Source organism: Ursus arctos, unplaced genomic scaffold, assembly GCF_023065955.2.
Source record: "Ursus arctos isolate Adak ecotype North America unplaced genomic scaffold, UrsArc2.0 scaffold_10, whole genome shotgun sequence".
Lineage (NCBI taxonomy): Eukaryota > Metazoa > Chordata > Mammalia > Carnivora > Ursidae > Ursus > Ursus arctos.
In genome coordinates this window covers 20,970-163,723 of record NW_026622764.1, presented here as the reverse complement: position 1 = coordinate 163,723, position 142,754 = coordinate 20,970, and the positions used below count along the sequence as shown (strand labels likewise).

The 142,754-nt window shown below is 44.1% G+C and overlaps 4 protein-coding genes, 1 long non-coding RNA gene and 1 pseudogene across 19 annotated transcripts in view; 5 read left to right on the top strand and 1 right to left on the bottom strand.

Moving 5' to 3' along the window:
- CFAP97D2 (CFAP97 domain containing 2) overlaps positions 1–11,464 on the top strand; it is a 20,278-nt gene extending 8,814 nt beyond the window's left edge. Inside the window, exons 5-6 of the mRNA XM_057309950.1 lie at positions 10,244–10,306; positions 10,832–11,464. Of these exons, the coding sequence (XP_057165933.1) occupies positions 10,244–10,306; positions 10,832–11,042 (274 nt within the window). The 3' untranslated portion in view covers positions 11,043–11,464. The remainder of the gene's footprint in view (positions 1–10,243; positions 10,307–10,831) is intronic.
- Positions 11,465–30,397: 18,933 nt separating this feature from the next.
- On the top strand, positions 30,398–60,899 carry CDC16 (cell division cycle 16). Of its 2 annotated transcripts, none has more exons than XM_044380167.3 (18): positions 30,398–30,748; positions 32,179–32,233; positions 32,333–32,430; positions 33,616–33,654; positions 33,998–34,138; positions 35,825–35,984; positions 36,902–36,993; positions 37,473–37,606; positions 39,777–39,856; positions 41,482–41,531; positions 42,445–42,518; positions 44,014–44,139; positions 50,170–50,322; positions 51,917–51,980; positions 54,427–54,488; positions 55,576–55,711; positions 57,203–57,293; positions 60,410–60,899. In XM_044380167.3, the coding sequence occupies exons 5-18, from the start codon at positions 34,124–34,126 to the stop codon at positions 60,667–60,669; spliced, it is 1,497 nt and encodes a 498-aa protein (XP_044236102.1). In that variant the 5' UTR covers positions 30,398–30,748; positions 32,179–32,233; positions 32,333–32,430; positions 33,616–33,654; positions 33,998–34,123; the 3' UTR covers positions 60,670–60,899. The 2 variants fall into 2 exon arrangements, with proteins under 2 accessions (XP_044236102.1, XP_057162878.1); XM_057306895.1 differs by lacking the exon at positions 30,398–30,748 and adding an exon at positions 30,773–31,001.
- Positions 60,900–66,571: 5,672 nt separating this feature from the next.
- Positions 66,572–117,150, top strand: UPF3A (UPF3A regulator of nonsense mediated mRNA decay). Of its 14 annotated transcripts, none has more exons than XM_057306864.1 (12): positions 66,659–69,267; positions 70,041–70,147; positions 71,196–71,302; positions 75,305–75,403; positions 75,527–75,637; positions 77,266–77,301; positions 78,795–78,850; positions 78,941–79,087; positions 85,235–85,392; positions 87,026–87,323; positions 89,393–89,541; positions 116,966–117,150. In XM_057306864.1, exons 1-12 carry the CDS (start codon positions 69,061–69,063, stop codon positions 117,057–117,059), a joined length of 1,569 nt encoding a protein of 522 aa, XP_057162847.1. In that variant the 5' UTR covers positions 66,659–69,060; the 3' UTR covers positions 117,060–117,150. The 14 variants fall into 14 exon arrangements, 12 of the variants coding, with proteins under 12 accessions (XP_026344528.1, XP_026344529.1, XP_057162867.1 ...); XM_026488739.4 differs by having other exon boundaries at positions 66,660–69,267; positions 78,941–79,099; XM_057306877.1 differs by lacking the exon at positions 116,966–117,150 and adding an exon at positions 111,576–111,835 and having other exon boundaries at positions 66,660–69,267; positions 78,941–79,099.
- Positions 106,040–119,087, bottom strand: CHAMP1 (chromosome alignment maintaining phosphoprotein 1). Its single transcript, XM_026488758.4, has 3 exons — positions 118,984–119,087; positions 114,553–114,672; positions 106,040–109,576 (listed from the first exon to the last, which is right to left on the bottom strand). Exon 3 carries the CDS (start codon positions 109,520–109,522, stop codon positions 107,072–107,074), a length of 2,451 nt encoding a protein of 816 aa, XP_026344543.1. The 5' UTR covers positions 109,523–109,576; positions 114,553–114,672; positions 118,984–119,087; the 3' UTR covers positions 106,040–107,071.
- A 207-nt stretch (positions 119,088–119,294) lies between these two features.
- Positions 119,295–124,135, top strand: LOC130542679 (uncharacterized). The gene is made up of 2 exons (XR_008957382.1): positions 119,295–119,918; positions 123,622–124,135. It is a non-coding gene; the product is annotated as an uncharacterized LOC130542679 (long non-coding RNA).
- Positions 124,136–133,925: 9,790 nt separating this feature from the next.
- Positions 133,926–139,052, top strand: LOC113247570 (histo-blood group ABO system transferase 2-like; annotated as a pseudogene).
- The last annotated feature ends 3,702 nt before the right edge of the window (positions 139,053–142,754 follow it).

Sequence of the window (142,754 nt, the reverse complement as noted above, 5' to 3'; positions counted from 1 at the left end):
GCAGAGTCTGCTTCTCCCTCTGCCTCTGCTGCTCCTCCTCCTTGTTCTCTCTATCTCTGTATCTCTCTCTCTGAAAAATAAATAAATAAAATCTTTTTTTTTTTAAAGAAATTTTGTGCTTCAAAGAACAGTATCAAGAAGGTGAAAAGACAGGCAACAGAATGAGAGAAACTATTTGCTAGTCATATATCTGATAAGGGACTTGCATCAAGAATATATGAAAAACTCTTATAGACAAATGATAAAAAGAAAAATGACCCAATTAAAAGATAGGCAAAGGATCTGCATAAATATTTCTCCAAGGAAGATCTATAAAAAGCCAATAAGCACATGAAAAAAAATGCTCAACATCATTAGTCATCATAAAAAGGCAAGTCATAACCACAGTGTGATACCACTTGATTCCCACAAGAATAAAAGGCAGATACTAACAAATGTTGGTGAGGATATAGAAAAATTGGAACCTTCATTCACTGCTGGTGGGAATGTAAAATGGTGCAGCCACTGCGGAAAATAGTCTGATAGGTTTTCAAATATGAAAACACAGAGTTACCATATGATTCAGTAATTCCACTCCTAGATACATACATAAGAGAAATGAGAACATGTCCACAGTCAGACAGGTATATGAATATTCACAGCAGTGTTATTCATAATAACCAAATGGTAGAAAGAATCCAAATGTTCATCAACTGAAAAACGAATAAACAAAATTTGGTATACCCATAAAATGGAACATTACTCATCCATTAAAAGGACTGAAGTACTGGGGCTCCTGGGTGGCTTAGTCAAGTGTCTGCTTTCAGTTCAGGTCATGGTCCCAGGGTCCTGGGATCAAGCCCTGCATTGGGCTCTCTGCTCAGTGGGGAGTCTGCTTCTCCCTCTGCCTCTGCGCCTCCCTTCTACTTGTGCTCTCTTTCACTTTCTTTCTGTCAAATAAATAAAATATTTTTAAAAATTCTTAAAAAGGAGTGAAGTCCTGAAAATACTACAGCATGGATGAATCTTGAAAACATTATGCTAAGAGAAAGAAGCCAGTCCCAAAAGAACATATGTTATACTGTTCCACTTCTATGAAATGGCCAGAATGGATAATTCCACAGAAAAAGAAAGTAGATTAGTGGTTGCTTAGGGTTGGGGGCATGGAAGGATAGTGAGTTGATAGTTAAAGGGTATGAGGTTTCTGGGGTTGCTGAGTGGCTCAATTGGTTAAGCAACCGACTCTTGATTTCAGCTCAGGTCATGATCTCAGGGTGGTGGGATCAAGCCCCGTGTCAGGCTCTGTGCTCAGTGGGGAAGATGGTAGAGTAGGAAGCACCAGGAATCTATCTCTCCACCTAGACAATTGCACAAGCAAAATCTCTGTGAAGTAACTACTTTGGAACTCTGGAGTCTATTGAAAGCTATGACTCCCAAGAGAAAGGCTTGGATGTAAAATTGTGGTTAATTCCAGTCACTATCAGCTCTTAGCAAAGTAGCAGCTACCTATTGCCCACCCGCAGACTCATGAGTACACGTGTTCCTAGAGCAGTTTGTGAGAGCCAAAGTAAGCAACAAGGACCCTTACCTCTGAATATCAGGTCTATATTGTGATCACTGATTGTTACTTCTGATCACAAAGGTGCAGATGAAGAGGCATTGCACCCCCCCTCATTGTTGCAAGACCACCCTCCTCCTGCTGAAGTGACTTCCAGGGAATTTAAAGGACCAGTGTCCTTCTCTATCCACTCCTCATTTCCACACACTCCCCCCCCCCCCGTTTTTCTTTCTGGGAGTCAGACATTAAAGAACGCCGAGAAAAAGTCTCAGAAAAGAAATGAGAAGTTTACACCTCAGGTTGATCCTCAGCACAGAGACAGCCTATGACGATAAAAATAAAACAAAATAAATAAATTAGTCAATTATAATGTAAAAAATCAGCTAGCCCTGAGGAAGGGGGAGAATCTCATTTCCAGAGCTACCACATTACTGATTCAAATGTCCAGTTTTCAACCAAGGCATGCAAAGAAACAGGAAAGTAATATCCATTCAGAGGGGGAAAAATGCATCAACAGAAACTGTCTCTGAAAATGACCTGTTGTCAGACGTACAAGACAAAAACTTTAAAACAATGGTTTTAGATGCTCAAAGAACTGAAGGAAGATGTGGAGAAAGTCAAGAAAATGATGAATGAACAAAATGGAAATATCAACGAAGAGACATAAAACCTAAAAAGAAACCAGAAGAAACTCTGAAGCTGAAAAAGTACATAACTGAAAAGCAAAATTTACTAGAGGGATTCAAAGGAAGATTTAAGCAGGCAGAAGAAAAAAGTCAGTGAACTTGAAGATAAGGCAATGGAAATTATCCAGGCTGAGGAACAGAAATATAAAAGAGTGAGGAAAAACAGGCAGAACCTAAAGGACCTGTGGGACAACATGAAGTGAATCAACATACATATGCCAGGAGTTCCAGAAGGAGAAGAGAGAGAAAGGTGCAGAGAGAATATTTGAAGAAATAATGGCTAAGAACTTCCCAAGTTCCATCCAAGAAGTTTAATGAACTTCAAGTAAGATGAACTCAAAGAGACGCAAGCCAAGACACATTATAATCATACTTTAGAAAGACAAGACAGAGAGAATCTTAAAAGCATCAAGAAAGAAGCAAATCATTACATACAATGGTCACCAATAAGAGAATTAGCAGATTTCTCATCAGAACCTTCAGAGACCAGAAGGCAGTGGTCTGATATATTCTGAGTGCTAAAAGAAAAAAATGTCAATCAAGAATCCTGTATCCAGAAAATCTGTCCTTCAAAAGTGAGGGGGAAATTGAGACAATCTCAGATATATGAAGGCTGAAGGAGTTCATTACCACTAGACCTGACCCATAGGAAATGCTCAAGGGAGTCCTTCGTGGTGGAATTACTAGTTATGATACAATAAATCAAAGCCATATAGAGAACTAAAGATCTCAATAATGGTAAATGAATGGACAAATATCAAAGCTAGTATTATTGGAACTTTGGAACTCCAAATCTTATTTTATACATAATTTAAGAGACTAATTTATTTAAAAGATTTGTTATTTTAAGTTTGGGGGCACATGATGTGTAAGAGTGTAATTTTATGACATCAAAAACTAAAAAGGATGGGAACACAGCTGTAAGGGAAGAGTTTTTGTATGTTATTGAAGTTAATCTGGTCTAAATTCAATTTAGAGTGTTGTAACTTTAGGATATTGAATGAAATCATAGTGATAGCCACAAATAAAATAGTTATAGAAAATATATGCAAAAAGAAACAAGAAAAGAATTTAAATGTTTTACTACCAAAAAAAATCAACTAAACACAAAAGAAGATAGTAATGCAGGAAATGAACAACATAAAGCTATAAGGCGTATGGAAAACAAATAGCAAAATACTAGAAGTCCCTCCTTATCAGTAATTACTTTAAATATAAATGGATAAACTCTCCAATCAGAAGAGAGATTGGCATAGTGCATAAAAACACATGATCAAACTATATACCGTCTATAAGAGACTCACTTCAGATCCAAACCTATTGAAAGTCAAAGGATGAAAAAAAATATCTCAAGCAAATAGCAACCAAAAAAGAGCAGAAGTGGCTATTCTAATACCAAACAAAATATACTTCAGATGCAAAAAAAAGTTTGCAAGAGACAAGAAGGATGTCATATATTTAAAAAGATTTAATACACCAAGAAGATAAAAAATTATAAACATTTGTACGTCTAAGGACAGATCACTAAAATAAATGAAGCAGGGGGGCCTGGTGGGCTCAGTCATTAAGCATCTGCCTTTGGCTCAGGTCATGATCCTGGGATCATGCCCCATATCGGGCTCCCTGCTCAGCAGAAAGCCTGCTTCTCCCTCTCCCACTCCCCATGCTTGTGCTCTCTCTCTCGCTGTCTCTCTCTGTCAAACAAATAGATAAATAAATCTTAAAAGAATAAAAATAAAATAAAATATATGAAGCAAAATCTGACAATTGATGGGAGAAATAGACAGTTCTACAATAGTAATTGGAGACTTTGCTATCTGCTTAGAACAATGGACAGAACAAGAAGATAAGTAAGGAAACCAACTAGACCTCACAGACATACACAGAACACTCTACCCAACAACAGCAGCACACACATTCTCTTCAAGTGTATGTGTGGCATTTTCCAGAATAGACCATATTTTAGGCCACAAAGTATCAATAGATTTAAAGAGATAGATATCATACAAAGTATCTTCTCTGACCACAACAGGATGAAATTAGAAATCAATAACAGAATGGAAAACTGGAAAATTCACAAAATTTTGGAAATTAAACAACACACTCTTAAATAACCAGTAGATAAAAGAAGAAAACACAAGGGAAATTAGAAAATACTTAGAGACAAATGAAAATGAATGCACAACATACCAAAACTTATGGGATATGAAGGAAATTGGTGCTAAGGAAGGAATTTATAGCTACAAACACATTTAAAAAAAAAGAAAGATCTCATATCAACAACTTAATTTTACTACGTGAGGAACCAGGAAAAGAACAAACTGAATCTAAAGCCAGCAGAAGGAAGGAAATAATAAAGCATAGAGCAGAATAAAGGAAATAAACAGTAGGAAAAAACTAGAGACAATCAATGAAACTAAAAGTTGGTTCTTCAAAAGATAAAAAAATAAATAAATAAACCTTGAGGTAGATGCACAAAGGAAAAAAGAGAAAAGACTCAAGTTACTAAAATAAGAAATGGAGGCACCTGTGTGGTTCAGTAGGTTAAGTGTCTGACTTCAGCTTGGGTCATGATCTCAGGGTCCTGGGATCGAGCCCAGTTAGGCTCTGCCCTCAGCTTGGAGTCTGCTTGTCCCTCTGCCCCTCCCCCTGCCCATGCTTGCTCTCTCTCTGTCAAATAAATAAATAAATAAATAAATAAATAAATAAATAAATAAATAAAATCTTTTTAAAAAAGGATTATAGGAGAATACTATGAAAAAATCATATGCCAACAAATTGGATACATAGATGAAATGGAAAAATTAACAGAACCATAAAACCTACCAACACTAAGTCATGAAAACAGAAAATCTGAATAGACCTATAATTAGGAAGGAGATTGAACCAGTGATCAAACATCCCCCAACAAAAAAGCCCTGGACCCAGTGCCTTCACTGGTGAATTCTACTAAATATTTAAAGAAAAACTAATACTAATGCTTGTCAAACTTTTCCAAAAAATTGAAGAGGAAACACTTCCTAATTCATTCTATGAGGGCAGCATTCCCCCTGATACCTCAGCCAGACAAAGACTCCACAAGAAAAAACTGCACACCAACATTCCTGATGAACATTGGTGCAAACATCCTCAACAAAATGCCAGTAAACCAATTAGCAGCGTATTAAAAAGATCATACACCATGACAAGTGAGATTCACTCCTAGAATACAAGGATGGTTCAACATATGAAAATCAATTGATATAATACTCTGCATTAACAGAATGAATGGAGAAAAAAGATACGATTATCTCAATTGATGCAGAAGAGCATTTGACAAATTCAACATCTTTTCATGGTAAAAACACTCAACAAACAAGGACTAGAAGGGAACATACCTCCACATAATAAAAGCCATGTATGAAAACTCTCAATGGACATCATAAAGGTGAAAGACTGAGAGCTTTTCCTCTCAGATCAGGACGATCTTGCTTTCAACGCTTCTGTTCAATGTAGTATTGGGAGTTCCAGCTAGAACAACTCGTCAAGGGAAGTAAGAGGCTTCCAAACTGGAAAGGAAGAAATGAAATGATCTTGGTCACCGATGATATGATCTTATATGTAGAAATCTTAATGATTACACACACACACACAAAATGTTAGGACTGATAAATGAATTCAGCAAAGTAGCAGGACACAAAGTCAATACAAAAAATCAACTGCATTTCTGTACATGAACATTGAACACTCTGAAAAGGAAATTACAAAAATAATTGCATTTGCAAAAGTCTCAAAAGTAATGATACTTAGGAATTAACCAAGAAGGTGAGAGATCATACAATAAAAACTATAAAACATTGCTGAAAGAGATTGAAGAAGACATAAATAAATGGAAACACCATGTTCACAGATTGGAAGACTTAATGTTAAAATGTCAGTACTACGCAAAGCGACCCACAGATTCAGTATGTCTATCAAAACCCCAATGACATTTTTGCAGAAATAGAAAAACCCATCCTAAAATTATATGGAATTTCAGGGGACCCCAAATAGCCAAAATAAAATCTTGAAAAAGAAGAACAAACCAGAGGACTCACACTCACTGATTTTATAACTTACTACAGAGTTATAGTAATCGAAATAGCCTGGTACTGGCATAAAGACAGACATATGGACTAATAGAATAGAATAGAATGCCCAGAAATAAACCTTTGCAGATATGGTCAAATGATTTTTGACAAGGGTGCCAAGATCATTCAATGGAGAAAGGACAGTCTTTTCAACAAACAGTGCTGGGAAAACTGGGTGTCCACATGCAAAAAAAAAAAAAAAAAAAAGAAGAAGAAGTTGGACTCTTACCTAAACTATGAACAAAAATTAAATCAAAATGGATCAAAGAACTAAATGCACAATGTAAAACAATAAAACTCTTAGAAGAAAACAGGAAAAAGCTTCCTATAATTCGATTTGGCAATGATTTCTTGGATATGACACCAAAGGCGCAGGCAAGAGAAGAAAAACTAGACAAACGACTTCATGAAAACTGAAAAATTTTGTACATCAAGACACTGTTCACAGAGTAAAAAGGGAGCTCACGAACTTGGAGAAAATATTTGTAAATCATCGATCTGACAAGGGATTAATACCCAGAATATGCAGAGAGCTCCTAACCCTCCACATGGCTCCCTGGACTGGACCGTCTCAGGTCCACTCGGTACCAAATTGTCCAGCCTGTGGCTCCATGACCTGGTTCTGGCAGGAAGGGATCCCTCTGGGTGCTCTTTTCATCCAGTGTGCGTCCACTTTCCTATGTAGGGGCCTAGAGAACCCCTTCCTTCAGGCTCCCAGAACCCTCAAGGAGCAAGTTTCCCTGCTGTGTTCAAAATGAACGAGCAGATCCGCAAGTCACTGACGACCTCATCCCTCAATGACCGTAAATAGGACTCCTTTGTAGTTTTATATACAAGGAACTTTAAAAAACCTTAGAGGTAGAATTTGAATAAATGAAAATTCAGGAAAGAAGGAAGTCACATGAAGCCAGCCGCCAGTTACTCATGTAACAGAGCAGAGCAAAGGTAAAGCTGATCCACAAATACGGCGTAATCCAGAAACACGTGCTCTGTGATGCCATGAGAGCTCACAGCGAGACCAGAGCCCACTCATCAGTAGCAGCCCAGACTCAGACCCTCCCCATGCACTCCACCCCTCTTGCCCACACCTGACACATGTGAAGCCCACGTGACCCTGTCAACCCTTGAGTAGCCACAGGTCATCCGTACATGTATCTTTTAACGTAGAAAGAAAAGCAGAGGCCCCATTGGATGACGTCTAACTGGCGGAACTGCCTGAGCCATGGTGTCCTAAAAGAAGGCCGGGGGCAAAGTGAACGGGTCTGCGCCGTCAGTGAAAACATCGTCTCACTTACAACACTCCCTCCCAGTGTCTCGGGGTCCTTCCCAATATGTGGGTAGGAATCTAGAACGTTCTTCCAGGCCCAGTACCTCTTCAGGCTTCTGTCTTAGTGCACATGGCATATCCTGAGGAAGGCCTGACACCCACTCTAAATGACGTCCCCCTGGACACTTGCTCTGACGATGATCTTTTCCCTTACCACGTGCACCGTACTGTGTGATGTGTTTGTGAGTTTACCTGTTTACCCCCATCTTCCCCAAAACCACAAGCCTCACGAGCACAGCGGACTGTCTGTGCTGTTCACCAGTGCGGACCGCGTGCCCAGCGCAGTGCCCGGCACACAGCAGGGGTGGAGCAGCCTATCGGAAGAACGCACCTGCGACTTCCCACTTGCCAAATTCGTTTGCTTCCTTTTGAAGTTTTCAGTATAATTTCATGTGTTCCTAATTAGAAAGGAATATACATTTATATCAGTGAATATAAAGGGAAAAAACAAAGTTACGTGTAGTTCTATCGCTCAGAGATAATAATTTTTGTCTGCATTTTCTCGTAGTTTTACTTTGGTGCATATAGAAATGTACTGAGTACAATTAGAATTGTTCCTCATCTATAATCTTATATCCTGAATTTTTTCACCTCACATTAAATGAAAAGAATGTTTGCACCTCGTTAAAATGTTTCTCGAGCCTGTTGCCACAGCGCAGCCCCCCATCTCTGCTCAGTCCCCTGGCCTCGCCTGCAGGTGAGCGAGGTCCTGAGGCTGAGACGCAGCTCCCGATGCACGGTTCTCCTGCAGGCTCCTGCCGGAGCCGCTCCTTTTGTGTTGGACGCAATTGCTGGGATTTTTCATTGCTTCTGGCCTGCAAAAGCGTCCGTTTTGTTCGATGGAATCTAGAGCGTGGCCCTCACGCGTGGCCGCCTCGCAGCGCTGCGGTGGAGCTCGGTCCTGTACTCGCAGCTCCTTCCACGGTCTCTCTCACTTCTCCCGGATTGCTTTCTTCTGCCCGGTCGTGCCCTCGGGTCTCCTGACCGCCCTTCCGTGCTGGGCCCCTCGGACCCCTGCCCTCTCTGCACACCACTCCCCTGCACGTTCCTTCAGGAATCTTGTGTTTAACCTTGTTGCCCCCCCCCCCCCCCCCCCCCCCCGCCATCGGCCTGACAGGTGGTTCTTTTTTTATTTAAATTAAATTAATTAACATACAGTATGTTATTAGTTTCAGAGGTAGAGCTCAGTGATTCATCACTTACAGACAACACGCCGTGCTCACTCCACCACGTGCCCTCCTTAATGCCCATCCCCTAGTTACCCCACCCCCACCCCCTCCCCTCCAGCAGCTCTCAGTTTGTTTCCTATGATTAAGAGTCTCTTGCGATTTGCCTCCCTCTCGGATTTGGTCTTGTTTTATTTTTTCTTCTCTTCCCCTATGATCCTCTGTTTTGTTTCTTAAATTCCACATATGAGTGAGATCATATGATAACTGTCTTTCTCTGGCAGACTTATTTCGCTCAGCATAGTACCCTCTAGTTTCATCCCCGTCATTGCAAATGGTAAGATTTCATTCTTTCTGATGGCTGAGTACTATTCTGTTGTATATATGAACCACATCTCCTTTATCCATTCATGTGTCGATGGGCATCTGAGCTCTTTCCACAGTTTGGCTAGTGTGGACATGGCTGCTGTGAACACTGGGGTGCAGGGGCCCCTTCGGATCACTATATTACTGTATCTTTGGGGTAAATACCCAGTAGTGCAATTGCTGGGTCGTAGGGTAGCTCTATTTTCCATGTTGTGAGGACCCTCCATACTGTTTTCCACAGTGGCTGCACCAGCTTGCATTCCCACCAACAGTGGAAGAGGGTCCCCTTTCTCCACAACCTCGCCAACACCTGTTGTTTCCTGTCTTGTTGATTTTAGCCATTCCAACCGGTGTGAGGCAGGATCTCATGTGGTTTTGGTTTGTATTCCCCTGATGCTGAGGGATGTGGAGCATGTTTTCATGTGTCTGTCGGCCGTTGTATCCAACAGGTGATTCTACCTGTGTCCCACCTAGTTAGACCTCATGCTCAAGATCCAGGCCACTACCCATTCTCTGTGACTCCAGGCAAGTTTTAACCTCAGTAAGGCTAGCATTGGTAGCTAGCTCTAAGGATTAAGTGAGATAACCATAATTCACAGACTCTAAGATACACCCCTCCACACACACACCCCTTAATGGCTCTGAAGCGCCAATGCATCTTCCAGTGCGTGGCATGGTTTTGCTGAAGGCAATTTTCCTTTCTTGGCGGCAAATACAACCATGGCTGACAAGCTGCTATCAGTGAAGCACAGTGCATTTAAACGTTCTGACAGTGGTGAGGATGATGCTCGACGGTTCACCCTATTTTGACACCTCTCCCCACATCCACCCAGCCACCTACCTGAAACCTGTGCTCCACCCTCCACCGCCGGTCCTCTCTTAGAGCCCGTGGGAACCGGCTGCTCCTGTTTCTTCCTCGTGACACCTCCCTCCTGTCCCCATGAGCCCTGCCTCCACCCTTCCCATCCCTCACCCTGCATCCCTGCAGTGGGTTCCCACAATGCCCCCTCCACTCCCATTCTCTCTCATCCATTCTCACCCTTTCTCTGCAGTGGTCGTTTGGAAATGCAGAAACGTGCCTCACATCCATTCTGTGGCTCCCCATTGCCTTCAAGGTAAGTCAGAACTCCTAGAGCTGCACCTGGCCCTGCACAGTGCAGCCTCTGCAAACGGCCTAGATGCACCTGCCGCTGGGGATGTCCTTCCCTGCTTGCATGCCCCCTCACACCTCTACCATCTCAGGACTCTGTCCCAGCCTCACTTCCTGTTGCTACCTCTTCCCACTGCCCTGAGGAAACCCTGAGCATCCCCAGCCCTGTGCCCCCAGCTCCCTGACTACACTGTGCTGCATACCCTCCTCTCTACCTTCACTGGGTCTGTGCGCCCCCTTCCCTACCTGGGCTGTGAGGTCGCTGCTCATCTCTGAAGCCCAGCACCTCCCAAACCAGGCACCTGGAGCAGGACGGGCTGCCAAACGTTTGTCAAACAAGTGAACCAGAGTAAACACTCCTTTTCTGGGACCCCTTCTGCCCTGTGGGCACTCGGGCTCATTCTCGCCAATGCAAAAGCAGCGCTCTCACAGGCTTTAACTCTTCCAGTATTTCAAGAACTATCCGCACTGTTTTTTGGAATCTAAACAGGGGGAAAAGAGAACAGGAACTCCACAGAGTGCAAGGAGAAAACAAAACCGTTCTGGAAAGGACCAGAAACCCAGAGCCATCATCACACAGAGCCCAGAGGGGGCAGGAGACCAGGACAGGCTGGCAGGTACCCGGACGCTGGCGCAGGGTGTCCTGGGAGACTGCAGAAAAGCACAGGGACAAGGTGCCTATGGTTTCTTGTTCGTTTTAAATACATAGCTGTTTGAAATTTCCATTTGCTTCATCAGATTTATCACTCATTTGGACTCACGGCTTCTTTGTTGTTTTAGGACATTTTAGTCTATTGTCTGCAACCATTTGCCAAATGGTCCTACCCTAAAAATAGATGACATAGAACAATGACTCAACGGATGAATTCATCCATTTCCTCACACAAAAACTGTAAGGAAATGAAAATGAACTCAGCTGATTGATTATAGGTCGAGGGAGAGAGATTTGGTGAAAAACAATAACTTAGCAGGATAGTACGCATGAAATATCACTAGGAAATCGTGGGACAACCCTGAATCAGCTGGGGCACACTGTGTCCAGAGAGGCAAAGAAAATTAATAATTTGCAAAAGTTTGCCAGATAATTTAAAATCTAAATTTTCTCTCTTCATCTTATTCTTGTTGCTGGCAAAACCATAATTTTGAATGAAAAAAATAAGATTTTAATTTTGTCATTAATTATCCTGCTTATTAATGTTCCAATGAATCAAATTAAAGAATTGTAAAATCTTCACTTGCTCCCCTTACCTGTATATATAGCCACTATGTTGTGGGTCATTTCAGGAGATTTCTTTCCCTTGAAGTCTAGTCCACTGTAAGAAATTGCATAAACACCAAAGTTTAAATAAGCACCCTCAGCCCCAAACCCCTGCCCCTGAGCATGCCCCAGGCCCCACGGGCCCTCAGCCCAGTGCCCTCCTTCGAGGGACCCTGCTCCTTTAGGGAGCTGCTGGCCTCACAGGCATCTGCGTATGCAATGGTAGGGATGTTGAGAAGCCCCAGCTTGCCTGCCTGCTTGCCTTGGACATTTCTTACAGATCTTGACAACAGCGGCAACAAGCACCTTTTCCAAAGATGCGTAACTAATAATTACTAATACGGAGGCATTCAGAAAATCTAATTTATTTTTCAATTTACATTGAAACCTCGAGTATTTCATTTCAAATCTTTATTTTTTTTAAAGATTTTATTTATTTGAGAGAGAGAGAGAGAGAGAGATCATGAGCAGGGGGAGGGGTAGAGAGAGAAGCAGACTCCCCGCTGAGCAGGGAGCCTGATGTGGGACTCGATCCCAGGACCCTGAGCTCATGACCTGAGCCAAAGGCAGACACTTCACTGAGCCACCCAGGCACCCCTCAAATCTTTATTTTTAATTACAATACTTATGTTTGTTTATTGCAAAAAATGAGACATCGAACAGTAAAGTGTGTAAGTAAAAGGTGGGGATTCTCTTGGACCGAAACCTTAGACGTAATCACTGTTAACTTGCTAGTGAGCACTGACTTTTATTCATGATGTATATATGTTTGTTTATCTGAACAAACACGGGATCACACGCTATTCAGTTTTCTGTAAATTGCTCGTTGTATTCTATTACGTATCATGGAAATAGTTTCGTGTCAGTGCATGAAGATCTTCTTCATTTCTTTTCAGCAGTTACAAAGTAACTTTTCTACAGATACGCCCTAATTCATTATTTCTGTACTAGTTCTGTAACTTATGTGCCTTAAAGTAAAATTGTTCAATCAAAAGGTATGCACATTTAATTTTTCGATACTACCAAGCTGCCCTCCAAAATGGTCTAGCAACTTGCACCTACTTTGCAGTGCCTCAAAGTGCCTGTTTACTCGTCTTCTCGACAATGCTCAGGATTATACGTACTTTAGAATCTCCTTCCATCCAACTTCTTCTGTGAATTAACTGTTTATTTTCAACTGGGTGTGTCCCTTCTAGTTGTTAACATATAGTGACTCTTTATATATTATCAATATTTGCTTCTTTCTATTATCAATGTCACAAATATTTTTTGCCACATTATTATCATTTCACCTAAGTTTATTTTACAGTAGCCAAGTCAGCCACTATTTTCCTTTATGGAATCTGATTCTAGTGCCATACGTAGAAAGGAATCTCTTGAGCTACGATTGGAAAAATATTCTCCCATATTTTCTCCTAGTACTTTTACGGTTTTCTTGATTCACTTTAAATCTTTAATTAATATAGAATTTAATAAATATGTAACTTGTGTATGTTGTTTAGAGACCAAAGTTCATTTTTTCCAAATTTATTGCAAGTTAAAAATATCAGTTTGCAGTATCAAAAATGTTCACACTGTATTTCACAACAGCTGCTATGCGGAGGCTTCCACTCCCCGCAGGTGAGCCGCGAATTTCTGAATTTCCGTATCCTCTCTGCAGACAGGAGCAAGGGACCCCTTTCTCCCCTGGCGGGAAGGCTGGTCTGGTCCCTGTCTCTGGGTCCAGGGCCCTTTCTACCGCGCCTGGCATTTTCCTCGCGCGGCCGACTCCGCTGTCTGCTGCGGCTGGTCTCCGCAGGCTCCTGTGTCAGGTGACATCACCCTATGCCTAGGATCTGCGCCACTTTATTTCAGGTTTGTGTCCTCAAGCGGCACACTGTAATTTCGCTTTTTACGCTGGTCCCAGCGGCTTTTTCCCTCAGTTTCGTCCATTTATGCTCACTGATGTAAGTATCCTGTTTGCTCTAGTTTCTGCTTTTTTCTTTGTTTTGTTTCCTTTCTTTTTCCTCCATTATATTGTTTTCTTTAGCAAATGTCAAGAAAATGCTTGGAACCTATGTTTCAAATCCATCCTTCATTTATTTATGTTGACTCTCTTGAAATTCCCCTTTTACATAACAGGAAACAGATAAAGCCCAAGGGCAAGAGGAGATGTTGAGATAAAGTAAAACAAAGGGAGGGAAAACAGAAGCTCCTAGAAATAGGGTTTCCTGCAGCCACAACCCAGAGACTGCACTTGGTTTGAAGAGTCAGCTTGGTGTCTCGGGAAATGGTGCCTTGGCGCAGAAGCACTTAGGGCTCTGACAAGACCAGCCCCTAGTGATCCAGGCCTCTGGTGAGCTGATCCCTGCTCTCCATGGAAAGACAAACACAGATAGCCTAAGGAAACAACTCATTGCCTCTGCATCCCACGTCAGAAAGAACTGTGGTCTGAGCGTCCCAAATCAAAAGACAGCTCTGTCACAAGCAGTTTGCACATGCTGTGTTAAGTTCCCAGAGCCTTCAGCCTCCACGTGTCTACGTACAGGAGGAAGAGGGTGGCAGGCGCAGGGGCAGAGGGAAGGACACCAGTTATGGGGCTTAGTCAAAAATCCCTTCCCGGCTCTTGGGTGTAATGGCTCAGAAGTGGAAGAAGCTTCTCTTAAGACTATGCTTGTGCTTTTCCCTGACAAGCCCCTGCCTCCCAATCTTGGAAATAGCATGGAGGTGGGGATGGGGGTAGCAGGACACTTTTATCAGGGGCTCTACCTTTGAGAAAGAAAACCAAAATCAAGCTGTTTGAAAACTGCAGGATTACGGAGAAAAGAGCCGTTTCATAAGAACAGAAGGTCAGAAAATGGGCCCCACCGTAGCCCTCCTTGACCAGCTGTCTGAGGACCAGACACCCCACCCTGATCTCTGTTGGCTGAGTCTGGGGCTTGTGCTCATCTGGTACACACAGGGTATACCACAGTTTACCTTTAACATTCCAGAAATATGCCCCTCATTGACTGGGCAGAGAAAACCGAGAGACAGGCTCCTTCTCTTCGAGCAGCTTCTCCTAAAGCAACACTTACTTTCTTAATTTGCTGAATGGCTGCACTGCCAGCTCTCCTGCGAGCCTCAGCTTTTTTTTTTTTCCTAGTTTAAATATTAGCTTGCAAAATATCTAAAACATTTCGAAGGAAGGATTTCTACTTCCATCTTCATTTATCCCTAACTCCAAAGAGAAATTACTTAGCTAACTTGGTACCTGTTTTTATCCAGAGGGGCTAAGATTTCTATAAGATCATTGCATAAAGCTCATTAGCCAAGAAACAGACTCTGAACTACAGAGAACACACTGGTGGGGACCAGAGGGAAGGTGGGGGGCTTGGGGGTTGGGGGGAATAGAGGACAGGGATGAAGGAGGGCACTTGTCCTGTGAGCACTGGGTGCTGTACGAAACTGTCGAATCACTGTATTGTGCACCTGAGACTAATATTACACTGTATGCTAACTAACTGGAATTAAAATAAAACTTTAAAAAACAATAAAACTCATCAGCCATCCTGAAACTTACAGGAACCCTCAGTTAACTGGAAGTATGTATTCCTCTAATCCAGTGCCCCAGCCCCAAATAACCACACATGAGAAGGAAACGCAAATGAAACCCACGCCAGGGTCAGGGTCTTAGGGAGCATAAGTCAAAAGTTGATACAAGTTGCATAGAGGGGTGTGCTTGGGGCAGTGGGCGTCAGGCCGGCACCAAGCTTGCTCAGCCAGTGAACCTCCATTCCTCACTTGCAAGGAGTGAATATGAACCACCTCCCAGAACTCAGGTCAGGGATAAAAGAGCAACATTTGCAAAAATGATTATAAAAGTGCCTGACATCTACTTGGCAAGTAGTGAAATATTTCTTTCTTTCCTTCCTTACCGTATGTATCGTCCACACAGAATAAAAACATTAACTAATTTTAAAAAAACCCACTAACTTGAAAAATTATTACACCCCATGGTCACTGCAGCATTATTCACAGTAGTCAATAAATGGAAACGATCTAAGTGTCCACCAACAGGTGATGAGATGAAAAAATGTGGTATACACACACATCCACACACATGCACACACCCGCACACACACCCCCCCACACACATACACACGAGCATCCATACGCACACATACACGTACACATACGTCCATACACATGTACACACGAGCATCCATATGCACACATACACGTATACATACATACACACATAGTGTACACATGTACACCTGTACATAAACACACATAAACACATGTACACACACACACACACCCCCACACATCCATGCACACATAAACACACACACAATGGAACACACACACAATGATGGAATATTACTCAGCGATAACAAAGAATGAAATCTTACCATTTATGACGACATGGATGGACCTCGAGGGCATTGTGCTAAGTGAGGTAAGTGACAGAAAGACAAACACCATACAACCCTTCTTATATGTCAAATCTAAAAACAAAACAAAACCCAAAAATCAAGCCAGGAGATACAGAGAACAGACTGGCAGTTGCCAGGGTGATGGGGGGTGTATACACAAAGGGGGTCAAAAGATTTTTAAAAATTAGTAAAGACAGAGCATTTAACATTTCTGCAAACCTAAATTCTGTTCATAGAAAATCATTCAAGGGAACATGTGATAGACAAATGGTACCTCAAGACATCGACTCGTCAAGGATTTTATAATTTCAGTGTGTGTGTATGTGTGTGTATATCTGTGTATAGACGTGCATGTCTATGTGTGGATGTCTGGCTATGTGTGTGTAACTATGTGTGGATGTGTGTGTGTGTGTCTGTGTGTTGGAGAAGTCGGTATGGAAAGAAAAGGGATGAGGAAAAGGAGGTGTCCTGTTAATGTTATTCGATTTTTTAAAAAATATTTATTTATTTATTTGAGAGAGAGAGCAAGCATGAGTGGGGGAAGGGCAGAGGGAGAGGGAGAAGCAGGCAGCAGAAGGCAGATGCTTAACCAACTGAGCCACCCAGGCGCCCAAGGTTATTTTTATATGACAGTATCAACTCAGGAATAGGGGAATATTTTTATATCAGTAGTTGGAATCAGAATTTAATTATTGAAATATTCCTGCATCATCATTCAACAATTATTCCTCAGGAACCTGTAACATCAGGCATTAAGCAGAGCTCCCAGTAGGGGCTTAACATCTTTGGTTTGCAGTTAGAGCCAGAAGAGAATCCAATAGTTTCTTTTTAAAGGTTTCAACCATTTAAGATATTGGAAAAAACTTTAATGTGGCTTATTTCAAGCCATAGAAATCTGTTACTGTGTTTATTGAGGTGGCTTTCAACTTACCTCTTGACCTAATATGTAAGTTTGGATAATATTTTGTGATCATCCTGGCCATCCCTTGATGGTTTCTTTGCCTAATTATATCTTAACTGTATTATGAAAATAAACAAAGACGTAAGAATTCCACTCCTAGCATTTTAGACGATCTGTGAACTGTAGCCCCACCTACGCTAGGGAAGGTCAGAGTAACTGGACTATCTCATGTGGAGGAGGTGCCCGTAATTCTCCCCTTTCCAAGTCCAGATGGTACTAGAACAGAGAAAGAAACCCCATTCCACTTCTTTCCCTGAGTGACCCATAGGACTAGGTCCCACCTTTATACCAGACTTTATCCACAGACAGTTTCCAGCACAGCCTTCACGTAAGGATGAGGGAAACAAATGGAAAAAACCCTGGCTGGGGTGTCCAGACCTGCACCACCCAATACCAGCAAGCCGGTGAGGCTCAAAGGGCGATTGTAGAAGCACTGACGAGTACCTCAATGCATTTTAGAAAGATATTCAACAACAAAAGTGAAAGAATAAATGACTATCTGATTATTTAAATCAACGTTTCTTTAAAGAAGATGTACAAATGGCCAGTAAGCCCATGAAAAGATGCTCAATATTATTAGGGAAATGCGAGTCAAAACCACAATGAGATCCCACTTCACACCCACTAGTTGACCAGAATCAGAAGACAGAAGATAACAAGTTGGCGAGTGATATGGAGAGACTGGAACTCACCCTCTGCTGGTAGGAATGTAAATGGTCAATGGGGCAACCAGTCTGGCTGTTCTTCCAGAAGTCAAGCATAAAGTTACCATATAACCTACGAATTCCACTGCTGGGTATATACCCAGGAGAAATGAAAACACATGCCCACAGAAAACTTGTACAAGAATGTTCATAGCAATGTTATTTATAATAGCCAGAAAGTAGAAACAACTCAAATGTCCATCAGCTGATGAATAGGTAAGCAAGATGTGATATAACCATCCAATGGAATATTATGCAACCATAAAGAGAATAAAGTTCTGATACATGCTTCTTTGTGCATAAATCTTGAAGACATTAGACTCTGTGAAAGAAACCAGATACAAAAGGCCATATACTGTATGGTTCCATTTACATGAAATGTCCAGAATACAAAAACCCACAGAAATGCAAGGTGGATTAGTGGTTGCCAGGGGCTGTGGGAGGGGACCTGAGGAGTGGGAGCTGAGGAGCACTATGGGTTTTCTTTTGGCAGGGAAGGGTGATAAAATTCTTCTAAAACTAGATTTGGTGATGATTGCACAATCTGAATATACCAAAACCACTCAAATATATACCTTAAAAGAATAAATTATATTGTATAACATTATGTCTCCATAAAGCTGCTATTTTAAACAAAAAGATTATATGATTGATTCTAAATGAAATAGAATTGTCAGTAAATTAAAATACCCCATTCACTTTGCATTCTAGTAAATTGATATTTTACTGTCCTTGGGCAAGGACAGTGTTATTTCCAATATGCAGTTTTAATCCAACAGGAACTGAAACTGAGAGTTATAGCAAGGCCACATCCAAGCCCGAGCCCAAAAAGTGTAGGGGAGGGAAGGACTCATAACACAAACTGGGAAAAGAAGGTAAGTCTGAGAGGTGTGGCGGGGAAAACGGCAAGGTGGCCATGGGCTCCCCGAAGCCACAGCACCCCTGGTCCTCTGGGGTGCTGGCTCGTGAGGCCAGCCAGGTCCTCCCCACTGTTATCACACTGAGCACAGCAGTGCACATGCATGAGCCAGCACTCTCAAACTATGCCTGGCCAGATGACGCAGCAGAGCGATTTGTCATGCTTCTTCAGCTGATAACTGGAAACCAGTTACACAGAGGAGTGATATTGGGAGCTACGGAGTTTTGAGTCAGATTTTTTCTCTAGTCACCAATACTTTATTACCATAGCTGTGCTGTTTGGTATTTGTTTATAATTCTCAGGTAGATTTGCATAATTTACCTTAAAAACCTGTGATTATAACTTAAACAATATCTAAATAAATCAGATTAAAACTCCTCCATGTGAAGAAACTACACCAGTCTCCAGAACACATAACCCTGAGGTGTAAAAGGACTCCATGGGGCTTCGATGGACGGATTGAGGGTTGCCAAGAGTGTCTCAGAAAATGCTTACTCTCTCTGTCACACCCAAAGAAGACCCCTCATGCTATTCTATGACAATGAACATCTATCCCATAGTTAATGCCTCAAAAAAAAAAAAATGATCGAAAGACTCATACACACCTTCATTCATTTATTCAACAAACTAAATCTAAAATTGAATTTGGTAATGATTGCAAAACTCTGAAAATACCAAAACCACTCGAATATACACTTCTAAAGGGTGATTTTTATTGTATAAAATTGTCTCAATGAAGCTGCTATTTTAAAAAAAGATGATATGAGGGGTGACTGGGGGGCTCAGTTGGTTAAGCGTCAGCCTTCGGCTCAGGTCATGATTTCAGGGTCCTGGGATCAAGTTCGGCGTCGGGCTCCCTGCTCAGCTGGGAGTCTGCTTCTCCCTCTCCCTCTGCGTGCTGCTCCCACTGCTTGTGCTCTCTCAAATAAATAAGTAAAATCTTAAAAAAGAAAAGACTGCCAGATGACTCCACATCATCAAGAAGCAACTCTCTGGGGGCGCCTGGGTGGCTCAGTGGTTAGGCGTCTGCCTTTGGCTCAGGTCATGATCCCAGCGTTCTGGGATCAAGCCCCGCATCGGGCTCCCTGCTCAGTGGGAAGCCTGATTCTCCCTCTCCCACTCCCCCTGCTTGTGTTCCCTCTCTCACTGCCTCTCTCTCTGTCAAATAAATAAATAAAATCTTAAAAAAAAGAAAAGAAAAGAAAGAAACAACTCTCTATTGGGAAACAGCACAGGTCTTCCCATGACAGGGTAATTTCGGCTCTTTCTGAACTTTGCTCAGAGAGACTTTAGTCGGTTAGGGAGCTTTGATTTTAAAGATAACTTGAAAAAATACGGTACCAGGTGTATGTTTAGTCCCATGTCACACTGTGCATCAAATTAGTTTAAATGTGTAGGACTTTGAAATGCTTTAAAAGCACCGTAACTAGAATGAATGGGGACAGTGATGGGTGGTAGAGGGTGGGGAGGGGGAGAGGGAGCAGGAGGAGAGACTGGGCTTGTCCTCGCAGCATGCTGCAGGAGCTGCTATGGTCCAGGCGGTCACTGGGTTGGGCAAGGAGGGCCCCTGTGCCGAATTGAAGGGGCATTCCCCTCAGAGAGAGCAGGACCTGACTGTACTTGGGGGCCTCCTTCCCTCTGGATCTCTAGGTCCCTCCTCTGTGTCATCCAGCCTCCAGTGACAGCTCCACAATGCAGCGGCCACTCTCTGGTTTCTCAAAGATACTGAGATATAGGACTGCCAGAAACTCCAAAGTCTATTTTGGGACCAGAGTAAATTTTATATAACCCGTAAGTATATAAGGAGAACCACACACAGTACTGAGCCTCAAAACAGTGGCTGAAACAGAAAGAACCCTAGGAGCTATTAACCTGGGGCCTTCACTGATTCTCGGGCTCTATGACCTGAACCTCACGACAACCTTCTGATGCCCCTACCTGGACCAATCTCCAGTTCTGGGCCAGCCATGGTCCCCTACAACCCTTAGCGCAAAACCAAGGATGCATGGAGAAGTGGCGGTCACTAGTGGTGCTCCCTGGTACTGCGGCTCCAGCCCATGAGCCCAGAGGCCCAGAGGGGCAGTGGGCTCAAATCACCGGGCACTTTCAAATTGTCCAAGGGCCTTCCAGTTAAGATCTCTCTCTCTGCAAGTGGGATGATGCTGATGCTCATTTTCCCAAGCCTCAAACCCAGCTCCCAAGCAGAATGACTCCCGAGCATAGACAGTAATTCCCGGTAAAGTTTCTGTAAAGTCCTGTGGGCATAACTTACCTTGACTCCCACTGACACAGATCTATGACATGTCCCCAAGTCACGTGCCCTAACTTCGACCAACTGAATAAAATAATCAATAAAGCAATGGTATTCCATGACGGAAATACGCTCAAATTACTGTACAACATACACTCAACTGTTAGAGGCCCAGCACGACCAACACGTAATCAACTTACCTCTGCTCAAGTGAACACAGGGTCACAGAAGCAAGCAATCAGCAATACTCTAAAGATTTCGAGATGATCGTTTGCCCTAAACTATTTCCCCCAGATCTTGAATTTGCCTTAAAAGCCCGCACTTAGGGTCACTAACACATAAGACAACAGAAGTCACTGGGTGTTATACGCAAGTAATGAATCATGGAACTTTACATCAAAAACTAGGGATGTGCTGTATGGCGACTAACATAATAAAAAAATATTATTAATAAAATAAATAAATAAAATCTTTAAAAAAGTAAAAAAAAAAAAAAAGAAAGAAAGAAAGAAATCATTATTGTCCTGACATCCAGCTTTTAGCTGTGGTTTTGTGCTGATTGGCTCTGTGACCTTGAGTAGGTAAGTTACCCCTCCAGGGTCTCATTTTCCATGAGAGCAGGTTTCACAAGGCTGTACGTTGATATATGTTTTTTTAAGATTTTATTTATTTATTTCAGAGAGAGAAAGAGAGACAGCGCAAGCATGTGGGGTGGAAGGGCAGAGGAAGCCGACTCCCTGCTGAGCAGAGAGCCCTATGCTGGGGGGGTGGGGCTTGATCCCAGGACCTCAGGATCCTGACCTGAGCCAAAGGCAGATGCTTAACTGACTGAGCCACCCAGGCACCCCTAGCCTATACGTTTATGAACCAACATAAAACCTCAATTTAAGTTAACAAACATTTACCAGACATTATTTATCTATGTGGAGGTTAATTCAAAAGACAGTTATTAACCAAGAAGGTTTTGTTATCTCCTCAGGAGGCTGGGTTCCTGCGGCCCTGGCATCTGGGCAGGTAGCACTCCATCGCCTCCCGCTGCTGGAGACACTGACAGCCCATCAGAACCTGAACGGATCCAACTGACCAGTGTCTAAGTGGTGTTCAGTGTAGATGCTTAGCAAGCCTGCAGCAAACGCAGCAGGACACAGGAAAATCTGTTACCAGCAGGAGAGTCTGCAATGTGTATCAGATTTGCACGAGAATCCACACTCAAAGACAGCCAGGAGGAAGGTCCCAAGCGCAAAGCAGTTGTAAGGACAGAAGGCCCTCAGGGTGCAAGAGGGCAGAGGTGGCAACTGCACTGGGGTCAGGGGTGTCTTCTCTTTTTATGTTTGCATAGGTTATGCATTGTGGCTGGGGGGTCTCTGACTGAGGTTCTTTCCACCCTCTCCTAGCTGTTGTGAGGTGGAGTTTTGGGCCCTACAAGGTTCTTGTGGCACTGTCATGGCCATCTTCCCAGAGGATGGGTACAAACCATGCAAAAATATTATAATGAGGCTATAGGTTACCCTGGGTCAGAGGGTGAAGAGGAGAGTTCATGTTCTGCACCTGTGGCTCTCAGTCTGCACCGCAGGGGGTCGGGGTGTTGTGTCCTCAAATATCTTCTAATATGTCATCTACTTACCAGCACCTTGCCTCCAGCTCATGTCTAACCAGCTGCCTACTCTATCAAATCCATAGCAAATGGAGATTTGATGTTTGGTTAATTCCACATTTTTACAATTGTCACGTAAAATGACAACAGAGATGTCTGCAAATCATTGATGTGTTAATAATTATTTGCCTCCTTTCAAAGCCCGATATTTTTCCTATTTCAGCCAATAGGAGTCTACCAATTCTTAAATTACTCTCCTGTGATAACAATATCACAAGACTTCTCAATCCAATGAGCAAGATTATTGTTCTCTCCTTATTTCAGAGTAATTTAAATTCTTGAGAAACTACTTGAGATATTTAATATACTGGTCATACTGAAAGTCTATGCCTTGTGTTCCTGACTGTATTCCATGGACAGTTTAAGGAAGGAATCATAAAACAAAAACAGCAAAACAGATTTATGCATGTGATATTTCACAAAAATTAGAATAGCATAAAAATATCAATGTACAGCTGTTCTTCAGTATTTGGCTGACTTCAGACTAGTTAACACACCAGAAAAAATCTTGGGTCAGGGGTTAGAAAAAATTGAATGAAAATTTATTGCTATCCAATATCACTTGTGGCTTGATTTGTGACCACAGCGTCCTTTCCTCTTTCTATACATGATTCTTCATTGTCCCATTTTGAAGGCAGTGGGAATTTCTCCTGCAGAAGAACAAGCTATTTGAGGGTAAGCCATCCTTCCCACTGCCCCGTGTCACTCTGCTGGCCCTTGAGAACAGTCTTTAGCTGTCCCTCGGCCTTTACTACCTCCTTAGATAACTGAGCAGTGACACCTGATTGGTGCATTTTGGCCACAGGTATAGGTGCAAGGGAGAAAGTGGAGGGAAGATTGTGCCCAACACGTACACATACCTCCCTGGTTGTACATCTTTTTAAATTGCTGATACCAAAAATAATGCAACTGTCTCTGCATATGGCGAGTCCAATGAGCACCATGGGCATTGGCTGCACTTTTACTTCACATCCTTGGTTAGAATTGTGAAGATGAATGCGGTGGTTACAAAGTCCATAGGTGGTGATCTGATGAAATGTGAAAGGCAAGGAAAATAAATTCAAATCCTGATTAAGCTGTCATTCCAGAAAGAAAAAAGTGCTGCTCTTTCTGTGGTAGGATTCCAATCAACCTGCCAAGGAGCAGCTGGCTGGATCTTGGTCAAACTCCATGTAGCAGCTGGCTGGATCTTGGTACCTCAGGGCCCATGAGGGTTCACTACTACATGCTGGCTATGAAGCAGTGGATCATCTGAGGTGAGGGAAAGCCGTGCCACCTTCTTACTGCCACTATGGAAGGAGGAGGAGGATGAGGAGGAAGAAGAAGGAGGAAGAGAAGGAGGAGAAGGAGAAGAAGGAGGGGGAGGGGAAGAAGAAGAAGAAGGAGGGGGGAGGAGGATGGGAGAGGGGGAAGAGGAGAGGAGGAGGAAGAAGAAGAAGGAGAAGAAGAGGGGGAGGAGGAGAAGAAGGAGTAGAGGAGGAGGAGGAGGAGGAGGAGGGGGAGGAGTGGTGGTCCTAGATAGCTGACGAGTTTGCCATCTGGCCAGGCAGAGGCTGGCCTGAAGTTTCTGGGCAAACAACAAGCCACCCTCCCAAGGGCAGGCAGGGAGCAGGTGTTAGTAACACCAAATTCCTTGTTAGGTTTTTTTTTTTTTTTTAAAGATTTTATTTATTTATTTGACAGAGATAGAGACAGGCAGCGAGAGAGGGAACACAAGCAGGGGGAGTGGGAGAGGAAGAAGCAGGCTCCTAGCGGAGGAGCCTGATGTGGGGCTCGATCCCATAACGCCGGGATCACGCCCTGAGCCGAAGGCAGACGCTTAACCGCTGTGTCACCCAGGTGCCCCCCTTGTTAGGTTTTAACACATGCATTTTGTGGGAGGGCACAAACATTCAGTCCACAGCAGACACCTAGTTTATCCTTGTGCTCTTCCTCCTTCTACGCCCACTGCCGCGTCATCATCACTGATCTTACACTGATGCTCCTTGGGTTAAAACGTCCATCATTATGTTTCCCCTACCGCACTTACTGACTTGGTAAAGTAAAATGGTATGGCTTATAAATACTTCCGGCAACGTCTGAAATGAGAAATGATATTAACTAGAACATTCTGGGACTCATTCATAGGAAGTTTGTAATAGCAAGAACGCTACCTGCCCCTCTAGGGGAGTGACCTTCAAGCACAAGATTCAGAATGAGCCAGCCCCCTGGTGCTGAGGCACATCCAGCCCCCGAGACTCAGAGCCCATCCTCCACGGTGATGCTGATGCCCCCACGACACAGGCAGGTGTGAGGTGAATAACATGAATAACATGCTACATGGGAAGGTGCTTTGAAAATGGAGAAGCCTCATGTCGACATTGGTTGTTACTTAAAGATCCTCAGACTTTAAAACAAAACGGTCCATGGGTCAGATTCTTCAGAGAGTCAAATGTCTCAGCAATCCTCTGATTTAAAGTGGAGAGGATTCTGGAGCTGCCTTCAAGAGCAGGAAAGAACGGGATGGAAAAACAGTGATAAGCTGTATTTTTAAGGGTATGTGTTTACTCTGTGAAGTCCCTTTGCAGCGGGGGAGCCTGGCTGCCATGTGTGCACTTCAACACGCCTGGGAAACAGCAAAGTGATTGAGTTACTAAGGGCTTGTAACCCAAACTGAATTCACTATTTTATTTTGTCTTTTTAGAAATGAGTTTGGTAGTGAGAAAATTTTAGACTGTGTTTGTGATTTTGCTAATTATTAATCTCAAATATGTAACTTTAACTAGGATATTATATTAATAAAAAATGTTCAATGAAGACTCTAAACATGAAATCGGGCATGACAAGTCACCTGGCCAGTCTTACCACAACAGAGAAACTCCAGGCCTATCTGAAAGTTTGTTTGGCAGCCTGGTCACTGCTTTTTGGCTGTTATATAGAATTGAATAGCCCAGAAAGTAGACAAGAACCATCATGGCACAGGGACTTAAATGGCACTAGAGCAAAGTGTCCAATTTTGAGATGGACCTGGGAAATGGCTAAGATAAATTTCAGTGCTGCTAGTTTCTGTCCCTCAGACTTGCTAGTGAGACTGCTACTACCACCTCTACAAATAAATTCAAGGAGCACCCTGGGTGGCTCGGTCGGTTAAGTATCTGCCTTCGGCTCAGATCGTGATCCCCTGTGATTGAGTCCCAAGGTCCTGGATCATGTCCCACATCGGGCTCCTTGTTCTGCAGGGAGCCTGCTTCTCCCTCTCCCTCTGCCTGCTGCTCCCCCTACATGTGCTCTCTCTCTCTCTCTCTCTCTCTGTGTCAAATGATTAAATAAAATCTTCAAAATTTTTAAAAAAATGTAATGCAATGTAATGTGAAGCAATATGTATATATATATACTGATATACATATTTATTACAATTACAATATGTTCAGTGTGATTCTAGCACTTTACATAAATTATCTCATTCAATCTTTACACGTATCAGTCCTACAAAGTGTGAGCTGTTATCATCCTCATTTTACAAATGAAGAAATCAATGCACAGAGAGGCTCAGAAACCTGCCCAAGATCTGAACCTCCCCACTGCATGGCTATCCTCCAGCAAGGAGTGGGTAAATCACTGGCTACGGTGTTGGAAAGAAGAGATGAGATGGTCCTGGGAGGGGTAGTCCACGTACTTTGAGTTGGTTTCAGGTAGAAAGGGTGGATTTCCTCTGATTCACCCATATTTTCTTATTTTTGTAATAAAGGCATGTTTTTGGGTCCCTGACTTGGTTAGGTAGCGTGGAGGGCAGAATAACAACCCCAAAGATACCGAATTTCTGACCTAGTGAATGTTACCCCAAATGGCAAAAGGGACTTTGCAGAGGTGATTAAGTTAAGGTTGTTAAATAAGGCAACTACCCCGGGTTATTTGGGTGAATGCACTGTAATCACAAGGGTAGCCATAAGTGAGAGAGGTAAGAAGGTCAGAGTCACAGATTTGAAGATCGAAAAGCAAGCCACGCAGGCATCTTCTAGAAGCAGGAAAAGCCAAGGAATCGGATTCTTCCCTAGAGCCTCTAGACAGAAAGCAGCCCTGCCAAACTGTGACACAGGTCTGGTGAGACTCATTTCAGGTACTAATTGAAGATTAGGAACAAAATCAGAACTCTGCCAAATGTTTGAATGCCCAAGTGTGGTTTGATTAATAGGGGAAATTCTGTTTATTCTCCTCTCTTCACGTTCTCCCTCAGTACTTGCCTTCAAGAACACACAGACCACAGGGCGCTATGGAGGAATGAACAGGCAATTACAATCATGTTTCTACGAGGAAAATGCAGTACTACTAAAAAGTAATATTTTTAGTATTTTGTATACTAAATACTAAATTTTTAGTACTAAATACTAAATATTTAGTATACTTTTCATATACTTTTTAGTAATATGAGCAACACATAAGCTCAACTTGGGGAGCTAAGTGATTTCCTAAATGAAATGGCCATTGTATTAATCTGTTTCCCAGAGAAACTGAACCAATAGGAGAGAAGAGTGTGTGTGTGTGCATATATGATTTATTATAAGGAATTAGCTCATGTAGTTATGGAGGCTGAGAAATCCCGAGATCTGCAGTTGGCAAGCTGGAGACCTGGGAGGGTCAATGGTGTGAATTCCAGTCTGAGTTTGAGTCCCAAGGCAGAAGGTCAACGATTGTCTCAACTCAAGCAGTTAGGCAGAGAGCAAATTCTCTCTTACTCTACCTTTTTGTTCTGTTCAGGCCTCTAATGGATTAGATGAGGCCCACGTTGCGGGAGGGCAATCTGCTTTACTCAGTCTGCTGATTCAAATATTAATTTTATTGAAAACACCTCACGAACAGACCCAGAACCATGTTGGACCAAAGATATGGGTATCCTATGCTCCAGTCTAATTAACACATAAAACTAACCATCACAGGTGCTCAGGTGGGATCTGCTGATAGACCATTAGCTGACAGAGCATCGTACCCCAGCCTGGTCTGATGAGCATAACACGAAACATTCTCCTGTTGTTGAAAAGAACAAAGCAGTTCTGACAGGGAAAGATCTCTAATGTACACCAGGGAGCCAGGCAATTCTCAGAATAATGACATATTACATCACCCCTTTTTTGTAGAAAAGAGAAAGATATTTGTAAATATGTATATGTACATTCAAAGCCCAGGAAGGAGAGTCTGAAGTGAACAGCAATCATTGACAGGGATTGTTTCTGGGAAGAGGTGAAGGGAAGGGAAAGATATAGGAGAAGAAATTTCAATGTGTTACCAGTGTATGTGTATGCACAGAAAGGAGATGGCAGATTACTCACAAAAGTGCTAAGAAGAGAATTTTTGAATGGATAGGATTCTCTACGGGAAGTTTTATGTTCTTTTCAGTTCTCTACATTTTCTTTCTTTCTTAGGCTTTTATATGTATAAAGGTTTTATCTACCTTTAAAAGGTAATAAACGTACATGTCTGAAATTCAAGGGGCACAAGAAGATACCCAGGGAAAGTCCTTTCTCACGGCTCCTCTCATAGCTTCCAGTGCTCATCCCAGAAGGCATTGCATTTGTGGCCAGTTTTCTGATTTGAGATAGTTTAAGGATCTAAGAGGTAGTTTAAGGATCTTACCTATTCTTTATTGTTAGTTTCCTATTTTACTCAAATGGATGCATATGAGAAATACTTCCTTATACCTTGCTTTTCCCCCCTTAATATATGTTGGAGATTGTTCCATAGTCATACACAGAACTGCCTTATTCTTTATTTTTTAAATTTTGTTTATATATTTTGAAGTTTATTTATTTATTTTTAAGTAATCTCTACACCCAACATGGGGCTTGAACTCACAACCCTGAGGTCAAGAGTTGCATGCTCTTCTGACTGAGCCAGTCAGGCGCCCCTGCCTTGTTCTTTTAAACAGCTGTACGGTGTTCCACGATGTGAGTACACTGTGCCTTCTTGAATGGGTTTCCTACGGGTCAGGTTATTAAAGTGTCCCTAACCTTCTGCTTCGACAGACAGTGCTATCACGACTATCCTTATAAAGCAGGTCATTCTGCACATGTGCAAAATGTATCTCTAGAAATGGAAACGTTAGGGCAGAGTGTGTACATATTTAGTTTTGGAAGACATTCCAACTTGTTCACCATAGACAGTACACCAACATCACGCACAAAAATAGTGTATGAGAAAGCCTGTTTCCCCACAACCTTGCCAACAAAGCATCACCAATCTATTTGATCTTTGCTGATGTATGAAAAGTGGTATCCTACTATAATTTTAATTTTTATTATGATGGTGAGCTTTCTTTCATAATTCTAGAATCTATTTGCATGTCTTTCCCTGTGGAGTGTATTTTCAGTCATTTGTCCATTTAAATTCTTGAGCCATTGGTCTTTTTTTTTTTTTTTAAAGATTTTATTTATTTGACGGAGAGAGCAAGAGCAAGAGAGAGAGAGAGAGAGAGAGCACGAGTGGGGCGGGGGAGCAGAGAGAGAGGGAGAAGTAGGCTCCCTGCTGCGTAGGGAGCCCGATGTGGGGCTTGGTCCCTAGACTTTGGGGTCATGACCTAAGCTGAAGGCAGACACTCAACTGACTGAGCTACCCAGGCACCCCGAGCCATTGGTCTTTCTATAGTGGCTTTAATCTAAAGGAAATTAGCATCTTTTTTTTTTTAAAGATTTTATTTATATATTTGACAGAGATAGAGACAGCCAGCGAGAGAGGGAACACAAGCAGGGGGAGCGGGAGAGGAAGAAGCAGGCTCATAGCAGAGGAGCCTGATGTGGGGCTCGATTCCAGAACGCCGGGATCACGCCCTGAGCCGAAGGCAGACGTTTAACAACTGAGCCACCCAGGCGCCCCGGAAATTAGCATCTTATGGTAGGTTTCCAGTTTATTTCTTGCTTGTCTTTTGACTTCATTTTCGGTTCAACCATCTATATTAATTTGGGGGGGGGTAATGAGAATGCATTGCCTTTGCTTTATTATGAGGAGGAAAGTCTCCATCGTCACTTATGCGTCACCCGATTTTCACTTGGGTAGTACTGAGTGATCCCCCGCGGCCCCTCCACTCCCTCCTGAGTCCCGCGTCTTCGCAGTTGTTCACTGCACTTGCATATTCACACCTGTTTCCCTCCCGTCGACGGTACAAAGTTCTGTGCCTACCTCAGGTTGCTCTGTGAGGTAACTCTTTGAGGTAGTCCACAGCTTGTCAGAGAAGTTATTTTTACAGTCTTATTGAGCTCTATTTCACATACGGTAAAATGGAAAGCGTACAGTTCGTTCAGAGCTGTGCAAGAGTCGCTACAGTCCAGTTTAGACCACTGAGATCCCCGGTATCTGATCCACCCAAGCCCATCCCTCACTCCCGCCCGACAGCCAGCGCTGACCCTTCTCGGCGCATCGGCCTCTTCTGGGTACTTCATATACGTGTGCTGAAGAACACACTCCTCCGGGGCGTTGGCCAAGGCACGCAAGGAGATTTTATTCAGGGCAGGGGAGCTGTCACCACAGGTAGAGGGGCCACCGCGTGGAAACGAGCGGGGAGGACGAGAAGGCGGGCTCAACCCGCAGACAGCACAGGCAAGTGCGAATTCACGGCCAAGGAGCAGGGCGGGGGTCTCCGAATGGAAGGTTATCAAGAGGGAGCATCGTGGGTGGGGGGAGCGTTCTTGCCGAAGGAAGCTGGGGGGGGGGGGGACGAGGAATCGGCCCGTAAACGAGGGTGAGCACACACGGAGGGGGGATTCTTGCTAAGATGGGACGAGGCACGACGGAGCACGAAGCCTCGGGGTGTCGAGGGAGGGGTTCAGCTGGCCCGGGCGAGTTTAGTCAGTGCGGGCGCCCCTGCAAGGGAGGCACTGCACAGGGGTCCCCGCCAGCGCAGGCGCGTCCACAATGACGTTCCACGGGGCGGACCCGGCCGCAGTCGGCCAGCCTCTGCCGTTCTCACTGGGTTTGGGTCACGGCTTCCTCTACCTGGGATTCTGCCGCAAGACGGCGCGACAGGGACACGCGGCGACCCCAGCAGCGCGCCCGGACTCGGCCTCAGAACTTCGAGGCCCGCGTCGCCGCCTACGCCCCAAGCCCGTCTGCGGCGGCCCCGCGGCCGGCCCTGAGCGCCTCTCGCCCGCCCCCAGAACGAGCATAGGAGTGAACGGCGCACGGACACAACGACGCGCCCGCCGCGCGACCAGGAACCTTGAGTGGGAAGGAAAGGCGTCCACGGTCCCCCAACCGCCCGCAACCCTAGGGCCAAGGGAACGTCTCGGAACCAACGGTGCGACCCTCGATTCTGGCGCCAGAGGGGACGCGTTTGCGAAGGACTTCCGGGGCGGGGTCTGGCCGGGAGCGGAAGATTCCGGGCGGTGCGCGGGGTCGGACGGCTGCTGAGCGGGCTTCGGGCGGGTTCGGTGGGCCGCGGGAAGGAGGGCACGCGCCGGGGCGGCGGACGGCGCTCGGTCGGACTCCCCGGCCGCGCGGCCATGAACCTGGAGCGGCTGCGGAAACGCGTCCGGCAGTACCTGGACCAGGTGGGCGGCCCGACCCTTGCCGGGACTCGTGAGGCAAACGGGCTCCGAGCGCTGGTCCGTAGAGGAGACTGTGGTCGCGGTCTTGGTGGCGCTTGGTCCGGCCGGGCATGGGCCTTCGCCCTGGGGTAAAGCCCCCGAAGGGAGGGGTCCAGCACCCCCACCCCCGCCTTCTGTGCAGCTGGGAGGATGAGGAACACGGGGGTGGACACCACCTAAGCGCCCCGCGAGCCTCGCATGTGCCCGGAGCCCCGCTCTGCAGCAGCCTAACTGCTGGGCGCAGAGCGGGCGCTCAGTGAAGTGGAGGGATTACTCCAGGAGGAAGGTTGCAGGGTGGCTTTTGAATTTAGCTAGTTAATAGAAAATTTTCAAGTTTTAGTTTTAATTCTTATTTGGCAGAATTTAAGTGAATAAAGGTACATATAACCGTGTTTTGTCGAGTCAGTACTTTAAAAAAGTTGACTGTATCCCCTGCCCTGCTCTCGAATGAACAGCAGTGTTGAAGAAGCGACTCCAGAATCAGCAAGGTCACTTAGTTTTTGTAAAGTTTATACTCTCCAAATAAGTCGGAAACCAAGAAGGGGGGGGAAAAGCATATTCGATATGAAATGTTCACAATGGTGTGAAATGCTGCCAGATGCCTGCGTACATTGGAGGGCTGTATTTTGGTCAGTCAGTTGAATGGAATAGACGCCCCTGAGCACTTTCTTTGGAGCCCTGGGGACTAGTGAGCAATGAAAGGGGCCTGGTTTCCACTCTTGGGGCACTTAGAGTGAGCAGATGTGTAACCATTCCGTAAGCATTCCTCTTCCCAGATTGGCAATGGGGTTTCTAGTTTTCGTTGGAGAACTGAGAACCATTGCTAATGAAATACTGCAAAAGAATTGTTTAAATTTTCTAGTGTTTTAGGTACCCGCTGATACATTTTTCCAATGTATAAGTTTAAAAAGAAATCCTACCTTCTTGAGCTGTAAATATCAAACAATGTTTTTATTGTACCACTGAACCAAAACTCACCTAGCTGAGATGTAAAATGAAGATATGATTGGTAGACCCCTGCTACATGTAAACAATTATTGTATTAAGATGTTGATTTACTATATGGCATTCTAATAATACTAGATATCTGTTTAAAACTATTGAAATAACAGTGCAGTTACTTTTTTTTTTTTTAATATAGCAACAGTATCAAAGTGCTCTATTTTGGGCAGATAAAGTAGCTTCACTCTCTCATGGTAAGTGACAACTTCTATTTTTTTTCTGATTTCTATATTTTAAAAACCTTTCTATTTTTCCTTGTACCTCTGACCATTTGTGTGATTTTTCCCTTCCAGAGGAGCCCCAGGACATTTATTGGTTGGCTCAGTGTCTTTACCTAACAGCGCAGTATCATAGAGCAGCTCATGCGCTTCGCTCACGGAAACTGGACAAAGTAAGTGTCGGTGTGAACTCTACAACTTGCCAAAGCTTTTCAAAACTGTCATTAGATTAAATGTCAGAATTATTTAAAAGGATTCAGGTTTTTTTACTGAATGTGGAGAAATTTTCTTGTTCCTAATCTCAGTCATTTTTGCCCCCTCAGTCTAAGTTTTGCCCCCTCAGTCACTAAGTTTTGAAAATTATGTTTTCTAAATAACTCTGAAATTATGGATATTCCTTTCCATCTCATTACTGCTCATACCTGTCAGGTCTTTAATTTGCCTCTCTTGTCTCTTTTCTCTAGTAACATCTTTCCCACTCTACTTTCCCTCTCTTTTTAACTATCTTTTAAACCGTTACAAGGGTAATCTTCCCAAAACACAGAAACGCAGGCCGATTATAGCACTCACGGTATCTCTCAGTGATCTCCCATCACCCACAGGGTAAAATTAGATGCATCAGTAGGCATCAAAGGTCTTTTAAGATTTCTCTGCAGTCTGTGTGGAACCCAGCACCACCACCAGTACATGTAACACACACCCCAGTTGTGCTGACTACTTGCAGGCCCTTGGACTTGTGACAGCTGTTCATGCTCAGTGCCTGGAATGCTGGCCAGCCTCTCACTTTTCTCTCTCTTGCACATGTTTTCTTTAACTGGCTAGTATTTCTCACGTCCTTCTTTCAGAGTTTAGGTAGTTTATATCTTATGTAGTGCTGTGTCTTATGTCTTCCTGCCGTAACCTCCTTGAGGGCAGATCCTTACTCCTTTGTTTTTGTTTTTTTTTTACTCTTTTATTTTACTTTTTTTAAAAAAAGATTTTATTTATTTATTTATTTCAGAGTGCGTGTGCGTGCAGGCATGGGGGGGCGGGGCAGAGGGAGAAGCAGACTTCCTACTGAGCAGGGAGCCCGATGCAGGACTCTTATCCCAGCCCCCTTGGATCATGACCTGAGCTGAAAACAGACGCTTGACTGACTGAGCCACTCAGGCGCCCCTCCTTACTCCTTTTTGAATCCTTGCTGCCTAGTAAACAGTAGATCCACAATGAGTATGAGTTAAAAAGACTGGATTTGGGTTTTCTGCAACAGTAAAAGGACAAATTATGAAAGTAGATTCCTTCATTTTATGCTTATACTTTTTTAGAATGAGGTGTATGTTATCTTGATCTCTTTTTTAATAGATTAATTTCTTTCCTAGCTGTATGAAGCATGTCGCTACCTTGCAGCTAGATGCCATGTAAGTTTGCTCTCTGTTTCAGTTTTCTTTGGTAAAAGTTTAATTATATGAATGTTATACATCCCTTACACATGTGTACAGATTCTGGTGATCGAGCTTGGCAGATTAGTAATAGTCTTTTCTTTAATATTGTTTGCTATAAAATATTGATGCTCCATTTACTGGAATCTGACATGCATGAAGAAGAGTCTGCTTTAGAATTCTAAATTTTAAACGCTACATTTTAAATTTAGGTCATGAGTGGGTATGATATTTTATTACCCTTTTCAAATCTGCGGTCCTCGTGTGTATGTCTAGTCTTCGAAGCTGTGGGTGGTAAAAAGTGTCTCTGGCCTTTACCCAGTACGCTGCAAAGGAGCATCAGCAGGCTCTCGATATTCTCGATCTGGAGGAGCCAATCAACAAAAGGTTATTTGAGAAATACTTGAAGGATGAGAGTGGCTTGAAAGACCCCTCCAGTGACTGGGAAATGTCACAGTCTTCGGTGAGTTGTGCTGCAGTAAGCATGCTTGAGTAACATCAGTAAGAATTGCTCACATGACATGGCAAACATGAACCACCTTCTTTTATTTGAGTATAACCATGTTAAAACAGTCTGGTTCCCAACTACTTGCCACCGAAACACAAAAAGATTCTGAGACATTTCGGAGTCCTTAGTTGGAAACTGTAGTTATGTCTTCATTGCTTGAATCTGAAATAGGCTGACTTGAGATTTTTCTTCTTATTTTTGATACCTTAAACTACTCCCACAGGTGGAATACCCTTTCCCCATCTTACGGTGTTGCGACCCCTACCCCATGAACCCTTGATTACTTTAGTTTTCTTCTTTCCGGGGAGTGGTTTGGTATTACTATTTATGTTATTTTGAATATTTCAGTCTGTATACTTCATATCTGCCTGAAATCGCAAATTCCTTATTGGCAGAGATTATATAATGTAACGTAACAAATAATATTCACAGTCAGATTACTAATCTGGACATCTGGACTGTTTTTTTGTTTGTTTGTTTGTTTGTTTGTTTTAACAGCCTTCTTGAGGTACCTATTTATGTGCTAAGAAGCACATTCATTTTTCTGCTTAGAAAGGTATTTATGAGGGAGCTTGGTATTACCATTATTATTTTTGGACTGCTTATCCACTAATTTACCTGCTAAGAAAAGCATAGTTTATTTGTAATGTGCTATTATTTTATAAAATCACTTTTTTTTTTTTTTTTTTACAAGTCATAGGATACTGAATAGGTCTAAAATTTTCTTGTTATATCCTTTAATATTTTTAGGTTTGGATTTTCTCAATCTTCTTTGCCCTTTACCCATTTTAGCCACCCATCTCTGGATCATCTATAAGTTTAGTTATGAGTTTCTTGAGGGTCAGAGTCTGAATATAAGTTGGATTACTGTATCCTCTTGTTAGTGGTAGTAGTGCAGTGGCTACTGTGTGAACACCTTAACATGTGCTAGCTATGCAGAGAACCATCACCTGTAGTGCTCAAGGCCTTGTAAGTTAGATGAGAGAAGGAAACTTGTCTGGGGTCACTAGTAAGCATCAGACCTGGGATTTGAACTCAGATCTGTCCAGTCCTATAAATCCATGATCATTGTGCTATGTTGCTGCATTTTCCCATATTAACTAAGATCCTTTCATTGAGATCTGCCTGTCAAACTGAGTTTAATATTTGTGTGCTGTTTGCTGTCTAAATCATTACTGTCTTTTATACAGAACAGATAAGGAACAAAGTAACAATGACATGTTCTCTATAAAGATTGTTGAAATGAGAAGAGCCTAGGAGAGATAGATTAGAGAAGTTTTACTTTGCTTTCCTGTTTCTGTTAATTTATACCGTCTTGACGGTTGTGGGGTGGAACAAATCCTTTTAGAGGTTAAGAAAAGTCTCAGTGTTCAGACAGTATGTAAATTTTTTTTTTTTTGAAGATTTTATTTATTTGTTAGAGAGAGAAAGCACAAGAGTGGGGAGGGTTAGAGGGAGAAGCAGACTCGCCATTGACCGGGGAGCCTGATGTGGGACTCGATCCTGGGATTCCAGGATCATGACCTGAGCCAAAGGCAGACCCTTAACCGATTGAGCCACCCAGGTGCCCCTATATAGTTCTTGATCCAAAGTTCAGTTTAGAAGTATTGATTTGTGTTTGACTCATCATTTTTTCAACAGATAAAGAGTTCTATTTGTCTCCTACGAGGGAAGATCTACGATGCCCTGGATAATCGAGCCCTAGCTACCTATAGCTACAAAGAAGCTTTGAAGCTCGATGCCTACTGTTTTGAAGCATTTGATCTTTTAACATCACATCACATGTTGACAGCCCAAGAAGGTTTGGAAACTCAGGTGTTTTCATGTTTAGCACAATTAATATTGTTTAGAATTTTTTTCCTCTGAAATCTGTAGAACCAAGAGCAGACTATATGCAGGTTTAAATAGACCTGTTAACTTCCTTAGCATCTTCAAATGTGGAGCACATTGCAAAGGACAGTAGTGTACAGTGTCCCTTGCTATCAGAATCTTTAGGGGTTTTGATGTGATAAGACCATCAGAGGTGCCCAGCGTGCGTGCACCTCAAAGCCCTGAGGGGCTTTAAAAACATCAGTATGCAGGTCCCAACTCCAGGCAAGTGGAATAGAATCTCTGGTCTTGGCGCCCTGGCATCAGATGTATTACAGCTCTCGGATGACCCTAAGGCACAACTAGGGCTGAGACCCACAGACCTAGTATGTGAGCAGTAATGTGAGGGGGATATATGCAAGAAACGGAGAGAAAGTGGGGTTGTGGTATTAATGGGGTTCAAGCATAGTTTAGCCTAGTGCAGTGGTTCTCAGCCAGGTTGATTTTGCCCTCTATGGGCATTTTTCAAATTGGCATGGGAGTGCAAGGTTGCTACTAGCATCTAGTTTTTAGAGATCAGAGATCCTGCTAACCATCCTGTGGTGCTCAGGATAGCCAGCATGACAGAATTGTCCACACAGGGTGAGGTTGGGAAACCAGCCTGTTGGTCCTCGCATCTGGTCGTGACCAGCATCGCCTAAAAGGCTTCATGGCTCAGCCCTCCAGGTGGTTCTTATCACCTGGGTCTGGAACCACTGTCTTGGTTTTTCTTATACATTTTGATCTTTTTATTTTCTCTTTTGAGTTTGATTTACTTAGACCAAGAATTATAGAAGAATATTTTTCACTGCTGATGTTTTTTCCCCCATAAATATTGTGAGGACATTCTTTTTTCTTAACATTTTTAAGAAAAAGAACTTCTTGAATCACTACCTCTTAGCAAGCTCTGTACTGAAGAACAGGAATTGCTACGCTTTCTCTTTGAGAACAAATTAAAAAAGGTAAGTAAAAACACATAGTATTTGCTTTATGTAAATATTTCACTAAATTTGGTCTCCGTTCTTCTACTAGTTAAATTTTTAAAAGTTAATTTTTATTAATTTAGCGTATTTGCAAGAATAAATTTCAGTTACTTAAAATATATGATACGATCCTAAAAAAGTTTCCAAAACATGTCTTTCTCCTAGGGACTCCTAAAAGATTGAACTATCGCATAAATGGGGTGATGTTGTATGAAAATGAGGATTTTTTGCTTATGCTTCCTGAACTTGTAATTTGTAAAATACTTCCTACCCTGGAGTTCCGTGATAAAATTGAGAAGAGAGTTGAGCTAATTGAGAGGAGGACGGATGAGACAGGAAGTTAGAGCTTTCAGAGGCTCCCACCAGCCTTGTGCAAACCCGAGCCCTTGGGCCAGATGAGTCTGCCATTTGATTTGTGCTGCTCACCGAGTTCACGTTTACCTTTCTCTCTGTTGCAGTATAATAAACCTAGTGAAACTGTCCTCCCTGAGTCTGTAGATGGTTTGCAAGAGAATCTGGATGTGGTAGTGTCGTTAGCTGAAAGACATTATTATAACTGTGATTTTAAAATGTGCTACAAGCTTACTTCTGTGTAAGTATATCTACTCATTTCTGTGTAGGAACGTAGAGTCCAGTCCCTTTTTACCTAAGAAGGGTGCGGGACTGCTTTCTGAGTAATCTTGAGCTAATTGGTGATGACTTAAGTTGCCTTTACCTTTCACAGAGTACTAGAGGGGTTACTGTGGTCTGAAGAGCGATTTACAGGCACAGTTTATGTACACTGTAGCTTCATTCCATTGTCTGGGGAATAGACGTGCCCCTAATTTGTCTTATAATTTTCAAGTTTGAAAATACCATTCTGGCACATAGTCTTATAAAATCCATTCTTTTTTTTTTTAATTTTTTAAATTTATTTACTTTTTTATTATGTTATGTTAGTCACCATACAGTACACCATTAGCTTTTGATGTAGTGTTCCATGATTCATTGCGTATAACACCCAGTGCTTCATGCAATACGTGCCCTCCTTAATACCCTTCACCAGGCTAGCCCATCTCCCCACACCCCCTCCCTTCTTAAACCCTCAGTTTGTTTCCCGGAGTCCATAGTCTCTCGTGGTTCATATCCCCCTCTGTTTACCACCCCCCTTCATTTTTCCCTTCCTTCTTCTAACGATCTCCCTGCTATTCCTTATGTTCCACAAATGAGTGAAACCATATGATAATTGTCTTTCTCTGCTTGACTTATTTCACTTAGCATAATCTCCTCCAGTCCTGTCCATGTTGATGCAAATGTTGGGTAATCGTTCTTTCTGATGGCTGAGTAATATTCCATTGTATCTATGAACTACATCTTTATCCATTCGTCTGTTGAAGGACATCTTGGCTCTTTCCACAGTTTGGCTAGTGTGGACAATGCTGCTATGAACATTGGGGTGCATATGGCCCTTCTCTTCACTACGTCTGTATCTCGGGTAAATACCGAGTAGTGCAATTACTGGGTCATAGGGGAGCTCTATTTTTAATTTTTTGAGGAACCTCCACACTGTTTTCCAAAGTGGCTGTACCAGCTTACATTCCCACCAACAGTGTAAGAAGGTTCCCCTTTCTCCACATCCTCTCCAACACTTGTTTCCTGTCTTGCCAATTTTTGCCATTCTAACTGGTGTAAGGTGGTATCTCAATGTGGTTTTGATTTGACTTTCCCTGATGACTAATGATACTGAACATTTTTTCATGTGTCTGTTAGCCATTCGTATGTCTTCATTGGAAAATTGTCTGTTCATATTTTCTGCCCATTTATTTATTTGATAATTTGTTTCTTGGGTATTGAGTTTGAGAAGTTCTTTATAGATCTTGGATACCAGCCTTTTATCTGTAGTGTCATTTGCAAATATCTTCTCCCATTCTGTGGGTTTCCTCTTTGTTTTGTTGACTATTTCCTTTGCTGTGCAGAAGCTTTTTATCTTGATAAAATCCATTCTTTGTTAAAGTAGGGACTAGTAAAATCCTCTAGATACTGGTTGCTCAGTCAGGCTCACTAACTAGCCAGGCCATATCCTCCCATACTAGTTTTCAAATGTACACAATTCAAACTTGTCTCTTAGCTAAATTACGTATGCTGTTTTTAATGTATGTGCTGCTGAAGTGAGCACACATATGCTATTTTTTTTTTTTTAAGATTTTATTTATTTATTCGACAGAGAGAGAGACAGCAGCGAGAGAGGGAACACAAACAGGGGGAGTGGGAGAGGAAGAAGCAGGCTCATAGAGGAAGAGCCTGACGTGGGGCTCGATCCCAGAACTCCGGGATCACGCCCTGAGCCGAAGGCAGACGCTTAACCGCTGTGCCACCCAGGCGCCCCCACATATGCTATTTTTAACAGATCTTTGGGGTTGCTTAAAATACTTGATTTCACAAAAACTTTGACAAATGCTTACGATCTCTTTAATATTTCATATTGCTTTTAATCCTTCTAAATAATTGGATTGCTTATTTTATGTGTTATAGTTCTATTGATTTGAAATAAATATGTGATAGTGTTTATTTTTATACCTAATAAATGAACCCGAATTTTCCCTTTCTTTTATAAGATAATTATAACCTTAACTGTGCCAACCTGAAGATGAAGTAAGAAAGTATTGTAACCCACAGTATTTTACATAATGCTATAATGAGTATTTAGACATAGCTAATTTTAATGAGTTATGTTCTGTTACATACTGCTTCTGATGTAGTAAATGTGTTGCTTTGACTTTCAGAGTAATGGAGAAAGATCCTTTCCATGCAAACTGTTTACCTGTACATATAGGGACACTTGTGGAGCTGAATAAAGCAAATGGTAAAATTTTTTTTTAATTAAAATAATTGTTGGGGCATCTGGGTGGCTCACTTGGTTGAGCGTCCGACTCTTGACTCAGCTGAGTTCTTGATCTCAGGGTCGTGAGTTCAGGACCTGTGTTGGACTCCACACTGGGTGTGGAGCCTACTTAAAACAACAGATAATATAATAATTGTTAAGAGATGTCTGGGTGGCTCAGTTGGTTAAGCGTCTGCCTTCGGCTCGGGTCATGATCCCAGCGTCCTGGGATCAAGCCCTGCGTTGGAGAGCTTCCTTCTCCCTCTGCCTGCCGCTCCCCCTGCTCGTGCATACGTTCTCTATCTCTGGCAAATAAATAAATAGAATCCTTAAAAAATATAATAATTGTTAAGACAAAAAAAATTTCTGTAACTGGGAGTTTTGTCTCATAAATCCTGGATAATTGAGATTGCAGGTGACAACATAATGGAGTTCTCCAATAAAAGTAATAACTAGGGTAAGAAAGGTTTATCAAAATGACTGAGGGTCAATTCTGTTATGCCACCAGAACACTATTTCTTTATCCCTGCCTCCTTTTCTCAAATGTAGTTTGTGCTTTAGGTTACATAAGCTTTAGAGTACTGGGGGGCAGTTTTTCCGTTTTTCCTTTTTTCCTTTTTTTTTGTAAAATCTGTAAGAATATTGATAAGACAGCAGGCAGTAACTGTTTAGAAACTGGAGGGGGATAGAATTTTTTGCTTGTGCTTTCCGTATTTTAACATTTCAGAAACATTGTTACGTTTGGATGATATTTGCCCTTAAATCTTTTAAACTGAATAATGAACTCTGTCAGGAGTGTAGAAAGCCAGACACTCCCAGTTCCAAACCCCTGCTGCTCAGAGTGTGGTCTATGGACCATCAGCATCACATCTGCCGGAGCTTGTTGCGGACGCGGTCACAATGGCTGTCCTGGTCTGATGAGTCCGAGTCTGCACGTAGGAAACGTCATCATGGCGTGCTAGGATTTACACATTACTCAAGAAATCATCTTGCTGATTTGATAAACTTGAAAGTTTGGTTACTCACATTGGTTGTGGGTGGTTGAGATGGTCCATAATAAGGCCATGGAGTGAGAGACATCAGTTTTTAAGATAGGTGCTTCTTTCTTTTTTTTTTTTTTTAAAGATTTTATTTATTTATTTGACAGAGACAGCCAGCGAGAGAGGAAACACAGGCAGGGGGAATGGGAGAGGAAGAAGCAGGCTCCCAGTGGAGGAGCCTGATGTGGGGCTCGATCCCAGAACTCCAGGATCCCGCCCTGAGCCGAAGGCAGACGCTTAACGACTGAGCCACCCAGGCGCCCCTAAGATAGGTGCTTCTTAAGCACCATGATGTGCTCTGTCCTGTGCCACTCATCCGGTTTTCCAGCCACTCAGAAGCACTTAGCACCCACTTATGGGGTCAGGAGTCAGGGCGGGGGGAAGTGAATGAAACAGCTGTAGCAGCTGCCCCGTGCAGTTTGTATATCTCATTAGGTGAAAAAAAGAAAAGTATGAAATTACTGCTGTGAGAACAAAGTCTGATTGTGGAGAGTTTAACTGAAGGAAAGTCATATCTTAAAATTCATTGGATATAATTGTTTTTTTTTTTCTTTTTCTTTAATGTAGAACTTTTCTATCTTTCTCATAAGTTGGTGGATCTATATCCTAGTAATCCTGTAAGTAAATGTATACCTTTTTTTCTTAGGGTGTTTTTTTTTTTTTTTAATACCTGAACCTTAAAAGAATACTTAACTGGTGTTTAAGTAGTAGCTTATATTTAAATTCAAGTGAATAATGTTTTATTTCAAGGTGTTGGAGGAGAACCTCCTAGTGCTATGATAATTACAAGCAGTGTTAACTTTTTCAGTCCACGAAAGTTTTTTTTTTCTTTTTTTAAGTATCTACAAACAATAGCTTAAGACAAAAATCCTTTTTTTTCCGGTTATAGAAATTATATATGCTTCTTTTAAAATACTTGACATACAGAAAAATAAAATGTTGAAAGTGAAAGTCCTACTCTCACCTCTTGGGAGTAATGATTTTTCACATTGCATGTGTAAGATACCTTGTTGAACTGTGTAATGATTGAATCCTCGTGTCTCCCATACTGCTGTGGATCACAGCCAGGACCCAGAAATTGAAACTGGAATCAGGAACTATGTCTTTAGAGACAGAAGTCAGGATCAAGGCCTAAGGCTCACACAAGAATCTGTACCCTAGGCCAGTGTGAAAATAATTTAGAAAGAGGCAAAACCAGTGTAAGAGAAGTCAGCTAATGAGGCCGATCCTGGTTAGTGCCTGCTTAGAGCCAGGTTCATGCCAGGGAACACGATTCAGGCTTGTGTTTGAACTAAGCATTTAGGGGTCTCATCTTCTATCGAATGCAGGGACATCGTTGAAGGCACTGTGAGGAAGAATCTGTTCTTTTTCACCTAGGACTTAATACCCTGTCTCAGAGAATTTTCTAACTTGAATAACTTGAACTAGAACATGTGATGGAGCATCTAGTCCACTCTCTGGCCTAATATGTTAGAGATTTCCAGTTGCAAGTTAAGCAGCTTCGGTCACAATAAATTTTGAACTTTGTAGGTGTCTTGGTTTGCAGTGGGATGCTACTATCTCATGGTTGGTCATAAAAATGAACATGCCAGAAGATATCTCAGGTATGAATCTGTTGTCTTCCTCCATCTGTAATAAGCTTATAGGAAGTGTTTTCTTGTTCATCCTTTTCAATACAATAATTAGTTAAATAATTGAAAAGCAGTATGAAAGAATGATTTCTTTAGCAGATTCAGTTCAGTTGTGTCAATTATGTACCTTTTTACAAGATGTCATGAGGGGAGATGATTAAAGTCAGTGGTGTCGACCTTGTTCTCGAGAACTTAGGATATATTTATTATTTGTAAATCAGAAAAAATATGAAACAATGTAATTTGAAACCTGTTTTTCATTTATGGAGATACTATTAATCTTTTAGGACTTTTTGTTAACAGTTGTGAAATTACATGAAACCACGTGAGATTAGGATCACTAAATGTGTCTGTAGAACAGAATTCTTGGCATAGTGAACTGGTTTATAACAAGAATCTGCTGTGGTCTTAGCTTGCGGGACTCCGTGCAACCCAGTCAAGCTCCTTAACCAGTATTATTCAATTATGCAAGTACAGAAAAATGTCTAGTGTGGGAAGAATTACTAGAGATTTAAAATATTGTAACAACTGATTTCTTCCACGTGAACAAAATAGAAAATGGCTCCTAAGGGAAAGTGTATAAACTTTGGACCCAGATTTGAATTCAAATGCAAGTCCTGCCACTTACTAGCTGTAATTCCTTGGGAAAGTTAATTTCTCTGACCCTCTCTCTTCTTTAAAAATGGGAATGATCCAATACTTGTATCCCAGGCTCGTTAGTAAAACCAGGAGGATGACATGTAAGGATCTTTCACTAGGAAAAAAATAGGGAGGAATTCTCTGGTTAGTTGAGTCTTATGCATTTTAGAAGAACTTGTACTTTTTCGTGGAGTAGGAAGGTGTGCTTCTCTGATTAAGTGATGGACTCGACATGAAACATTTGAGTGGTAGAAAACGTAGAAAATAAAATGCTGGGAAATGGGAATCTCATCCTTTATGTTTTCCATATTTTATGGTATGGGTCACCAGTGTGTCTGCTGACCGGAGATTACTTACGACTGTTTGAGACTGTGCAGTTCAGTCTGCAGAACCAGAGTGACTCTCTTACCACCATCCATGGGACGTCACTTAATCTTCCCCGGCTCAGTATCCTTATGTTTAAAATATAATGATTTATCTTGCAAGTTACTAGGATTAGGTGATGCATATAAGGCCTCTAACATGGTGTCTCAATAAAGGCTTGCTGCCACCACCGTTGGTGAAACAAAGCTCCTGGATTAAGTTATATTTGTCAATTGTGTACAGGTTGCCAGTGGGTTATCATACCTAAAAAGTTATGGACCTCTCAAAATTTCTTAAAATTTTGCTTGTACTATTAAGCATTGTTTTATTTGAAATAACACAATTGCTATACAAGTATTCAATATGTTGAGAGCTCATTTGTTCTAATACCCTCGAAGCCATCAGTTTATATAAGATTAACAATTGAAGAATGAGTGTATGACTAGAATGACATCTCTTTTTTCAGCAAAGCGACAACACTTGAGAAGACTTACGGGCCGGCGTGGGTGGCATACGGGCACTCGTTTGCAGTGGAGAGCGAGCACGACCAGGCCATGGCTGCCTACTTCACAGCTGCACAGCTGATGAAAGGGTACGGCAGAGCACGCGGTCAAATCCACAGAGGGTTGCTCTTGCTCACAAGATGACGATTCCCTTGTTACTGCCACCGCCATCTAGTCGCTGAACTAAACAAAAATACCATACTTGTGTCCTGTTAATAGCTTATGATCGTAAAGTAACTGTGGAAATTGAGGGAAGGAGAGGCTGGTGTAGTGATTTTGTCCGGCTGCTCACCTTAACCAATACAGAAGGGAATGAAGCTGAGGGAAGAGATGAGGCTAGAAGCTCCTTCTCACGTGCTCATGCAAGAATGAAAGTATTCATGCGCAAATTGTTATTTATATCCTGTTTAAGTCCAAAAGGTATTTGCTGTGGGCTTATTGGACTGTACTTGCCAGTGTTCTAGATTTATGTCAATATTAAGTGTATTGATGCTCAGTGGCGTAAGTGTGCCCTAAGAGTATCATACTTTGGGGAATGAAGTGTTGCTGTTATTCCTGTCCACTCTCTTTGGACTCACCTAGCCCTAGCCCTAGGCCTGCCGAGCAGTGTTTGTTTTTTGTGGGCCACCTCCATCTCTGGAGAGGTAGGTAGTAGGCGTGCAGTAGGTCACACTGCCTGATGATCTTGGCAAAGTATGTATCCTCTTGAAAAATAGGTGTAATCGCAGTACTTATTCCTGGGAGTAGTTCCTGGGAGTGATGGAGACAATACCAGTTAAAGACTTTGAACAGTACCTGACGTGCAGAAAGCACTCAGTAAAAGCTGCCTTAATTTGTTTGTTTGTAGTATTCAGGAGTGGGATCATATACTCATTTACACTGAATGTTCTCTCGTTAGGGTTAGCCCTTTTCAGACTGTCAGACTTATTTTGGCGCCCAGTTCTGCATCTAAATTATTAATGATGCCCAGATTTTTTTCAGTTCTATTAGATTTGGTGTATGTGACTTTTATATCTAACTTGTCATCCATGTATATATTGTAAAGTTTCACTCCCTAACTGCATTAGTCTCCTCAGACTGCCTTACCAAAGTGCCATAGACAGGATGATTTGAAGAAAGAAAATGTATTTTCTTTTTTTTTTCTTTTTTTCTTTTTTAAATTTTTTTATTTCCATGAGAGAGAGTGCGTGCAGTAGAGAGAGCATGAGTACTGCGGAGGGGCAGAGGGAGAAGCAGGCTCCCTGCCTAGCAGGGAGCCCGAAGTGGGGCTCGATCTCAGGACCCTGAGATCATGACCCGAACCAAAGACAGACGTTCAACTGACTGAGCCACCCAGGTGCTCTGAAAATGTATTTTCTCACCACTCCAGAGGCTGGGAAGTCACTTGTTAAAGTGCTGGCCCATTCAGTCCGTGGTGAGGGTGCTCTTCCTAACTTGCAGATGGCCATCTTCTCACTATGTCCTCATATGGCAGGGAGAGAACCCTGGTCTCTTCCTTTCACAGGGGTTCCAGCCCTATTGTGTCATGTCCTCACCCTTATGACCTCATTTAACCTTTATTTAATTTCCTCACAGGCCTTCTCCAAATGTAGTCACATTGGGGTAGGGCTTAACATGAATTTGGTCAAGGCAGGGGGCATTTAAATTCAGTCTTAATACCAACATACTAGAAACAAGCCTCCAGAGGTGCCTGGGTGGCTCAGTCAGTTAAGTTTCTGCCTTTGGCTCAGGTCATGATCTCAGGGTCCTGGGATCCAGCCTCACGTTGAGGCTCCCTGCTCAGCAGGGAGTCTGCCCCTCCCTCTTCCTCTGCCCCTCTCCTACCCCTTCAAATAAATAAAATCTTTAAAAAAAAATAATCCTCCAGGTTAAAATTGTTCATCCAATTATTGATTTGCCCAAATGGTCCTTGATACCCAGTCCAGGATTCTCCAATTTATCCACGAAAATGTGTAAGACTTTTCCAGTGCTTTGCTGAAGCTTGGTTCCCATGTCTACCTAGACCCCGTATCTATCAGTCTGATAAATTGGCAGTAAAAAATCTCCATAATTTACTGTGGATTGTTTCTTATGAGTACAGGCTAGAGTGTGCTTTTTTTTTTTTTTTTTTTAATTTTTTTTTTCTGGGTGCTCACAAACCCAGAATAGTTATTATTAGTTGTTTGTTAGTTCCTACCTAAGAATCAAAACCAATGACACTGTTTCCCAATTTAACAAAATTTATCCAGTTAAAATTTCAGATCAGCTCATTAAGATAAGCATTGTTCTTTTCAGTTCTCCCCATCAGAACAACTTTGCATTCTCTTAACTTGCCCTATGTTTGGGTGAATGTTTGAAATTGTGTAAATATTTTAAAATTTCCTTTAGGATATCTTCTTTGAGCCACTGGTTATGTAAGAGTATGTTGTTTTATTTCCACATATTTGCGAATTTCCCAAATTTCCTTCTGTTAGGATTTCTAGTTTAATTCCATTGTGGTTGGAGAACATAGTCTTTTCAAAGTTATTGAGGCTTGTTTTATGACCTAACACTGTCTGTTGTAGAGAATGTTCTGGGTACGCTTGAGAATTCTGCTCTTTTTGAGTTCAGTGTACAAGGGATTCATTGTAATCCCTTGGTTCTCGTTGGGTGATAGTGTTGTTCTCATCTTCTGTTTTCTTATTTATCTTCTGCCCATTATTCTGTCCTTTATGGCAGGTGGGGTATTGAAACCTCCCAGCTACTACTGTGTGAATTGTCTCGTTTCCCCTCCAATTCTGGCAGTTTTTGCTACATGTATTTTGGGTCTCTGTTGTTAGGTTCTTGATGGATTGAACCTTCTATTATTATAGAAGGTCCTTCATTGTCTCTGGTAACAGATTTTGTCATAAGGCTATTTTGTCTGATATTGTTACAATCTCACCAGTTCTCCTTTGTTACTGTCTGCATGGTCTTTTTCCCATCCTTTTACTTTTAACTTGTTTGTGTCTTTGAATCTAAAGTATGTCTCTTATAGACAACATGTAGTTGGATTGTGGTTTTATTACCCATTCTGCCAATGACTTGCCTATTGATGGAATTTTATCCATTTATGTGTTATATAATTACTGAGAATTTAGAATTTATGTTTGCCATTTTACTCTGTTTTATGTCATATCTTTTTCTTCCTTATTACTGCCTTTTGTATTAGATATTTTGTAACATACATTTTAATTCCTTGGTTTTTCCTTATAGTATGTTTTTTTGAGTTGTTTTTTTTGTTGTTTTGGGTTTTTGTTTTGTTTTTGTGGTTATCTTGGAGATTACAGTTAACATCTTAAAACAGTCTAGTTTAGATTAATATTAACAAAGGGGCTTTCCAACACCAACAACCAGTTCCCTGATTCTCTGGACACCACCTGCATCCTACACGTCAGTTCAGTTCTGATATTACCCAGACTTAGTGCAGACCCTTCACAGGGTAAGCTCTCAGTTCCACAAGAGTGCCCCTTTCCACTTCAGATGCCAGTGGTAAGTCCAGGCACTTTCACTTCTGACTAGCTATGAATCAGAGGTTCCCATGACCCTCTCCTGAGATTTGATGATTTGCTAGAATGACCCACCGAACTCAGGAGGGCATTTTACTTACGTTTTTTGGTTTATTATAAAAGATACACTCAGGAATAGCCAGGTGGAAGAGATGCACAGGGCAAAGTATGTGGGTGGGGGTGCCCACAGCTTCTACCCCTCTCCAGGCATGCCACCCTCCCAGCACTACTCTGTGCTCACCAGCCCAGAAGCTCTGAGGCTCACTGTTTAAAAGTTTTTATGGGGCTTAATCTCTAACCCATCCCTTCCTGGGAGGTCAGTGGGTGGGAAGAAAAGTTGCCACCCTCTCATCACTTGGTCCTTCTGGTGACCAGTCCCATCACAAGGCTGTTGCAGAGTGCTACCCTGCATCACCTTCATTAGCATAAACAGGTGTGATCAAAAGGGGTCATGAATAACAAGAGAGACTCCCATCACTCAGGAGATTGCGAGGGTTTTAGGTGCTCTGTATCAAGAACAAAGGGAAGACCGAATATATTTCTTACTCCACCACAGCACCATAATTCCAGGAGTATATAAAAACTTTACCCCTGTGCATCTCTCTTCCCTCCTACTTCCTTTGTGCTTTTATCATACACGTCACATCTTGCACATTGTAAGTCCCTCAACACAAATTTATAATTGTTATATTCAGTTATCTATTAAATCAAATAGAAGGAAAGAGTTGCAAACAAAAATGTATTTATATGGTCTTATGTTTATCTGTGTGGTTACTTTTACTAAGCTATTTTTTTTTTTAATGTGGGATTTGAGGTACTGTCTAGTGTCCTTTTCATTTCAGCCTGAGGGACTCCCTTTGGTATTTCTTGTAAGGTGAATCTGCAACAAGATTTCTCAGCTGTTTGCTTCCCTGAGAAATTCTTGATTTCACCTTCATTTTCAAGGATAGTTTTGTTGGGTATAAAATCTTGGTTGGTGCTCTGTTTCTTTCAGCACTTTAAACATCGTCTGTCTGCCTTTTTGGCCTCCAGGTATTTGATTAGAAGTCAGGTGTTAATCTTATTGGGAATCTCTTGTGTGTTATAAGTTGTAGTTTCTTACTGCTTTAAAGGTGGGGGGTTGCTTTTTCAGTGGTCTATGATTTGTCTGGGTGTGGATCTCTGGTCTACTTGGAGGTTTGGTTTGGGTTTTTGTTTGTTTGTTTGTTTTAGCATTGGGGTGTTTTTGGCCCAAATATTCTTTGTTTTCAGATATTCTTTCTGCCCCTTACTGTCTCCCTTTGCCTTCTGGGGCTCTTGTCTTGCATATTGTGGTGTGCTTGATGGCAACCCACAGGTCTCTGAAGCTCTGTTCATTTCTCTTCATTCTTTTATCTTTCTGTTCCTTAGACTGGGTAGTCTCAGTTGATCTATCTATCGATCTATCTTCAGGTTCACTGATTTTTCAGCCTGTTCAAACTGCTGTCAAACCCTTCTGAATTTTTTATTTTACTTTTCAACTCGAGATTTTCTATTTATTTCTATTTTCATGTCTAAAATAGTATATTTAAAGGGTTTGTCTAGTACATCCAACATTTGGTCTTTGTCCCAGACAGTTTCTGTTAACTGGTCCCCCCCCCACCTCTGACCCCAGATTGTTAATTGTTCCCTGTGTCTTTTGCACACTTACACTGTTTTTCTAGAATGAACACCCTTCAGGTTGTTGTAAGCCTTTGGTTAACTTCCAAAGTTTTGAAAAAGTTTATTTTGATAATTTGTCAGTGTTCTTGTTGCTTTTATAGAGGAGAGTTTTGGAGGTCCTTACTTGGCCATTTTGGAAGTACTTCCTCCAGGTAAATCCTTTTAAGGGTTCTTCACGACCCTTCTGTAGGTGATGGAGTCTTTATCTGACTCATGATTCTCGATTAAAACCAAAGCACATATCAACCAGTTGGTTACTATTTATAGACTTTTTTAGATCCATCTCCAAAGAAATATTATTCTGTTTCTTTTAATGTAATTACTGGTCTGACAAGAGATGAAGATTCAGTTAAGAAGTGGTTAGTACTTACTCTGTGCCTAGAACTGTTTCAGAGGATGTGAAAATGGGGTATACATGACATACTTCTGAACTCCCTGGCATAGAACTGACAGGAGTTGAGATAATAGGAATCCACACAAGGGAGAGCCATTTAGTTTAGAAAGTCAGAAGCGTTTCACAAAGGGAAGTGGAACTTGAATACCTCATGAAGGACACATGGTGCCGAATCAGAAGAGGAGAGGAGGGAATACAGTCCAAGCTAAGGGTCTGACATTAGCATCATGGAAGAAAACAGGAAGCACACACCTGTCCTGCTTCAGAGGGTTTTTGGGTTTTTTGTTTCTACTGTAGAATGATGAAAAATAAAGATGAGTAGGTGGCTGATAGATTCTAGAAGTAGTAGCTGATCAATCTAAAAACCTATTAGACCTTGATTAAATATCAGTAAATGAAGTGTTAGAAAAAAAGTTAAGTACCTTGCTTTTTGGCTGTGTTTAAGTTATTTTGCGGACAGGATTTAAAATTGGTAAATTAATTGCTGCTGAATTATAAAGTTTTAGGTGTTGAATATGTGAAATTTTCCAATTTTTTAGGTGTCATTTGCCAATGCTGTACATCGGATTAGAATATGGATTGACCAATAACTCAAAATTGGCTGAAAGATTCTTTGGCCAAGCGCTAAGCATTGCACCAGAAGACCCATTTGTTATGCATGAGGTTGGTGTGGTTGCATTTCAGAATGGAGAGTAAGTACTGAAAGGCCCAAAACCCTTCCATTTTCTTTCTGTAAATGAAGTAAAACCTCAGTCAGTAGAGGTTTTACTGTCCTCAGTGACTCTTCATTCGATTTTTGTTTTTAAATATGTACCATTTTAGGAGAAGGAGGCAGACAGTTAAAAAAAAAAGAAAAGAAAATACGAAGTGTTATCTTGGATTTCTTTAAATTTACTAAACAGGTTTTGGTCCCCTTGGACGTTGGCTGCCACAGGCTCATAGTTCCAAGACTGGACAGTTGTTGCCGATGGTCAAGTGACTACACCCCATACGGTGGCCTGGAGGCATCACGGAACCCTTCATCACCTTGTTGTTGATTAGGAGCTGGAGTCCTACATTTGAGAAGGATTTCCCACAGTTGTGAAAGAAAAATATTACTCATTTAGTTGCCAGTTAATCTGAAAATTAAACTAATTAGAATGGCTCAGTCTTGGAGTTTACTAGTCATTTGAGACATTACTCTATCCTTGGATATTTGTAGAATAAGTAATTCAGTGTCATACTCTAAAGAGAAAAATATTTGTAGTTCTTTGTGCTAAATTATACATTAATTTAAAAACAGTAACTCAGTACTACTGTAGTGTTATTTATGGGGTGTGTGTGTGTATTCTAAAAATTGGATGATCTGGTATATATAAAAGCAAGTTTGGAGCTGTTTTATTTATTTATTTTTTTAAAGGTTTTATTTATTTATTTTTTTAAAAGATTTTATTTATTTATTTGACAGAGAGAGAGACAGCCAGTGAGAGAGGGAACACAAGCAGGGGGAGTGGGAGAGGAAGAAGCAGGCTCTCAGCAGGGGAGCCTGATGTGGGGCTCGATCCCAGAACGCCGGGATCACGCCTTGAGCCAAAGGCAGACGCTTAACAACTGAGCCACCCAGGCACCCCTGGAGCTGTTTTAAAATAATATACAGTGATGGTTTATTAGACAGTCCATTGGTTTGTAAGCCAGAGTCAGCACTTTCACGTTTGCAGATAGATGCACGTTCCCAGCTGAGGCGGAGATGACGTTCTGCCTTCCCATTTCTGCTCTCATACTGTAAACGAGCATTTTTTTTCTTTTCACCTTTTTATGCTTTTTGTTGATGATGTCACTGTTTAAAATGATCCCCAAGCGTGGCACTGACGTGCTGTTCGTGACCCTACGTACAAGAGGGCTGCAGATGAGCTTTGTTGCTGGTCGTGTTCAGTGTCAGTGGGTCAACATGTATGTTAAGTAAGGTGTCAGTCAACAGAAGCACATGGAAAACAGGTTATACGTTGAACAGTTGACCACAGGTTTGCAGGAACCTGACCCTATATTTTCGCCAGGAGCCATAGTTCAGTATTTGTTAAAACAGTGTTCACAGTGACTTTATGAAATATAATTACCAAGAATAATGAGAATTAACTGTATCTACTAAAATCTTGAACTCCTGTGATATTAATGCCATAAAATTAATCATTTATCTGACCTTTAAATTTGAGTTTTAATAAACTATTTACAGAAGTTTACCTCATTTTTCTTATAATGTTTATACATGCTAATTTTGAATAATCTGCAAAGTTTCCCCCTTTATTTTAGATGGAAAACAGCAGAAAAATGGTTTCTTGATGCTTTGGAAAAAATTAAAGCAATTGGAAATGAGGTATTTTATGTAATATTTGTAACTCTGAAGGGTGTTTGCTGTTGAATGAGAATGATACGGACAATCTGTCTTGCCTAGGAGACAGGGACTAATATTTATCCTGGCAAATAGCTTGTTAATGTTTGGATTTCAGGCACTTGTTTTGCTACATGGTATAAAATGAGTGTGTTTCTAATTGAGAGGGAGGGTAGGTGTCGGTTGTGTGCTTCCTAAAAGGCTGTAGTTTTGATATGTGGGAGTAATCAGAATATATTTGTTGATTATTTGATATGGGGAATATGTGATACTGGACACTGGTGGGCACTGTATCATCTAACATAAGATGTCCTTCTCTGGAACTGAAGAGCCTCCTCTTTGATTAATGGGTAAATATACAGTACCCACCTCTGTAGGAATAAGGCCAAGTATCCCTTTATTCAGACCTACCATGGCTTTCTCTTACCTCATACTTAATACATATTTACATCTCTCGATGTTTGAAATATTTAACTAGGTTTTGCCATATGAAAGATGTGTGCTCATGAATTAACTTCCCAGCTAGCTTGGATGTGTACACCTGGGTATTATTTTAAAATGAACAGTTTTAGATATTGTCAACGTCCGTAGGTAAGGGATTTGCATATCACTACTCTTCTGGTTCTTGATTCTTTTTATTCACATTTATTTTGTTTTATTCCATTATGATTTCAGCTTTCCATTTTTACTCTGTTCCTTTTTGGGCACCCTTGCTTGTAGCCCACATCTTTCTTGGCTGTTGGTTCCTCTTTACTGACACAGACACAGCTCCCTCTGGATCCCTGCCAAGGGCAGTCTGCTTGTCCCCATAGACACAGCTTTATCTATTTTGGTCTTTTATTTGTCCTAGGAACTTACAAACACTATATTTCTGTGTGTTGGTACATGTATGTGTATAAAACAGGTTCTTGAACAGCTCAGTCTCGGGCAGTCTGGATAATGAATGTGTTTTTGTTAATATGGGGTTGCCACATATCACCTTGCCACTCTTCAGAGTTGAATACCTTAAAGCCTTGCTGTTCTAACTAGACGAACTGCCTTGCATCACCTGGAAGCTGACTAGAAGTGCACAATCCTAGATCCACTGAATCACATACAGTCTGCAGTTTTAGCAAGATCCCGAGATGATTCTCATGCACAGAAAATTTTAAGACACACTATCACAAACCCCACTTAGAGTTGAAACTATACGTTTTGATGATCTGAGGGCACTGTGGAGTCTTACAGAATTTTACAGTAATGGTTTTAAGTACAAATGCACAATACTACTAAATTGATAAAATGCCCATTAAAAAGTCACACGAAGGTGGGGAAATACTGTTTGACCTCAGTTGTTAACTGTAGCAAATGTCAGAATAGCCACAGGGAAGCAATGGTGCCTAAGAATCACGAAGGGCGTGTTTTCGTTCCCGTGGGCTATGTCTCCTAGAGCCAGGCTCGGGAGCTGGAGAGGGTGGCTCAGGTCTGTTGTTTGGTTAGCTCAGACTGACCAATGTGTGTCGACTGTGTGCTGAGCTCTGAGCGAGGTATTGGGGGGCAATAGGAAACTGCCATGATAGTTCCTGCCCTTAGACCTGTTGGGGATTACAGATAAGTAAATTGGCAATAATTAAACAATGCGCAAAAACAGCTGTTGATTGAGCAAATAAAGGAACCCACACAGAAGGGCAGTTAACCCAGACTTGAGGATGGGCCGAGAAGGCCTCTTGGATACGGCATCTTAAACCTCCATCCTAAAGCAGGAGCAGACATCAGCCAGGCACAAGTGAGGAAGAGGTTATAAAAGGTATAGAGAACAGTGTGTGCTGAGTTAGAGCGAATCCAGTAAAGCATGGATTTTAAGTTCACAGAGAAGGTCAAGAAATGGGGCAGGAGGGTTAAGTGTGTATCATTAAGGGCCTTGCATCTTATCCTGAGGTGGTGGGGCCCAGGTAAGACTTGTTACATGGGGGTTGGCGTTACACTGAGGGGGCTGATGAATGAGCCTTTGGTAGTTCCTAGGGGTCACGGATGATATGGGTGCCAGGCATGAGAAGCAGGCGCTCAGAAGGACATGAGGGTGGGGAGCTGGGATGGCAGGAGAGAGCGTAAGAGGTTAGTGCGTGGCACACTGGATTTGCAGTACTTGTGAGCTTTCTAAATAGGAATATTTAGTAGGCAGTTGGAAGGCTCTGGGCTGGAGATACAGAAGTTGAACTTCTTCAGCATGGTGGGGCTTATTAACAAAGTTGTTTTAATAAGTAATAGCGTCCTCAGGGAGTCGCTTCTAATAAGGAAAGAAAGATAGAGAATCCAACAAAGGCTCTGCTTCAGGCTGCATAGGCACCAGGAGAGAGGGCAGCCCGTATTGGCACGTGTGGTGGTGTGGTTGAATGGGCCCATCTGAGAAGCGGCCTGCGTGAGTCATGGGTTTGATGCTGCTGTGTTTCAGGTAACAGTTGACAAATGGGAGCCTTTGTTGAACAACTTGGGGCATGTCTGCAGGAAGCTTAAGTAAGTAAAGTAGGACATTTTCAGAAATATTCTTTGTGACTAAAAGTTTACTTAATTTTGTGTAGCCTTCTCCATGTTTGTTTTTTTTTTTTAAGATTTTCTATTTTTAAGTCATCTTTACACCCAATGTGGAGCTCAGACTATGACCCCAAGATCGGGAGTTACACGCTTCACTGGCGGAGCCAGCCAAGCACCCTTTTCCATATTTTTATTTTGAGATCTTCCAGCTGTGTACTTTGCTGCTCAAATATAGCAAGCATCAAAATAATTATCTCTAGTGGTATTTATTACTTCTTTATTTTTATATTCTGGTGGTACAGTTTAGAAGTTGAAAGAATTATAATAACTTTTATTTTCTTAGATTTGAAAAATTGGTGTTCAAAATTAATTTGGAAGAATAAGGGTAGTAGGGTATATTTAAAACCATATCCATATTCTAACTCACTCTTTTTCTCTAGGTATGAGTTTTATGATATGATAAACATCAGCCTTTGAAAAATAGATTCTTTGGTTAAATGAGTTTCTTGAAAAATAGATTCTTTGGTTAAATAAATTTGGGAAACTCTAGTCTACTCAGAATATAACAGGTTTATCTGTTTCAGGATATCTTGTAGTATTTGCTATTCATTATGAGCCGCAACATTTCCCAAAGTTTAGTGAACCTTTTTTCACAAAAGGTTTATAGGGCAGATATTCCAGAGAACTTTGAGAAATGTTGTCCCAAGTAACTTCTTTGGACCTTTGGTTGCTTTTAACCAGCAGTGGTGTGGCTGGTTTGTCTCGCCATAAAGGAGGCCCTGCAGTGTAGTGCGGTTCCAGCTCCAGTCTTGGGTCCCTGCGGGAGTGCCCTCAGCTGGCTGGTGGAGCAGGCGGGAAGGGGGATTCCAGGGAGGTGTCCAGGTGCACAGTGGTGGCTGTGAAGAACCGTTACCAGCCTGAACTGCTCTTCTGATGTTTTTACGTGGATGAATACTCCTCTTAGACCTAGCAAGTGAGTGCTTTCACTGTACCTGCTAATTGTTTTCTCTCTTTCTTCCCGTTCTCCCTGCTCCCTGCTCCCAACTCCCTCTCTCGTCTTCTCTCACAGAAAGTATGCCGAGGCCTTGGACTATCACCGTCAGGCACTGGTGTTAATTCCCCAGAACGCATCCACCTATTCTGCCATAGGCTATATCCACAGTCTGATGGGCAACTTTGAAAATGCTGTTGACTATTTCCACACAGTATGTCTAGTTAACATTTACCACTTTTTTATTCATTTATTTTTTAAGATCTTTTCTAGGCGATGTTGGGGCTTTTTGTTTGCTTGCTTGTTTTTCTAGGCAGTGTCTGTTTTGCAGTTTTAAAATTCTTCAGGCGACCTTGTGCTTTCTTTCCTTTGCAGAGAAAAGCATGTGTGTTGTGCAGTACTCATCAAATTAGAGATAAATGTGAGACTTGTCCTAAGTGTGCAGTGAGACACATGTGTCCGTGGTATTTGTTGGCCCCATCTAAGCAGGAGAAAAGAAATTCCAGTTTCTCTATTTAGGACTTAGAATTAATTCCCTTAGATCACTTTGGTGAACAAAACAATCTGTGTTCATCACAAAGAAAGAATCTCTCCTAAATCCACATGCCGTATCTCACCAAATCTAAGACACCATTAAGAAGCAAGTTGACTGCACACACACACACACACAGAGTCAGACAGACGCGTACAAATAAACCTTGAAACTTCACGATTCTCATCTCTCCGTTTTTTGGTACTTAGAAAAAGTGCTCTCTTTGGACATATTAGGACATAGATTTTCATCAGGGATCACTCTAGTATCTACATAAAAAAGAAAATATAAGTGAAACAGATACTTAAGTTCCTCTATTCTTCACATTCAGAGTTTGGTTCTTCTAAATCACTTTTGTACCGGGTGGTCAATGTCTCTGCTTTCGTGGTGCCAGCACGTACACCCTGCTCTTGACTAGGTTTTTCCCAAACAGAGACGTTGGCTCTGCAGATCTTATGCTGCCAAAAAGTGTCAACAACAATGGCAGTTCCTGTACTTGTGAGCGTTCATGTGGTTTGTGGCCTAGTCTACAACTCCATGGCCTCCAAGTCCAGGCTACTCACGCATGACAGTCATGATGCCTGGGGCCAACTGACCACAGTAGTAAGAAACCACCAGTTGTTCAAGACATCCCAAGTTGAGAAAAAAATTTTTTTTCAGAAAAAAAAATGTGGGTCTTAGAATCAGTGAAATCATGGTATTTGGAGAGAAAGATAAAATATGAGAAAACCCATAGGGTTGGTTAAAATTTTCAGGCAAGATCAAGTCCTGCAAATGCCACTGTGATAACCAGAGTACTGAGCTAGTCGGAAGTATGGACTAGCAACTTTTCTGGTTTGTGTGATCTTTCAAATGTGTGTGAAGTCGGTATAATTTGCCTCTCTTCTTATATAATTAATACAGAAGGCTTAGAAGGCTCTGTGTGGAGATACAGTTTTGAAAATCTTTTTGGAGGAGTGGGATTTCAAACAAAGCAGAATGGTGTAATGACCCTCCACATGGCCATCACCCAACTTGAACAGACATCAGTTCATGACTACTCATGTAACCCCCCCCCCCCCGCTCACCCCGATTCCCTGGAGTGTTTTGAATTGAGTCCTACAGGAATATTTTTAAATGAAAGAGAGGGAAATACATTTTCTTGTAATAACCACGCTGAATCTTTTCTGACAGGCCCTTGGTCTTAGGCGAGATGATACATTTTCTGTTACAATGCTTGGTCACTGCATTGAGATGTACATTGGTGATTCTGAAGCTTACATTGGTAAGATGCTAATTATTTTGATTGACATTGTATTCTGTTCTTTAGATTGTTGTATGTCTTTGTTTAGGTTTCTCAAATCTCATGTAAGGTTCTAAGTTTATCTTTCTAACCATTTAACTATATTAATATCAAGAAACTCCATTTAATTTTGTTGAAACAATGCTGTGGGAATTAATGACTTATTAAGTATTCATGAATTGTAAAATAGAGTACTCGGTATATGCAAAATACTATTACAGAGTACGTATAAAATGCTGTGATATAGGAGAATCAGTCTAATTGATGGAAAAAATCCTGGAGACTTAGTTTCTAATAATTTCTAATTTCTAATAAATGAAAAGGTTCTGTCCTTAGTACTTTATAAAATGGGGTTAGTAGCATATTAACTTTTACATTTCAGTGGGATATTAAGTTGGTTTACATTCACATTACAGTGCTGTGTAATTCTTTAAATAATTTTTTTGTAATAAGCAAGTCGTAAGATAAATCTGGATGGAATTGCTGTATTTGGGCACTTACTTAGTTACAAATTTATAAGGTAACGAGGGTGCAGTGAGGTTAAACCTTGAGACCTGGATATAAAACCATGAGAGGACAAATGTGTTAATTAAATTAGGCTTCAATAAAATGAAGAACTTCTGTTCATGAAAAACACTGTTAACAGAGTAAAAGGCAGATCATAGACCAGAAGTTACAGTTTGTACACTGGTCAAAGAAATTGTGTCTAGAATACGAAAAATCTTATAAATCAATAAGAAAAAGTTCAATTAAAAAATGGGTCCATATTGCACTGTATGTTAACTAGAATTTAAATAAAAATTTGAAAAGGAACAAAAAGGTAGATCCAAAGTGGGCAAAACACTTGAACAGGAGCTTCGCCAAAGAGGATATCCACCGATGTGGCAAATGGATGTGCTCAATATCATTACATATCAAGGAAATGAAATTAAAACCATACTGAAATGTCACTGCACACCTGCCAGGCTGGCTACAAATGGAAAGTACTAACAGTGCCTAGTGTTGGTGGTGGTACGGAGCAGCTGGTACTTGGTGTATTGTTGATTGTTGGTGGACTACACTTTGGAACACTGTTGAACATGTCTGCTAAAGTTAAACAGGCTTATTACCTGTTGCTACCAGACAAACCACTCCAGCCGACAATGATGCATTATTTCTCACAGTTCTCTAGGTTGTTTGGTGGCTCGTTTGCTGGTCTCATTCACTAATGCAGCTGTGGTTAGCAGGCACTTGACGAGCTGACAGTGAGATGGCCTCATGCACAGATAGGGACCTCAGCTGACACAGCCGGGCCTCTTGCAGGTCTTTTATCTCAGCGTTCTTTGTAGTATGGAGGTCTCAGGGTTCTAAGGACGAGAACTAAAGCCTCAAGACCTCTTGAAAGCTGGAAGTGTCACAGAATCACTTCCATCACATTCTGTTCAGCACAGGTCACATGATTGAGTGCAGTGTCATCGTGGGTGGGGGCTAAGAGGTGTGATTTGTTGCGGTGTTAGGGTGGTGACCTGCCATGCTGCTCTTAGGATGTAGGAGTTCTACTCCCAGGTGTGTGGTACAAGGGCCTCAGGAAGCCAGCGCTCACAGAGAGGATTGTTTCCAGCAGCTATGTTCATATACCCTAACTGGAAAAAACTGAATGTCCACACATAGGAGAATGGAGAAAGACATTGTGGCGAGCTCATGCAATAGAGTACTACATACTTAGAAGGACTATTAAGTCATGCTGTAACATAGGTGAATCTCATGCATTTTGACAAAAGAATATACAATGATTAATTCCATTTGTGTGAAGATTAGTAATAAGCAGAACTAATCAGTGGTGATAGAAGAATTTGAGCAGTGATTACTTCTGGTTTGAGAAGGGGCGGTATTGAATGGAACGGGCATAGGGTGGTTTTCTGGGAGCTGGGAGTGTGTTCTCCTTCGGTCTGGTGATGGCTGTGTGGGTATGTGCATATATGAGGGTTTGCCCAGCAATGCACACTTTATGGTGTGTGTTATGACTCAGTTTCTTAAAGCTAAAGCATAAAACTTGAGCTCTGGCGTCCTAAAGACTCTGGGTTGAAAACGTAGCTTTGCCACTCAGCCACATGGCTCTGGGCAGGTCTGAGCCTCAGGTTCCTCTTTTCTTCAAGGAGGATTGTGAGGTTTAAATGCAAAATTTCTATAAAGCTAGGGAGAGTCTGGAGGTAGAGTACTGAGTGAGACAGATGTTTTGCCTGTCCTCACGAAGCTAATGGTCTTACAGTGGAGATTTCCAAGTGTATCAGTCATTATGTACTCTTTATTTTTTTTATTCAGGTGTAATTGTCACATTGCATATTAGTTTCAGGTGTACAACATAATGGTTCAGTATTTGTATACATTGCGAAATGATCACCCCAAGTCTAGTTAGGCTCCTCTCTGCTGTGACTGTGTCTTTCATGACCTAGATGGATACATAGTTAGAAAATTTTTTCTTTTGATGAGAACTTTTAAGATCTGTCTTAGCAACTTTGCGATATGCAATACAGTATTATTAACTCCAATCACAATACTGTGCTATTTTTATTTTTGAAGGCTTGCATGTCATGATCTGTCAAAACACCTATTACTGAAAGCTATTAGTTCGAACTGTGTAAAATTATATTGTTTATGTCAGAAATGATTGAACCTCATGTATCTGTTGGAAGTCTCTTGTCCATTAGTCTTAAGATTTTGATATGTGGAAAGTGCATTTCCTTTCATTGTGGTTTCTGTGTGCATAAGGCTCACGACTATACCGATGCCAGAATGCCAGCCAGCGGTTCTTGTTTGTAGCAGGTGAGGGCAGGTGCCTGTTGGCTGGCTCCCCTCCTGTGTGAGGGCTTTAGGAACAGGTGCTGCTGAGCCATAGGGAGCAGAAACCGTATGTGCTTCTAAATCTCCCCAACAACCCCCTTGATAATAAAGAGAAAAGGAAGAGAAGAGTGATTGGAATGTTTTTTTCTTCTGAGCTGTACTTGTGCTCTTAAAAGTACCATTCAACTAAATGATGGAGGCAGTGCTGTGTAACCATGGAAATGACAGATAAATGATGGAGTTTCTTATTTTATTCTCCTTGTGGTGTTTCCTTTTAGGAGCAGACATTAAAGACAAATTAAAATGTTATGACTTTGATGTGCATACAATGAAGACACTAAAAAACATTATTTCACCTCCGTGGGATTTCAGGGAATTTGAAGTAGAAAAACAGACTACAGAAGAAACAGGGCTTGCACCACTAGAAACCTCAAGGAAAACCCCAGATCCCAGACCTTCCTTGGAAGAAACCTTCGAAATTGAAATGAACGAAAGTGACATGATGCTGGAGACCTCTATGTCAGACCACAGCACGTGATTGCAAACAGGTCTCAGCTCCATTTTGTCCTGGGGGGGGGGGGGGTCAGGGTTTCCTCACATCCTTGTCCCGTCTTCAGAATTCACCATTTCTTGACACGAATGCAGGCTTGCACCTCTCCATTTAGGAATGGAGGCCTGCTGGAAGAGACCGGACCGCACACCTTCACAACACACGTTTTCTGATCCTACAAAACAGTTTTGTGTAGAGGAATAAAGAGGTAAATTGTGTATTATGTCTTTTTTTCCTTTTTCAGTCAGCTTTTCTTTTGGGCTGAGTTTAGGTTTATGAAGAAAAAGCTGCAGCGGTAGCAGAGAGAGTTCCCACAGACCCCTCACCGGGTTTCTCCCCATTCACATCTGAGTGACCAGGAAACCTTGTCTTAACAAAGAAGTGCACACGGGTATGCTGCAAGTCATGCAACTCCAGGCTTCATTGGAGTTCCACCACTTTTCCATTAATGTCCTCATGCTGCCCCAGCACCCTGTCCAGGAGCCACAGTGCCCTGAGCTCTCCTTAGGCTCCTCTCTGCTGTGACTATGTTTTTCATGACCTAGATGGATTTGAGGAGGACTGGTCAGTTGTTTTGAAGAATGTCCCTCTATTTGAGTTTGTTTGATGTATTTCTCATATTGGACTAGGGTTCTTGGTTTTGGGAAGAAAATACCACAGTTGTGGATGAAGCGCTGTTCTCATCACATGTCAGGGGTTCACAAAACCAGCATGATTTATCACAGATGGTGTTAATCTTGATGGTGTCTACCAGGTTTTCCCTGTAAAGTTACTGTTTTTCCCTGTCCATAATGCATGCTTAGAAGCAAGTCATAAATTTCAGCCTGTCCTCAGTAGGACCAAGGTTTTGTTTTTTGGGGGGTGGTTTGTTTTTAGGACCAAGAGGTTTAAGCTCTACCCCTAGAAGGGAGAATATCAGCATGTATTATCTGGAATTCTTCTGTAATGAAAATTTGTGACTCCTGTTTATTCAGCCATCAGCGTGGACTCATGTATATGTATTTTACATTTTAGGTTCTAATCCTAAACAATATTATTTTAGGGTTTTGGTTGTTTTGGTGTTGGCCATTGGGAGCTCCTTCAGCTTGGCTCCTGTGTCCCTGTGATATACCCCCCATTCATTTGTTTTTTGTTGTTCTGTTTTTTGTCTTTATTCTGGTAAAATGTACATAGTGTGCACTATGGACTTCAGTTAATACCAGTGCATTACTGTTGATAAAAATACACCAGTGCAAGGTGTGGGTGGGGGGTCCGTGGGAACTTGTGCTCTCTGTTCCATTTTCCTGTAAACCTGAACTGCTCTGAGAAAGTGTGTGAGTGTGTGGTTATAGAGATAGATAGACAGCCATCTTAACCATTTTTAAGTGCATAATTCAGTGGCATTTATTTCCAATTTTTTTCATCATCCCAAACAAATTTTGTGCTCGTTAAGCATTAACTCCATACTCATCTCTCCTTCCAGCTCCTTTTTTTTTTTTTAAGATTTTATTTATTTGAGAGCAAGAGAGAGAGAGAGCAAGAGCAGGGGGAGGGGCAGAGGGAGAAGCAGACTCCCCATTGAGCAGGGAGCCTGATACGGGGCTCAGTCCCAGGACTCTGGGATCATGACCTGAGCCGAAGGCAGAGGCTTGACCACTGAAGCATCCAGGCGCCCCTTGATAACCTCTAATCTATTCTGTGTCTGAATTTGCCTATCTAGACCAATTCATATAAGTGGAATCTACAGCATCTGTCCTTTTGTGTCCGACTTTACCTACCATATTTTTTAAGTTCATTCCTCTTGTAGCTTTTACGAGAACTTTATTCCTTTTTATGGTTGAGTAATATTCCATACCATATATCACCTATATCATATTTATCTGGGGATGGACACTTGGGTTGTTTCCACCTTTTGACTATTGTGAATAATGTTGCTGTGAATAGGAGTATGTGAATATCTGAGTCCCTGTTTTCAGTTCCTTCGGGTGTATGCCTAGGAGAAATTGGCTCACGTGCTAATTCAGTGTTTAACTTTTTGAGGAACTGGCCAAATTTCTACAGCAACTGCCCATTTTACATTCCCACCACCAGTGTATGAGGTTTCGGTTTCTCTGCATCCTTACCAGGGCTTTTTACTCTTTGTTAATTACAATTATTCTAGTGGGTGGGAAGTAGTAGCTCTTCTGGTTTGGTTTGTGTTTCCCTAGTAACCATTGATGTCGAGCATCATCCTGTACTTATTGGCCATTTGTATGTCTTTGGAGAAATGTCTGTTCAGATCCCGTGCCCACTTTTAAATTGGGCTGTTTATCTTTTTGTTGTTGAGCTGTTGGAGTCCTTTATCAATTCTGGATATCCTCAGATACGTGATTTGTACATATCTTCTCCCATTCTTTCCATTGTGTTTTCACTCTCTTGATAGTGTCCTTTGATGCACACATTTTTAATTTAATGAAGTTTAATTTATCTATTTTGTTTACTATGCTTCTGGTGTTATATTTACAAAACTGTTGCCAAATCCAAGATTATGCAGATTTTCACTAGGTTTTTCTCTAAGATTTCCATAACTTTAGTTCTTGAACTTAGGTCTTCGATCCATTTTGAGTTAATTTGTGTAAATGTTGTAAGTTGTGTTCAATTTCACTCTTTGGAGTGTGGATATTCAGTTTTCCCAGCACCATTTTTTAAAGTGACTGTCCTTTTCCCATCTAATAGTCTTGGCACCCATGTCAAAAATCAATTGTTGATAAATATGAGGGTTTATTTCTGGGCTCTGGATTCTATTCCATTAGTCCATATGTGTATTCTTATGCTAGTACCACAGTTTTGATTCCTGTAGCTTTGTAGTAGGCTTTGAAACTGGGATGTGTGAGTCCTCCAACTTTTTTAAGTTTTATTTATGTGAGAGAGAGAGAGCACAAGTAGGGGGAGAACAGAAGGTGGGGGAGAAGCAGACTCCCTACTGAGCAGGGAGCTGGACATGGGGCTGATTCCAGGACCCTGAGATCATGACCTGAGCCTAAACGACTGAACCACCCAGGCACCCCTTCAGCTTTGTTCTTTTTCAGAATTGTTTTGGCTGTTGTGGCTTCCTTGAATTACCATATGCATTTAGGTTTTTTTCCATTTCTGCAACAAAAAATGTATCTGGAATTGTCATAGGGATTTCATTGAATTTGTAGATCTTCTTAATATGTCATCGAATCCATGAACACAGGCTGTCCTTCCATTTATTTATGCCGTCTTTAACTTCTTCCAGCAGTGCTTTGTACTTTTTATTGTGCCAGTCTTTCACGTCTTTGGTTAAATTTATTCCCAAGTGTTTCATTCTTTTGGATGCTATTGTAAATGGAGTTCTCTTAGTTTCCTTTTTGGATCGTTCATTCCTAGTGTATAGAAATACAGCCAGTTTTTTTGTGTTGACTTTTTATCCTCAATGTGTTTGTTAGCTTTAACAGTTTGTGTGTGTGTGTGCACGCATGTATTTATTTAGGATTTTCTACGTAGTAGGATCACGTCATCTGTACATAGAGATAGGTCTGCTTCTTTTTCCAAATTTGGATTCCCTTTATTTCTTTTCCTTGCATAACTGCTCTGGCTAGAACGCCAGTATTATGCTAATAGAAGCGACAGAAGCAGGCATCCTTGTCCTGTTCCTGATCTTAGGGGGAAGTCTTCAGTCTTTCACCATTGAAAGTGATGCAAATCACAGGTTCTCACCGATGCCTTTCATGGTGTTGGAGAAGTCCCCTTCTATTCCTAGCCTATTGAATGCTTTGTTGTTGCTTTTTATCAGGAAACGTTGCAGATTTTGTCAAATTTTTTTTCTTTTTTGTGGATCAGTTGTGATGGTAAGCGGTAATGAGTTCTAGGGTTTGGGGGCTGTTGAGGGAAAAACATGACCGTAAGGTGGCAGTAGCCCATTTTATTTGGGTAGCTGTATTTGAGGAGCTCTTTGGGGGCAATGTGGTAGCAGCTGGGTAGGAAGTTTCAGGGTTAGAGAAGTCTGAAGTGTAGTGGCAGGCAGTGTGGTCTTTCACGTCCCGGGATTTGTCTTATTTACAGCTAACGGATGCTGAGTGTAGATTTCCCTAGTATGCAAAACAGGCAGGCTCTAGATGGCTAAAGATATGCTTGTTTAAGCTATATTTAAAACAATTGCATGTGTAAAAATTGAATTTGGTATTGTTGGCCTTCAGCTAACCATCTCCGCCTGCTGTGAAGAAGTGAACAACATAGGGTTCAGTATACGGGGAACATCTCTGGTTCATTTATATAACGTCATGTAGGTTTTTTCCTTCCTTCTATTGTGATATATTATACTGATTGATTTTTCTATGTTGAACCAGCCTTGTGATCCTGGGATGAATCCTATTTGGTCATGTTGTACAATACTTTTAATAAAATGCTAAATTCAGTTTAATTATTTTTTGTTGAGTTTACATATACATTCATAAGAGAGATTTATTGGTCTGCATTTCTGTAATGCTTTTGGATCTTGTGTTGGGCTAACACTGGCCTCATAAAATGAGTTAAGTAGTATCCTCTCCTCTTCAGGTTTCTTGGGAAGGTTTTTGAAAAGAATTGGTGTTATTTCTTTAAATTTGGTGGAATTCACCAGTGAAGCCATCCATCTGGTTCTGGGCCTTTCTGTGTTGGGAGATTTTTGATTATTGATTCAGTCTCCTTACTTGTTACAGCTGTTTGTTTTTGCGTCAGTTTTGGTAGTTTGTATGTTTCTAAGAATTTGTTTCATCTAGGTTATTCAGTTTGTTGGTTCATAGTATCCTGTTATCCTTTATTTCTGTAAAGTCTGTAATAATTTCTCCTCTAACATTTTATGATTTTACCAATAAAAGTTTTTTTCCCTCCTCAGTCCATCTGGCTAAAGATTTGGCAATTTTGTAGATCATTTCAAGGAATCAGCTTTTGCTCTTACTTTCTCTGTTGTTTTTCTAGTTTGTATTTTAATTTCCACTTGAATACTTATTCCCTTCCTTCTGCTAGTTTTGGGTTTAGTTTGCTATTCTTTTTCTGGTTCCTTAAGGTTTAGAATTTTATTACTGAATTAAGATTTTGTTTTTAACGTAAGCATTTAGAGCTATATATTTCCCTCTGAGCACTGTTTTGGCTGCATTCCGTAAGTGTTATGCTGTATTTTGTTTTCATTTGTGTTTAGGTGATTTCTTTTTTGACCCGTTGGTTATTTAAGAGTGTGTTGTTTAATTTCCCACATATTTATGAGTTTTTTGGTGACCTATTATGAATTTCCAGTTTTATTCCATTGTAGTTGGAAAGGATATTTTGTATAAGTTCAGTCTTTTTAAGTGTATTTAGACTTTTCTTGTGGCCTAATTTATGGTCCTTCTTGGAGAACATAACGCTGTTCACTGGAGATGATTGTGTATTCTGCTTTTATTGGGTGAAGTGGTCTGGTTGGTTTATAGTACTTTTCAAATCTTCTATTTCCTTGTTGATGTTATGCCTACAACATGACCAAATAGGATTCTATTACTGAAAATTGAGTGTTGAAGTCTGAAACTGTGAGTGTAGAACTGTGTCTTTCTCCCTTCCATTTTGCTGATTTTGGCTTCATGTATTTTGGGGCTCTTACTGGATGCATATACGTTATACTTCTTTCAGCTTCTTGATGGATTGACCCTTTTATCAATATATAATGTCCTTTTTGTCTCTTGTAACAGTTTTGCCAGCCCAACTCTCTCTGTTACTATTTACATGGAATATTTTTTCATTCTTTTACTTTCACTCTTTTGTGTCTTTGTATCTAAGCAGGTCTCCTATAGACAGCATACAAATGGATCATTTTTTTTTTAATCCATTTTGGGTTTTAATTGGGCGAGTTTGATCATTTACATTTGAAGTAGTACTGATAAGGAATTTAGCCTGAGCTGCCACCAGCTGTTTGTTTTCTATGTGTTTTGCTTATTTCTTGTTCCTCAGTTCCTCTTTCACTGCCTTATTGTGTAGTTGATATTTTTGTGTGTATTTCTGTATTTTTATTGTTGTTTTTCTTCATGGCTACCTTGAGGATTACATTTTTCGTCTTAAACTTACAACCACCTAATTTGAGCACACTACTGCTATGCGCCCTGCCTTCCCCCTTTCTTAATATTGCTGTTGTCACAGATGACGTGTTTATTCATTGTTCCCATTAACACTGAATTATAATTTTTGTTTTATTTATTTGCCTTTTAAATCATACAGGAAAAAAAGAATTACAAACCAAGAGTGCACTAATACTGGCTTTTATATATTTACCTATGTAGTTATCATTACCCTTGTTATTTCTTGATAAGATTTCAAATTATTGTTTAGCATTCTTTCATTTCGGCCTGAAGGGCTCCCTTTGGCATTTTTTGAAGGCACTTATACTTGTCTACCAGTGACAAACTCCCTTAACTTCTGTTTATTGGGGATGTCTTAATTTCTCCTTCCTTCTTGAAGAATAGTTTTGCCAGATATGAAATTTTTGGTTGACAGTGTTTCTCATTCAGAGCTTTAAATATGTCTAATAGAGATGGGATTGTATGCTTCATTTGTCAGACTCTTAGAAGCCCTCATCCTGACTTCAGCTGGTACAGTACCCTACTTTTTAATGGTGTCTGAGACATTTACTCAGAGCATGATTAGCAAACTATTATACAGAAATGAATTTTCCGGGGGGCCTGGGTGGCTTATTCAGTTGGTTAAGCGTCCAACTCTTGATCTCAGCTCAGGTCTTGACCTCGGGGTCATGAGTTCAAGCCCCATATTGGGGAGTGGAGCCCACTTAAAAATTTTTTTTCCTGGCATCTGAAATGCTCCCTTAAATACCAAAACTTTTATCTTCACCTAAAATGTATTCCGTATATATCTACCTTAAGCTAAGGGGAAAAAATAATGGCTCTCATTCCTTGAGGTTCCCAAGTGCTAACTCCAGGAGGTCTTTGAAGTAAGACTTTGTACATTTGAGGAAACTGAATGCAGCTCTTGATGCTTCCAGGGCCCAGCATCCAGGCTGTTGGTTCAGCTTACCACAGTGAATGTCGGTTTAATGCAGTAATGCACTTATGAGTTACCTACTGCTCTACTGAGGTTCTGAGTTTTCATCTTTATTTAATGGCTTTTCAGTCTCTTCTCTGTCAGGTATCACATGTGCCTATTTTTATGCCTCCCTCTTTAGGTAGGGCTAGAAAATCAAATGAACTTAAAATAGTAATTTTTAAAATAGATAAAAATGAAGGTATTAATATTGTTTTCACATTTATTTTGCCTTCCAGACCAAAATATTTCTTCGTGTAATTTCTTCATTGATCATGTATGTGGTATTTTTTAGGTTTCTGATAAAGCAAACTCCTGATAAAGGAGCCATTACCATATTGCCAGTGCTTTAAGAAATGAAAGGCAAAATCCAGGCTGTTTTTCAGATCAGCAGTTAATGCCGCATTTAGGCTTCAGAGAGTATCAAAGAATGGTAACGTGTAGTTGTACTGTCAAGTATTTTTCTATCACTACCCAATTTTGTACTCTTATAGTGATAGCTTCCTAAAAAGGCACCCTTCCTGCCAACTTTAAAGAGACTGTCATACTGTCATTTTCGGAGGAATATGGGTATTATGGTCACCTGCTGCTTTAAACCACTGCCATCCATTACCAATTAGGTGTGCTCCCAAGTAAAAGGTGACGAGCATTTACCCCAGGACCACATTCATGTGTGGCGTGGCAAAGCAAAGTCAACTGCTTCATTCACTCTGATATTTGGAGGTTATTTTGTCTAAAGTTGTGTGTGTACGTAAAACAAAACATTTTAACAGGGTTGGTGATGATGTCTAGAGAGCTAGATTTTGTGATGCAGTTATTTTTTATATAAAATCTTAAGCTATTTTACAAGTATATTTCATTCACTATATCTTACGATTTGTATTATAAGATTTTTAAATTTTCAGAATAATTTAATCAAACCTCAATTCTAAAATTCTGTGATTTTTGTGAAACCATTTCTTAGAACCTTGTTAATGACAGGAAGTAAAGAGGGGCACCTGGGTGGCCCAGTCAGTTGGCCGTCTGCCTTCGGCTGGGGTCTTGATCTTGGGGTTCTGAGATCGAGTCCCCTGTTGGTCCCTAATTTCCCGCTGACCGGCTACTGGGCGAAGCCTTTCCACCCTTCGCTGCTCCCAGACCCTCCCGAGACCCGGCTGCCCGCACTGGTCGGAGTTTTCCGGCACCGTGCACTCCCGGCTGGAGGTCCCGGTCCGCGGCACGCCCCAGGCCCCGGTGGGGCATGAGAACGGGGTGCTGGACGTGGAGCATCATGGGCGGCGGGGGGGAGGGGCAACGGCCCAGTTCTCGCGACGTTTCGGCTGGGGTGGGCGGCAGCTGCTGCTCCGCGGCGGGTGCGAGATGCGGTCAGAGAAGGAGGGGGTGGGAGGCTCCGGGGCGGCCGTTGCTGCGCGGGGCTCGAGCGGGAGAGAAAAGCTGTCGGCTGTGGAAGTACAGTTCCGCCGGGAGTCGCCGCGGCGAGAACCAGAGGTGCCACCGACCTCGTCCTTCGGCTGTGGGGGTGTTACAGGCAAACCTCGCGAGGAGAAGAAGACGGTTCTGAGCAAGGTGGGGGAAGGGGCGGGGCAGACAAACCTCGCGAGGGGAGGAGGGTCTTCAACAGGGTGGGTCGAGGCGAGGACAGGGGGGCAAGTGCGTGCAAACCTCGCGAGAAGAGGGATCGTCTTGAGCGAGGTGGGGCGGGGCCAAGGGTTGGCGTGGTGCTGGAGGCGGGGGAGGGGGGCTAAGGGTGTTGTGTTCCGGAGGCGGGTAGGCGGGGCGGGCAAACCTCGCGAGAAGAGGAATGGTCCTGAGCGAAGGCGTGACGGGCTCAGGGTTTGGGGCGTAGCGGAGGGGGTGAGGCCCCGGGTGGCGTGTTCTGGGCGAGCGGGGCCGGGACGGGTCACTTCAGCACCGCGGCCAGCGGCCAGAAGCGGGCCGTTTCCTGCCCCGCCTGAAGCGGCCTTTCCTGGCGTGGGGAGGAAGAGCGGCGCCCGGAGCCTGTGGTGTTTCCAGTCGGGGCTGGCGCGCTGAGACGCTGCGTCCCGGGCAGGGGCCGTGTGAGGGGGCGGCCGGGCAGGGGCCGTGTGCGGTGCGGTCGGCGCCCACCGCGGGCGTGTGAGGGTCGAGTTTTCCACGCGGGCGCGGACAGTACGCGGGGTGTTCCGCGCCGCGCTTTCCGACGGCCGTGCCGGGTCGGTGCCCGGATTCCTGCGCCTTTCCGACGGTGGGCGTTTCTGCCGGACTCCGGGGCAGCGCTCCCTCCGAGCCTGAACACGGGCGGCGTTCACGCGTGGCAGCGCTGGGCGGGACGCCGAGCCCACCGTCCGCACTTCCCTCAGGTGGTGATCCGGCGGCTTCCTCCCAGCCTCACCAAGGAGCAGCTGGAGGAGCAGCTGCACCCGCTGCCCGCGCACGACTACTTCGAGTTCTTCACCGCCGACTTGAGGTGAGAAGCCGGGAGCCCGGCCGCGCGACGGCGGGAGGCTGTGTGTCTCCCTCTTTCCCGCACGGACACTTCCCTAGAGGAGAGCTGACGGGTGCCTCCGCCGGCACCCCCATCCGACACGGAAACCAGACACCGGAGGAAGACCCCGTGTGCTCCCGTCCCGCCCTGCCACCCTACCTCCCAGCTGCTTTGCCGAGTCCCTCTCGCACCCCGGTCACTTCAGCACGTCCACATCCTCACGAGCAGGGAAGGCAGAGCTCAGGCCAGACCTTCCACAGGGCACAGTTGAGCTGCGTTTTGTGATTAAGTAAAAACCGCCAGTCCATTCAAAGAAAAATATCACTCAGGGGTATAGATTTGTTTAAAAAAAAAAAATAGATGACTTTCAAATGACTAAAGTTTAAAAAAACTGGTACAGTTAAAGGACAGGCCCTGGACTCAGAGTAACTCAGCTTGGAATCCCAGTCCCACCTTTTAACTAACTGCACCTTTTGCACCTACTGAATTTCTCTGGGCCTCAGTGTTCTCATCTGTGGAATGGGGTTGAAAGTTCCTGCCTATGAAGGAAGTTGGTAGTTGTGAGGCAGAGGAGAAAGGCTTAGTTCTTCTGTAGTCCCCATACCATGTGCTACAGTGAATACTCCCTAGAGTACATAGAGGTGTTCTCTAAGTCAGTGAAGAGTCTCTTGTGCCATATGATGTTTTCATCTATGAATGAATCATGGTTAGGTTGTATTGGGTCATGATGTGTGATAAGGACTGACCTTTGAATAACCTTGCCTTTGGTTTTCAACTTTGGAAGACCAGTATTTTAACCCTGTTCTGTGTCATAGAGAGACTGACCTTAAGTGTCTTTCCCAAGTTATTAAAAAGATCTTGGGTAATGTTTTGTTTATTTTTGTTTTTTTTTTTGCTAAAGAATACCCAGATTGTTGTAATTAGCTGAGAGGTGTTCTTTGGCATTTAGGTATCTAGAAAAGAAAAAAATCAAAATTAAAGAAGTCTTGAATTTTTTACTAACTATTTTCCCTGTTATCTCTTATTTCAGTCTTTATCCTCATCTTTACTCAAGAGCATACATTAATTTTAGAAATCCTGATGACATCCTTCTTTTTAGAGATCGTTTTGATGGCTATATCTTCATTGACAGTAAAGGTTGGATCACTGGCTTTTTAAACTCTTTAATATAATCTCAAAGTACATTAAATTTTGCTGGGATGTTTGTGAATTATAATTAAATTCTCAGATACCCATCTAAAATAAGTTCATAAATTTCAGTTGTGTTACTGTGGTTGTGTGCTTATGTTGAAAGGTAAAATTATACATAAATCCATCAATTCTTTGTATCAGTGACAATCTATTTATTTATTATTGGAGTGGAGTATTTCATATAAATGAGATTCTGGATAAGTGAACTTCACTTATGTACCAAAACCAAATCACTTTACTCTTGTGCAATAGAAATTTTCTAAAATATATTATTCATTTATATCTATGTTTTCTTAGAGTACTCTTGGGGCACCTGGGTGGCTCAGTCGGTTAAGCATCTGACTCTTAATTTTGGCTCAGGTCATGATCTCAGCATTGGCTCCTTCCACACTCAATGAGATGTCTCAAGAGTCTCTCTCTCTCCCTCTGCCCCTCCCCCCTCACTAAAATAAGTAAATAAAATTTGTTTTAAGATTTTATTTATTTATTTGACAGAGAGAGAGAAAGAGCATGAGCAGGGGAAGTGGCAGGCAGAGGGAGAGGGAGAAGCAGGCTCCCCACTGAGCAGAGAGCCTGACTCAGGGCTTGATCCCAGGACCCTGGGATCATGACCTGAGCCCAGGGCAGAGGCTTAACCAACTAAGCCATCCAGCACCCCTAAAATAAGTAAATACATCTTGAAAAAAATTTATAAAATAAGAATGTTAAACAGAGTACTCATAATTATACCATTTCTGGACAGTGTCATGGGGGAGGGGATTGTAATAATGAACATGAGTTTCTGACTCTGTTGAACAGCATTGCCTGCTGAGACGGGTATTTACCTCTACTCTAAATGGTTCTGATTCTCTGTACTTTTCGGATCTTGCTTTTGTCCTCCTTCCAGTCAGACTGTCAGCTGTTGTGTCTGCTGCAATCAAGCGTGTACACCTGTAACAGCATATTTTCTGTATACCCCTCACCAACCAACCTCCTCCCACTCCACCCCACTCCACTGCTGATAAGTGTTTTCTTCTTCACTGAGAGCTAACAAAATATCCTTAAAGAGTTACTCGGCTGAGGCCAAGAGATTTTTTTCCTGTGAGGAAAAACAGATGTAATCTTGAACTATTTGATGTTTGTGTTGAATGCACCTTTATTCAAGTGCCATTTCCCTTTACTTCTTAAAGATTTATGATAAATATAACATTAATTTATCATCTTAGTGTTTTTTATAAGATTTTATTTATTTGAGAGAGAGTGCGTGAGAGGAGGAGCAGAAGGGGAGGGAGAGGGACAAGCGGACTCTCTGCCTGAGCGCAGAGGCCAACACCTCAATCCCAGGACCCAGAGATCATGAGCTGAGCCCAAAGCAAGAGTCATATGCTCCAGGTGCTCAACTGACTGAGCCACCCAGGCGTCCCTCATCTTAGTCTTTTCTAAGCATACAGTCCAGTAGTGTTAAGTACATTCACACTGTTGTGCAACCCATCTCCAGAACTCTCTTCATCTTATAGAACTAAAACACTGGACTCTTTAAATAATTCCCCACTTCTCCCCAACCCCTAGCCCCTGGCATTCACCTTTCTATTTTGTTCCTATGAATTTACTAGTCTAGATACCTCATAAAAGTGGAATCATACAGTATTTCTCTTTTCATGACTGGCTTATTTGACATCGCGTGGTGTCCTCAATGTTCATCTGTGCTGTAGCGTGTCTCAGAATTTTCTTTTTAAGACTGACTAATACTCTACTGTGTGTATATACCACGTTTTGTTTATCCATTTGTCTGTCAGTGGACACAGGGGTTGCTTCCAGCTCTTTGCTATTGTGAATAGTGCTGTCCTGAACATGGGTGTACAAGTATCTCTTTGAGACTCTGCTTTCAGTTTTTTTGGGTATAACCATAGTGGAATTGTTAGATCATAAGTAATTATATTTTTAATGTCCTGAGGAACTGCCATACTGTTTTCCATAGAGGCTACTTCATTTTTTATCCGCACCACCTGGGCACGAGGCCTCCAATTTCTCCACATCCTCCCAACACTTGTTGTTTTCTGTTTCTTCGATAGCAGACATCAAAGGGTATGGGTGTGAGGTAGTATTTCACTGTGATCTTGACTTACGTTTCCCTAATGCTTAGTGATGCTGAGCATCTTTGTGTGCTTGTTGGCCATTTGTATGTCCTCTTTGGAGGAATGCCATGTTTAAATTGAGTTATTTGTTTCTTGTTGTAGATTTTTTTATATATATATTATGGATCTTAACCCCTCATCAGATGTAGGATTTTTTCCCTTTCCATAGGTAGCCTTTATATTCTTTTCATTGTATTTTGTGACACCCAGATGTTTTTAACGTGATGTGGTCCAGTTTTTCTGTTTTTACTTTAGTTGCCTGTACTTTTGGTGTCACATCTAAGAAATTATTGCTAAATCCAATGTCAAGGTTTTCCTCCATGTTTTCTGCCAAGAGTTTTATAGTTTTAGGTCTCATGTTTAGGTGTTTGATCCATTTTGAGTCAACTTTTCTCGGTGGTATCTGGTAAGAGTCCAGCTTTGTTCTTTTGCATGTGAATATCCAGTTTTTCCAGCAGTATTTTTTTATTAAGATTCTATTTATTTGAGAGAGAGTGAGTGAGAGAGAGCATGAGCAATGCGAAGGGCAGAGGGAGAAGCAGACTCCCCAGTGAGCAGGGAGCCTGACACGGGGCTCAATCCCTGGACTCTGGGATCATGACCTGAGCCGAACACAGATGCTTAACCAGCTGAGCCACCCAGGCGCCCTCCAGCAGTATTTGTTAAAGAAGACTGTCCTTTCCCCACTGAATAGTCTTGGCACCCTCGTTGAAAACCATTTGATCATGTATGTGAGGGTTTATTTCTGGGCTCTCTGTTGTAGACATCGGTCTGTTTCTTTTTTTATGCCAGTACCATACTATTTTGGTTACCATAGCTTTGTAAGAAGTTTTGAAATCAGGAGTGTGTCAACTCTTACTTAATAAGTATCTATGTACCAGGCATGTGGGTGCAGCAGTGAATCAGACATTGTTCCTGCCTGTCCAAAGCCCTGCTCTCCTCCTGGTCTTTGACTTTATTCTGAATAGTTATGGTTAGCACAGAAATATTGTCCAGATAAATAAGAGTTGCAATATCATGGTCACCTGACCATTCCTGACAAGGCTAAAGGATTCAGTACCAACGTGGAAGTGTTCCCTCTGTTGATTAAGCAAATAATGAATGTTTCTTGGTATGTTCCTCCCCCCCCCACATACATAATGACCAAGTCAGTTTCTCATGGCTTTTGTTCTGAACTTTTCTGTTTGAAGCAAACCCTGTCTGAGTATTGCACACACCATCTGAGGCCCCTCTTTGGTGCCTCTTCTAAGCATGGTAATCCCCTTGAATTCATATAACAGATTGATCAATGAATTGACATTTTAAAATTTTAAAAAAATGTGACTAGTAAGGAACCTATTTAAAGGTATTCCATGATAGACTCTTCAGTGGGGGAGAGAAGGGTATACTGATATTTTAAGGTGTGCAGCTTGATATATTTTGAACGCATTCAGTTATGTAACCACTATTGCAATGTGAGAAATCATTTTCTTTAATAAATAAGTGCCTGTCCTTTGTTCAGATCTGGAGTTTGACATGCTAAGTTTGCAGTTGCTTGAAAATAATAGTTTAAACGGTAATGTAGTTAGGGCCAATCTTTAAGAAAGCTAGATCATGGGGCACCTCAGTGGCTCAATTGGTTAAGCACCCGACTCTTGATTTCAGCTCAGGTCACGATCTCAGCCCTGCGTTGGGCTCTCCTGGGTGTGGAGCCTGCTTAAGATTCTCTTTCCGTCTCCCTCTGCCCCTCCCCCCCCCAAAAAAAAGAAAAAAAGAAAGAAAGCTAAATCATTATTTTCCAAAATGAATATAGTGGAATTTTAGAATGGTTTTTGCAATTTGTTTTCTGTGAAAGGCCTAGAATATCCTGCAGTGGTAGAGTTCGCCCCATTCCAGAAGATAGCCAAAAAGAAGCTAAAGAGAAAAGATGCCCAAACTGGAAGCATTGAAGACGGTGAGTCCTTTACAAAGGCTGGATTATGAAACTGCAAAATTAAATACACCAACCAAAGATAGTTCCTCTCCCATATGTGGGGAGGAGCATGTTTCTTTTCTTTTTTTCTTTTTTAATTTCCAGATCCAGAATATAAGAAGTTTTTGGAAACTTACTGTGTGGAGGAAGAGAAACCTAATGCCAATCCCGAAACTCTTCTGGGAGACATAGAGGCAAAGACAAGAGAACTTATTGGTCTGTTTGCTCATTTCTTTTCTTTACTAGATTGAGATATGTATTTATTTCTTTTTCATGATTATTTAAAAATTCACACTTGTGACAGGCTTAGCAGAGAAATAGAGTGTTTTCCAGTTGTAAAGAAATATGGCAAATATTTCCGAGTGTCTGTTGAGGGAGAGCACCAGAGCTTTTGGTTCCTGTTATTTGTTCACAGTTATGATGCTTCCAAATGAGCAGTGGAGAAGGGAGTTTTATATTTTGTAACAGCTGATTTGATGTGTAGCTCAAAGGATTTTTTAATCACTAAATATTTATAAAGATGTGCTTACCATGCATGTGCTCATTTTTGGTCAGCACACGTTGGTTGGGTACTGACTCAGCCTAGGTTTGCGGAGGCAACATGAACGGGACACATGAGGCCTCTGCTGTCATGTATCTGCCCTGCTTGTGGGGAAGACTGTAGTAAACACCTGCAACAATAATCAGGCTTTAAGCCAGGGCATGTCCCTGTGATCAGTGCCACACTATGATGAAACAGTCCTGGGAGGGAAAGGCCCTCTGAGAGCAGCTGTGCTAAGACATGGAAGAAGAAGGGACTGGGAGCTGAGATGTGGGCCTGTAGGAATAGGATATATGCTTGTGTGATTGGTACATGGTGGGCTGGGGGCAGAGTGGCTGGAGAGGCAGGTGGGTAAGAGGTTTGGCGTTTGTTCAAGAGACAGCTGGAGACTGCTGATGGAGTGATGTGGCCTGATTAGTTTTCCCCATCACTCCATGCACATTGCTCCGTACATGATGGATTGTGGCTGCCCTGAGGAGACATCAGGCTTCCAGCGGGGAGGCTTTGCTCTAGTCCAGGGAGGGCTGCTTGTGCTAGCCGGCAGAGTCTGCATATGCTCTGGCAGATTGGGTGTGGGAAGAAAGGGAACAGAAAGAATCTAGGCCTCCAAGAGTTTGACTCGAACAGATCAATTGTTGGAGGCACCATCACTGACATGGGGCAGACTGGGGAAGAAATATTACTGGAAGCAAATCATGATCTCATTGTAGAACATGTTAAATTTAAAAAGAGCTAAAAAAAAAAAGAAAGAAAGCAAATTAGAAATTATTTATAGGACTCGCCCCCCCTTCTCTCTTTGCTATAAATGCTCATGTACAGGATAGCCACAGAAAAGGACCAGGGTCTTCCACTTGTGAGCAGCTTTGAGACAGTCCTTGGTGGCCAGATACACACCATCCAGCTGGCTGCAGCCACCCTCCCACAGTGGAGGGACACCCTTTCCCACCCCAGCCACTTGCCTGGTGCACGGTAGGTGCATTGTAGTATTTTAGGGAATGAGTAAGTGTGATTCACAATCTACTAGCCCAGGATGAGGCTGTGGAGCTTTGTTTCTGTGATCCTGTTTCTGCCCATTGAAGTTGGGACCTTATCCGGCTATTCAAGGCAAACTGCCTTTTTCTTTTCTTAGATTTTGGCCTTCAGTGGATTCTATGATCTAGTCTGAGCAATGAGGGTTAAATGGAAATATTAATTCCCTCTGAAGTTGCAGGTTAGTGCAGTGGCATAGCAGGGTCTGTAGAGCAGACAGACGACTTGGGCTCAGCTTCCAGCCCTGAGACTTAGCATCCCTGTTTCCTCCCAGGTGGTTGTGACAGTGCCCAGGATGCAGCAGCCGTCTGTAAGTGGTAACAGTTAGAAGTTGGTTAACTTAGTGTTATATTACATGCCATGCACCTTCTGTTTAACAAATGATACACTTTTATGGTTTGTAAAGCACTTTATTATACAGGGTCTCCTTTACCCTTCACATTGATCCTTTGGGGTAGCAAGGCAGGTATTTTGTTAGAGAAGGGGGAAGGTGGGTGGGGTCTTGTCAGCTCTTCCACCCATCCAGGGAAGTCTTGGTCTTGCTCTTTGCCAACAAGTCCACAACTCCCATGGTGCAGAGCAAGAGTCCTCCCTAATTTGAGGCAACTGCCTGTTATAGAGGGCATCAGCTGTGCTCTTCCTGAGAGTTCATGATTAACCTAGGAGCCAACCAGGGAGGGAACAGGCTCTTCTTGGCCCCTGTACCTGTGATGACGTGGGCATTTGCGCAGCCCTAAATCTGGGGCAGAGCTTTCCTGGCAGAAGCCATTTGACATATTATGTCGAGGTGTTCAGGAGTCCTTAATTCCAAGGTAAGAATCCCTGCCCAGGGGCCCTCTTATAAAATTCCTGATTAAATACTGAATCTCAGAATTCGGGAAATGTCATGGCCAGGCTTCAAGTGTGTCCAGAGATTCTTCCTTCCCCCATTTAATCTTAGGTCTTGAAAGCGCTGTGGAATAGACCCACGCCATCTTCCACCTTCCCACCTGCATCGTCAGCCATTGCCATGGGGAACACATATTTCTCAGAACCAGTCCCCCTGAGAGGCTGCCTTGAGGCCCGCTGTATTTGGGCACCAAATTCCAGGTCAGATCAGACACGTCTGGGGCATGAAAGCTGAGGATCAAGTTTGAGTTTACAGAGAGGTTCATTCCTGGGTGGTTAGTGCTGCTTAGATGAAGTGCCCTGTGGGGTCACTGTCTAAACTTTTACATCTGGTTATTCTGGTTTGTGGAATGTATATGATAAGAAATTACAAGAATCTACATTGTTTAACATCATTGTCTAGAGAGCAGAAAAAGAAGAAATTTCTAGAATATATGTTGAATCAAAGGGAATCTAGAACTGTGTTATGTAATGTTTTAAAATATCTGCAAAAATGGGAAAATACTCGTAACGTTCAGGAAGTCTAATGTGTTGTACTCACTTTTCTTTTTTGCTTTTATAGCATCTTTGTGAGTAATATGAAGACTCCCTTGAGAATCAGGAATTCATTGCCTATTATTTGTAGAATTGTCAGTGCCTCCAAATTACTTGACTTTATAGTGATGAAATAGGAACTCCCCCAAATACAACGTATGCTCATCTATATTTTGTTTATTTATTCCTAAGATTTTATTTTTAAGTAATCTCTACACCCAGCATGGGGCACGAATTTACAACCCCGAGATCAAGAGTTGCATGCTCTTCCGACTGAGCCAGACTAATTATTTAAAGATCAGATTGGAAACAAGTGTTTAAAATGAAGGAAAGAAATCTTATTTTAGAGTTAAATACTACATTGCAATTTTTGTGTTTTAGCTAGAAGAACCACACCTCTTTTGGAATATATTAGAAATAGAAAATTAGAGAAGCAGGTAGGTCCACCCTTTTACCTGATGAGTATCCTTCCTGTCCCTGCCATGTCCACACAGATAATTTATACACATGCTTTTCCACGTCTCTAGAGGATTCGAGAAGAGAAGCGAGAAGAGCGAAGGAGGAGGGAGCTGGAGAAGAAGCGTTTACGGGAAGAAGAAAAGAGAAAGAAGAGAGAAGAGGAGAGGTGTAAGAGGAAAGAGGCAGACAGACAGAAGAGAGCGGCTGAGAGAGAAGTAAGGATTAAGGTAATTTTGAGGAGACAGCTCATTTCTTTTTTCCAAAGCTAGTTCTGCCACAATTTTGCCTTTTAAGTATTTAGCTCTTCTGACTTGTAAGGACGTTTTCAGTTAATCTACTGTTTTGTTATTATGGTTCCATTTCTCTGCAGTACAGTAGTGGTTCTCAAACTGTGTTCCCTGAGCCCTGGGAGTTCCTTGGGCGTACTGTGGGCGAGGGGGCCTGGCCTCCTGGGTGTGATGGCAGCACTTCACCCAGAGGAACCCCACGCTTACTTGTCACAGACTGGGCTTCTGCTTACATTTTCCTTTAGAGAAAAGACTCCCTGACTAAAAGTACACATTTGGAAACTACTGGCTCGGTGTATACTGGCCTTTCTAGATAAAGGCTCACTCCTAGAACTGGGTTTTTACATTTTTTTAACCATAGCAGCAGTGGTTTCTACATCTCTTGCCCAGTACCTCTTTTGACTGATGTGTTCATTTAGAAGGGTGGGCTAATGCACGGAAGTAGTTCTTCGCTGTGTAAAATAGGGTGCTCCAGTGTGAGTCAGCCCTTCCTTGTTAGCATCTGCTTAGATGGCCTTATCAAACCTAGATTTCAACCTAATATGTATCTTCCCTTATTCCACGAAGGCTTTGAAGGGCTTTTAGGGATTCATTGAAATTGTATCATAAAGAAAATAAAAGATCAGGACTTGGGGGAAGATGGAGTAGAAAGGGAGAGGATGGGGAAGAGGTCAGAGTCGCCATAATTGAGCAATAGTTTCTTTTTTAGATATAGATTATATTTTTAATTTAAATTCAATTAATATATAATGTATCATTAGTGTCAGAGGTAGAGTTCAGTGATTCCTCAGTCTTATGTAATACTCAGTGCTCATTGCATCACGTGCCCTCTTTAATGCCCATCCCCCACCCCTCCCCTCCAGCAACCCTCAGTTTTAAGAGTGTCTTATGGTTTGTCTCCCTCTCTGATTTCATCTTGTTTTATTTTTCTTCTCTTCCCCTAGGATCCTCTGTTTTGTTTCTTAAATTCCACATGTCAGTGAGGTCATATGATAATTGCCTTTCTCTCATTGACTTATTTTGCTTAGCGTAATATTCTTTAATTCCATCCATGTTGTTGCAGATGGCAAGATTTCATTCTTTTTGATAGCTGCGTGATATTCCATCGTGTGTGTGTGTGTGTGTGTGTGTGTGTGTGTGTGTGGTATACCACATCTTTTTTTTTTTTTTTTTTTTTAAAGATTTTATTTTATTTGACAGAGATAGCCAGTGAGAGAGGGAACACAAGCAGGGGGAGTGGGAGAGGAAGAAGCAGGCTCCTAGTGGAGGAGCCTGATGTGGGGCTCGATCCCAGAATGCCGGGACCACGCCCTGAGCCAAAGGCAGATGCTTAACGCCTACGCCACCCAGGCGTAGGCCCCTAACACATCTTCTTTATCCATCATAAATTACTTTCTGATATGATTGATCAGAAACATAGTTTCATTATCCATGAGGATAAAACATGCCATTTCTTCAAGGGAGGCGAAGCTTTTTCTAGGCGTTTGCTTCTAAATCAGTTTCTCCTTGTCGGTGGTCACATGGGGCTCACTTGCTGGATGGAACAATTTCTTAACAAAATTCCTACGAAAACACACCACTGTGCGTCTCCCTCAGGCCTGTCTGGGTTTGCTGCAGTAGCAGATAGCCTCACACCTCACCAGTTCATGTAACTGGAGTCTGTTGCTGGTATTCCATGGCCATCGTACGCTGCTCACCATTGCCATCCAGTGACCCATTGATGGAGGCTCCACCTTGGCATTTGTTTCCGCATTCTCTAGGATGGGGAAAGAAATGTGTGGCACACAAGCTTGCACGCTGGTTCTTAAACCACATGGAAGAGACACAGCCTATCCACCCACATTGCACTGGTCAGAGCAGGCCACATAGTGGCACCTAGTCTCAGATGGGGACATATTCAAGAAGTGCCAGGAAGAGAGCCAAAAATGTCTCTCTTCAAGTTTAAAGACAGTGTTGAAAACCGTATCTTGATAAAAGGTATGGGGCAGGGGCGCCTGGGTGGCTCAGTCGTTAAGCGTCTGCCTTTGGCTCAGGGCGCGATCCCGGCGTTCTGGGATCGAGCCCCACATAAGGCTCCTCCGCTGGGAGCCTGCTTCTTCCTCTCCCACTCCCCCTGCTTGTGTTCCCTCTCTTGCTGGCTGTCTCTCTCTGTCAAATACATAAATAAAAATCTAAAAAAAAAAAAAAAGTATGGGTAGGTCACGTCCCTTGAGCACATTTGCTGTGAAGACAAATCCTAGATATGCAAGATGAGTAGGGAACCAATTGTCCCACAGAAAGTGTCTCACAGTCTGATAACATTGATGAGATTGAGGAGTCCAACCAGGACTATCAAAGATGGTCTGTCCCTCATCGGCAAGAACATGGCAAAACCAGGGTGTTCCTCAGGGAAATAACCAAGGGCGTGTTTTCTGTTTGTCCACATGGTTTAGTGAACACACAACTCTCCCAAGAAAATTGTAGCAGACCGACTTCCTATAACCTGTCATCTCCAACAGCAAGGGAGCTAATAATGAAACCTTAATATTGTAGGGAATCCTTAAACAGTAATCGTGTTAGAAATTCAGCTGTCATGTTCAGGCAGAGTAGGTATTTGCATTTAATGCAGATTTTACAGTCACAGATGGAAATATTGCCTAACCTTCTCATTGACCTTTCTAAGCACATAATAGCTAGCTCACTGCCTAATCTTTACGTTCTCAAAAGCACTTTTATCAATAGCTTTGAGAGTTTTTCAAGAATAATGTTCGAAGTTGTAGCTTACAATTTCATTTATAATTTTAAGTAAGACTTGAAGTATTTGGAGTATAGCATTTCACTTTTACATTTTAAATTGTGAAATTAGAGTCCAAAATAAGCCAAAGAAAAACAAAATTAAGTCAACAAAAATAAACATATGCTCTTTCATATAGAAAAGGAGTCAAAACACAAACAAAGCAAGAGAAAGGATATTCTTATCCAAGTCTGGTAAAACAAGACCTTGGTTGCAGAGTAGACCCCAATGACACGAGTAAGCAGCAATCTCTGTCCTTAGGAGTATCTGGTGTCCTGACCTGAGGGCACACACCCCAGCCCAAGGTTTGCCCTAAGTGAGCATCTGGGCTCATTTTAGGGATGTCTGATTTACAAATCATTTGGAGAATTAAAAAAAATTTTTTTAACCTGAAAATATCAGTGAAGAAATGCTAGAAGAGTGTGTGTTAATATCATAAAAATACAAATGCAGAGAGAACTCATGGCTGTTTTTAACAATAAAGAGAGCTATGATATAAGAGCAACCCAGCTATTTTTATTTTCCTCTGAGGACTCTAAAACTAGGTAGTGGGGCGCCTGGGTGGCACAGCGGTTAAGCGTCTGCCTTCGGCTCAGGGCGTGATCCCAGCGTTATGGGATCGAGCCCCACATCAGGCTCCTCCGCTATGAGCCTGCTTCTTCCTCTCCCACTCCCCCTGCTTGTGTTCCCTCTCTCGCTGGCTGTCTCTATCTCTGTCAAATAAATAAATAAAATCTTTAAAAAAAAAAATAAATAAAATAAAACTAGGTAGTGAGCTTAAGTTGAAGTAAGAAGTTAGATTACCAAAGTTACAAATAAAATTCCTGAATATATAAATTGTAGGCAATAGATTACATTATTAACAAAGTTGTGTGATCTTTATCACAAAGCTTATTAACAACAGATGTGGGCTGGATGGACACACAGAAGACCTGGCACCTGCTTCCACCTTCTCCTGTGCCTGGCTCCTTGCCCCTCCCACCTTCTCCCTTCCTCCTTCTCCCCTCCCTGTCTCCTCCCTCTCTCTCTCCTTCTCCCTTTGCCAGTCTGATTTCACCGTAGGCCTCTGCTTGCTTCCTTCCACTTATGTCTTCTCATAAGTGTTTCCTCATCATGTCTAACTTCCACAGAGAGACCCTCCCTGAACCCTTTGAGAAGCCATCACTCCTCACCCCACATCTCTCTCTGTCCTTTTTTTCTTTTTTAGTAGGTGTTTGTAGCATTTCGTGACACCTAAGATTATCTGGTGTACTTTTTCTATTTTGTCACTGTGTACACCATTCTCCCCTCCTCCCATGGCCACCACTGCCTCAGCCAGAATGTCCTGTGAATTCCTTCATTGTGGTCACTTGTCTCTTATGCACAACTATATTCCTAGCACCTGACACAGAGCCTTTTTCCCCAGTTCTGGGCACAAAGCTTCTAGAATCCTTGCAGTCTCTGGAGTGATAAGAGTGTCTTCTATATGCCAGTGAGATGACAGGTGGCTGAGGCTGTGGGTGGCTTCAGGTGTCTGAAGTGGAGACAGTTTTGTGCAATCTGACATCAGTTCCAGCTAGCTAGTGTCAAAACCGAATGGAACTGTAGGACACCCAGTCTGTGTTGGAGGGTTGGAGAAGTGGTGTTGAAAAGGATGCCACACGTTTGGTTTCAGAAGTATTGCAAGTAAAAACGATTCATAGGTGCACCAATTATTTGTTGGATGGATGGGTGGAAACATAAACTATTATACTTCCCTGTGGTTTACTTTTATTACCAGCATATATTACCATTTTAATTAAAAAATATGTCAATAGGGGCGCCTGGGTGGCTCAGTCAGCTGAGTGTCTGCCTTTGCCTCAGGTCATGATCCCAGGGTCCTTGGGATCGAGCCCCAAGTACAGACTTCTGCTCAGCAGGGAGCCTGCTTCTCCCTCTGCCTCTGCCTGCCATTTCCCCTCCTTGTGTGTGCACTCTCTCTCTGTCAAGTAAATAAGACCTTAAAACATAAATGTCAATAGGGGCGCCTGGGTGGCTCAGTCGGTTAAGCGTCTGCCTTCAGCTCAGAGGGTCATGGTCTCAGGGTCCTGGAATCGAACCCTGTGTCAGGCTGTCTGCTCAGCAGGGAGCCTGCTTCTCCCTCTCCCTGTGCCTGCCGCTCCCCCTGCTTGTGCTCTGTCTCTCTTGCTCTCTCTCTGTCAAATAAATAAAGTCTTTTAAAAAAATCATAAATGTCAATTGATATCTGACAGGAAATGTTTAAATTCACAGACCCTGCAGGCAGAATAAGAGCATGTAAGGTAACATAGTGCACACCTGTGATGAGAAGCAACTTTTTGTACTCGGTCTTACATTTTATTTGTTTCACTCTTAAATGAACTCATGTAGTTGAAATTTGTGTATAATTTTGCTATAGTACAATTTAAAATATGCTCACTTTTATAAGTTAGAAAATTCTCGGGGCGCCTGGGTGGCTCAGTTGTTAAGCATCTGCCTTCAGCTCAGGGCGTGATCCCAGAGTCCTGGGATCGAGCCCCACATCAGGTTCCTCTGCTGGGAGCCTGCTTCTTCCTCTCCCACTCCCCCTGCCTGTGTTCCCTCTCTCCCTGGCTGTCTCTCTCTCTATCAAATAAATAAATAAAATCTTAAAAAAAAAAAAAGAAAAAATTCTCAGAAGTATGCCTTCTACTTTTGTTTTATAAACTGATTTACCTATGGCACTTGAATTTCAAAGAGCAAACTACACAGAGAACGGGGGCGGAGGCGGGGAAGGCCCAAATTCAGACACAGCAACCTGCTCAGGCTGATTCAAGAAAGAGTAAGATGTGTTTTCAAAAAGTTTAAGCTATTCTAAAAGTCATCAACATAAAGCAACATTTTAAACAATATATTTTTACGTGTTACAGAAGCAATATTTGTTCATTTTAGAAAAAACTAGAACTTGGTGACAAAAGGAAAGAAATCATTTCAGTTCCACCACCCGAAAATCATCGCTATTAACACAGTGTTGCCAGCCTTTTAGATGTTTTTCTGTGTGTGTAAACATACAAATAGAGACCAGGTCTTTTTTTTTTTTTTTTTGTCAATAATAACATCTCATCACATCAACTGTCCTAGATCATTGTTCATAACTATAGTATTTCATCGACTGAATGTTCCCCTCAGTATTTAACCAAAAACCTGGTCGCTGCACCTTTAGTTTACATTTTTTGTTATCCAAATATTTGTGCTCAATGTTGTTTTATATTTTTAATTTTTTATTAAACAACTTCCTTTATAAAATACTCCAAAAGTGATATTTTACTGAGATCATAATTTCTTAGCTTCTTAAGAAACCAGAAAAGGGGGAGGAACCAACTGAGAAGCCAAAAGAAAGACACGAGGAAGTGGATATCGGAGATGGAAAACGGGAGCCCTGTGCTAGCTGTGCTGTCCTGAAGCCCACGCCCTTGGGGAGCTCACCGGAGGAGCCCAGGGAAAAGTAAGCCTGCGCTTTTGTTGCTTTGACCACATGAAGGATCACAGACTGTCCTTTGTCAGTACAAGTGCTTGTATTTCATACTGCTTGTGGAATTAGAGATTTTATGACGATATGCTTGTCAACATCTTTATTTCTCCTTGGTCATACTAGGAACTTAGTCAGCTCCTTTCATCTGCCTCAAGTCTGCTTTCCAAGCAGGGACACGTCGTTTTGCTGGTTTCTTAGCTGTGCCTGTCCTAGCCTCTTCCTTTGGATTCCTGTTACCGCCTTTTAGGTCTTCAGGATCTCCTTCACAGTCTCTTGTCCAAGTGCTAAGCTTCCTTTGTTGGCGTTATCGTCCCTGTGGCCCTTCCGTGGAATTTGACCAGCAGCTGGTGTTCACCAGCCCAGCCTGTCTCAGGCTAGGGATCCTTAGGTGTGTACTTCTCTGCCTGCTTGTGACATGCTGCTCATGAAAGGAGCTCAAGCAGGGCTTCTGTAGGAATGGGAAGACACAGTCTCTGCACAGGGGCCAGGGAGATCTGCCAGAACCTTGTCAGGTGGGAGCCCCTCCCTCCTGCCTCTGAGCCTCGTCAAAGTTTGGCCACCTCCACACAGTCAAGGGGGCCACGTGTATCTAGGCTTCTTGTTCCCCTGGCCTAGGGCTCTTGCCCATGCACTGTATCAGGACACCCCTGGAGCTTCCTGGAGCCCAGGGCTGCTCTGCTTCTGAGGTGTCTGGAAGTGAATTTATGTTTGCAGGCAAGATGGCAGGGTCATGAGATTAGGCTGCTGTTTGCTCAGAAACACAGCCATCTGAGTGACTTTTTACTGTCCTTTCGTCCACACAGAGTTGTGATTAAAAAAAAAAATTGTTGCCCTCTTTTTGGGGGTTCTGGTTTATTGGTTTGTTTATAAAATTAATTTTTACATGATTATGAAATCTATGATCTGTTAGCACTCTGGTTTCTGTTAGAGGTGTTCGTATTATTGTTTATGATATAGCAGTGCCTTTTGTCATGTTTCTGGCATGAATTCATACTTTTGTCAGAGATCTTTTTCTCCCTACCAATCCTGCTGCTTCTGTTTTGTGGGGAAGCCATGGACAGCATGTGAGGACTTTTACCTGTGCGTTGTGAAGGGAAAGACTTTAAGAACCAATGGAGCTAAGCAGCCATTTATTTATTTATTATTCATATCAGTTTGATGTATGTATAAAAATTAGTAAATTTCAATTAATTTTACTACACTTGAAGCAGAAACCAAGCTATCAGTATCAGCTCTGTGTCCTCATGGACGTGGACCTGGGCCACTAGGAAAGTCACATGAGCACTTTGGTCTCCTGTATTTTATCTGTAAAGGGGGAGTTATATTTACTTTGGGGGGTTACTGAGAATTAGAAAACTAAGTATATATGCCTATTATGTATGTCCTTCAGGTTTAACAGTAGATACTGTCGTTACTATTGTTGATTCATCTTTCAGCAATTTTTTCTTGAATGCCTGTGCTGTGCCCGTTACGTGCACGCCTGTGATGTGCTGATGAGCAGACTTAGGGATTCCCTGCCTCTTCTGGAACTTACAGTCTGGATGGCAAGACAGGTACTCGACAAGCAGTATACCTAAGGTTACTGAGAATTTGTATTGAATCACAGGTCACAGAATGACAGTGATAAAGAGCAAAGGGAAATGGAGAGAAGATTTCGAGAAAAAGAGCCTGAAACACAGAGATGCCACATGGATGACAGCAGAAAGCACAGAGCTCACTGTGAGTTTGACAAGTTTTCAAGGAGAAACGAAGAAGAGCCAAAATGGGGGAAAGGAGTCCCCCCAGACAGAGGGAAGAAGGGGAGCCAGGACAGTGGCATCCCTGTGGAGGCAGCAGAGCGGCCTGGGAGAGAGCACAGAAGTGAAAGCGGCCCAGCACCCAAAGCGGAGCGCCCAGGAAACAAGGTTCTTCTATTCATTCATTCATCAACCCTAAAAGTATAGACTACACATCTGCAGGCTTACACCTGCTTTGCCAAACAGAAGTTCCTTTGTTTAGCCAAGACAGAGAAATCTACATCAGGTGTCTTGAGGTTTCAGATCACTCACACTGACAGTGGGAAGTCCGCCCCTGCTGGGTCCTGCGCTCTTAGGGCGTGTACTGCCCGACAGCTTGCATTTCATGACACCCTGTGGAGCTTTCTCTTACGTTACTAATAACATACCGATTATTAGGAGATAGAGGGCTCATAAATACCGGTCAGTTAGATCTGCACAGTCGACACAGGATTGGAATTGCCCACTTAGACCAACAAATGGCTTTTTTTCCCCCCCAGAGTTTGAGGTTAATTTTTATTCACATCACGCTGTTGTGGAGAAGCACTTAATATTAATGGGGTCCCCTCCCTTCCAGGGCCAGGCGCCATGGTGCCAGCCAGTCCCCCACCGGCCCGCCACCTGATGACCGAGGGGACCGAGGCTCCCCAGTCTCCCCGGGTTGCAGTCCGCACCCTCCTGCCACCCCATCCTTGACCCCAGCAGGCACACTGTCCTCTTTCTGCATGATTTTGTCATTTCAGGGGTTCTTTAGAAATGGAAGCACACAGTGTGTGACCCGAGATTGGCTTTCTCAGCAGAATCCCCTTCAGATCCACCCAAGGTGTTGCTGGTATCAGTGATGTGGATTTTTAAAATGTTTCCAGTAAAGGCAAGGCAGAGCTACCGGCAAGAGGGGAGCCTTCTTCTCTGCACCCTTGACTAACCACATCTGTATTACTCAAAAGTTTCTGTAGTTACCTTAATCTCAGGTACAGTAGGTACAGCCATGGGTCTTTTTGGTGGGGGTTGTTTCATGAACACTCGTGTCTCCGCTGCCTTTTCATGTAGTGGCCGTGAGTGATCTGTATTTGCACAGCTTTAGGTGTTGGGACTCCTCTCAATGAACTGTGATGCCCTGGAGGTAATAAAGTGCCTTGTGCATAATGGCACTTTTCGTATGAGGCCCGACCGGTTACAGTGTCCTTTCACCATCTGTGCACACCAGTGTTGCCCTGGTGAAAAGCAGGACCGTGCATGTTGGCCTAAGGCAGAAGGTGGCATGGGAGCCCTGCACCTCTGTGTGCACAGGGATTCAGACCTACGGCCCCTGCCCAGCCCTTTCCCATTCTCTTCACCGGCCAGGCTTCTGTTAAAGAAAAGGGCATGCCGGTAAATGCCCTGGTGGGGACTCTGGGGCCTGGGAGTGGGTAAAAGTAAGTTGGGGAGCCCTGCAGAAACACCGTGCTGGATGTGCCAGGGCCCCTTGGAGGCCAAGGAAGGGGTGCAGGTGCAGGAGGCTCCCTTGAGCCAGCAGTTGATTGGTCCCCCTCTTCTTCAGGGCAGAGCTGGCTGGCTTCCCACTGTTGCTCCTGGTCCTTAAGCTTCAGAGTCCCTCTGTCCTTTACTGGCCTCACCATCCTGGTGTCCTGAAGCAGTTCAGTAGTATTTTACACACTTTATTCAAACATTGTTGCATTCTTCCATCTCTGAGAATTTAATCAGGTGATGGGGACAGTTCAGGAATAACCCACATGGAAAGCGCTCATCACAGATGTTACTAACTATTCAGTTCATGACCCTAAAAAGCCACCTCTGAGGAGCTGTGCCTTGCTTTGTCTCAGGCTGCGTGATTACCCTGCCTGGTGAGTTGGAGGGGCTGAGACATGTGTGTAAGTCTTCACCTGTCCACCTGGGAGGGGAATGCAATGATTCTACTGGCTCTGGGGGTGTTCTGGGTTTGAGCATAACATTTTCCCAGACACTAATTTACCTTCTATCAGGTTATTTTAAATATCGACTGTCTTCCTTTTCATAGCTTTTTTTGGGCTTCAGAATGCCTGGTTTCTGAGATAGTGCTGTGAAAAAGGCAGATTTTTTAGCCGCAAGACTGATTTGTGGTAGATAATTAGGATCATCAGATCCTGCAAGTAGAGACATTTTGCTCCCTCTTGTATCGCCAGCCTTTGGAAGGGTAACCCACCCCTCTGTCCCGGCAGGATCGGCCGGCCTTGCAGCTGTACCAGCCGGGAGCTCGCATCCGAGCACGAGAAACTGGCGGGGGAACCTCTGTGGAGGGCCGTGATGGGAGCAGGGGCGAGGCTGAAGATTCTGCATGGGCTGGTCCCCAGAAGAGTGAAGAGGCAGGGTGAGTCAGTGCGCACATTTGACGGGGAGCTCCCATTCAGCATGTTGTGGGTTAGAGAGGACATTCCAGAAATGTATCAGTCAGCCTTGAGTGTAACCCACAAGATGCATTTACTCCTCATAAAGAAGTCAGAAACTAGAAATATAAATGTGGCATAGAAACATCTAGAAACCATTCTTAAGAAAGAAGCAAGCTGTTAAAAAATTGAAAAGTTGTCATAGATTTTACTGTTTTTAGTATAAACTAGTATATGCTGTTTAGCCAGAACGGAATGAATAATCTCCTTTGAAAAGTAGAAACATATGATTAAAACGGAAGAAAATTAGTATTGTACCAGCGTGGACTCTGAAGCACTTTGAAACATGTTGTAGGAATAACCGGTACATAGGTTGAGTAACCGATCTGTCGGGATCCAGATCGCGTGTGTGTGAGCTGTGGTTTAAAAAAGGGAAGGGAGCAGCTCTCATGCTGTTGTGAGCTGGTGATCCAGACACCTGTGCCGTCTGTTGTGGACACTCCCTGACGTCTGTGTGCTGCAGCCCCTAGGACACGAGAGCCTTACCACTATGTCGAGTCCCACAGCTTGAAGTATTGCCCCTTGAACAATTTGGCCACTGTTTTCAGTCTTTGGATGGATGTGCTGCTCATGGTGTGTAACCACTGTTATGTAAGGGCTGCTGAGACAACATAAGGGCATTATTTGGGGACAAGGATAACTTAGGTACAACATCTGGGGTTTTCCTTTTTGCAGTCTGAGGCAGCTTTATTTTTAAAAGACTTAATGGAGCTTTCTGCAATTATGCGTTCATAGTACTTTTTAATGTTAGTGAAATTTTTAAACATTTATGTATTTTTGGCACTATGCTTTGGACCACATATTAAATAATTTTAGTTGCTATGGATTTGAAGTCCAGTTATGGTACTTTTCCTACATTGAATTTTACATAAGAAAATATTGCTTTTCAAAATGTAGCTTTAATTACCTGAGTATTTTGTTGATTATTCTTTACTAAATATGACATGTTTATAAAAAACTGAGAATTTGGGGCACCCGTGTGGCTCAGTCAGTTAAGCATCTGCCTTTGGCTCAGGTCATGATTTTGGGGTCACGGGATTGAGGCCCACAACGGGCTCCCTGGCCTGCAGGGAGCTTGTTTCTCTCTCCCCCGACCCTGCTTGTGCTCTCTCTCTCCCTATCTCTGTCTCTCTCAAATAAATAAAATCTTTAAAAAAACAAAAAAACCCTGAGAATTACTCATTTATCATTAAAGACATTTGACTGTTGCATACGTAGTCTGTCCCATGGCATTGTAGTGTTCTTGCTCTTGACTCTGGAACTCCAAGAACTTGGCAGGGGAGGGGTGAGAAGGACTTGCTGTGATTCTGTGAGCTCCATGTAACCCAGCACAGCCAGCCCTGATGGAAAAGGGGTAGGTAGTAACTCTTTGAGACTTTGCAGACTCTCTGATCTCTGTTACAACTTGTAAACTCTGCCGTTAGGCAATACATAATGAATGGGCAGGGCTGTGTTCCAATAAAATTTTATTTATAAAAACATGCAGCAGGCCATAGTTGGCCTGTGGACCGTAGTTTACGGACTCCTACTTAGAGTATGGATCGGACTGGATCTCCTGATGAGGAAGCCATTGTGTTCTCACTGCTCATTTGGGCTTTGATCTGGAAACACAAGTGCGGCTCAAGATGGACTGAAGACTCGAACATAAGACCTGCAACCATAAAATTCCTAGAAAGAAACATAGAGGATTCGATCCTTGTCACCCAGTCTTGGTGATAATGTTTTGTATTTGACACGAAAAGCAAAGGCAACAAAAGTAAAAACAAACAAATGGACTACATTGGACTAAAAAGCTTCACACGAAAGGAACCCATTTATAAAATGAGAGGAAAAAAATGTCTTCACACAACATAACTATTAAGGGGTTAATATCCAAAATCTGTGAGGAGCTCCTTCAACTCAACAGCAAAAAAACCCAAATTACGCAATAAAAAAAAAGGGGCAAAAGACCCGAATAGACATTTTTCCAAAGAAGACATCCCAGATGGCCAACAGGTCCATGAAAAGGTACTCAACACCACTACTCATCAGAGAAGTACAAATCAAAACCCCAAGGAGATACCATCTCACACCTGTCAGAGTGGTTAAAATCAGACAGGAGAGCAAGTCTTGACAAGGATGTGAAGGAAAGGGAACCCTTGTGCACCATTGGTGGAAATGCCAAGTAGTAGAGCCACTACGGTATGCCAGTGTGGAGGTTCCTCAAGAAATTAAAAATAGAATGTTAAATTAAAAACCATATGATCCAGCAGTGCCCCTGTGGGCATAGATAGATCCAAAGGGAGCAGAATCAGGACTACCTTGAAGAGATATCTGTTTACACGTTCATCACAGCATTATTCGCAGTAGCCAAGGTATGGAAACAACCATAGTGTCCATGATGGTTGGGTGGATAAAGAAAATGGAATATGATGCGGCCTCATAAAAGGAAACCCTACCATCTTCAACAACGTGGATGAACTTGGAGGGCACTGTGCTAAGTGAGGTAAGCGAAACAAGACAAATACTGCATAGTATCACTTACATGTACAGTGTGGAAAAAAGTCAAACTCATAGAAACAGAGTAAAATGGTGGCCGCCAGGACGAGGGTGTGAGGGAAATAGAGGTTAGTGAAAGTCATAGGTTATTCAGTTATAAGAATAAGGTCAAGGATCTTATGTGCAACATAGTGACTGTAGGTGATAACACTGTATTGTGTAATTGGAATTTGCTAGGAGAGTAGAGTTTTCTCACCCCAAAATAAGTAAATATGTGAGGTGATGCTAACTCAATGTGAATCCTTTCATAATGTACACATTTTACAAATCAGTATTTTGGACACTTTAAATGTTACAAATTTGTCAGTTATACCTCAGTAAAGCTGGAAAATAAGTAAAAAGTAGTTACACCGTCTCAAAGGTCCCTGAGATTTGTCCGCAGGGCTTCCCAGAAGTCACTTTGAGATTACTGATTTAAAACAATAATACATTGGGGTGCCTGGGTGGTTCAGTCACTAAGTGTCTGCCTTCGGCTCAGGTCGTGATCCCAGGGTCCTGGGATGGAGCCCCGCATTGGGCTCCCTGCTTGACGGGAAGCCTGCTTCTCCCTCTCCCTCTGCTTGTGTTCCCTCTCTCGCTGTGTCTTTCTCTATCAAATAAATTTAAAATAAATAAAACAATAATACATTTGTATAATGGGTTACCTTGGTATGAAATACTTCCATATACACTTCCCAGTTTCAGCTTAGACTCACTTTTAAGACTGATTGGGCAGGACGTACATGATCTCCCTTTTATAAACTAGGAAACGGGTTTAGAGATACCGAGCACCTGTTGCTGGCAAAGTCAGAAGCTGCTCTCATATTTGTAAAGTTTTATTACTAATTATCCAGAAAAAAAGGTTTCCAAGTTTATGTTAAACTGCCAAGTTTCTCATTGAAGGACACTGGCAAAACCAGTATTTAGGGATTTCCATGCAATTTCTTTTTCTGTTTTTAGTGTTTGCGTAAGTTCAAGTAGAAACTATATCAGTACTATCTTTTACCACTTTCTTTAATATGTGTGTTAACACCATTCACCGTGACATGCAGCATGATGGATTTCCTTTTGCTAGAATAGGTTTGCCTATGACACTCGCTGACCTTATATTGTACAGATAAGCACTTTATCATTCTCTCTGTTGTGTTACTTTTTCCTCTGGAGCAGTAACTTAACAAGTTTCTTGGGCTGTAAGTAAAACATATTTTATCATTGCCCAAATCCAGTGTTTGTCATCATATGAAGTTAAGGTTTTCTAAATCATGCCCTTTCTCTTCAAAATTACTGGTAAAAAATACATCTATGTATTTTTTAAGGCCTTACCTTTTGGAATTTTTCCAGGTTTTCAACAGCTGCCCACTGTCATCCAAATAAAAAAAAGAGAAGATCTGTAGGACTATGTTGTCAGGCATGCCAACTAACAAATCAGATTTTCCCTGACACAGATTCGAAGAATAATCCAATACTTCTTTCCCAAACACTTTCCGCATCTGACCTAAATACCAGCAAGAGAGACAGACCAGGTTATGACAGGCCAACTCAGTCCCACCCACTCTCAAAAGAAGTCACTTGATTTAAAAGTTCCTGTGGTTCTTCACAAAGGGAATAAAGCCATATTCCCACTGAAAAGATGGTCACGTTAAGGAATTCCAGCTTTGCTTCAGTGAATTGATAGAGTCTCACCGTTGTGATATTTTTCACATTTTGTCTGACAACAGCTCTTTGAAGAGGCAGTTCTGTCATCACCCTGGGACGTTCATTCATTCATTCCTCACATCTGCACTGAACACCTCTGTGTGGGAGATGGCACTTTTGTAGGCGTCAAGCCTACAGCAGTGAGCAAAGTAGACCACCCCTGACTTCTCAGGGCTCACACCCTTCCTTAAACACAAAAGGAGCAGAAACCCCAAAAAGGTAGGGTCTTTCTCAACTCCTCCAAGTCATAAGTGGGAGAACCAGATCCCCTAGATCAGGAATCCTTAACCTGAAATCCACGTTGAGTGCTGTTGTGACCCTGCTGTTCCTCTGTCTGCCCATAGGCTCCCTGAATTAGTCTCACTATACTGTGAATAAGCAGATCATAAAATTTTTTTTCTATGGACTGGTCTATGGTCTATATTAAACTTTTGTCAGATCTCAAAGGAACAACTTTTTTAAAAAGTTAAAAGTTTCCTCCACTAGGCTATCCGTAATCCGGGACTCAACTGTTTTCACAGTCATCTTGCCATAAACATAACATGGAGTGTTCAGTATTCTAGGCAAAAACTGTCACCTAAAGCAACAGACACTTGATATGTATTCTGTCTCCACTGCCAAGTAGCCTGTGATCCCTTTGCCTGCTTTCTTGTGAACAGAACCCCTGGTTGCCTGCCCCCGTCTGATCAGTGCCACCCCCAGACACAGCCAGTCTGCCCTGAGCCTGTATGGGGTTGGCTGTCCCTGGTCAGTGCAGGGAGGTGACAGAGCAGACCCACTCTGTCCTGTATGTGGCCAAGGAGGCCCAAGGGAAGTCAGCCTTCACATGGAGCCAAAATGTAGCAGTGGGAAGACCCCAGGCTCCTGACTGCTGTGGTAGAACTGCAGGACCGGCTCACCCTTGATGCCCACGTCCTGTGGACTCCTGTTGGGTGAAGGGGTGTTCCTTGTTGTTGAAGCTGTTTGAGTGACTGTGTCTATTACTTGCTGTCAAATCTGATCCTGATGGACAGGTTTGGGTTTGTGTGAATGTGTGAGAAAGCTTTCACCCCAGGAAACCCGCCGCTTGCACAGCAGTAAGTGTGGTACCCGCCCCCCAGCAGCTCCGGGGGGCCCTGTTAGAAATGCACGTCCCCAAGCACTGCCTAAGAACTTCAGTTAATTTAGGGCCCAGCTCTCATCCTCCAGGTGGTTCTGAGGCCTCGAGAGACCATTGTCACCCCACCGTACTTCCTATAAGAACCAGAGGCCATGCCAGTGCACAGCCATGACCTCCTTTTACAAATGGCTGCAAAGAAACAACCCAAAGCCTTGAGGTTATAATGTAGAGCCAACTGGTAGGTTGTAATGTGATAAAACTATGGTTCCTCTTGAAACTTTGCTAATTAAACAAGAAATATTTAGGCGTGCCTGGGTGTTTCAGTCGGTTAAGTGTCCCAACTCCTGATTTTGGCTCAGGTCATGATCTCAGGGTCCTGGGATCAAGCCCCGTGTTGGGCTCTGTTCTTAGCACAGTCTGCTTATCCTTCTCCCTCTGCCTCTCCTTCCACTCATGCGTGCTCTCTCTCTCAAATAAATAAAAATCTTTTTTAAAAACCCCAAGAAATATTTAGAAAAATACTAAGTCCTCCAAGTTTTCCTAGAACCTAAGCATTTCCATTTAATATACATTTCAGTCGACCTCTTGTGCTGCTTCTAAGAGGTGAATTATAGGTTCTCCCCTCTAGGAATAAGGGACAGGGCTGCGTCTTCTCCCTTCCACACCACAGACACCCTCACCTGCCAAGGGCAGCCCTATACCCTATACCCCCACTTTGATTCCTTCTGTGCAGATACACTTGTCTGGGTGTATATGTCGTGCTGGGGACAGATGATGCATGCTGCGGTTACAAAGCACAGGAGTTTTGCTGATAATGAGCTCTCTGTTTGCCAGGGAAATCCACATAAGTGAATGAAGAGACAATTATAACAGTTCACTGGCATAAGGGCTGAAATAAGGTGTTGACAGGAAATATGGGTATTTTTTTAAATCATCTTCTCCAAGTATACTGATCTATTTGGGAGGAATAAATTTTGGGATTCCTTGCCCCTGGCAACAGGAAGCCAGAGCTCAACCCCATGACCCTGGTTCAGGAGTCATGCAGAGGTGAGGCACAATCTGGGGCCACCCAAGGCAGCAGCGTGAGGTGGTGGTGGTGCTAATGGCACCCGGTGAGAGGGCAGTGGTGCTTCCCCAGGGCCCCAGTGTGGCTTCCTGCATTCCACCCTGTCCGTTGGTTCTGAGTCTCATCTCGTTCATTCTCTGGGTTACTTGAGATCCTTCCAATAATTTCCCTTTTTTGCTTAACTCAGCTAGGATTGGTTTCTGTTGCTTAAAACCAAGAATTCCAAAGGAAAACAGATAAACAGGGTGGAAGTTAGAGGTGACAGTAACACAAGGAAATCGGGAAAGAAGTTACAGTGGCGTGAGTAGCAATACCATTAATATCCAGGAATTAGAATCTGGCAGCCCAGCCCTGTGATGGAAAATGACTAGTCACCTGTAGCACCTGGAATCAACTATTCGTGTGGGTCGGGTTTGTGGAACTCACATTGCCACCACTGTGGAACAGTGTAAAAGGCAAAGGAGTGCAAGATTGTGGTATAGGGTGGCAATTACTAACAGCACTGAATTGGAATGTAAACAGCAAACAAAACATCTAAATTTTTAAAACATAAGACCTGGGAGTTGCTATGCAAGTGGTAAAATATATTGTTGTATAGTCACAGGGTTGAAATAGCCACAAAATGTGAAAGTTGGTTCGGTAATATGGGAAGAACGGCCTCTGTACCAGAATGGAGGTACTTAGGAGTTTTGGAAAGACTCGGAGCACACCAGGCTCACCAACACCCACACCTCACTTATGCTCCCCCCAGCCCACCACTGCTTTCAGACCTGAAGTAGCCAATAACAAAGTCGATGCTGGGAAGACTTGGCTTCCACACGAGAAGAACCCAGCCTTTTACTAATTCATGTCAGCAAAAATGAAGGGAACAAATGGAGGAACGGATTCTGAGTATAGGAGTCCACAGAATAAAACAATACTGAGTTGGGCTGAGTTTATGGATAGTGTGTTGGTTTAAACAAAGGAGAGATTCTACTTGGCGCAACTGGTTACTAAGTGGCCCAATGAGGCTGAGATGCCAAAAATTCCTGTCGCACTTGAAGTGGGCTCTGGAGTGGGCTGGAAAATGGCCCCAAAAGGTAGCCACATCCTAGTCTCTGGAGCTTGTGAAGGTTACCGTATATGGGGAGGAAAAGGGTTTTTGTAGGCATTAAATTCAGGACCTGAGATGGGGAGACTCTCCTGGGCTGTGCAGGTGAAGGAGGCAGGGAAGGGTTTTACACCCAGGTATTCAGAAGAGAGGATGAGGTGCAGATACTGCCACAAGCCAAGGGAGCCTGCAGCCCCCACAAGCTGGAGGAGGCCAGGAAAAGATTGTCTCCCGCAGTCTCCAGCGGGAGCAAGCCCTGCAGACACTGATTGTGGGCTCCAACCTCCAGGACTGTAACCGTAGATTTCTGTGCTTTTAAGCCACGAAGCTTGCGGTCATTTGTCGTAACAGCCATAGGAAATTAGTACAGGCACCCTGACTTAAATGGGAGACGAAGACCCAGGAGTTCAGTGGCAAAGCCGGGAAGCTGACCAGAGCAGGCAGAAGGGCCCTCCCCCAGATAACTCTGGGTTGATTGATCACCAAGTGCCTGGGTTGAAAAAGATAAAGTGCCCACGAGATCCCTGTTTGGTTTGCATACTTAAACCCTATGTCAGATCTGTGAATACAGGTCTGACTTGAGCAACCCTGAGAGAGACATGGCCCTTCAACCAATTTGTAGACTAGGATAGTTTCACAGAGCAGAGAGCCTCAGCTATCCAGAAGGGTAGCTGCACTCAAAGAACTTGTGAGAACTTAACAAGTTTGTTCTGTGACTTTTCTTTCTGTAGGCATTTACCGCAGACTGGCAAAGATCTACAAGCTTGACACTGTTGGCAAGGCTGTGCCTTTGTTGGGGTTACAGGACCCGCAGGACCCCAGCTCATTGATGCCTTGTGAGCAACTATGGCACGAGGGGCCAGCATGGGTGTCACCAGTGGGAGTCGTTTAGGGATGGCACTGCGGTGGCCCTGAGTAATCCAAGAGGACCTGTGCTTTGGGACCATCCAACCTTTCCTTGGTGCTCCTTTCTGTGTCCAACACACACATGCTGCCTCCACTTGCACCTCTTTGTGCCCTTGTTTCCTACTGACGTGGCTGTCCCCTCAGCTACCAAGATGCCTCTCCCCTGCATCCTCACTTGTTCGAGAGTACAGCGTCTCAAGCCCCTGCAGACCTTCTGACCCTACAAGGCTCCCAGGCTCCCCCTGCCCCTTAGGGTGTGAGCCTGCTGCTATGGACCAGTCTTCCCCGTGCCCTGAGTGCCCGGGCTTCCCTGAGAAACTCACTCTTCATTTTAGAATCAACTCCGTGCCTTCTCACCCCTCATAGCCCTGGTTTTTCTATTACCACTCCCCTCTGCCTTTGAACACCACAGAAGCAGGCTGCTTTATTCACTTCCTATTCCAGAGCCTAAAGCTGGTTCTGACACAGAGCAGACACTTTTAAATGAGTGAACAAATCAATGCACCCTTCATGGGTTCCACTCTGGGACACTCCCGGGATAGAACAAGAAGTGTCTGACCATGTGGCCCAGGGAGGGCCCCCTGGCAGCCCCAGACAGTAGGTCCCATGGCTGCACCACAGCTCGGCCGGGGGTTACTGCAAACCACAGTCAGCTTGTAGGAGTTCAGCCGAGTGGGGCAGCCCCTGGGCTCCTCACATGCACCAGCCGGGCCTCCAGTGCCAAGAGGGAGGAAGGAGCAGCCACGGGCGCCTGAGACAACTTGACACTGCCGCGTGCACCCCCAGAGTGTTCCCCCCACTGCTGCTCGTTCAGCACGAAATCTGCGTGCGTGTTCCCCACCTCTCTTGGGAGGGCTGTTTCTCGTTCCAGGCGGAGAGAAACCTTCCGTGACCAGGTAACGTGCCCAAACCCGCGGACACACACATTCTGGCATCGGTGTTTCCACCGTGGGGGCCAGGCAGCGGTAATCTGCTATGGCAGCCCGATTGACTAAAACATAAAAACAAGAGGTGCCATATCCCTCTGTGAATTAAAAACAGCAGTGTGTTCACGACGGTTGAAGCTGGTAAGGATCCAGTTCACTACTCTCTCGACTTCTGTAAATGTTTAAGATGTTCAGAAGTAAGTGTTAAAAAGAAAATTCATCTCGGATGGGGATTCTTTCCAGTTGGTTCACATGTTGACGGATGAACTGAATGACTACTTTGTACTGATGGAACAAGATGATCCCGGACAGTCCTATTCTAGTTTTTCATTTTTTTGGTCTCACTGCTGCGACCACGTTGATGTAGTTAGGGACCAGAGGGGTCTTGTCATAGGAATGCCACCTAATTCTTTAAATTTCTTTCGAGTTCAATGCCAAATGTTCAAGTTATCTATAATTAGAAATTACTTATAAGGGTTTTACCATCTAATAAGTCTTTCAATCTTAGTGAAAACGAAGAACCGACTTTTAAAAGGGTTTGTTATTCATTTGGACTCATTCATCTTCTGTTTCTGGTAAGCAGACATAAACGTCCTCAACTCACTGCCAAGAAGAGGTTAGCCATAAAATCTTAATCTTTCACTATTACTCTCCCCGCCAGTGGTCACAGTCCTCATTTTCAATCAGAGCCTAAAGTAACAATGGCATCCGGTATTTACGAAGTACGTTCAGTGTGCTGGGAATTTTACTGAGAGCTCTGAGCACTTTATGCTGTCTTATTCCGTAATAACCTTATGAGGGAGGTCCTACAAGTCTGCCCTGTTTTGCACCTGAGGATGATAGCTTGCTCAAGGTCACCTTCGGCGCGCGCGCGCGCGCACACACACACACACACACACACACACACGCGCCAAGCACAGGAGGCAGGTACAAAGGCAGGTTTGTCCGACTTCACAGCCCAAGCTCTTAACCGCTGTACTCGTGATCCCCAGCAGGCGAGTAAGCGTGTGCTCGTCAAGCATCAAAGCTGTAACGTCCAAGAAGGTAGGCCCTTAGCTTTGCCAGTGCCTTACCTCAATTTGGGGGATGGGCAAGTGCTGGAAGTCCTTGCATGGAGAGGGAGCCTGGCTTTTAGTCTTATACAGAATGTAGGGCAGGAGACAGGTCATGGGCTCCTTCTGCAGTTTCACAGCCGCAAAACAGTACCCAAGGCCTGGCCGTGCTCGCCACTCCTGCTTTTTTTCAGCAGCAAGAGCAGGTGACTTACTTGGGCCCCGTTCCGAGCAGGAGCAAACACGGCTACTTGGAAGAGGGTTGGATTTGCGTTGTCACAATACGTGTGTAAAGGAACTCAGCTGGCCTGCATCAGGTTCCTGGTAGCCTTTCACTTGCACATGTGTGGAAGGGCCATCCCTTCACGTATTCAGCTAGTATGTTTTGAGTGCCTATAATGTGTCGACCCTGTCGATTCCCACCTGCCTCACCCCACTGGCTGTGAACCTGTGATGGTCATTCAGCAGAGCCAGCTGTGCCTGGCAGATGAGAAGAACCCCCTTCCCACCAGCAAGGCCTTCTGGGGGCCTGGGCTCCCCCTCCTTCTCCCTCTGATAAGGGGGCCCATGAATGGTCCTCAGGCCACAGTTCATCTTCCGGTTCTTTCTTGCTGAGGTGGAAAGTCTCCGTCTCACCCACTAGACGAGACGTGGTGCTGTTTGTTTCCTGTGCCCTATAGCTTAAGGAGCACATGGAAGGTCTCTATTTTTTCCCCTCATTCCTGTATTTGTCTCTTTCACGTGTAGTTGATTTTTTTAAGTGGAATGTTTGAATTCCTTCTTAATTTCCTTTTGCATGCAATCTATAGCAGTTTTCTTTGTGGTTACCATGGGGATCAACATCCTAAAGTTATAACATTCTAATTTGAATTTGTAGCAGTCCAACTTCTGTAACAGAAAAACTGCTCCTTTACAACTCCGTCCCCTCCCCCTTTGGGTTGTTGATGCCACGAATTACATCTTTATACCTTGTGTGTCCGAAAACATAAATTTTTTTAAAAAAATGCATTAGTCCCCTAAGTGTTGTGGAAAACAAGATTTGGAGTTACAAAGCCAAGTTACAGTAATACTGGTTTTACAGTAATATTTTTTCTTCATATGTCTTAGTCTCTTAAATGACTTAGCTAAGAAAAAAGTAGTTACAAACCATTGTTACAATAACACGAGCTTTTATAATTGCCCATATATTTACCTTTATGAAGATATTCATTTCTCCACACGGCGTTGAGGTAGTGTCTAGTGTCCGTTCATTTCTCCCTGCAGGACTCCACTGAGCATTTACTGTGGGTACATCTCGTGGTCACAGACTCACTCAGCTTTAGGTTTATTCTGGGAATGTCTTGATTTCTCCCTCACTTTTGAAGGACAGTTTTGCCAGATATGGGATTCTTGGTTAACAGTTGTTGGTTTTTTTCTTTTAGCACTCTTAACGCATCGACCCAGTGTCTTCTGGCCTTCACATTGTGATACGAAATCTGCACATATTCTCATGGAGGACCCCTGTGTGTGGTTATTTTCTTCTCTGCTGCTGCTTTCAAGATTCGTTCTCTGTCTTTTAAACATTTGATTATAATGGTCTCAGGGTGGGTCTCAAGTTCATACTACTTGGAATTTGTTGAACTTCTTGGATGTTTATACTCATGTCTCCCCTCAAGTTTGGGACGTTTTCAGCCATTTATTTCTTCAGATATTTGCTCTGCCCCTTTCTCTCTTTCTTCCCCTTCTGGGTTGCCCACAGTGTGTATGTTGGTCTACTTGACTGTGTTGCACAGGGCTCGTAGGTTCTGCTCACTTTTCTTCATTCTTTTTTCTTTCTGTTCCTCAACCTGGATAATTTCCATTGTCCTATCTTCAAGTTCACGAATACTTCTGTCTGCTCAAATCTGCCTTTGAATCCCCTTAGTGAATTTTTCATTTCAGTTGTATTTTCAGCTCCAGAATTTCTTTTTAGGTTTTCAGTCTTGTTGGTATTTCCATTTTGTCCATACACCCTTTTCTTGACTTTCTCCACCTTTAGGGCCATTGTTTTAGAGGCTTTGTTTACTAGATCTGCCATTAAATCTTTCTCACAGATTCTGTTGAAATTTTTTCCGTGGAATGGGTCATACTTTCCTGTTTCTTTGTATATCTTGTGATGCTTTGTGAAACACTGGACATTTGAATCTACAATGCAGAACTGTGGAAATCGGGTTCTCCCTCTTCCCCAGGGTGTGCTGTTTTTTGTTGTTTTTACCATTGTAGGTTCTATCAGCCTGAGGTATGAACAGTGTCTTCTTATGTCTCTTCGGACCCTTTCCTTGGGCATTCATGGCCACTTTCTCGTTTTCCTTGTACATGCAGCTGTTTTTTAATGTCCTAGTCTTTAATGTCTGGCTCCCAAATGGGGAAAAGCAGAACCGACGTTGGGGTGGGGGTGTTAGGGGGTAGTGGTGGTGGTGAGTCCTGGCCCTTTAAATCTCAAAGTCACTTCAGCTGGGGCGGGGGGAAGAGATTGCAACAGAGGAGGAGAGGCAACCAGAATGGCTGCCCGCCTCTTTGCCTGCACCTTTGACAGAACTAGCAATCAGCAGTCAAAGCACAGATCCCCAGTATTTGGAAGACAGGGTCCTTCTTACCCATCCTAGTTCCTGTAAGTCCTGTGCAAGATGTTCACGTGGCGGGGGCGGGGGATGGGTAGCTGCCACTGTGTGAAGAGCTAGAATTTACTGTGCAGGCCTTCTCTGCAAGCTGCAAGCCTTCTTCAAATAGTTACACCAGACAGGTTCTGCCAGTGCAACTGTTGCCTACCTGGGGGACAGATTTCTGGTGCTTCCTACCCCACCATCTTCCCAGAATCCTCGCTGCTTGACTGCCTTTGATCTACTGTTTCAGGTTGTCCTGAGGGTCTACTTCCTCTCTCCAGCACACAGTTACGCTGCTCCAAGGCCACCAGTCCCTTGGGAGAAAGGCTAACTATGAATTTTTTGGCAGTGTACTTGGGTCCCCGCTCAAGGGGACCATGCCTCCCCTGCATACAAGGGGTTCTGGGTTTGTAAACTGGCTCAAGTCTGGGAACTGATTGAGGGGCCAGGGTTCTCTTTTTTGATTCAAATAAATTTTTTTTTCACTTGACCTAGAACTAACTCTTCCATTTACACAAATCAAGAATTTCTTAGGCTTCTATGTATTTCATCTAGTCCTCTTGTTGGCCCATGGCAAGCATTTGCAAGAGATCAGCTAGTGATAGAAGCAAAAAGTTAATATTATGCTCAAACCAACTAAGCCACTAATTGGCCAGGATCAAAAGTATTAAATCATCTTATTTTATTTTATTCCAACAGTTTTTTCAGTTTTAGTCCGGAGAACTTGTAATGAAAATGTAGCATTCCTGCACTGATTCAGTCTTAGAGGGTTTTTCTCTTCTTTTCTTTCTCCAATTCATAAAATAAAAAGCAGTTTGGCAAGAGTAGCCCTGGAAAGTGGAGAGAGCTGTGCCTGGCTTATTGAGAGTAGCAGTTTTTTGTTTTTTAAGATTTATTAGAGAGGGAGAGAGGGCACGGGCAGGGGGAAGTGGCAGAGGGAGAGGGAGAAGCAGGCTTCCCCACCGAGCCTGATGTGGGGCTCAGTCCTAGGACCCAGAGATCATGACCTGAGCCAAAGGCAGACACTTCACTGACTGAGCCCCCCAGGCGCCCCAGGGTAGCAGTTTAATAGGAAACAGGGAGCATTTTCTTGGGGAAGAAAAAAAATGAGCAGAGTGGGGTTGGAAGGTTGCTTGAGTCAGGTATGGTTTGCTAACGGAAGACCTTAAATGTGTAACATAAAATCAGTCTTGTGGAGACCTGATTTCAGTGTGTAAAGGGTGGTTGGGGGCTGACACTGAGTCCCAACACTACAGTCTACTGTACTAACAGATGTACACAGTGGTGATGGCCTAGACCAGTGAGGTGGTAACAGACACATTGCTGAAGAAAGCTAGCTTGCAGTAGGCCAAGCAGAGGAATCAAAACCCCAAATTTCAAGCCCAGGTCTGGTAGGCAGAGTGGCCCCAAAAGATGTCCAACTCCCAACTGCCAGGCCCTATGACTATGGCAGTTTACATGGCAAAGGAGATTTAGGGCTGCTAATCAGCTGACTTTAAAACAGGCAGATCAGCTTAGATTATCTGGGTCACCGAATGTAAACACAAGGATCTTGACATGGAGGAGGGAAGCAGGAGATGCTCGGTGCTAGCAAGGGGACCATGAGCCAACAGAAAGGGAAGGGAATGGATGCTGCAGAAGAGAAGGCAGCCCTGCTGACACCCTGACTTTGGCCCAGTGAACTACAGCAACGTAAGAAAACAAATTTGTGCTGTTGTAAGCAACTGAATCTCATTTATTTATTTATGGCAGCAATAGGAAACTCATATACCACATGCCCCAAATTACCCAACAAAACAGCTAGACTGAGGAAAGCAGACAATTTCAGGGTGTTTAAGGTCTGGGGATATAACTCAGATTAAAAGATGCCCTTCTTTTTGTGATGTTTACAGATGCGAATTGTAAGCATCCTCCTGTCTCCATCTAAGACCAAGCTGCAGAATCCACACCAATACTAAAAACAAAAGGAGTGTAGTGCCTGGTTGGCTCAATTGGCGGAGCATGACTCTAGATCCCAGAGATGTGGGTTCAAGCCCCATGTTGGGTGAGACATTAAACATTTTTTTTAAAAAGTCTTAAAACAAAAGCAGTATCTGCTACAGGCACATCCCAGTTCAAGTAATGAAGTGTCCAATTAATGAAAAGTCAGTAGGTCACATAAAATATAATAGTGCCAGGTCCATGAATGTTGAGTGAAAGATGGTACAGTAATTTTTCATATTATATAAAATCGTTGGATTGAGTTTATTTAAAATAGTTGTAATTACACAGGAAAATAAAATGAATATGTAGACAGGGTCACACTGACTGGAGGGATGCTACTGTATAGGAGGCAAAACTGCCAAGGTTAAAAAAAGGGAGGGCTGTTCACTTATCCCGATCCTGAGGTACAATGAGAAAAAAGTGGACAGCCGTGAGGTGAGCCAAGAACACACTGGCTTAACCAAAGGGCACAACTATTCGTGCAACCCCTACTTTAGCATAATATCCTCTGTATTGTGAAAAACCCCACATAAGATGGCAAGTCATGGGATCTAGTTGGCTCCACCTTGCACAAAGGTCTAGGAAGGATTCTGTGAGAAATTTGCAGAAGTGTAAAGTCCTAAGGAAAATAATCTGTTACAGAGACTGCAGGCTTCAAAAGGGTTTCTGGGTGCTGCACACCTGTCTTTTCCAGTCGTAATTTTGAGTCCGTATAGATGAGAACAAGACCACTGTCCTTCTTATTGGCCTAGAAGGAAACTCCAGTACTGGAAGCTTGTCCTCAAGGGGCCCAGTGTAAACTGACAACAGCATCAACTACTCCCCAAAGAGGTGAGACCTAGAGCCTGTAAGGTCTTCCCAGGATTCTACAAACACTAAGATCATCCCAGGATTCTATAAGCACAGAAGTCTTCTCAATTGGCCTCTTAATTTGGATGCTATGGAAAAAAGTGCTCACTGTTCAAGTGTTGGGAACAGGGGGCGCCTGGGTGGCTCAGTCGTTAAGCGTCTGCCTTCGGCTCAGGGCGTGATCTCAGAGTCCTGGGATCTGGCCCCACATCAGGCTCCTCTGCTGGGAGCCTGCTTCTCCCACTCCCCCTGCTTGTGTTCCCTCTCTCGCTGGCTGTCTCTCTGACAAATAATAAAATCTTTAAAAAGAAAAAAAAAAGTGTTGGGAACAGCTTAATTAAAGGTAGTCTCTCAACCCTTGGCTGCACAGGAGAATCCTTACGGCACTAAATGTTTCACACTGTTTTTACGCAAGTCAGCCAGGATGTGGATTGTCCACAACAAGCACCGCCAAGTGTAGCATTTCCCTCACTTACCTGGCCACAGTATTGAGAAAACATAGCTTAGAAAATGCTGCCCCAGATAGGAAAATTAGCATGATGAGAACAGGGGGAACAGGAAAGAATCATGGAATCTGGGTATCATACAATTACACAGAAGAAAACACACACATGAGGATGCTGACATGAAAGCCTTTGTTTTTAATTTGGTTGATACACATTTGACAAAATATTTTAGAACAAAATAACCCACGAACAGGCACAAGGTATTTACAGTTAACAACTGTGGAAAACATAGAACTGACGTACTCTCAAACAGAAATGTCTACTTACAAAATTTTCTACTGTGAATCTGGAAGACTCTCAGTTCCTACTCATGACCAGGTCTGAACCCCCCTAGGTGGCGTGTGAGGCCCAGGAGCAGGAAGTGCAGTTCTGACACATTTGGCAGTTAAGGATCATCTATTGGTGTGAGCTCACAGGGAAGAAAAGAGAGAGACCTGGCGGGCGGGGTGGGTGGGGTGGGGAAAGTGGTGCAGAATGGAAGACTCCGAAGGAAATAACTAAGGACAAGACCTAAGTCACACTCATCTTTCCCGGTTTCCTAGAGGAGGCTGCAAACCTTTTTAAACTTACTCGACATCTCTTTTAGCAGAAAATCAGCAACCCTGAGACTCCAATTTTCCATGACGTAAAAGCTAATAAACATCTAGAACTGCTCAAGATTTATAAATAAACTAACTTTACATGATCAAATAGGAACTTCAAAATACCTTTTATGATCTGAAAACACATTTAAGACAAAAAAATTTCTCAAATTTTTCATGCCTAATTCTTAAACATTCCAACTAATAATTTCCATTATCTGAAGTTAGTTTCACAAAAAAAAAAAAAATACACTTTGACTAGAAGTTTTAAATTGAGTAAACTTGCTCTTGACTGTTAAGTGGACCACCTACATCTTCATATTATTCAAATACATTTAAAAGAAATTAGAGAAATTTTATCCATCTGGAATACAGTTACAAATTTCTTGACGTACAAGATAGCCACATAAACAGAGACCATAAAAAAACCCAAATGCTTATTCTTTGTAACGCTACTGCGACGGTTAAACACAGTACAGCACACACGCCAACATCTACTGATCCAACCGCGTGTTACAGTTCCAACAGCTCTGTCGATACTGTGCCCACGCCACGTGGAAAAGTCAGATTTGCTGCTCCTCCAGTGGCTGCTCAAGGGCTTCCATGAGCTTCTTATTTGCCTCCTCATTATGCCGGCTCTGACAGTGAGTTAGATGTTTCTTAAAGCCTCTTGGGAAATTTGATTCAAAATTACAACGTGGACATTTAAGTAAACTCTGCCCGTGGGCTGCTACATGATTTTTAAGGAGAGATTCCAAAAGAAAAGCCTTTCCACAAATTGTACATTTGTAAGGGCTATGAACATTATGCTTATTAACCAAATGATGCAAAACCGCACCTTTTTTCATAGCTCGACAGCAACAAATTTTGCAGTAATACTTTCCTTTTCCGCGCTTCATATACTTTGCAATCTCTTCTTCGGAGATAAAAGCCTCTTTCTCTTCAGTAAACTGTAACACATTTTTGGACTGCTCTGGACTAGTCATGTCCATTTTGTTCTCTTTACTAAAATCAATAGACTCTACATCAACCTGCTCCTGATCACTGCTCGACTCTTGGCCCTTGCTGTCTATCACGTCTAAATCTGCTTTGATGTACTCACTGCTACTAAGCTCAGCATCTGAGTTCTCTTGGTTGTCTTTCTTGAGTTTCTTCGAGGAAGGAAATAAAGTGTCTTCTAAGAGTTTCTTAGGTGTAGCTAGTAGTTCTTCCTGAACCAAAAGATCACACTTTTGATCATCTAGGGCATCTGTCTGTAGTTCGTCACCAAGCTCAACTGCCTTCTGAGATTCTGAGAAGATAGCAGATTTGGGAAGTTCAGGGAAAAGGGCATGTTTCCGGGGCTCTGGAAAAAGAGCACGTTTTCGTGGTTCAGGAGAAGCTGGAGGGGCTGTTTTGGTGGGCTCAGAAAACAGGGCAGGTTTTCTAGGTTCGGTATCAAGAGAGAGAACAGGCTTCCAGATATCGGAGGTCGCCTTAGGGGACTCAGACGGTCCAGAAGGTTTCCGAGGTTCAATAAAAAAGGAAGACTTCCAGAGGTCAGGGGAACCACCACGGGAACTTTTCTGGGACTCGGGAAAATCAAGTGAAGCAGGAGAAGTTTTTCGCTGATCAGGAGAAAGCTTCCAAAGCTCTGGAGACCCTGAAGGTTTTCTGAGCTCTGGAGATCCTGCTGGACTGCGGATCTCTGGGGACAATGGTGGGCCTGGTTTGCGAAGCTCAGGAGACAAGGGAGGTCCTGCTTTACGAAGCTCAGGGGACACTGAGGGAACTGTCTTCCAATGTTCAGGTGACAAGGTGGGAGTTGTCTTTCGGAGTTCTGGCGGGCCAGACTTCCATGACTCAGGAGACGCAGGGGGAGACTTCCAGGAACCAGGAGACACCGATGAAGATTTCCAGGATGCGGGGGACACAGAGGAAGTTGGTTTCCATGGTCCAGGTGAGATAGAAGGAATTGGCTTCCAAGGACCAGGAGACACAGATGGAGCAGGTTTAGCTGGCTTCCAAGGTCCCGATGACGCCGAAGGACTGGATTTCCAAGACCTTGGGGACCCAGGTGGCCCTGGCTTCCAAGAACCTGGTGACACAGCTGGGGCTGGTCTTCTGGGCTCTGGGGAGACAGCAGGGAATGGCTTCCAAGGCTCAGGAGACTCCGATGGGGATGGCTTCCTTGGCTCAGGGGAGATAGTCCGGGCTGGCTTCCGAGACTCTGGAGATGCAGTTGGGGATGGACCCCAAGGTTCAGGGGAAGCAGCCAAAACTGGTGACTCTGGAGATGAGCCTGAAGGTGGCCCCAATGTTTCTGGGAAATGGGAGTGTTTCTGGGGTTTAGGATTAATAAGAGTGGCCTTTACTGGCTCAGGAGATATAGGGGCAAGTTTCTGTGGTTCTGGAGAAGGAACAGGGATGGGTTTCTGAGACTCAGAAACAAGAGGGACTGGTTTTGGAAGTTCAGGAGAAGAAATAGAGGCAGATTTTGGAGGCTCAGGAGAAGGAAGAGAAGGTGTCTGTGACTCAGGAGAAACAACAGGGCCAGGCTTCTGAGGCTCCAGGGAAGTGAGAGGTGTAGGTTTTGGTGATTCTGGAGACAAGATTGGGCCAAGTTTCTGTGTTTCTATGGAAAGGGCAGGTAGGGGTTTTGGGAGTTCTGCTGAATTAGAGGGTATTTTCTGGTGCTCAGGAAGAGGAGGGCTTTTCCCAGGATCTGTTTCTTTGCTTAGCTGATTTTTTGGTTTCTCATTCCACTTCTCTGGGCCTGCATGTTTGGACGTGATGTGATAGTACACATTAGAGTACATCTTGCTGGTGAAGAAGCACTTATGGCAGTGGAATAGCTTTGCACTTTTCTGGTAAAATATCATTTTACCTAACCCACCAGCATCCATTTCATCACAAAATTCTGGATGGATGGTGCCCATGTGGATTTGCACATTTTCATAATCCGTGCCTCGGAAACTGCAGTGGTCACACTCCAAACGTGATGATGGTTTACGGAGTTCTTGGAATACTTCCATTTCTCTCTCTGTCACAACACACACGATTGTATTCTGTAAAAACTTCCAACAGTGCTGCAATAAAGTAGAAATTAATTATTTTCAGGGAACATAATTTTGATTCTTTAACTGCATAATTTTACATCTGGAATGGCATGTGCATTTATCAGATCATATCTCAATAAAGATTTTGAAGAGAAAGGAGACATGGAACTCATTTTTAACTGAGTCCCAGTAACTGCTACTTTTAGAGGGATCCCCTCATGTAATCCTCCTAACACTATGACTCACTATTATTTTCATTTGTAGATGAAGAAACAGGTTCAGAGAGGTGCCTCACCCAGGTTATAACAGTGATCCAAGCCTGACCCCAGAGTCACCTAGCATGTGCCTTACATCTTGACTCCGAAACCCGGAATCAACAAGCTGTCAGCACATAAAGCTGAGCCAACATCAAAATTAAAGCAGTTTAAGCCTAAGCAAGAAACTAGCTCCAATTCAGAGAGCGTTTGTTCGACTAAAACTAAGAAAAGATGGCTTTTTAAAAATATCAACACATTTTGTAATGTTTTATCCATCCTCATATCAAATATTTTAATCATTCATTTAATAAATGAATTATTTTCTGTGTCCCGTTTTTCTAGGCAGTTGGGTTTAAAGAGATGTCTTGTACTGTGGTGCTTACATTAGGTGCAAAGCCAAATGTGAACGCAGAGAAGGCTGTTGAGGAAAGACGCCTGAACACAGATCCTGAATGACGTAAAGGAGTTCGCCCAGCAAAGGGTAATTCAGATAGAGGACACCCTGGAAGCAGTAATCATGCTTGCCAGTAATTATAACTTTTTAAAAGTTTAAGCAAGTCTTCTAGGGTGGTGAAAAGTAACGGAGCTCACAGTTAAAAATGTACTCATTCATGCAGAACACCATATTTACACAGCCTCGTACAAACACATCCTACACAAATGGCATATTAACACACTGTTCTACAACCTGTTTCCATTTAAGGAAGAGAAGGTGGTTCAGGAGAAAGAAGTCCAGGCTCCTGAGGCTTCAGGGCAGGAAGAGGAAGAGGTTTCAGTGATTCTACAAACTACAGTAGGCCAAGTAGGCCGAAGTAAGCACATCTGTGTTCCTACTGGATAGAGAGTAAGCACTAAATTTCCTTGTGCATAGCTTGAATGTGAGGGTATTTCTGAAGGGAAAATCCCTAGAAGTGAACTACCTGGTTCAAGGGTGATTTACATTTAAAATTGATACATTTCATGAAACTTTCAAAAAGTTACAGTACTATTACATACCAACCAAGAGTGTATATACCAGGGACAATTCCCCAACTCCCTCATCAATACTGAGCATTATTAAACTTCTAATCTTTGCTACTTCTCGGATGAAAATTGGAGTCTCAGCATTGTTTTAAGGTGCTTTTCTTTAATGAGAGAGAGTGAACATTTTCTCTGGTTTATTAGCCATGTGTATTTCTTTTGTGGGATGTGCCTTGTCCATTTATTTATAGTCTGCATAAAAGAAAGGACACCTTGACTGAAAATATTTTCCTAGTTTTATCATGTTTCTTCACTTTTATAGTATGTACGTGTACATATATATGTGCTTTTTTCACACACAACTGGTTTATGTAAAAATTAAACACTTAAAGGTGTTTTCCTTGTGACTGTTACAAATCATGCTTTCCCACTCCATTACTTTTTAAAGCAGTCGATATTTTTTTCCTATGATTTTGAGGATTTCATTCTTTTTACATTTGTATTTTTGGGCGGGGGGCAGAGCTCGACTTGGGGCTCGATCTCACAACCCTGGGATCATGACCTGAACCAAAGCCAAGTCAGACACTTAATCGAGTAAGCCACCCAGGCTCCCCTTTACATTTGTGTTTTTACTCTATTTGGTAAAAAGAGATAGGGATTCAGCCTATTTTTTCATCCCAAATGGATAGTTCAGTTGTCTCTCCAAACCTTTTCCTCACTGATATGTAATGTTCCATTTAGCATTTACTAAATTTTGTGTTTATGAATTCATTCCGGACTCTATTCTTTCTTTCATTTTTAAATTTTTCTAGGCAATCTCTATCTCCAACATGGGGCTTGAACTCATGACCCTGAGATGAAGAGTCGCACACTCTTCCAACTGAGCCAGCCAAGTGCCCCTAGACTCTATTCTGTTCTCTACTGGTTCCATCTGGTATGCTCTTCTCAGTGTGGGAACTCACCAACTGCAAAAAGAGATTCTGTAACATACGCAGTGAGTTTCTCCAAGTGAGTCGCAAAGTCTTTTCTCATTAAATTACGTCCCATCCTTTACCAGAGTATTAGCTGCCACCGAGAGCACGCAGTGTGTTCTGTGCTAATAGTAATTACAGGGTCAAAACGTATTCCTTCCATGGTACAGCTCCTCGAAATACAGTATAGAGATACTTATTTATAGTCAGAGGCTCCCCCTTTAATAATTTCAAAAATATTAACTTAAAAAACTTAACATTTCTATTTTGAGGACTTGTTTTGAAGATGTCATTACTGACAACATTGTTTTCTATCACCCATATCACTGGCGTATCATTTGCATTTTGGGGGAGCGGTCTAAATTTAAAAAGGTGACAAGACAGTTGAGGAAACAAACAAGTGCTTTTCAGAAAGTATTAGCCCCTTGTGAACTACCCTGCAACTATCCTGGCTTTTAGAATATTGTTTTTAGGGCTATATAGACTAAAAAAAGAATATAATCACTTAGTACTAAAGAAAAATCTCTGAAAAGAATCTTCAACTTACAAACATAATGAAGAAAACATGTAGAAAGAACGTGTAGGCTAACAACTCACCTCAGACCCAACGTCTCATAAAACTAGAAGAACGTTAAAAGAGAAGGCAGCGGTATCTCAATAACCCATCCGGCTGTACGTGGCCATAAGGGACAGTCAAGGGATGTTCATATTAAATAAGGAGGACATTACATATTAAACCACATCATTATATTATAATAAGCCCTACATCATATATTTTACAACACAGAGGTTAAGACCTCAGGCTTGCTGGGTTTGAGTGAGTCCTGTTTCCACTATATGGCTTTGTTAAGTTGTTGAACCTTTCTATGCTTCAGTTTTCTGGACTCTACAATGGATATTAATATTCTGTAGCATACCTAGAACAGTATCTTGTGGAGAGCCCTCAGTGTCAGCGATGATTATTATATTAGAAACTACGAGGGTAGCCTCTAATAAATACTTCAGTTTCTGGTAAGTAAATATTCCCCAATGACCTTGGTAAAGTTCTGCCTGACCAACACACAGTATCTCATCTGAACTATACTCAAGTCCTACTCATGACAGGAAGAGAGGTTTCGTACTTTTCATGACTTGAGTTTCTTTTCTTTTCTTTTTTTTTTAAAGATTTTATTTATTTTTTCGACAGAGAGAGAGAGACAGCCAGCGAGAGAGGGAACACAAGCAGGGGGAGTGGGAGAGGAAGAAGCAGGCTCATAGCGGAGGAGCCTGATGTGGGGCTCGATCCCAGAGTGCCGGGATCACGCCCTGAGCTGAAGGCAGACGCTCAACCGCTGTGCCACCCAGGCGCCCCTCATGACTTGAGTTTCTTAAGCTTAAATGAACTGTTAACTGTGAAGACTTTCCCATCTTCTCAAGAAACTGGTGTACAGGGGTGCCTGGGTGGCTCAGTAGGTTAAGCATCTGCTTTCGGCTCAGGTCATGATCCCAGGGTCCTGGGATTGAGCCCCACGTCGGGCTTTCTGCTCAGCGGGGAGTCTGCTTCTCCCTGTCCCTGCCACTCCTCCTATTTGTACTCATTCTCTCTCTTTCTCTGTCCAATAAATAAATAAATAAATAAATAAATAAATAAATAAAATCTTAAAAAAAAAGACAAAAAACTGGTGTACAGTAGAATTATCTTAGTGAACTCTCTCCTCTTTTTGCCTAATTTATAATCCCATCAACAAAACAACTTTCTTCATTTTCTGTATGTTAACTCATCAACTTTTTTACCAATACTAAATCATAAAATAGAGGTTATCAATAAGCCCAGTAAGTGTGTAATACAGGGATCAGATTATGAACTGTACGGGTAAAGCATTTTCTTCTAGTCCCACAGAAATTACTGAGCACAGTATTCCGTCATCAGGAAGGTCTTTAAAAAATGCTTCCGGCAAACTTACCGAATGAAAAAGCGACATCTCTAACACAGTTCAACAAGTAGAGAGCTGGTCTCTTCTTCAGCCACACCCTGGACCCCGGCTCCTACCCAAGTGTTGTGGCTCCTTTCCACAGGCAAAGCTCTACCACCATTTCTCCTTATTTCTACTTCCCATTGGCTCTATCTTTGTTTCTTGCCTCTCTGGAAATTCTACACTCACCCTGCGTTTTACAGCAGCTCCTGTAAACTACTCTCTTTGATGAATACCACTTGGCCTAATTCCTGCTGCTTTTGCCTCCAGTGGCCTCAGCCACCTCAGCTTCTCAGATTGGACTGACTCCTTTTGTCCTTAATTGCTGTCTGTTAAACCATCAGCGCTCCCACCCTTCATCTAGCGCCACTCAACCAGTTCCTCCACCATCTTGTTCCCTCTCAATCTGTGTTAAATTCCACGGCTCCTCAGATTTTGGTGTTCCCCATGTCTCCCACCTGCCCCTCCCTATTTCCTCTTCCTACCACCAACTCTTCTGGCCAGTATACCCAAACCTGCCTACTCCCAAGCCTCGTTATCATATCCTAATAACCTCTTACTTAAAAAAAAAAAGAAAGAAAGAAAAGAAAAAGAATTGTACAGAATTCACTTCTCAGTCCCCAAACTCTATCATGTATATGCGTATCTAGCACACATTCATGCACCATTATGCATGAGTGTATATGTTTTCATAGATTTTTCCTTAAGCACTTTTCAAAAAGGTCACATTTTTAAAATATTCTAAATGTTAAAAGGCAAACATAAACATATGCAAAGGAAAATTGGTAGAATAACACTATAAATCCAGGACAAGTACATTTAGAGCAGGAAAGAAAGCCCAACACGGTTTTCCCTGGTAGACTTACCAGCTTATCTTCCTAGAAGTCTTAAAAGTATGTCTTCAAAGGGCAGGCAAGTCTACATGGCTTCTGAGTTAACTACAGAAAACAGCCTGTGTATATGAAGAACAAAGATGAGAGCTGGACCTGAAAAAAAAAAAAAAGGAAAGAAAGGAAGTGTAATCAAAACTACATTTCTGTGATAATCTGTGCCCTGCAAAAGAATTCTGCCTGTTTCTCTCGCTGTCCTGTTCCCTCCAACAGTGACAGGGGTCCAATCCACTTGCTTTAATGAAATAATACCAAAGATGACCACGACACCACCCACATCTAATTCTACTTTAAAATCCATTATGGAATTAACGCCCTTGTCTATAAGCACAGCGCGCCCAAACCCACCATCTCACTCACAGACTACAAGAGCAGCTGATGTTTTGTCCATTATTCACACTACACTGCGGAGCAGTGAAGTACCAGGCAGTGAGGAAAGGACAAGATAATCAACAGGACCAAGGGGCAAAGAAAGAAGAGGCTTTGGGGGACAAGAAAGGAGAGTGGTGCTTCAGTGAGCCCTTAGGCCTCTTCACACCTGGATTTCAAAAAAATATCAGGTACTGGGTAAGTTGTTGAAGAGAAAGGAAGAAAACTGGCCACGAACAAGCTAGGTAATAGCTCACAACACACTTCTGCTGATAAGTTCTGGCACATTTCTCTACCCGTGGTCAACTGCTGTAATTGTGATAGCTGTGCTCTCCCCGCCTCCAGTCTCACGTCCTTGCAATCCACTCACCATACGGTTTCCAGTCATGTTCCAAACATAAAACCCTAATGGCATTTGCCTGCACACAATTCCTCAAGGTATCCCCAATGCCTGCAGCTCACAAAACCACAGCATATAAAGCTCTTCACCATCTGTCTGGCCCCTGACTGGACCCCATTCTCTAAATACTGAACCACCTGTAATTCTACAAACCAAGCCTCTGGACCTTCACACAGGCATTTCCTCTCCTTTACACTCCCTGGTCTCACCACCCAGCTATCAGGGAAGTTTCTCCATTCTTCAGGCAGAATTACTTCTTAAATAATGGCCAACATGCTCCCTGCCCCCCCATCCTCTTTGTGTGCGCACCCCCAGCGTAGCCATCACTCTTTGGTACTAAAAGAGTCTGGCTCTCAGAGGGCAGGGACTACCAATTCACCCCTGTAACCCTTGCATCATGAAGACTGCAGACCTGATTTTTTTTTTTTTTTAAGATTTTATTTATTTATGTGACAGAGAGACAGCCAGCGAGAGAGGGAACACAAGCAGGGGGAGTGGGAGAGGAAGAAGCAGGCTCCCAGCGGAGGAGCCCGATGCGGGACTCGATCCCGGAACGCCAGGATCATGCCCTGAGCCGAAGGCAGACGCTCAACGACTGCGCTACCCAGGCGCCCTGACTGCAGACCTGATCTTGGATTCACAGGAGTTTAAAACTAGCAGAGACCTGAGCTACATTTAGTTTTCAAATCACTGGGATTTAGAGCAGAAAGACCTCAGGGATCATCTACTTTAAAACTTCAATTTATAGCTGAGGAAATTCAAATCTAGACCTTAAGTAATCTGCTCAAGATGAAGCAAATAATCAGCAACTGACAAAGGACCAGATTAAAGTTCTGCCATTTATCCAGGTTCTTTCTAATATATCTTGACTAAACTAATGTACTGGAATCTGTAAGATCTTGACAAGTTGGTACAATGGGCAAAATCACTAAGAGGAACCCGCAGAGAACTGCATTCCACAGCCTACGTTGGACAGAATGTCCCAATGGATCACTGTCTCCAGCTCTGGGCAGCAAGGACACTTTGAGTTCGTAACAACAGGCAACATGCAAAAGAAAGCAGTCTTTAAAAACATGTCTTTTGTGAGTACAGAAACCGACCAACTTCAAACGTGGAAGAATTATGGATAATACATAACATGTCCTAGGAGCAACAAGTGGAAGCTAGCAGGAAAACAGATTCCAGCTCAAGATAAAGTTTTACGAACTACTCAATCATGGACTAGAAGGAGTTGCTCTGCCAGGAAGGAGCCCTCTGTAATTATGAGCCAATGGCCGGTACAGGACTGAAAGGATCCTCAGAGGACCAGAGTCCAAACTCTTCACTTTACAATTGAGAAAACTGATGCTGATGGAGAAAAGTGCTTGAGATCACAAGAGTTAGGTCAGAGGAATCAACAGAAGATCCTGACTTCCTGATTCTGGATCTCTTTCACATGGGCACACTGCAACAACGAGTCCTGAATTCAGCTCCTGGGTAGAGGCTAGACACATTCCTCCCAGCTTTAAGATTCTAGCAATTTCCCCCCTAAATTTCAGAGCTCCTAAGTCTAATCATGAAAGTAACTCTACACTGCCCCGACTAACAAAATTTTTCTCATTCTACTTTCTTCCTCTACAGACTACATGCTGTCCCTAAAGAAAGTTCTCAGTGGTTTGCCAGTCCACCACTGCATCACACCTATCTCCTATTCAAGAGCTTCCTCAAAGTCTAACACCTGGTCACCTTTAAAAATTTTCTGATGGAAACCAAGGATGTACTGTATGGTGACTAACATAATGTAATAAAAAAACATTAAAAAAAATTTCTGATGCATAGCTTTTAAAAACAAAACTCAATATGGACAGCATGTTCAAAGCTAACCCACTACCATTGCTCTTCACCCCTAAAACTTAATTAAAAATTAGTAAACTTTATTTTTTAGTTTCAGGTTAAAGAAAAAATTAAATGGGAAGTTCTCTACCTTGATTTACCTTCTTTCCTCCTCTGCACATAATTTCTATTATTGTTACAACTGAGGAAGGAATACTCACATATTATTATTTACTAAAGTGCAGAGTTCAGTTAGGGGTCACTCTCCTTTTGTACAAACCCATGGGTTTCCACAAACGCAGTGTCCCATACCCAGCATTACACAATGGAACAGAATAATTTCCCAGCCAGAACAATTCCCTGTGCTCTTCATAAACACTGGTCTTTTTACTGTCTCCGTGGTTTTGCCTTTCCCAGACTTTTTTTTTTTTTTTTTTTTAAGATTTTACATATTTATTTCAGAGAGAGAGAGAAAAGGAGAGGGACAAGCAGACTCCATACTGAGCACAGAGCCCGATGTGGGTGGGGCTTGATCCCACCACCCAGAAATCATGACGTGAGTCTAAACCAAGAGTCGGAGGTTCAACCGACTGAGCCACCCAGGCGCCCCCCATACATTTTCTAAATTATGGTAAAATACAACAAAATTTACTATTCTAACAATTTTCAAAACCACGATTTAGTGGCATTAAGAATATCACAATGCTGTACAATCATCCCCATTATCCATTTCCAGAACTTCTCATCACCACAAACAGAACTCTGCACCCATTAAACAAGAACTCCCCATTCTCCCAGTCCCACTGGGCCCTGGTAATCTCTATTCAATTTTCTGTCCCAGTGAATGGGATCGTGCATTTGTCCTTCTGTGTCTGGCTTATTTCACTCTCCACATCTATGCCACGGCATGTATTAAATTGTATTCCTTTCTAAGGGTGAGTCCCATTCCACTGTGCATACCACAATTTACTTTCCCTCCATCTGTTGATAGATATTTGGAGTACTTCCCTCCTTTGGCTATTCTGAACAAAGCCGCAGGTTACACAGGCGTACAACGATCTGAGCCCCTGCTTTCGACTCCTGGGAGTCTAAACCCAGGAGCGGAATTGCTGGATCCTACCTCATTCTGTGCTAAAATCGGAGGAACCACGACACCCTTTTCCGCAGTCGCTGGCTGCAGCACTTTTTGTGGCCGGCAGCCACGCACGGCTGTGCCCCCTGCCCCACCTGCGCCCCCTCCCCAACACCTGTGACTTGTTTCTGCTCACAGCCATCCGTGGGTGCGAACTGGTACCTCACTCTGGTTTTACCTCCCTAATTCGGATGGCGATGCGCATCCTGCGATGCGCTCACGGGCCATCCGGGCGCCTTGTGTGGAGAAGACCCACCAAGTCCCCTGCCCGTTTGTAAGCCGGCCGCTTCTGTCGCTGCTGGCAGGAGCTCTCCGCATAACCTGGAAACCACCCCCTGGCCGGCTGCAGGATTTCGCGTCTCCCACTCTGGGTGGCCCAGCTCGTTTTTAAGCAGCAACAATGACAAAAGCCCACGCCGACGAGGGGCAGCGACAACCGCGTCCCGGGCTGAAGCGGAACGAGCGCCTCCCTCTCGGAGCCAGCTCCCGACCTCCCCGTGGTGTCCGGCACGGTGCTTCCCGCCTCCCGCCTCCCGCAGACGACGCGGGGCTCCCCCCCGCCCCGAGGCCCACCCCGCCGGCGGACCCGTGCAGGCCGCTCCTCGGTGCACGCCCCGGGCGGGCCTCCTCGGACCCGGGCCTGCGGGGCGTCCCGGTCCGCGCGACACCCCTGCCCGCGCGGCCCGCTCCTCACCGGTGGGCCGCGGCGGCGTCCGCACACGCGAAGGACGGCGGGAGCCGCGCTCGCGGTCCCCGGCTGCTCCGCGAGGCCCTGCGGCGCGGCGGCCTCCCGAATGGCGGCGCGGCGCAGGCGCGGACTGCGGGCGCGCGGGCGTGCGCGCGGCCGCGGGACGGGCTGGCGGGGGCTGACGGGAAGCGAATTTGGGGTCCCGCGCCCTTCAGCGCGGCCCAATCAGGTCGCTGATCGCCGGGCGCCGCTTTGCCGGGAGCTCGCCGGCCTGTCGAGTGGCCCGCCCCGCCTCCGGAAGTGACGCGCCCTGTCCCGCTCCCCGAGCTGCTTGGGCCCCGCGGCGGCGGGGTCTTCAGTCCCTGTCGCTCGGACCGACGCGAGCCGTTGAGGGCCCGGCTCCCTGCTTGACTGCGGCCGGGTCGAGGGTCCGAGGGGTCGCCCGGCCCGCCGTTTCTCGCTTCTGCCGAGTTCTTTGAGGTGAACGGGCCCGCGGGCCTCGAGCGGCCGGCCGAGACGGTGCTGAGCGTGGAGCGGGCGCGGCGTCCCAGAGTCGCGGCCGCGAGTGCAGGGTGAACCTGCGGCCGGTGCGCCAGCCGCCCGCCGGGCTGTGCAGGCGGCTTCCGCTCGCCCTCAGTGCGGGCGTCTCCAGGCTGTCCTTGGTTCTCGCTCCCTTTCTCGAGGGATTGAGGGCCTTGCGTTCTTTGATTTGTTGAGAATATGCTGACTTCTAATATTTAAATAGTAACGGGCGCGTTTTACGGAATTTTCAGATTTTTGCTTGTGTAGCAGAGTGATCAATTGTGATTAGCTTTAATAGCTTCGGAAGAAAACTCTCCGCATAATAAAAGATTTTAAAACCTTCAGTTATTTTTTTCACCCATGTTCCGTGGACTCCTGGATGGAGGCACCTGCCTGGTCTCGAAGGGGGTACCTGCCAGGTACATTATGAACTGACTCCTGGGCGGGGGTGGGGGCCACCATTCGTCTTTCGAGGCAAAAGGAACAAACCTTTTAGAGTTTCTTAAAAAAGAGAGTTTTATTCATGCCCAGATTAGGACAGCTGCCCAGGATACACGATCTTTACAAGGGAGACAGTGCTGTGGTAAGGGAACATTTGGTGTGGGATTATATACATTTTTTTACATAAAAAGTTACAAATTATTAGACAAAGAACATTTCAGAAAGTTGCAGACTTTAAGTTCCTAGTGTGTGCAGGGCTGTATGACTTTAATCTTATGGAAACCTGGGAAGTTTCTTACTTTTTCTTAGCTTTTGTGTTCGGAGTGCTCCTTCTTGGGTATCTTCTGTAAGGAAGCAGAGGTACAGTGTGTGAGCGGGGCAGAAATAGAGCCCGTGCTTTGAGGTTTTGCCAATTCATGTTGACCTTGGTAAATGTTAAGTATAGCTTCCCTGGGAGCTAGGAGTAGGGCCCACAAATGTGAAAAGTTGAAAATTTCCTTTAATAACCTTTACCTAGGCAGACATTTCCCATGCTCCCAAGTCCCAACTGTGACATGAACTCTTATCTCCTAACATAACAAAACTTTCTTTGTGAAAAAGGACAGTTGAACACCCCATCAAATATACAGGCAAAAGACACAACAGCTTATTTATGAGAGAAGAAACAGAGATGTCCATAAACAGTGATAGTCAATCTACACTTTTGAAGCTGTGAATTTTAAATGTAGAAACCTTTCTCTGACCATCGAGTTTTGCATATTAACTTTTGAGATTGTTACCTTTAATAAGTTATGTTGTGAAATTCGGTATGGGTATATATGTAGTGCTGTTTTTCTCCTTTTAGGTCTGTATTTTTAAAAAGTCTAATAATTACAAGTGTTGCTGCTTTATCAGTATTACAAAATAACTTTCAACTCTTCCTCCTCTTGTTACCCCTATGGCTCCCCCTGGAAGGTACTTTGTCACGCACATCACACAATTTCCAGTTAAAGAACTGGTAAGAGACCTGAGACTGGTAGCAAGGTGCCAGCTTATTATTTCTTCAGTTGCTGAAGATCAGTTGTCTTGGGGTGATTTGTCAATTTGTGAACTATCGTTTTGCAGACACATCCTTGTTCTGAGCTTTGCTATCCGCAGACAGGAGTCCCTGGGGCCTGGAGGTGATTGCCAAGTGTGTGGATGCCTCTGGAGCACTGGAGTTCTGGGTTTCTGTTCTTTAAGAAGGAGCTTTTTACATTCTGTTTTGAAATACAGTTTCACAAACAAGGTTCATGGTGGCTGCAGGCCAGAATTTGAATGGCTGCTATACTTTGTTTTTTCCTCAAGCTGAGCGGGGAGTCTGCTTCTCTCGCTCTGCCCCCCACCCCGCTCATGCTCTCTCTCTCTCTCTCTCTCAAATAAAAATAAATTTTAAAAAAGATGAATGATTTAAATGAACTCCCATTTATTGAAATCTTGGTCTTTTAGAATCTGTCAGTATATTGCCCTAAACTTGATGTAACCCAGGAGCAGAAATTAGGTTCACAGAACCCTGTACTAAAACTAGGCCTTACAACCTTTTAAAGTCCAGTTGAAGCCTCCTGTTTAGCACATACTTCTTAACTTACTTGGGTGTTTTCTCAACTCATACCAGATGGAAGCAGGTGAACTAAAATCACGGCAAGAAGTGATCACCTCGATATCCTTAGTGAAGGAGAAGCCCAAAACACACCTAAAATGGTAGTGGGCATTGTCATCTGTGATGTGCTTCTAAGAAATAGTGACACTGAGCCTGTGTACATACTTAAAGCCTCACAGAGTCACTACTGCAAACACTGCAGTTTGTTAGCTGACTGTCCAAAATCACAGAGTTTTTGTCAGAAAAAGGCAGACTTAAATTTTCAACCACACTAGAGCATTAAGGTACATCTCAAGGAATGTCATAAAGATGACCGAGAAATGAATATAGACACTTACACATGGTAACTGTGGTTACTTCCTGAGAGCTGCTCTCCACCCGCCGGTGTGTTTAGTCCTCTGAGGTCACAACTAGTCCTTGTTTCATTTCAACAACAGGGCTGCCGAGATTTAGGTCTCTGGTTTTCTGTCTTTCCCATAGAATATGTAAGTTAACTGATATTGTTAGAAAAGAATGATAGCTTGTTCATTGGGGGTAATTAGGGATAAGCACTGTCCAACTTCAAAACAAAAAGTTCCATCCTCACATTTCTCTTAGATACAAGACGGACCCCCTACAGAAGCCCCCTGTACCTGGTGGGATAGAACCGTGTCTCATCCTTTGCAAAGATGCCTTGGGGGGATAGAGCAAACTGGGACACTCCTACCTTTCTGCTCCTTTTTTGTTTCTTTTTTTTTTAATTATTATTATGTGCAATTGGCCACCATATAGTACATTATTAGTTTTTGATGTAATGTTCAGTGATTCATTAGTTGCCTATAACACCCAGTGCTCATCACCACACATGCCCTACCTTAATACCCATCACCTGGCTACCCCATCCTCCCACTCCCCTCCCTTCTGTAACCCTCAGTTTGGTTCCTGGAGTCCAGAGTCTCTCATGGTCTGTCTCCCTCTCTGATGTCTTCCCACTCAGTTTTCCCTTCCTTCTCCTATGGTCCTCCACTGTATCCCTTATGTTCCACATATGAGTGAGACCATATGATAATTGTCTTTCTCTGCTTGACTTATTTCACTTAGTGTAATCCCCTCCAGTTCCACCCATGTCAATGCAAATGGTAAGTATTCATCCTTTCTGATGGCTGAGTAATATTCCACTGTACGTATGAACCACATCTTCTTTATCCAGTCATCTGTTGAAGGGCATCTCGGCTCCTTCCACAGTTTAGCTATTGTGGACAATGCTGCTATAAACATTGGGGTGCATGTGCCCCTTCTTTTCACTATGTCTGTATCTTCGGGGTAAATACCCAGTAGTGCAATGGCTGGGTCGTAGGATAGCTCTATTTTCCATGTTGCGAGGACCCTCCATACTGTTTTCCACAGTGGCTGCACCAGCTTGCATTCCCACCAACAGTGTAAGAGGGTTCCCTTTTCTGCACAACCTCGCCAACACCTGTTGTTTCCTGAGTGGTTAATTTTAGCCACTCTGACCGGTGTGAGGTGGTATCTCTTTGTGGTTTTGATTTGAATTTCCCTGATGGCTAGTGATGTTGGACATTTTTGACTAGTGGGAAGCTCTCCAGTCACTGAGAGTGGATTTTAGGTGAACAGGTTCTGACGTAGCTAGAAGGCCACCCCTCTCTCTTCAGGCCAGCTCCTGAGACTTTCAGAGAGATTTGTGTATGAAAAAGGTGGAATCTGTTTGCCTTCACAAATGTATCTGGACCGCCTGCCTTGTTTTCAGTTTGTTGTCCAACTCTGTGATGGTTAGCACTCGCCTTACCAACATTAAAGATAACTTGTTTTACTGTCCCATGAGTTGGAGCCAAACAGAAATTTCAAAAGCCCAGAAAAAGGCCTAAGGGAAATGGATGTTTGTTCTGCCACAGAAACTGGATAGCTGTCTTTGCTAAGGCTACCAACTTCTTTTCAAAATTTAAAATGCAGAAGATACCACAAAACCAAAGATTATGGGGACCAAAGTTTGTAGTATAATGTTTGGCTTTACAACTTTTGCCTAGACTGACTTATTGATTCACTGCTTTTTCCTTACTCCTCAGGAAGCAAGCCTTCCAGAGTGTGGGGGCTCCTTGAAGTGTGTCCTGGATGATTGGGGACCCCAGGGCCATCCTCAGTGCCACAGAATTTGTCCAGTGCACCCAGGTGACCACATGATCGCTGTTTTCCCAGGAATAAAGCACCCTATTGAAGAAGCGGACATAATTCAGAAGGTTTGAAATGCTATGGAGAAGTGGAGGGAACATGGAACTTGGAAATTAGCCGAGTTGCAGCTGTTAAGACACAGTGAAGCTCTGGGAGGTATTTTCCTGTTTGAGGTGGATCTGTTCTCGCTTCCAGAGGACAGCAGAGGACGGGAAGCTGCTTGGAAATATTTTCAGGGGCATCGTTTTGACTGGTTTGCTGAAAAAGAGGTACCATGATGCATTTTGATATCTAAATTGATTTTAAAAAGAAAACAAGGCAAGAGAATGACAAGCATAAATGCCATAGTATTTACTGCTTTTGATCATCTTGGACTGCTTGGCACCAATTAAACCAAAGTTCTATGATCACGAGAAGGTGTGTTCCACTTGATGACTGTGGCCGAACACACACTCAGACTCACACACTCACAGTCACAGCTCCATTTCTGAGCACCACTGCCACGGAAACGACAGTGAATTCCCAGACCGCAACTGGTCATCTTACTTGATGAACCAGAAAGCACTTTAGACTCACCTGTGGCCTCCAAGGTCATTTAATTAATACCACTCCTATTGGGTTGCAGACATGTGGACGTGCGATTATAAGATAAGTTAGAGTTGAAATACCACTGAAAACCCTTTTCTGGAGAGCTGGCAGGAAAATCTGGGAGCAGCATTCCTCCTTTGTACCACATAGAGCACGCCTCCACAGGGCTCTGTTCCCAAGTGCCCAAAGCAGAGGAACCTTTGCTGGCAGGGATGGCATGGGGATGCCTGGAGGTTGATGAAATGATTATTAATTTATAGTATTGAGTAGGTCCCAGGTGCTGGCTTAGTATTAAGTATTCTGCAGAGACAGTGGCTGAGAATGAGCTAAGTGGAAACCGATCTGGAGGGCACAAGGTAAGGGGGTGTGGGGAGTAGGGGGTAGGGGTTGCAGCCCTGGCCAACCTGGATCTCGAGTTTACCTAGGTTCAGAAGGTGCAAGGGGTCACTGTCGTTTCACTGTAATTTCACAGATGAAGAATATGCCTCTTGGGTGGAGTATGGCCAGACTTGTTCCGAGTATTTCATAGTTGGTAGAGAAGTTGGGGGGAGGGGTGCTAGGACAGGCATGAGAGGCTGAGTACTCTCAAGACGGTGTCTGGCTTTCGCAGGGCTCACCGTGAGCCTGCACACAGGACTGACTACAATAAAAGGTCTTGTTCTAAGGATGGAGTATTGGAAGAATGTAGTGGCCCTTGTAATCCTGAGAAGAGGACGCCTCTGGAGTCCACTGTGGAGTTGCTCCGTGAGAGGGGTGGTGATCTGCAGCCTCTAGTGGTGAGATACCTGTCCCTTTTGTGACGTTTGGGCATGGTTTCTGTGACTTTGTCCTAATGGCTGGAATTTCCAAGGAGTGGGATTTTAAGATACCCGTCCCTGTAAGAATTGGTTCCTCGGGAGTGGGCCAGTCCTGTTCTGTTGCTGAGAAGTGTGTCTCTGGCGGTTGGAGTGTGTATTTCAAGCCTCTAGGTAAATGATGGGTTGGTTATAGAGGTCAGCAGGCTGTTGTCACTGATGATACTAATGGATGGATTGCTTACACTGAGATGTTAGGTCTTATGGATAGGTGTCCTCATAAAATGCCCATAAAGGGTGCTTCTGTTGAGTTTAATAGTAGATATATTTCTAGTAGCCCTCCTTGTAGTTGGTACTCCAGTGAGCAGTGTGTTACAACATTGCCTGCGTTGTATGTGTTTGCATACTGAAAACGTTGGTGACACCCCCACAAACTGCACACTGGCATCCAATTAGTTACTAATAAAATATTATTTTGGAACGAAATAAGTATCCTCCGGTGATTATTAGTTTAAGCCTGGGGGAGGGGGCCCTCTTTTGGTACCAGTAGTGACTAATGGTAAAGGAAATTTTCCCTTTTAGTGTTTGTGGGCCTTGCTCCTGGGCTCCCAAGGAAGCTACACTTTCACATTTACCAAGGTCAGAACGACTTAGCAGAACGTCAAAGCATGGGCTCTGTTTCTTCCTGGAGCACACGTTGTATGTCTGCTTCATTAAACAGACAAACCAAACAAACCAAAAAACCAAAAGGAACATTCTGAGCACAAGATAAGAAAAAGAAAGAAACTTCCCTGGTTCCCATAAGATTAAAGTCACACAGCTTGGCATATACTAAAAACATAAGATAAAGATAAAACTTCCTGGACTGTCTTTGGTCACGATGATTTGTAAGTCTTTATGTAAAAATCATGTAACCCTGCACCAAATGTTCTTCCCCGAGCACTGTCGTCTTGGTGAAGATCGTATATGCTTGGCAGCTGTCCTAACTTGGGCTCAAACAAAACTCTTTTCCTTTCTTTTTAAAAAAAATTTTTTTAAAGATTTTATTTACTTGACAGAGAGAGACAGCGAGAGAGGGAAGACCAGCAAGGGGAGTGTGAGAGGGAGAAGCAGGCTTCCCGCCCAGCAGGGAGCCCAATGCAGGGCTTGATGCAGAGCTCGATCCCAGGACTCTGGGATCACGACCTGAGCCGAAGGCAGACGCTTAATGGCTGAGCCACCCAGGCGCCCCTCTTTTTAAAAGGGTTTCTTCATTTTACATAATTAGTACCGTAGTCCTTCCAGGGAAACATTATCAGATTCTGTTTGGAGCTAAACTTGGTCTTTGTTATTGTGGAAGAATAAAGAGTCTGTGAATTGTTTGTCTCCTGTTTCATATTCCATGAGTCCTGGTTTTGGTTCCACACCTCCACGAAACACACAGTGATCCCGAATTTAGCATTGGCTCATCCCTCTCTACAAAGGGCTTGTTTGAGAGAAGAGGCAGCCTCTTTGCACCTGTCAGATGAGCATCAGAACACTCTTGGTAGGGAGTTCCTGGGACCCTAACTCTGAACCTGCTTGTGACACCCAGAGTAAATAGATTTCAGATTTAGACCCTTTGGGAAGAAATTTTGGATCTATGATGACAACCTGAAGACAATCTGTAACCTCTAACCTTTACCCTAACTCTTAACCTGAGTCCTGAATCCAAACCCCAATCTGAACCTCTAGCCCTGAATTTTGAACTGCAGACCCAAACCCCTACTTAATGCCAGCCCTGAACCTGAACCCTGAACCCCAAATCTGAACCCGGAACCCCTAACCCCTAGCAATGTTAACAATAGCCAAAATGTAGAAACTATGCAAATGTCCATCGGTGGTGAATGTGCAAACAAAATGTCATTAAGGTTTAGGGTTAGGATTTTATGGTTGGGAGCGTGCGTTGGGGTCAGGGCCAGGCTTGAGATGAGAGTCAGGGTTAGCATAACTGCCGTTCTCTGCCCCCTCCCCATCTCTCTGGCGCTCTGGGTTGGGCAGGACTCACGCAGGGTCACACATGCATCAGAGGTTGAACTGGAGTGTTGGTCTTCAGCCCCTCAGTCCTGGGTACTAACAGAAGAAGTATGAGACATCTGCCTGGTCACTGACTGTTTCAGATCGAACTCAACAGCAGTCAAGGGTGTGGAGGGCCTTAGAGGTTATACAGGGTTCTTCCATCCTCCCACCTGGGAAGGGTGCCACTGGCCCCACTCTGCTGGGGCAGCCCCAGGTTTCAGCACAGCCCTGACCCATGAGGGTACTCAGTAGACACGTATGGATTTATATAGGACTGGCTGCAGTGCACTACCCGCCCCCATGTGCAGCCCTCTTGTGGGGTGGTGGGGCCCTCCTGGCACTGGCAGGATCCTTCGTCCTAGCCGAGCAATCAGCAGTAGACAGTCAGGTCTCAGACAGGACCATCTTTGGCCTCCGATCATCCAGGAAGGATCTGTGGTCTTCCAATTCAGGTCCTGATAACCCCCATGGTCAATCACTGAGCTGACTGTGCTCTTGGGAATTTAAAAGGTCCATGGGCGCTGTAGACAGCCCCTTGGAGTGTTTCCATTCCCAATGTCTGTGTGGTTGAGACAAGCAATCCTCCCTCACAGCCTCCTAGCCTTCTAAGAGAGGTAGTAACCCTCCAAACATTGAATGTGGCCCATGGCCACAACAGCCATACAGCAGACTGGCCCTGCAGTCCTTCGGGCTCCGGTTATAATGTAAATATTTGACATGCATACTTGTTAAGAATCAAGGATATAGGAGAACCTGTGTCTCCCAGTGGGCAGTTTCTTGCTGAGGCTGTATGGTCTCAGAGAGCCACATGCATGACCCTAGAAAGCCTGCCAAGTGTGGATTTCATGCTGTGGGATAATCTTGAGTCTCCCACTGCTTCACTGAGCAATAATTTCCTTACCACCCTAACATTTGGTCTCTTTGTAAAGGAGAGAGAAGAGACTGTACAATGAGCCAATTAGTTCTTTGGGGATGGGTGATTAACGTGTTGGGGGGCACATGTCACTCCGGGGCTCCCTCCTCCCAGGGACACGAGTGAGGTCTGTGTGCCTTCCAGTCTCTGAGATGCGAGGACCCAGTGCCCAGGGCAGGAGCCTTGTTTCCCACCAACAGCAAAGTTGCTTTTTCAGCAAGTGGAAGAATGTGTTGCCATCGTGGGAGAACAGCAAGAGCACTGGATGGGCAGCTGCAGCCCCTGACCCTAAGTGACCCCTTCCTTCCCTGCTTCAGATTCCACAGCCCTGTGGTCAGCCACCAGTGATGTGGAATCTGCTGCTTTCCCAGCCTGGCATCCATTCTCACGTCCAAGTCCAGCATCTCAGCTTGCCTTTGGGAACCACATCTCACCTGTCTCTCATCCAAACAGTTCCGGAGGGCAGACCCCACTCTCCACCCACCTCAGAGATGGGCGTATGATCCAAGTCTACCCAACCCCATGCTCTGTTCTCTGGGTGCTCTAATGGCTTCAAGGATGAGAGTGTGACCCAAGCCGGGCCAAAGACACTGGAAGCCATGACTTTTCATGGAACACAAAGGATAGAGAAACCCTTCCCAGTAGAACGGATGGTGAGTGGGTGTCAGCCCGGAGTGTGTGAGGCCCCAGATGCAGTGAGAGAGACTGTGCCTGGGAATGGGCCCACCCCAGAGCACTTAGCAGGGTGGAGGGTTGGAGAGGGTCCAGGTCACACTGTGAGAGTGTGAGCCCCTGGGCTTGCCAAGTCCAGAAACACTCTTTTTTAAATTTAAATTCAAGTAGCCAACATACACTACATCATTAGTTTTGATGTAGTGTTCAGTGATTCATTAGCTGCGTGTAACACCCAGTCCAAAAATACTCTTAACTTGCCTCTTACAAGTATTAACTTATTTCCACCATTTAAAAAATATTAATTCATTTTACTTTAGTAAATGTGTCCAGTCCTTCGTCATCCAAAAATTGCTAGCTGACACACATCAGGGTCAACAGTCCCTGAGACTCCCTGAGCGAGTTGTCCTCACTGGGCGGGGCATGGCTGGGGAGACGAGACAGTGGGTGGGGTCCGGTCTTAGGGAAGCTGTTCCTTCTCTGTCCCTGGAGAGGAAAAGCCCAGAACAGTGAGAGGAGAACCAGCAGGAGCAAGAGGTCCCTGGATGGCTATTGGTCTGTTTGTATTTTCCTTATTTTAGGGTCCATTTTGTTAAAGTGTATTTTTACTAGGAAATCACCCATTTCCTCTGGGTTTCCAGTCTGATGCAATAGGTTTCTCTTATTTGACCTTCAATTTCTACTCTCTTTCTGCTTTTCTACAGAGTTTTTGCAATTAATGAACAAATATTGATATGTTATTATTCAGTAAAGTCCATGCTTTATTCAGGTTTCCCCTGTTCTACTTTTCCTGCTCCAGGATCCCATGCAGGGTGCCATGTGACACGTATTCATCATGTCTCTTCAGGCTCTCGTTGGCTGTGACAATCTCTGACTTGTCTTGTTTTCGTGGCCTTGGCAGCATTGAAGAGAGCTGGTCAGGTATTTGGTAGCAAGTCCTGCATTCGGATTTATGGTGTTTTCCTCACGATTAGACTGGGGTTATGGGTTTTGAGGAAGCAGACCACAAAGGTAAAGTGCTCTGTCATCACTTTATATCAAGGGAACATGCGCTGGAGGTCACTTGTCACTGTGCTAACGTTGGTCAGTTGGCTGAGGCCGTGTTGGTCAGGCTTCCCCACCATGAGTTCCTCTCTCCCATGTGCGTACAGTGTGTCTTCTCGAGGAGGAAGATGCTATGTGGAGCCCACACTGTGGGAGAGGAAGTCAGCTCCTCCTGCTTGGGGGATAGCTGAATGTCTACGTCTGTTGTTTGGAATTCTGTTAGGAGAGGTCTATTCAACCCATTTGTAAAAAAAAAAAAAAAAAAAAAAACTATGTAATTTAAAATTTAAGCAATCCTATTTTTTTTATTGAACAATTAATGTTTCAGGCAGCATCCCATCTAGAAAATACAAAGGCACTCCTTTGAGCTACAGGGAAAGAAAGGTTTTTAAAGATTTATTTTTTTGTTTTTAGAAAGAGAGCATGAGAGGGGGGAGGTGCAGAAGAAGAGGGAGATACAGAATCTCAAGCAGACTCTGCACTGAACGTGTTGCCCACCGTGGGGCTCAATCTCATGACCCTGAGGTCATGACCTGAGCCAAAACCAAGAGACACCCAGGCACCCCAGAAAGGATAGGTTTTTAAAGGCAGAGAGGAAATTGAAAAAAGGAAAGTATTCATAAAGGATGCATTGTCTGAGGCAAGGTCACTGTCCTAAGGGGACCAGAAGAGACCATTATTCAGGGTGAGTGGTTAAAGTTACATGGAGTGTGTATGTGTGAAACTGCAGTTAGGTTAGTTACCAAGTCCTGGCTTGCTGATCTGGGTCTCTTAAGGTAAGTGACTTCACTGTGGGGCCTGTGGATTCCTTTTTAACTAATCATTTATTTTTACCAGTGTGGACACAGGGTCGTCATATTAGGCTGTCGGTTACACTCCAGTGCTACAGTATTTGGTTGCTGGTTCATTCCTGCTTGGCTATTGGGAGGGCTTTCCATTGGCTCCACTTTCCCTTTGATATACTTTATCTTTGCGGGGTTTTCTTGGTACTTCCTTACTTTCTGATACTTCAAGATTATCCTGGCTTCTATGTTTACTTAGTCCTGGTGTCAGCAATTTCTTCAAAGAGCCCTGGCTCCTTTTATTAGAGAATGGTATTAAAGTCTCACCTGTGGGAACTGAATGTGCTCAGAGGACAACGCAAGGCAATATATGCGTGTGTTCCAACCTATGTAAACACACCTAATTAAAGATTTCTACGTGGAACTGTCTGTGTCCATAGGAAGCTAAAGACGAGTTTATACTGATGTCTCCAACCTGGTCCATCACCACATGGAGACTGTGATCTTCTCCATTGGCGATCTGTAACTTCCTACTCTAACAGTGACAAACCTGGCTCTCCCCACCTGCCATTTATTTAATTCATTGCTCCGTTCCAGATTACAGATGTGGTGTTTTCAGAACTGTTAGCTACCACTCTGATGGGAAAGAACTTTATCAAATAGAGTCCACTGTGTACGTACAGTATGTACATTTTTTCTTTAATCTACAGATTCCATTAATTTCCAAAGATACTTAGGTCAGCACCTTTTGTCATACAACCTACAGTGAGGGTTTTTTTTCATATGTTTCTAATACAGTTAGGTTATGTGTCACATTTATATTCCATTGGGGGGGGAAAGAAATTTTCCTTGGTCCAAAGTTCTTACCACAAGACTAAGAATGAAATTGACATGAGACAGATTAATAAGAGAAAAAAACCCAAAGTGTAATGATGTGCACATGGAGACCCAACAAGGAAACTGAGTTCTAAAGAAATGACCAAGGAAGCCAGGTTTTATACTTTTTGGACAAAAAGAAAATAAGCCTGTGATGAAATCACAGGACAAAGAAAACTTAATCTTGGGAGCTTCAATTAGTAAGGAATTCTAAACAGAATTTGGGCTGGGGTAGTAAGTTAGTAAAAAGTAACAAGGGTTGTTTATACAGCCTTCTGGGCTCCAAATGCCCATCTCTGGTGATGTCAAAGTCTCTTTACCTCCTGGTACAGGGACATCTTCACATGGGAGATAGATTTCCTGCTTCCAGGGGGACAGAGGAGGGTCTGAGGGTCCTCATTTCATAGACTGACTCTTAAGTAACTTTTATTTAAAATGATCTATCTGCCAAAGTGGCAGATTTGGGGCAGCGTGCCCTTGGCCCCTACACCATCTTGTGACATTCCCACATCCTAAATAACTTAATTTCAGTAGATTATGATTTACTCTTTGGGATATAAAAATGTTCGTGTTTTTTAAGATTTTATTTTTAAGTAATCTCCACAGCCAATGTGGGACTTGAACTCACAACCCCAAGATCAAGAGTTGCATGCTCCACCGACTGAGCCGGCCAGGTGCCCCAAAATGTTTGGGTTTTGACAAATGCATCATGGCAGGTATAAATCATTAAACCATCATGGAATTCACCCCCTGATCCTTTTATCACCTCTAGTTTTGCCTTTCCCAGAATCTCCTACAAATGGGGTCACTCAGTGTGTAACCATTTCGGACTAGATTCCTTCACTTAGAAAAATGTAAAGTTCATCCGTGTCATTGTATGGGGGTGATGGTTCATTTCTTTTTATTGCTGAATAGATTAACAAGAGAAAAACAAGTCAAAGTTTAATATGATGCATACGTCCCATATTCATGGGAGATACCCAGGAAAACGGAGTAACTCCTCGAAGTGACCCGGCCCTAAATGCCATCTTCAGCTAAAGACCAGAAGATTTTGGGTGGTGGGAAGGCCAGTTAAGGGATGTTATCAGGTGAGTACAGTAAACGAGGGAATGGTGGTTGCACAGGTTTAAGTCTGCGCCTTCTCTTTCGGTAAGAGTTTCTTAAGATTTAGTCATTCTGTTCCTGATACAGAGGGAGACAGGCCTACCAATGGAGCTTTCCTTTATCAGCATAACTTTCACTCACCAAACAGCAACTTTTAGCCAGTTTTTAGAGATTCTTCCATGTCTGCTCTTCCTTAAAATTAATCCGCCCAAATAACCCTTGTGCCAAAGAGGCATATTTCGGGTGGCATATTTCCTTCACATGGATACACTCAGTGTGCTTATGGATTTATTTATGGAAGGACGTCCTGGCTTCGTTAAGTTTGTAACCACCATGAATAGAGCTGCTGTGCATCACTGCATGTTTTTGTTTGGAAATAGCTTTTCAAAGCAGTGGTCTAAATACCAGAAGTACAGTTGTTGGACCTTAACGTGAGACTTATTTAGGTTTGGAGAAAATGGCCAAACTGTCTTCTGAAGGGACAGTTGCTGCCATTCCTCACCTTCCAGCAATTGGTATTCTTGTTTCTGGAGTTCAGCATTTGGGATAGGTGTGCAGTGCTGTCTCACTGTCGTTTACACTTGTTCTTTCCTAATGATGACGTCGAGCATATTTTTGTATGCTTATTCTGTGTCTGCATATCTTCTTTGTCCAGGCATTTTCAGACCCTTGCCCATTATCAGTTCGGATGTTTGTTTCCTTATTGTTCAGTTCTGATAGTTTTTTGTATATTTTGAATACAGATCTTTTACCAGATATATGTTTTGCAAATATTTCCTCCCAGTTTGTGGCTTGTCTTTTAGTTTCTGAGCAAGGTCTTTCACAGAGCAGAAGTTCTAATTTTAGGAAGTTCATGTTATCAGTTTTTTTCTTTTGTGGATTGGCGTTTGGTGTTGTGTTAAAACTCATCACCACACCCAAGGTCATGTAGATTTTCTTTTGTTTTCTTTCTGATATTTTGATAGTTTCACATTTTAAATTTATCTACAATTTTGAATGAATTTTGGTGTAAGTTGTAAAGCTTGTGCCTGCATTTCACTTAATTCCGTAGGGTTTCTAATTAATTGTTTATATTTCTGGAGAAGTCAGGGGATAATTGGACTCCATTTCAGTTTGAATTTTCAAAATGTAGTGGATTCAGCTGGACCCCAGAAAGGACAGGTGCCTCCACTGAACCGAGCGCACCGGCCCTGCACCGCCCCCACCGCCCGCAGGGGGCGCCCGAGTCCCGCTCCGCGACTCCCGCCAGGCATGCGCTTTCCGGTGCGCTGGCAGGTGTTCCAAGTCCTCAAACCTCTCTGCTGACGCCCAGGCTTCAAGAGGACGTGGGGCCTCATCCACGGTCAGGAGCCCGGCCTCCTAAGGACCAGTTGTGGAGACTTCGGGAGGACATGGGGCCGCGTCCACGCGGACAGGACCTGCAGTGGAGGACGTGTTTCCGCGTCCACACCAATGGACCCGGGTCTCCCCAGGACCCGCCGCGGGAGGAGAAGGTGAGGAGAAGCCGCCTGAGCAGGGACTGCCGAGGGGTCCGTGCTCACAGGACCCCGCGGAGGAAGGGCGCGCTGTGTAGACGGTGGGGTTTCCGTGGTTTCTGTGCGGTGCCGTGGGGTCGCTGGCGGGGCTGTGCGCGGGGCTGTGGGGTCTCCCCTCTCTGGGCCCGGATCCACTGGGCTGGTCCGCGGGTCCGTGTTTACGCGCACACGGATCCGGTTCCGGGGGCTCCGCAGGCAGTCTGCAGTCAGGGAACCTCCGACCGCCCACCTGGTGCTCGTGCTCCCCCGGCCTCGGCCCCGCAGGGTCCTCCCCGCGTCCACACGCGGTCCGGGCCGTCGGTTTGGCATCTGGAGGTTCGGTAGCGACAGCGCGCGCTCTGCAGACAGATGGCTGTGGGGAGAGCAGGTGTTCTCATGGCGTCGGTCTTTCCGTCTCCGCGTGTCTCCCTCGACATCTGTCGTCGGTGTGTCACGGGTGTCCGAGGGCAGGGCTGTCCGTCTCCCTCGAGGTCTGTCGTCGGTGTGTCACGGGTGTCCGAGGGCAGGGCTGTCCGTCTCCCTCGAGGTCTGTCGTCGGTGTCTCCTGGGTGACCATCTGTCGTCGGTGTCTCCCGGGTGTCCAAGGGCAGGGCCGTCCGTCTCCCTCGAGGTCTGTCATCGGTGTCTCCCGGGTGTCCGAGGACAGGGCCGTCTGTCTCCCTCGAGGTCTGTGGTCGGTGTCTCCCGGGTGACCGTCTGTCGTCGGTGTCTCCCGGGTGTCTGAGGGCAGGGCTGTCCGTCTGCCTCGACGTCTGTCGTCGGTGTCTCAGGGGTGTCCAAGGGCAGGGCTGTCCATCTCCCTCGACGTCTGTCGTCAGTGTCTCACGGGTGTCCGTCTGTGGTCGGTGTCTCACAGGTGTCTGAGGACAGCGCTGTCCGTCTCCCTCGCCGTCTGTCGGTGTGTCACGGGTGTCCGAGGACAGGGCTGTCCGTCTCCCTCGACGTCTGCTCTCGTTGTGTCCTGGGTGACCGAGGACAGGCCTGTCCGTCTCCCTTGACATCTGTCATCAGTGTCTCATGGGTGTCCGAGGGCAGGGCTGTCCGTCTCCCTTGATGTCTGTCGTTGGTGTCTCAGGGGTGTCCATCTGTCGTTGGTGTCTCCCGGGTGTCTGAGAGCAGGGCTGTCCCCTGTTGAGTATTTCATGGAGGAGGAGGAGGGAAGGGGAGGGTTGTTCTGGAGGAAAGTCCCCTGGAGAAAAGCGGGGTTCGGGGTGATGGAGGTTCTCCCCGGCTGAGCTGCAGGGGTGGTGATTTCTGGGAGGTGGTGAAACCTGCGTGTTCCCCTTTGGGGCCTGTGACTGATGAGTCTCTGCTGTGGGGCTTCTAATGTGGGGTCTGTAATTGACAGTTGTTCCTGTGACTGACACTGTGTGATCGGCTCCGCTGCCCAGCCCCCCTTCTGGCGACCCCAGTCCACTGTACTGAGCCTTCCCTTCATGCATTTTCACAGTTCTAACCAGTTTTTGGTGGAGCGTTGTGGAAAATTGGAATTCCAGATCCCGCTGCTTCTCCTGACCCCAAGACACAGGAGCCGCCGATGTCATCCTCCCACGAGTCTCTTGCTAACGTGTGGCCTCTCCACGGTGGGTGAACCGGGTCTGGGAGGACTTGGCCTCCATCAGGAAGCTTGATGTGGTCTCAGCTCCTGTGACCTGGTGCTGACCTGGTTGTTTGTAAGAGTGCTTGACTCTGCGGTGATTTCAAGGTGCAGTGAACCTGTCACAGCAGCACAAATACGCTTTATTGCCACACTCAGACTCCCCAGCTGTCGTTTCTTTACCACATTTGCCACTTCACACGGGATACTTCTGTGCGTTTTACCCCGAACAGGGACACGCTCCCGCGGAACCACCACATAGCCCTGAACGAGGAAATCATCGCGGTTTCCATATTATAACCCAGACCACAGGCCCACTTGAACTGTCGCCACCTGCCCCGCTGTCTGAAATGTCCTGCTCCATTCGGATCCAGTTTTCTTCTTCCGGAACTGCTCCCGAGACTTTCCCGTATTTGCACAACCCTGATGGATTTAGGAGCACAGATGACTCCAATGTGGGTGGCCTGTCTGGATGGCTTATGTCGCTTGGGCTGTTTTCAGTGTCCATCCACGTGGTGACATGCATCAGTCCTTCATGTTTTCACTGTGACTAAACATAGTAACATTTACCACTTAAAACATTTCAGGTTCACAGTTCTCTGGCCTTAGGTGAGTTCACATGGTTGTACACCATTCTCTAGAACTTTTCTTTCTCCCCGAGGGAGACTGCATGCATGAAACACTAACTCCCCATTCCCCTTTCCTCTCAGCCCTGCAGCCACGTTCAACTTTCTGTCTCTAGACACCTCATACAGGTGGAATCACACAGTGTCTGTCCTTCTGTGAAAGCCAGCATCCTGTCCTTGTTCCTGATTTCAGAGTACAGCTGTCAATATTCAGACTTGAGCATGGTGCTTGCTATAGATTTATTGAAAAAAAAATTACCCCTTATTTCTGTTTTCATGAGGGTTTATATCAGCAACAGACATTGGATTTTGGTTAGAACCTTTTGTGCATCAATTAATATGACCACATGTTTTTATTTAAAAATTTATTGCAGAGTATAACATTGCTTGTTTTCAGCATATTAAACAAACTTTGAGATGTTTGTGAAGAGACACTTACGATGTACAATATATTTAAGAGCTCTTGGTTTTGCAATTTTTCTGATCAGGCTTCTTACATCTATTTTAAGACAGGTGTAGGGATGTATTTGCTCGTTGTTATTAGTGGTTAGGATTGGTGTTACGGGTTGTTAGGGTTATGGTTGGGTTAGGGTTAGGGGTCTCCCTGTCCTCTTCTGCACAGAGCCCATTCTCCTCCAGTAACCAGAGTGATCTTTTCGACACATTACATTTGGGCCTCTCTGTGGTCTGCTCCCCTCCTGCCCATCCTTTCCAGCCTCACCCCTCCCACCACGGCCTGCCCCCCTGTGGGCCACCCAGGGGTATGATTGTCCCTCATGTGCCTCAGGCCTGAGTCCAAGACTTTGCATTCACTGTGCCCTCTGCCAGGAGCACTCTTCTCTCCCCCTGCTTCATGTTTGGCTTGTTTCCCCATTGGCTGGACCCCGAATTGCCCCCTGATGACCTGACTCATGTCTGCTGGTTGAATGTGCCTGTCCGCTATTTAAATGTAGTGCCCGCCTTCCCGATGTGAGCAATTTGCTAACCTGCCCGTGATGGGGCAGGTGTAAGGACGTAGCCTTAGTGTCTGCATAAAAAATCAGTCTCAGAGGGGCTCACCAAACTTGCCTGATGATGGGGGAGCTGCTGTCCCCATGGTGGGGAGCAGGTAGTGCCCTCAAAGGGGGACCAGCTATGTGAGGTGGTTGGACAAGACTCCCAACTTCTTGTCTGGGGAGATGTAGACCTGGACCTGGAAGCTTACACCCTTGGATTCAAGGCTGGGGCCTAAGCAAGCTCCTTCTTCTTCCAGAGGTCCTCTTTCCCCTTCCCTGACCATGGGCTGGACCTGATTCCTGACCTGGGGGATTTCGAGGGTGACCCCTCCTAGGAATACCAGGGGTTTACTGAGGACCTTGTCAGCAGGATGCCCAGTAGCCTTGAAGGGAGGACCCTACAGGAGGTGGAGACAGCTCCGTGGGGGCCGATGACATCCCACTCAAAAAAAAATGGGGATGGTGGCCGGCCCTGCTGGTTCTACCCAGACTGTAGGGCATAGAAACAAGGGCTGTGCCCCAGGGTGCTCTGCTTCTGGCAGGTGGGGACAGGAACTGGGGGTTTGCCCGGGAGCTCAGCACAGGGGGAGTGTTCCTGGCTCCAGCATGCTAGAGCCCATGTGGGGCTGCATGGGCTTCCAACCTCTTAAGCCTTAGGCACCCCTTTGTAAGATGGGGTGCTGACGGCCCCCATCTCTGGGAGCAGAAGGTAGGGAGGCCCCATGGGCAGACTCACTCAGGAGAGGCCAGGAGAGTGGCTGTTGCTTAAAGCAGCCCAGGGCCTGCCGCCTTGAAGAAGGTACACAGGTCTATGGCCCTCAGCCTCGGGGTCTTGCTGCCAGCCTCTGGCAGTGACCCTCCTCTCACCCTGTCCCCTGTCCCTGTAGCTATGTGGTCTTCCTGGAGCTGGTCCTGCAGACGGTGAAGAAGCACTTCATGGTGGGACACAGGGTCACCTACTAGGTCTTCACTGACCAGCTGGCTGCTGTGCCTGTGTGCTCCTCTGTGATGGCCAGAGGGCAGTGGTCCTCATGGTGGACACAGCGTCCCCTAGTACGTCTTCAGCGATCAGCCAGCTGCCGTACCCATGTGCCCCTCCATGAGGGCCAGTGGGTGGTGGTCCTCAAGGTCCGCGGTGCCTCATGGCAGACACAGGGTCACCTAGTACATCTTCACGAACCGCCAGCTGACGGGCCTGTGTGCCTCTCCGGGAAGGCCGGAGGGTGGTGGTCCTCGAGGTCTGCGGTGCCCCGCTCTGGCAGGATGTGTCCATGCAGCACACGGCGATGATCAGCCGCTTCTGTGAGCAGCGCTTCCTCCGTGAGGTGGATGATCTGGTGTGTGCGAATGTGGACATGAAGTTCCATGACCACGTGGGTGTGGAGATCCTGTCCCCCCCTTTGTCACTTTGTACCCCAGTTTCTACTGGGTGGCCAATGAGAACTTCAGCTACGCGCGCCGGCCGCAGTCCCAGGCCCACATCCCCAGGCACCAGGGAAACTTTTACTATATGGGGCCTTTTTGGGGGGGTCAGTGGTGGAGGTTCACTGACTGACATTGGCCTGTCACCAGGCAATGGGGGTCGACCTGGCCAATGGGATGGAGGCCATGTGGCCTGACAAGAGCCACCTGAACCACAAGCCCACCAAGCCCTGGAGGCCACGTGGGACCTGAGGCTGCTGGGCTGCCCTCCCCCCACCCCGGTCATGAAGATGCTGAGATTCGGGCAGTGCCCAAGAATCACCAGGACATCCAGAACGCATGAGGGGCTCGCCCCGTCTCCGTCAGGGTGGCCTCTCTGAGCGGAGCCATAAGAGCACATTCCTTCTTCTGTCCCCTCAACTGTGGAGTCCAGCACTGCCCGCTCGGGCATGTCCAGGGCCCCTAGCTGCCCCATGCACAGGAGGCCTGCCTGGGGCACAAGTTCCTTTCTTTGTGGTCAGTGCATTTCGATCATTTCTGGGTCATCTGCAGCTGCGAACGGCTCCAGTTTTATGTCGAATGTTTTTCTGTGTCAGTGCTGAGCAACCATCTTTAAAAAGAACAATTGAGGGAAAAGGTTTTCTCCCTGGTTCTAAACAGACATCGCCTGGTGGGCTGGGAGCGGCCCTGCAGCAGCCTTGGAGCCAGAACGGGCCCTGGCTGGGTCTTCCTCCCAGTCCCTGCACCTCGCGGCAGCCATGGGCCTTCAGGGTCAGGGGTGCGCCGAGCCACCTCTCAGACCCCCAGTCCCCTGACCGCCAGAGGCTGTGACCGCTAGCACGGCCTCCAGGAGCATGGAGCCCTCTGGGTTATTTCTGGTTCCTGCCTTGGTTTTAAATGGCTATTTCTGTGCTGGTGTTTGTGAGATGTGGGCACTGGCTCTGTCTGGATGCGCGTCCTGTTGGGATCCCTCAGTGCCCACTGGAGGGTTTGCACTTGTGGATTCTCTCTGCACTATGTGTTAGCAAGCATTCACTGAGTGCCTACTGTGAGCTCGGTCACCAACAAGGGGCAGAGCGTGAGAGCGAGAACCAAGATACAGGGTCCCTGCTCCAGGGTCCTCCTGGGACTCGTGATGGCCCCGTCCTCCTGACTCACTACTTTCCTATTGTGGTGTAGTGGACATATGACTGATACCATTAAGCACGTTTCAGGGTACAATTCAGTGGCAATACGTACATTCACTGCTCTGCACCTGCCACCTCCATCCATCGCCACAACTTCATTGTCATCCCAAACTGAACCTCTACCCACGAGACCCTAACCCGCATTCCCCCTCCCCAGCCCCGGCACCCAGCAGCTCCTTCCACCTCTGTGAATTGGAGTGCTCTCCGCCCCTCACAAGTGGGGTCGTCCAGTATCTGTCCTTTAGGGACTGGCTTATTTCACGTAACACAGTGGCCTAAGGTCTGTCCCCATGAGCCTGGACCTGACCCACTTTTCCCCCAAAGGAGTGGCTCCGCCCTCTCCTGTCTAAGCTGAGCCTCCTCTGCTCCCCTCTGCTCCCCTCATCTTCCTTCTCAGCCTGAAGATGATCCCAGCCAATCTGCACCTTTGAAGACCTGTTCAGTGCAGATGACGGACACACACCCCCGGGGCCTTGGGCCTCACCTACCCCATCTGTCCATGTCAGGTGCCTGCCCCCCCGCAGCCAGCCACCTGCACCTTCCACAGGTGTCCCCATCTCAGAAGAGGGAAACACCAAGTCCAGACCTTGGAGACCTCGGTGACTTCTTGCTTACCACCAACTGTAGTGAGGTGGCTACTGGAGGGCATTCGATGTCCTAAACATTTAAAGGCATATGTGAGTCTCTGCTGCCCAGGGCAATGGGTAACAGTTCGGGCAAACAGAAACCAAGCAGATTCACTGGAAGAAAGGCTGAGTGATGAGGAGCGTTAGGGAATAGGGCCTGGAAGCTCTGACTGTCACCACCTGACCTTCAGATGCTCCCCAGTTCCTCCTGTGCCTCTGGTGTCTTCCTGGAACCCTGGCCTGGCTGTTTTCAGACACCTTGCCCAGTGGTACCCTCACTTTCTGGGGGTGGGGGGGGTTGCTGAAATCCGCAGTGTGTCCTGCTGCCCCACCTGGATCACATCGTCTGGGCCATCTGAGGACCCAAGACTGTGGGTCTGTGGCCTGGAGGGATTCTGAGCAGAGCTGGTGGGATGGGAGGGCTGCAAGGCACAGAGTTTCCAGAAAGCTACAAAGCTACCTTCCTGCAGTTTTTGAATCAAAGCCTTGAGATCTTTAAAATGCCAGCAGTGTTACAGCATGGGCCAGAAAAACAAATGTCCCTGTGCACCCAACACCACCTAAACTATTGGCCATTTCTTGTCACTTGAGCTGTGTACAAAGGATTGGGAATGGGGGCTTGAGGGAGGGGTCCTGGGCCAGACTTTGTGTTTCGGGGACAAAGGCCATCCAATCTCGTGCTGGCCCTGGGGCAGGGGCCTGTGTGGAGACCCCAGCTGCAGCCACTGCTGTCTGCTGATGCCCCCTCAGCCCTCCCCAGTACACCTGCTGCTGGGGGAGCGCCTGCCCCCTCCTCCCTGCGGAGGGTTCTCTCCTGCACCAGTGGTGCCTCCTCCGCTGCCAGTCACTGCCAGCCTGCAGCCTGGGAGTGTGGACACCCTGAGTTCCTCTAGCTGCTGGGGAAGCGCCTGCCCCCTCCTCCCTGTGGAGGGCTCTCTCCTGCACCAGCGGTGCCTCCCCCCTGCAAGTCACTGCCAGCCTGCAGCCTGGGAGTGTGGATACCCTGATGGCCTCCAGTCCTGGGGACAGAGCCAGTGCATGTGGGACCTGGTCTCCCAGCAGGCTTGAGTACCCAGCCGCAATGGTGCTTGCTCTCCTTCTGCAGGCTCACTATGCCATGCCCTCTCTCAGGCCCCCTGGGCCCAAGTCCTCCTCTGCTTGGGAACCACCCTCGGCCCATTCTCTACACGCTGGGACTGGGAGTGGGTCATCTGGACCTTCTAGACTCGCGATTCAGTGCCCGTGACATGGGCACAGTCCAGCCTCACAGACTGCTCAGAGGAGACCCAGCGCAGGAAGATGTAGCCCACTGTAAGGGGAGATGCCAAGTGACCCAGAGTGAGCACACAGGACTTGCACAAAGCACGGGGCTCGCGGGGCCCGGCACAGGATGCGAGCACCTAGCCACGGGTCACGGGAAATCCCGGTGAGGGTGGCCCTGGTGGGGAGGCCACAGAAGGGTTCCAGAAGAGGCAGGCAACAAGGAAGACAACAGGACAGAGCTTCCCAAGGAGGTCGATGGAAGAGTCAGAGGATTGCAGGGGCCTTGGGAAGACTTGGAGGCCCTGGAGATGTTGGCTGAATCGCTGTCATTTGGTCAGAAAAGGTGTGTCACAAACCCCCATCAACACTGGATGATTTACTCTTCGTTGGCTCTAGGAATCAATGCGTACCTGCCATGAGAACTCACATTGCATTAAGTCTAGGACATACTTACTTTTCAGGACTAGATTTTTCTAGAGGAAGTGCTAAGCATGGGTCTCTCCATTCTTTTCTTTGCACAACTGGCCTCTGTTTTCAGGAGCAGATTCCTGGTGCTCATTACCCCTGCTCACCCTGAGGATTGGCCCCTGTCACCACCCACAGTGGACGTGACTGCGTGGGTTGGGGGGTGCTCACTGATGAAGCCCCAGTGCTCAGTACACAGCAGGGCCACCAGATCCTCTGCTGAATGAGGGAGGGCCTGAGGGAGGATGGGAGTGAGGGAAAGAGGGAGGGAGGGAGGATGGAAGGGGTGGAGGGGAAGGAAAGAGGCGGGGGGAATGAATGATGGAGTGGATAAATGATGTAGGGAGGGAGAGAGGGTCCCTACATCAGGAGTCATTATTTGGGGTGAGGTCCGAGGGCATCATAGCCCGGGCCCTGGATGGTGGCTCAGGGCACGTCCAACTGTCCTCCCAGTCCTGACCGTCCTTCTCCTCGGACCTGCTGTCATCCTGGATCCTCTCCACC

Bases quoted from the DNA above. Each gene is read 5' to 3' on its own strand.
- CDC16 (XM_057306895.1), top strand. From the start codon at position 30,954: ATGAACCTGGAGCGGCTGCGGAAACGCGTCCGGCAGTACCTGGACCAG. The intron at 31,002-32,178 runs GTGGGCGGCCCG...TTTTTAATATAG, and splicing joins TCCGGCAGTACCTGGACCAG to CAACAGTATCAAAGTGCTCT. The intron at 50,323-51,916 runs GTAAGTACTGAA...CCTTTATTTTAG, and splicing joins GTTGCATTTCAGAATGGAGA to ATGGAAAACAGCAGAAAAAT.
- UPF3A (XM_026488739.4), top strand. From the start codon at position 69,061: ATGCGGTCAGAGAAGGAGGGGGTGGGAGGCTCCGGGGCGGCCGTTGCT. The intron at 85,393-87,025 runs GTAAGCCTGCGC...ATTGAATCACAG, and splicing joins CCGGAGGAGCCCAGGGAAAA to GTCACAGAATGACAGTGATA. The intron at 87,324-89,392 runs GTTCTTCTATTC...CTGTCCCGGCAG, and splicing joins CGGAGCGCCCAGGAAACAAG to GATCGGCCGGCCTTGCAGCT.
- CHAMP1 (XM_026488758.4), bottom strand. From the start codon at position 109,522: ATGGAAGTATTCCAAGAACTCCGTAAACCATCATCACGTTTGGAGTGT.